A 144,179-nucleotide genomic window follows, 5' to 3' on the forward strand; every position below is an offset into this window, starting at 1 on the left:
TTTGTGAAAATGTTGGGGGCATGTCCCTTTTAGGCTACCACACCCCTTTTCCTGGTGGCTATGCCCCCTTTTTCAGGTTTTCTGAGTAAAATGAAGATTTGGCCGTGTTTTTACATTTATTGGCGCAAATTCTGCCGCAGACATAATTTGTGGCGCAATGAGTCAAATCCCGACAAAACAGGTCGGGTTTGCAATAGTAAATCAGGGCCATTGTGTACTAAAGCTAATTCTCTTTTGGACTTTTAGACAAAACAGATATCCACACATATCAGTTTAGCTGAGTAATGGCAGACCGTCATTTTTGACCTTATTTTGAGCAAAGATCCTTCATCCAATAATAATCTTCCAGGAAGGAATGTTTCAAAAAAAGTTACCCAAAATATTTTTCATTGATCATGTATGGGGGATATGAACAACTGTAAAAACCAGTATGAAAATATAAATGAGTAAATGTGTACAGCTGGTTTCTGCGAAACCTTTGATCATCAAACAATTATTCGGGGTTATCCACCATAAGGTGATTTTAGTATGTACCTGGCAGACCGTAATGGACATGCTTAGGAAGGATCTGCTCTTGTCTTGGGGCTAAACGGCTATGTTGTGAGATTAATATAACACTGTGGCTAGCTTTTTGTGAACTGGTATTTCCTGTTTGACTTTTCTTTTTTTGAATACAAATCCCACAATTCCATTTTCCTCCATCTCACACATCAGCCACCCCACCCATTGAAACATAAATGAGCTGCATCCATCCAAAAGACCTGTGGTTTTCAATCAGGGTGCCTACAGCTGTTGCATTAGTTGCAGATTGATCTCTCTCCCACCAAGTGATCCCTCCACCCATTGAAGCAGACAGGCTGAGACAACAGTCATTTTGTATGCTGTTAAAAATAAATATTGGGGTGAAAATCACATAAGAATTGTGAGAAAACCGTAACACACAGGTACAGACACTATATTATGAACTACACTAACTTTACAGCCCCTGTAGCATAGTGAAATACAAAAAATTCCCAGGATACCCCTTTTACATTTATCAGCCATCTTCTCTGTAATGTTTATTGCACAGAGTGCTGCAGTAAACCATCCCTTTAAGTTTTGTTCTGGTTGGATATCACGCAGTGTGATAATGTGTTTGCTGTATACAGCGGAGCAGAAGTCCTGATTTGCGGCAGCTGGCTGTTGCCTCTTCCCCCCGGGTACCTCACTTCCAGGCGCTGCTGTTGCAGATTTACTGAGAACACTAAAATAGATTTGTTGTGCAAGAATTTTGATCTCTGGCTGCCAAGTATGTGTTACAGTAACAGTGACTCTTGCAGCGCTGTACTCCACAACCACAACCCTCCATGTACATCGAGCTGCATTTAGTAACAGCGGATGCTCAGTCCCACAAGGCAAATTTGGTACAGATAAAATGAGAAGTAAGAAGTAAAGAAGTATTATACCTCCTCTCCCCCAACAGTTTTATCATCTGCTCCAGATTATGTTAGGAAAAAAAGAAATGCAAATGCAGAATTTTGTCCCCTAAAAGAATGCAACTCAAACACGTTCAGATTGTAATAACCTAACTTTATGCTAAGTACCAAGGGGGCAGCTCCAGGAACGCAGGCTTTGTGGACTATAAAAGGTTAATTTGGAAAAGGTTGTCCTGTGATTGGAGGAAGGTAGGGAGGTTCTGATTCCAAGCAGCTGCTAAACATGTGGGGGATCTGTGGGCAAATCAGATTTATTAAAAAGCTTTTTCTTAACAAGTGGCGTTGGCGCTGTTGAGCAGTGAAAACTGTAGCTTGCGCTAAAATGTTTCACTTTTCTATGCCAGAAATCTGGCCTACAAGAATAATAGCGAAGTTGACTTTTAAGCTTTAGAGTAATGTACAGTGCTGTCTTTTACCTGGATATGCCTGTAGTATGACAGTCAGTAGGGGACAGGAGGTGGAGTTACTGGTTTATAGTTTGGGGGCAAATCAGAAATCGATGTGTAATTTCCTCTACTTCTCGGAGAGCTGCAACACTTCTGCTCACATGTCATTGCTTCTATCCTTTGGAGAGCTGCAACATGTCTGCTTACAAAATAGTCAATTATGAATGAAGATACGACTGGTTACTTACAATATAAACTTGTTCTTAATGACAGTGAACTTGTTCCTGCAGTTTCTGTGTTACACGTGTTTGGTCACCATTTTTCCATCCAGGGGTGGCTGCTGTGGGAAGGGGGGGGGGGGGTTTGATATCCATTTACAGAGAATAATAAAGTGAACCTTAAAGGGGCATTCCAGGCCAAAAAATTTTTTTATATATCAACTGGCTCCGGAAAGTTAAACAGATTTGTAAATTACTTCTATTAAAAAATCTTAATCCTTCCAATAGTTATTAGCTTCTGAAGTTGAGTTGTTGTTTTCTGTCTAACTGCTTTCTGATGACTCACGTCCCGGGAGCTGTCCAGCTCCTATGGGGATATTCTCCCATCATGCACAGCTCCCGGGATGTGACATCATCATTGAGCAGTTAGACAGAAAACTTCAGAAGCTAATAACTATTGGAAGGATTAAGATTTTTTTATAGAAGTAATTTACAAATCTGTTTAACTTTCCGGAGCCAGTTGAAATATAAAAAAAAAGTTTTTGCCTGGAATACCCCTTTAATGTTGCCACTTATCAACTGGGCCCCTGATGGTTGGGAAATGCCCAGTATTCTAGCATCTGTATAGATCCTGCTGTAATCCAGGACTGCAGCCAGTTCACGGCCTGGACTATGAATGTATGTGTGATAATAACACCATATCTAAAGTCAAGTTCTGTAAATAGAAATCTTCAAAGGTAAAATAGAAATAAAACTTTCTAATTTTGTAGAATGATGAGTCTGTGTGGATTTTTGTGGACCAACTCATTGATTTAGGAATAAGAGCATAATTCTGACGTTTCACCACTGGTATCAGACCTGGACCATGTCTAATGGTTGGGACACATTGGGGGTTGCGGTGCTGAAATACTGACAGAATTTAAGACCATGACCTAATACAGATATATGTTCTTACAAGCTGCACAGCTGTATTTCAGTGATGCACTTTTATAATTTACAGCTAACAGCACATTTACCATTCTGGATCCCATTATACTTTATATATGGCTTTAACCATCCCTTGTAAGGAAAGACAGAGAGTGGAAATGTGCACATGGATGACATCCAACACTGATTGGGACACACAATGAGTCCTTAAAACCTTCTCCACCATTTGCTTCTTGTAGATGATTCAGAGCCAAGAAGGCCACATATACAGGCTGTATATTTACTGGCGCTGCTGGAGAAGAGTGTTGGCTCTCACTTGCTGCTGATGACGTTGTTTATGATACGGATGTAAAAACAACCTAAAAAAGTCCTATATACTGTGGTCTAAATAAAATTGGGGAAAACCCAAAACAACCACTAAATAACCTATAGATACGCCACTACAGCGTATAGGGTAAACCCACCAAAAATAAAAGATGTATATAATAAAATGAATAAAAAATATATTAATCTGATAAATCAATAACCATAAAATTTAATAAACATAATTTTATTTTACAAAAAATACATATATCATACACAAGCAAGAAAAATTAGTAATAATATATAGCTATATAACATACATAAAAATAGTAATCATTAGCGCAATTTGATAATGTGTATAATTATTTAAAAAAATATATTTGATATATACATATATATGTAAATAAATGAATTTAAAAAATGCAAAGGATAGCAGGGACGGGAAAAGGATATAAAAAAAGTTGTAAAGAAGGAAGACGTAAATGTCGGGGTCAACTGATCACCAATGGATCATAAAAGCACCTTTTACTAAAAGAATACGTGCAATGTGACACTCAATTTAAAGCATAACAAGTGTATTTAACCTTAAAGATAAAAATGTATAAAGTGCAATGTGCAACACAGAGATATACGTGTATACAATAGATATAAACAAGGAAAAAAACAGTGCAAGAAACCAAAAAATAAGGTGCTAAAAGTAAAGGTGTCAGAATGTAAATACTTGACCCCACATGTAAAAAGAGGATGGGTTCCACGTCCCTGCAATCACCTCCAACGCGTTTCACCGTGACCGGCTTTGTCAAGGAGTATGAAACGCGTTGGAGGTGATTGCAGGGACGTGGAACCCATCCTCTTTTTACATGTGCGGTCAAGTATTTACATTCTGACACCTTTACTTTTAGCACCTTATTTTTTGGTTTCTTGCACTGTTTTTTTCCTTGTTTATATCTATTGTATACACGTATATGTCTGTGTTGCACATTGCACTTTATACATTTTTATCTTTAAGGTTAAATACACTTGTTATGCTTTAAATTGAGTGTCACATTGCACGTATTCTTTTAGTAAAAGGTGCTTTTATGATCCATTGGTGATCAGTTGACCCCGACATTTACGTCTTCCTTCTTTACAACTTTTTTTATATCCTTTTCCCGTCCCTGCTATCCTTTGCATTTTTTAAATTCATTTATTTACATATATATGTATATATAAAATATATTTTTTTAAATAATTATACACATTATCAAATTGCGCTAATGATTACTATTTTTATGTATGTTATATAGCTATATATTATTACTAATTTTTCTTGCTTGTGTATGATATATGTATTTTTTGTAAAATAAAATTATGTTTATTAAATTTTATGGTTATTGATTTATCAGATTAACATATTTTTTATTCATTTTATTATATACATCTTTTATTTTTGGTGTTTTTATGATACGGATGTGCGTCAGGGCCCATTATAACAGCTGGTTTAAAAAGAACTTAAATCCCAAAGAGGAACTAAGCAAATTTTTGAAACTCACAAGAGATTTGAGTTTGATCCACAAGTATCATGAACCTAAAGCCATGTAAGAAGCCTGATTGGTAAAAGGGTTCATCTGATTTTTCTTCCAATTGTCAGCGCCCTGTGGAAATCACAGCATGGAGAAAAAAAACATATGCTTTCACATGCAGAGATATGGGGCCCCTGTGTTCCAATAGGGTGAATGCTGTCGAAGTCTAAACAAAGTGTAAGACAACCTCATGAATCTAACTTTGTATGTGTGAGCTCATCATGGTGTGTATGTGAGCATCATTGTATAAGTGTGTATGAATTGTGTATTCAAGTGACCATGCGCTTCTTTTAAAAAAATGGCATTAAAGTTTTCAAGCAATAATACACATTGGACAATAGAAAAACGTAAACAGTGGAATCATAATACAATGTAAACAGAATTTCACAAAAAGGAAATATAAGGTTCAATTCCAAACAAGACAAAATATAAAGCACTATATCAGGAAAACCCCGAAACATATAACGCTCACACCCCACTATCGCAATATGCGCTCCAATCTCTAAACAATATGGGGGAGATTTATCAAAGCCTGTCCAGAGGAAAAGTTGCCCAGTTGCCCATAGCAACCAATCAGCTCGCTTCTTTCATTTTTAACAAGGCCTCTGCAAAATGAAAGTAGTTATCTGATTGGTTGCTATGGGCAACTGGGCTTATTATCATGTCTCACGTTTTTTTTAACTTATTTTAAGTGTAAACATATTATATGTTTGAGCACATTGTGTTGAATTAGTGTGTGACCTCATCGCGTATAAACTTTTCGTATTTTATGAACTCCACTTTGAGTGTTTTGAGCTCATCATTATGTGTGTTTGAACTTATCTTCTTGTTTCTGTGAGCTCATCATTGCGTGTGATTTATAATACATTTCATACACGTGTAAACCCCTAAAAGTGTGAGGTCAACGTGTGGGTGCTTTATCCCCTAACAAAACAGTAAATACAAGTTTAATATAAAAAATATATATATATTATATATATGTACTTATGTTTGTTAGAATACAGGGGAGTTTAAAGGTCAATTAGAAGCAGTCCGATCATCACTCACCTGCATTTTATCAAACTGCATATTGTTGTGAACAGCAGACAGGGAGACTGGAGAAAATTAGAGCTGTGTTTCTCAATCCATCCCTCAAGGAGCGCCTGTGAAAAGGGTTAATGATGGGTCACATATACATATTTGTAAATTTTGAGAAGTAATAGTACTGGGAAGTGTGGATAGACCAGCCTTATATATATATATATATATATATATATATATATATATATATATCTACAGTACTGTAAAAAAGTATTTGCCCCTTTCTGAATTTCTATTTGCACTTTGGTCACACTTAAAGGGGTACTCCGCCCCCTAGACATCTTATCCCCTATCCAAAGGATAGGGGATAAGATGTCAGATCACCGGGGTCCCGCTGCTGCAGCACCCGGCGGGGTCCTGCTGCTGCCGCACCCGGCTATCATTACTGCGCAGAGCGAGATCGCTCTGCACGTAATGACGGGCAATACAGGGGCCAGAGCATCGTTACGTCACGGCTCCGCCCCTTGTGATGTCACGGCCCGTCCCCGTCAATACAAGTCTATGGGAGGGGGCGTGGCGATCGTTACGCCCCCTGCCATAGACTTGCATTAAGGGGACGGGACGTGATGTCTTGAGCGGCGGAGCCATGACGTCACGCTGCTCCGGACCCTGTATCGCCCGTCATTACGCACAGAGCGAACTCGCTCTGCACAGTAATGATAGCGGGGTGCCGCAGCGGCGATCCCCGGGGTCCCCAGCAGCGGGAACGCGGCAATCTAACATCTTATCCCCTATCCTTTGGATAGGGGATTAGATGCCAGGGGCGGAGTACCCCTTTAAATGTTTCAAATCATCAAACAAATAATATAATACAAAGATAACCCAAGTAAACACAAAATGCTGTTTTTAAGTGATCAATTCATTTATTTTGGGGAAAAAAGCTATCCCAACCTTTGCGGCCCTATGTGAAAAGTAATTGCCCTCTAAGGCTAATACCTGGTTGTGCCACCTTCAGTAGTAACAACTGCAATGAAGCATTTGCAATAAGTCTTTTACAACTTTGGGAAGGAATTTAGGTCCACTTGCCTTTTTTAAGATCATGCCACAGCCTCTCAATCACATTCAAGTCCGGACTTTGACCAGCCCACTTCAAAAACCTTTATTTTGTTTTTTGTTTAAACAATTCAGAGGTGGACTGTGTTTTGGATCATTGTCCGACTGCTAAACCTGAAGTGTTCTTCGGCTTGCAGTCACAAACTGATGGCGGGCATTCTCCTTCACTACTTTTTTGTAGAGAGCAAGTTTTCACACTACCGCCACCATATTTTGACTGTTTAGATGTTTTTACTGAAATGTTTTGCTACATTTATACCAGAAACGGTGCACACACCTTTCAAAAAGGTTTAACTTTTGTCTCGTCAGACTACAGAATTATTTACTAAAAGTCTTGGGAATCCATGAAGATGTTTTTAGCAAAAGTGAGACGAGCCTTCATCTTCTTTTTTGTTAGCAATGCTTTTCAACTTCAAACTCTACCATGGATGCCATTTTCGCCCAGTCATAAACATTGACTTTAACTGAGGCAAGTGAGGCCTGGAGTTCTTTAGATGTTGTTGTGGGTTCTTTTGTGACCTTTTAAATAAATATTCGCTGTGCTCTTTTGGTAAATTTTCTCCATTTGTGGATGATGGCTCTCACCATGGTTCACTGGACTGTGGTTTATTTTGTTTCTCATCTGTTACTAAAATTTCTTTGGATAATGGCATGATGTCTTGCTGTCTTGAGATCTTGATATTTTCACTTCACCCAACTTCACTTTTGCAGACAGACTCTACTTAAAGGGGTACTCCGGTGAAAACCTTTTTTCTTTTAAATCAACTGGTGGCAGAAAGTTAAACATATTTGTAAATTACTTCTATTAAAAAATCTTAATCCTTCCAGTACTTATTAGCTGCTGAATGCTACTGAGGAAATTCCTTTCTTTTTGCAACACTGATGACATCACGAGCACAGTGCTCTCTGCTGACATATCTGTCCATTTTAGCAACCATGCATAGCAGATGTATGCTAAGGGCAGCAAGGTGGCTCAGTGGTTAGCACTGCTGCCTTGCAGTGCTGGGGACTTGGGTTCAAATCCCACTAAGGACAACAATAAATAAAGTGTTATTATTATTATAATAACGTCAGCAGAGAGAACTGTGCTCGTGATGTCATCAGAGAGCATTCCAAAAAGAAAAGATATTCCTCTGTAGTATTCAGCAGCTAATAAGCACAGGAAGGATTAAGATTTTTTAATAGAAGTAATTTACAAATATGTTTAACTTTCTGCCACCAGTTGATTTAAAAGAAAAAAGGATTTCACCGGAGTACCCCTTTAACAACGCAGGACGTATATTTACGTCCTGCGCCGGCTCCCGCGATATGAAGCGGGGTCGCGCTGCAACCCCGCATCACATCGCGTCGGTCCCGGCGCTCATCAACGCTGACCGCCGCTTCTAAAGCGAAAGTATCCCGGCTAGTCAGTCGGGCTGTTCGGGACCGCCACGATTTCACCTAACAGCTTGCAGGACACCGGGAGGGCCCTTACCTGCCTCCTCGGTGTCCGATCGACGAATGACTGCTCCGTGCCTGAGATCCAGGCAGGAGCAGTCAAGCGCCGATAACGCTGATCACAGGCGTGTTAATACACGCCAGTGATCAGCATAGGAGATCAGTGTGTGCAGTGTTATAGGTCCCTATGGGACCTATAACACTGCAAAAAAAAAAGTAAAAAAAGGTGTTTATAAAGGTCATTTAAGCCCTTCCCTAATAAAAGTTTGAATCACCCCCCTTTTCCTATAAAAAAAAATAAAACAGTGTAAATAAAAATATGTGGTATCTCCGCGTGCGTAAATGTCCGAACTATAAAAATATATTGTTAATTAAACCGCACGGTCAATGGCGTACGCGCAAAAAAATTCCAAAGTCCCAAAAAGCCTATTTTAGTCACTTTTTATACCATTAAAAAATGAATAAAAAGTGATCAAAAAGTCCGATCAAAACAAAAATTGTACCGATAAAAACTTCAGATAAAAAATTAGCCCTCATACCGCCCTGTACGTGGAAAAATAAAAAAGTTATAGGGGCCAGAAGAGGACATTTTTAAACGTATAAATTTTCCTGCATGTAGTTATGATTTTTTCCAGAAGTGCGACAAAATCAAACCTATATAAGTAGGGTATCATTTTAACCGTATGGACCTACAGAATAATAATAAGGTGTCATTTTTACCGAAATATGCACTGCGTAGAAAAGGAAGCCCCCAAAAGTTACAAAATGGCGTTTTGTCTTTGATTTTGTCGCACAATGATTTTTTTTCTCCGTTTCGTCGTGAATTTTTGGGTAAAATGACGGATGTCACTGCAAATTAGAATTGGTGACGCAAAAAATAAGCCATAATTTGGATTTTTAGGTGGAAAATTGAAAGGGTTATGATTTTTAAAAGGTAAGGAGGAAAAAACGAAAGTGCAAAAACGGAGTCCTTAGGGGGTTAAAGGGGTACTCCGGTGGCAAACAATCAACAGATTTGTAAATAACTGCTATTAAAAAATCTTAACTCTTCCAGTACTTTTCAGCTGCTGTATTCTACAGAGGAAGTTGAGTTGTTCTTTTCATTCTGACCACAGTGCTCCCTGCTGACACCTTTGTCTGTATCAGGAACTGTCTAGAGTAGGAGTAAATCCCTATAGCAAACCTCTTGTACTCTGTGCAGTTCCTGAGACAAGCAGAGATGTCAGCAGAGAGCACTGTTGCCAGACAGAAAAGAATAACTCAGTTTCAGCTGCTGATAATTATAGGAAGGATTAAGATTTTTTAACCCCTTAAGGACCATGGGTTTTTCCGTTTTTGCACTTTTGTTTTTTCCTCCTCACCTCTTAAAAATCATAACCCTTTCAATTTTGCTCCTAAAAATCCATATGATGGCTTATTTTTTGTGCCACCAATTCTACTTTGCAGTGACATTAGTCATTTCACCCAAAAATCTACGGCGAAACGGAAAGAAAATCATTGTGCGACGAAATTGAAGAAAAAACTCCATTTTGTAACTTTTGGGGGCTTCCGTTTCTACGCAGTGCATTTTTCAGTAAAAATGACACCTTATCTTTATTCTGTAGGCCCATACAATTAAAATGATTCCCTACTTATATCGGTTTGATTTTGTCGTACTTCTGTAAAAAATCATAACTACATGCGCGGAAATTTATACGTTTAAAATTGTCATATTCTGACCCCTATAACTTTTTTATTTTTCTGCTTATGGGGTGCTATGAGGGCTCATTTTTTGCGCCATGATCTGACGTTTTTATCAGTACCATTTTTGTATTGATCGGACTTTCTGATCGCTTTTTATTCATTTTTTCATGATATAAAAAGCGACCAAAAGTACGTTATTTTGGACTTTGGAATTTTTTTGCGCATACGCCATTGACCATGCAGTTTAATGATATATTTTTATAGTTCGGACATTACGCACGCGGCGATACCACATATGTTTATATTTATTTTTATGTACATGGTGTTTTTTTTTATGGAAAAAGGGGGGTGATTAGAACTTTTATTAAGGAAAGGGTTAAATCACATTTATTAACCTTTTTTTTACACTTTTTTTTGCAGTGTTATAGCTCCCATAGGGACCTATAACACTGCACACACTGATTGCCAGCACTGTTCACTGCAAAGCCATAGCTTTGCAATGATCAGCGTTATCGGCGGTCGATTGCTCAAGCCTGCATCTCAGGCTTGGAGAAATCAATTGCCGAGGGGACATGCCGGGGGCAGGTAAGAGGACCTCCGCTCGTGTCCCAGCTGATCGGGACACCGCATTTTCACGGCGGTAGTCCCGATCAGCCCCGCTGAGCAGCTGGGAAGGTTTTACTTTAGTTTTAGACGTGGCGTTCAACTTTTTTTTTTTTTTATGGGAAAAGGGGGGTGATTCAAACTTTTATTAGGGAAGGGGTTAAATGACCTCTGTTAACTTTTTTTTTTTTCACTTTTTTTTGCAGTGCTATAGCTCCCATAGGGACCTATAACACTGCACACACTGATCTCCTATGCGGATCCCTGCAAAGCCATAGTTTTGCACGGATCAGTGAGATAGGGGCTTGATTGCTCAAGCCTGTAGCTCAGGCTTGGAGCAATCAATCGACGATCGGACGCCGCGGAGACAGGTAAGGAGACCTCCACCTGCGTCCCAGCTGATCGGAACATCGCGATTTTATCGTGATGTCCCGATTAGCCCGACTGGGCTGCAGGGAAGCGTTTACTTTCGCTTTCAGGCGCGGCAGTCAACTTTGATCGCCGCGTCTGAAGGGTTAACAGCGCGCGGCACAATGATCAATGCAGCCGGGACCGACCCGGTGTGATGCGGGGTCACGGCGTGACCCCGTTTCAAACACCGGGGCCGGGCGTACAGGTACGCCCTACATCCTTAAGGAGTTAAAGGAAGTAATTTACAAATCTGTTTAACTTTCTGGAGCCAGATGATATATAAAAAAAAAGTTTTTTCCTGGATAACTCCTTTTTAACAAGGTGGGCATTACTATTTTCATTTAAAGCCATGGATAGTCGCTTTTTCCCATAATACATGAAAATCTGAAAATCACACTTGTAAACACCATTTTATGTTTACTTGGGTTATCTTTATGTAATATTAAAAGTTTGATGATCTGATTATATACATTTAGGAGATTAGCTCCTTAGAACCCGTTAAATAGCAGCAAAATAGCTGTAAAATTTTCATTTTTCATTTTTTTTTTCTTGTTATATTTTAAAAGCAATTACCCTTTAAAATTTTCATCTACAGACTCATATGAGGGCTTATTTTATGCAAAATCAAGTGTACTTTGTAAAGATATCACTCATTTTACCACAAAGTCTCAAACCAAAACATAATTATTTGTGAGGTGAAATAAAAATAATGATAAAAAAAAAACTATTTTGCAACAATTGGAGGGATTCGGTTCTATGCAGCACCCTTTACCATAAAAATAACATGTTATCTTTATTCCGTAGGTCAATACATTTACAAAAATACCCAGGTTGTTGTTTTTAACTACTATAAAAAAAAAAAAATTTTTAAGAATACAAGTGTGCTTAAAATTGCCATATTCTGACCCCTATAACTTTTTTTATTTTTCTGTATACAGGGCTGTATAAGGGCTTATTTTCAAGCACCCTGAGCTGTAGATTTTATTGGTACCATGTAATTTTAGATAAGATTAGATTTTTGATCACTTTTTATCTTTTTTTCTGACATATAAAGTGACCAAAATTCAGCTATTTTCTTTTTTAGGGTACGTTCCCACACGGCGTATTTTGCTGCGTATTTGCTGCGTATTTGGTGCTGCCTATTTTCCTACCCATTGACTTCAACAGAGAAAATAAAATACGCAGCAGCAAATACGCAGCAAATACGCCGTGTGGGAATGTACCCTTACGCTTACGCTATGCCATTTCATTACCGTCATATTTAAATAGTTTAAACAGTTTTGCATGTTACAATCTAAAATATGTCTATGTTCTCTAGCAAAGTAAACAGAAACAGCACCAGCACTGCCTCAATATCCAGCTTAAGGGTACGTTCACACGAGCGGACCGACAACGTATTTTACGCTGCGGATCCGCCGCTGAAGGACCCCTGCATGGTGGCTTTACATGTGCCGGCTCAGAGCGGCAATACGCCGCTACAAGCAGACACACTACTATGTGAAAGTCGCAGCGCGCATGTGCAGTATACTCGCCCATTGCAGCTGCTCTCACTCATGTAACAGAGGGGCGGCCGCGATGTGTGCAAGTACACCGCGCAATGCACGGCAACTCGCACATCGCTTCAGTGTGTCTGCACGTAGCGGTGTATTGCCACTCCAAGCAGGCACATGTAAAGCCACCATGCAGTGGCCCTTCAGCGGCGGATCTTAAGCGTAAAATACTCTGTGGGTCCGCTCGTGTGAACGTACCCTAAAACAGACTCAAATGTGGTGCTTAGTAGTATATAAACGTACAGGCAAACAGTCCATATAGGTAATCCACGACAGGAAAAAAATGTTGGCATTCACCATGAGGGAACTTTCTTTGCAGCAAGCGTTTAATTGGTCACATTGTCATGAGAGCACAGCTGACAGGGAGACAGACTGTTTTGTGTGGCACAGCACACTTCCTCTAGAGCAGACCTGGGCATTGTACGGCCCAACAGTCAGCGCGGGACGGTCAGAGCCAATCAAAGGGCCATATTTGGCACGCGGGCCGTACAATGCCCAGGTCTGCTCTAGAGGAACTATATACCCCTTTTAACCACTTAAGGACCAAGCCAATTTTGGCCTTAAATGAGTACTCCGGTGGCAAACTATTTTTTTCAAATCAACTGGTGCTAGAAAGTTATACAGATTTGTAAATAACTTAAATTAAAAAATCTTAATCCTATCAGTACTTATCAGCTGCTGTATGTTCTTGAGGAAGTTCTTTTCAGTCTGACCACAGTGCTCTCTGCTGCCACCTCTGTTCATGTCAGGAACTGTCCAGAGCAGGAGAGGTTTGCTATGGGGATTTGCTCCTACTCTGGACAGTTCCTGACATGGACAGAGGTGGCAGCAGAGAGCACTGTGGTCAGACTGAAAAGAACTTCACAACTTCCTGTGGAGCATACAGCAGCTGATAAGTACTGAAAGGATTCCGATTTTTTAATATAAGTAATTTACAAATCTAAATTAAGATTAAAGTTAAATGTTAAACTTTCTAGCACCAGTTGATTTGAAAAAAACATTTTTCCACCACAGTACCCCTTTAAGGACCAGGCCAATTAGTTTTTTCCTCCTCCCCTTCTAAAAATCCTAACACTTTCAATATTGCACCTACAGACCTACATAAGGGACCTAGACCTTGATTTTTTTGCATCACCAATTGTACTTTGTAACTACATAAATCATTTCATAACAAAATCTACAGCGAAATCAAAAAATATTGTTTGTGGGGTGAAACAACTGTAAATTTTGGGGGATTTCGTTTCTATGCAGTGCAGAATTCGGTAAAAATATCAATGCTTAAAATTGTCCTCTTCTGATCCCTATAAGCTTTTATTTTTCTGTATACAGGGCTATATGAGGGCTCATTTTCTTGTGCTGTGATCTGTAGTTTTTATCAGTACCATTTTTTTTTATGTGACTTTTTGATCGTTTTTTTTATTTTTAGTTTTATTTTTTTAATGGTATATGAAGTGACAAAAAATGCACAATTTTGGACTTCGGTATTTTTTATGTGTACGCCATCAACCAGGCGGCTTAACTAACCTTATATTGTAATAGTTCGGACATTTACGCATGTGGCAATACCATATATGTTTATTTTTGATTACATTATTTTATTTAAAAAATGGGAAATGGGGGAGGAGGGGCTCAAACTTTTACAGACAGGTAATGCAGGTGACACTGATGACAAAGATACTTACCTGCTCCCGTTCCGTGCTGTGGTTCTCCGGGTATGCCCTTCAGTTTCATCCGCTCTGGGGTCGACTTGGAGCATGGGGGCAGAGCTTAGTTACATCATTGCTGCTGTTCTCTGCTGGGCCCTGCTGCTAGCAAACAGCAGCAGTGATGTCACAAAGCTCCGCCCATGCTCCAAGTTGGGCCCGGAGTGGAAGATAAGCCAAGCTTCCTCAATGCAAGTCTATGGGAGTCACGCCCATAGACTTGCCTTGAGGTAGCTTGACCGTGACGTCACGAGTGGGGCGTGACGTCATGAGCCTCTGCCCCGCATTGCCATCATTCGGCAGGAAGCGAAGTTCCGTGAGCCGGATGTCTGGGGTGCCGCAGCCGAGATCATGGGGGCCCCCAGCGGTGGGACCCCCGCGATCAGACATCGTATGTCTAGGGGCATCGTACCCCTTTAAAAGGAGCCAGGGTGTGCCAAGTAAACATTCCCTACATCATTATGTCTCCTCCTGCTGCTTGTGCCAAATTCTGCCTCTTCTATCAGCATGGTGCAACAGAGATCTGGATCTATCTGACCAAGCCATGTTTCTCCATAGAGATATCTGGATCCATATGACCAGGCAATTGTTCTCCACAGAGATATCTGGATCCATATGACCAGGCAATTGTTCTCCACAGAGATATCTGGATCCATATGACCAGGCAATTGTTCTCCACAGAGATATCTGGATCCATATGACCAGGCAATTGTTCTCCACAGAGATATCTGGATCCATATGACCAGGCAATTGTTCTCCACAGAGATATCTGGATCCATATGACCAGGCAATTGTTCTCCACAGAGATATCTGGATCCATATGACCAGGCAATTGTTCTCCACAGAGATCTGGATCCATCTGACCAGGCCATGTTTCTTCACAGCTGAAGGAAACAATTTTCGATTTTTTACTCAATGAGGTCTCACCTTTTTGTTTTCCTTAGACACATTGGGGGACATGTATCAAAGATTTTACCCCTTTTTTGTGTTTATATTTTAGCGAAAAATTTTGTATTTTTTTTTTTTGGGTACATTCTGGTGGAGCATTTCCTCCAGATGTGTATGTTTCGGTGTACCTTGGAGTGATGTATTCAGTACGCAAGAATTTATTAACTGCGTACATTTCATTTACCCGCAGAAAACTTCCGCAATGACCATATTTTTTATGCAAATATAAGCCATCTTGGACTGCACGTAGCAAGATTCCCTAAATCATTGATTTGATTTTTCAAAGAATGGAATAATAAGCATCCATAATGTTCAACCTTTCCTCTCTATCTTATGCCCTTCAAATTGATAATTGTAATTATGTTCTTAAGTGTTACTTCAATCAATTTTCTTGACATTCTATATTAGTTCAAATACTTTTATGATTGTCTGTAGTGTTTCCTATATATTGATCTTGATCTTCTCAGTGCAAAGATAACAAAGGCATCATCCCCTGCAGGGCCAGATCCATTAGGCTAAGTTTCTACTTTGTTTTTTAAAAATGCCAAGAAAAATGCCAATTCTGCCGCATGGCGTTTTTTCGGTCAAAAAACGCTGCGGCCAGATGTTAGCTGTAAAACAATGAGAAATAGCAAAATTCTTTTTCCACTTGGCGTTTTTCAGTTTGGCGTTTTTTTAATCCTTTTGGCATTTTTTCACTCTATTTTGGCGTTTTTCAGCTCCTTGGTGGTTTTAGGTTTTACAAAATCGCACCATGTTGAGCCACTGGTGTTTTTTTTCCCTGAAATCGTGGCGTTTTTCTCCCATAGAAGTCTATAGGAGTAAAAAAAACGCCAAGAAAAACGCCATGTGGGTTTTAACATTGGTGTTTTTTCAGGCGGCTTTTATTCTCTTTTGGACTTTAGCGATCCAAAAAAGTGATGGAGATAACTTTTTTAATAAAAGTTCGTAGGGTACCATTAAAAAAAAAATAAAAAATAAAATACAGTTTTTATGGAAAAAAATGTATTTTACGAAATTTTTCTTTTTATAACAAAATTTTTATTAATTTTTAAACAGGGATCAATTTATGTGGGCGGGCAGGGCACTAAAAATGTAGCCGACAATAATAAAAATGTAGTGTGTGTGTTTTTCACTTTTTATTCTTTATTTTTTAGGTGGTACTACTACTCCCAGCATGGAACACACACAGTTCCATGATTGGAGTAGTAGTACCTGTACTAATTGACAGATAGCCCGGGTTCCGTTGTGATCCTCCTGTATAATGTATAGATGCGGTCGGCGCTCTTCTATGGTCCCCTGCACTGACTATATATTAGACATGTGCAATTTGTTTCGTAACGAACACGGAATTAAACGAATTTTCCCATTTTCGGATGTTCGTTACGAAAAGAATGCACGAAAAAAAATAATTACAAAATCCCGAAAAAGCATACGAATATACAGTTAACGAATGCATTCGTTAACTAACGCAAAACGAATATGCATGTTAACGAACAACGAATGCATTCATTATCAGTATACCGAATGTCAGGGCCATGCATCAACTGCTATCCGGCAGCGCATAATGCTTAAGCGGCTGCCGGATAGCAGTTGAAGCAGCCCGGGCAGGTTCACTCACCTTTCCACGCTGCTCCGGGCCTTCCTCCGGTGGGTCCTGGGCTGGTCCGGGGCCTTCATACGGGTCTCCCTCTGACGTCGTCATGACGCCGTCGCGCACGCCGTCCCATCATCCAATAGGAACGGCGTGCGGCAGACAATGGAGGATCGGAGAAGACCAGGAGAGCCCAGCAGAGCACCGAAGAGGACTAGGAGAGCCCAGCGTAGGCCCGGGGACACCATCGGGAGCAGCGGGGACAGGTGAGTAGGACTTTACTTTCTTACATTGCACGAATCCCTCAACATACGAATTACCATCGTAGTATGTTGAGGGATCACTAGACATGTGCAGAGCCAAAAATCTGAATTAACAAATGCATTCGTTGTTTTTAACGAATGCATCCGTTTTTTAAACGAATACATCCGAAAACGAAAAAAAAATTTGCGGATGCATCCGAAAACCGAATATGACGAATGCACAGCATTCCGAATATTCACAGAACCGAAAAATTTTAAAAAACGAAAACGAACAAAACGAAAATAAACAAATTTTTGGTTCTGCACATGTCTACTATATATACACCTATTCATATTTCCCCCAGAGAGTTGTGATTGGCCAGATGGTTCCAGCCAATCACAGCTCTCTGTGGGAAATATGAATATGTGCATATATACGTCGGTGCAGGGGACCATAGAAGAGCGGCCGCCGCATCTATACATTATACAGGAGGATCACAGCGGGTGTCAGGAGTCACATCCACTGTGATCTTTCCTTAACTGCAGGTACTACAACTTCCAACATGTAACAGAGTGTGCTCCATGATGGGAATAGTAGTACCTGCAGTTAAGGAAAGATCACAGCGGGTGTCACTCCTATCTATAGCAGAGATGCAGAACAGCTCTATACAGCGCTCACATCTCTGCTCTGTACTCCGGTCAGTGATGTAAATAGAACATCACTCATTCATATTTCCCTCTGAGAGCTGTGATTGGCTGCAACCATCCGGTCAATCACCACCCTGGGCGGAAAATATGAATGAGTGATGTTCTATTCAGATCCCTGGCTGGAGTACAGAGCAGAGATGGGAGCGCTGTATAGAGCCGCTCCGCATCTCTGCTATATTATGGACGATCGCATCGGACGATATGTCTATTAGTACAGGTACTACTACTCCCATCATGGAACAGTGTGTTCCATGCTGGGATCAGTAGTACTACCTAAAATATGTCAAAAAGAGAGAGAAATAAAAAGTGACACACACACTTTATTAAAAATTAATAAACATTTTGTCATAAAAAATATACATTTTGTTAAATACATTTTTTTCCATCACTACTTGTCACGATGCCGGCTGGCAGGAGGTGGATCCTCTGTGCCAGAGAGGGATAGCGAGGACCGTGCTAGTGGACCGGTTCTAAGACACTACTGGTTTTCACCAGAGCCCGCCGCAAAGCGGGATGGTCTTGCTGCGGCGGTAGTGACCAGGTCGTATCCACTAGCAACGGCTCACCTCTCTGGCTGCTGAAGATAGGCGAGGTACAAGGGAGTAGGCAGAAGCAAAGTCGGACGTAGCAGAAGGTCGGGGGCAGGCGGCAAGGTTCGTAGTCAGGGGAGATAGCAGAAGTTCTGGTACACAGGGTTTTAAACACACAAAACGCTTTCACTAGGCACAAGGGCAACAAGATCCGGCAAGGAAGTGCAAGGGAGGAGGTTAGATATAGTCAGGGACCAGGTGGGAGCCAATTAAACTAATTGGGCCAGGCACCAATCATTGGTGCACTGGCCCTTTAAGTCTCAGGGAGCTGGCGCGCGCGCGCCCTAGAGAGCGGAGCCGCGCGCGCCAGCACATGACAGCAGGGGACGGGAACGGGTAAGTGACCTGGGATGCGATTCGCGAGCGGGCGCGTCCCGCTGTGCGAATCGCATCCCCAACGGCCATGACAGAGCAGCGCTCCCGGTCAGCGGGACTGACCGGGGAGCTGCAGGGAGAAAGACGCCGTGAGCGCTCCGGGGAGGAGCGGGGACCCGGAGCGCTAGGCGTAACAGTACCCCCCCCCTTAGGTCTCCCCTTCTCTTTATCGGGTAACTGCCTCCCCTGGGATGAGGACACCGGGAAAGGATGGAGGGATTCCTCAACGGCAGGCAGAACCGCAGGAGTAGGAATGGGGAGAGAGGGCAGAGGGCGAGACCTGGCACGGGGCAGTGTGACACCAGGACGAGGGCCATGAGGGGACACAGAAGCTTGCCTGATGGAACTGGGAGGGGGGGAGGGGCATTTCCTGTGGCAGGCAGAGTCCTTAATGACCTTAGGGGGACCGGATACAGGAGGAACCACAGGGTCACGGCAGGGAGTACTGGGAACCGGTTGAAGGCAGTCCTTGGAACAAGAGGGACCCCAACTCTTGATCTCCCCAGTGGACCAATCCAGGGTTGGGGAATGGTGTTGAAGCCAGGGTAGTCCAAGGAGAACTTCAGAAGAGCAATTAGGAAGGACAAAAAATACAATCTCCTCGTGATGAGGTCCGATGCACATTAGGAGGGGCTCCGTGCGGTAACGCACGGTGCAATCCAACCTGGCTCCGTTGACCGCGGAAATGTGGAGTGGCTTGACAAGACGGGTCACCGGAATGCGGAATTTATTCACAAAGGACTCCCGAATAAAATTCCCAGAAGCTCCAGAGTCCAGGCAGGCCACGGCTGAGAGGGGAGAGCTGGCTGAAGTGGAAATCCGAACAGGTACCGTGAGACGTGGAGAAGCCGACTTGGCATCAAGAGACGCCACACCCACGAGAGCTGAGTGCGAGCGTGCGTTTCCCAGACGTGGAGGACGGATTGGGCAATCCACCAAAAAATGTTCAGTACTGGCACAGTACAGACAAAGATTCTCTTCCTTACGGCGATTCCTCTCTTCCAGGGTCAGGCGAGACCGATCCACTTGCATGGCCTCCTCGGCGGGAGGCCTAGGCGCAGATTGCAGTGGAGACTGTGGGAGAGGTGTCCAGAGATCTAAGTCTTTTTCCTGGCGGAGCTCTTGATGCCTCTCAGAAAAACGCATGTCAATGCGAGTGGCTAGATGAATGAGTTCATGCAGGTTAGCAGGAGTCTCTCGTGCGGCCAGAACATCTTTAATGTTGCTGGATAGGCCTTTTTTAAAGGTCGCGCAGAGAGCCTCATTATTCCAGGATAGTTCAGAAGCAAGAGTACGGAATTGTATGGCGTACTCGCCAACGGAGGAATTACCCTGGACCAGGTTCAGCAGGGCAGTCTCAGCAGAAGAGGCTCGGGCAGGTTCCTCAAAGACACTTCGAATTTCCGAGAAGAAGGAGTGTACAGAGGCAGTGACGGGGTCATCGCGGTCCCAGAGCGGTGTGGCCCATGACAGGGCTTTTCCAGACAGAAGGCTGACTACGAAAGCCACCTTAGACCTTTCAGTAGGAAACTGATCCGACATCATCTCTAAGTGCAAGGAACATTGCGAAAGAAAGCCACGGCAAAACTTAGAGTCCCCATTAAATTTGTCCGGCAAGGACAGGCGGAGGCTAGGAGCGGCCACTCGCCGCGGAAGGGGTGCTGGAGCTGGCGGAGGAGATGGTTGTTGCTGCTGTAGCTGCGACTGTACTTGCTGTAGTTGTGACTGGAGTTGCTGGGTCATGGTGGTCAAGTACGACAGCTGGTGATCTTGTTGCGCTATCTGTTGCGACTGCTGGGCGATCTGACGAGCTTGCTGGGCGACCAGCGTAGGGAGGTCAGCGACAACTGGCAGAGGAACTTCAGCGGGATCCATGGCCGGATCTACTGTCACGATGCCGGCTGGCAGGAGGTGGATCCTCTGTGCCAGAGAGGGATAGCGAGGACCGTGCTAGTGGACCGGTTCTAAGACACTACTGGTTTTCACCAGAGCCCGCCGCAAAGCGGGATGGTCTTGCTGCGGCGGTAGTGACCAGGTCGTATCCACTAGCAACGGCTCACCTCTCTGGCTGCTGAAGATAGGCGAGGTACAAGGGAGTAGGCAGAAGCAAAGTCGGACGTAGCAGAAGGTCGGGGGCAGGCGGCAAGGTTCGTAGTCAGGGGAGATAGCAGAAGTTCTGGTACACAGGGTTTTAAACACACAAAACGCTTTCACTAGGCACAAGGGCAACAAGATCCGGCAAGGAAGTGCAAGGGAGGAGGTTAGATATAGTCAGGGACCAGGTGGGAGCCAATTAAGCTAATTGGGCCAGGCACCAATCATTGGTGCACTGGCCCTTTAAGTCTCAGGGAGCTGGCGCGCGCACGCCCTAGAGAGCGGAGCCGCGCGCGCCAGCACATGACAGCAGGGGACGGGAACGGGTAAGTGACCTGGGATGCGATTCGCGAGCGGGCGCGTCCCGCTGTGCGAATCGCATCCCCAACGGCCATGACAGAGCAGCGCTCCCGGTCAGCGGGACTGACCGGGGAGCTGCAGGGAGAAAGACGCCGTGAGCGCTCCGGGGAGGAGCGGGGACCCGGAGCGCTAGGCGTAACACTACTGCATCCTTTATTTTTATTTATTTTGGTACCCAACAAATTTTGGGTACTAAAAAAAAAAAAAAAAAACGCCAAAGGGGCCAAAAAATGCTATTTCCACACAAATGAAAAAACGCCAGAAAAAATTGCACTGACGTTTTTCAGGCGTTTTTTCTTCCAACCAAAAAACGCAGGACAAAAAAACAAGTGGAAAATTAGCCTTAAGGTTGTTCTCTATAGGACAACAGGGATGTTGAAAATATTTACAAGGAAACAGTGGACCTTAAAATTTTGAAAATAGGGCCACCGTTACGATTTAAATATGTTCCGATATGCTACAGACAAAGCATGTACAAAATAGAGTGACGGTGTACGGAGGAGGTATGAGGAGATTACTATATTTGCCTGCAATTTATGAAACGCATTGCGTGTGATTGATAGATTTTGCGCATCTGCGCATAATTTAGAAGTCAGCAAAAGGGGTAAACTGCTTTTACCATACACAAATAATGATACATGTCCCCCAGTGATCCTAGTGCTGGTCTTCTCTTGTTTTAGCCTATACATGCTAAGGAAAGGCAAGTTGTCCGTTTGGACATATTTGTTGGACACTTAAGTTATTTTAATCAAAACAATTCTTAACATCCTCTGTTAACCCCTTTCAGGGACAAATTGTTTCCATCCACAGGATCCTCATTTGTTGGCAGCTCTTTCTCAATCTCACCATTCTCCATATTCTCTCCACACAATAACATGAGAAAACCCCACAAGGTTGACAGTAAAATCCTGACGCGGGCTAGTCTAGCCCCAATAACCAGGCCTCGATACAAGTGGAGGCAACTGTAGGACACCAAGAGGGTTCTGTGCACTAGTCATATGAATTAGAAAAGGGCTCACTGGGGGTCGTACAGTTGACTCGGCAACCCAAACGCCTTGCATGAGCGGTGTCTCTCCAGGCGGATTTTTCCAAAACGGGCGAGAGAGCAAGTCTGTAGGTATACTTTAAAATCTTAGCCTATATTGCCCGGTATCACTACTTGTAAACATGCCAGTAAGAGGCAGAGGATGACATAAAAGATCATTATAAATTTATCCCTAGTTCTATTTTAACTTGTCACATGTTGCACTCTAGATCCTGCTTACAGGAAATCTATGCAGAGATCTCAGTACACTACTTTAGTACAACACACCATGTGAAGTGGCTGCTATGGTGCCCAGTGCCAACTCCAGAGTGACATAAAACGAGCGTCTGGCATACCACGTTGCTGGAACGTGTGGACTTTGTGCAGTTTAGAGACTCTGAAGTCATCACATGTATTTTCACCTCTTGGCATAGAGCCCTGTTTAATATTTATACAGTCAGGTATAAGGTACAAGAGACCTACTCTCTGCTCCCCCAAGTAGACACACAATGTGTGCCAGGTTATTAATACACCCCTGCGTGCAGTCAGACTATATGTGGAAATTAAACTCCCTGTTAATTATACACGTAGTTCAGTGTGATAAGCAACTGCGACTGACACGTTGTAACGACACCTCTGTATTAACCACATGATATGCACAAGTGATCAGCCTGTTACTGTCCTTGATGACAAGTGCTGTAAGATTGCCCAGTACCCATCACAGGCACAGCATACTGGTACCATATCAATTACCCCATGGACCGTACACAGCATTTCCTGTAAAACCAGAAAACCTCAGTGAAGTCTAGTGCTCTTTTATAAGGATATCATCACAGATATTTCCGGATTTATAGATGCCTCCGAGATTACAAAGGTAATAATAGGAATTGTTTAATTTATTTGTTTAAAGTTAGTTTCTGATGCCCGTCTGATAATAGCAAAGGGTTGAAACTCAAGCAAAAGCACTCAAAATTATAGAAGGAAGAAATTGGAAAGTGCTTGTAAAAAAAAGTGCTATAAAAATGGCCGGAAATGAACATGTATGCATTTATTAATTTAGTAAATTGTATATTTTTTTTCTTTCATCAGCTACAGAAAGAGAAAAAAAAGAAAAAAAGCTTTTTTTTTGACAAATGTAGGGTAAAGGGAGAAGGATCACTGCATTCCTAGGGAGATTTCACATCTAGCAGTCCAGAAAAGCAGACCAACAACCTATGTCAGACCTGTACAGACGGTCATTATAGTTGACACCTACTGTAGCTTTCTTAGAAACACAACTGCTATAGCTACTAGCCCTTAGGGTGCGTTGGCACGTCCATATTTTTGATTCAGATCTGCTGCAGATTTACTGCCCCTTGACTTCAAAGGGTAGCAAAATCTGCTACAGCAAATCTGCAGCAGAAAATATGCACATGTGAACATACCCTAAGGGTACGTTCACACGAGCGGATTTTCGAAGCGGATCTGCCGCTGAAGGACCCTCTGTATTCTGCCTTCACATGTGCCTGCTCGTAGCGGCGTATTGCTTTGAAGCAAACAGTGTGATGTGCGAGTCGCCACGCGCATGTGCAGTATACTCGCACATCACGGCAGCTCTCGGCTTCGCTCGCTGAGCAGGGGGAGCGGCCGCGATGTGTGCGAAGTCAAAGGGCAGAAAAATCTGCAGCAAATATAAGCGAAAATATGTAAAAATACCCTTAGGGCACGTCCTCACGCATTTCTTTTAAAATCGCAGCGGATCTACCCACAGCAGATTTTCGGCAGCGGAATCTCCACTATTAAAAATCCACCACAGACCCTATTGACTTCAATGGGGTCTGCGGCCGATTTTCAACAGCAAAGATTCCACTGGCGAAAATCTGCTACGGGTAGCATGCGGAGACCCCACCCTTTTTCAAACTCATTATTAACTGCAACTCCCAGCATGCCCTGATAGAGCCTATGGTTTTGGAGCTGACCAAACCAAAACTACAAATCCCAGCATGTTGCACTATAACTTATACTACCATATAACACAACATGCTGGGAGTTGTAGTTTTGGGTTAGGTCTGCTGCAAACCCATAGGCTTTGTCAGGATATGCTGGGAATTGCAGTTAGTTACAAACTACAAATCCCAGCATGCTCTGATATTGCTTATGGCCCTGTATTTTCAGGTCTCTCTAGAGATTTTTTAAAGGGGTTATCCACCATAAGGTGATTTTAGTACTTACCTGCCAGAACTGGGTGTTTTCTGTTTGATTTTGTTCTCTAAACTACACATCCCACAGTTCCATGCTTGAAAGTTTGAGATCACTTTCATTCCTCCCACACATCATCCACCAGACCCATTGAAACAGTTCTTTCTAACCAAGGGGCCTACAGCTGTTGCAAAATTGAGACAGGACAGGCTCCCTCTGATCATCTGACTAGTGATGTCAGGTCTCGACGCACTGCAACCTGGGAAATCCCGAGACATGAGTGATTTTGTATGCTTACTTATGATATGGACGCTGTACTAAAACATGTTATGCTTAATGTGTCCTGTCACCTTCCGACAATACAGACACAAAATGCTGGGTTTACTAAACAGATGGCGCTATAGCAGTGGTTTCCAACCTGCGGACCTCCAGATGTTGCAAAACTACAACTCACAACATGCCCGTTGGCATGCTGGGAGTTGTAGTTTTGCATCATCTGGAGGTCCGCAGGTTGGAGACCACTGCTCTATAGCATCATCTAAGAACTCTTACAAAAACATTTCTTAAAGGGGTACTGCAGTGGAAAACTTAATTTTTTTTATCAACTATTGCCAGAAAGTTAAACAGATTTGTAAATAACTTCTATTAAAAAATCTTAATCCTTCCAGTACCTATTAGCTTCTGAATACTACAGAGGAAATTCTTTTCTTTTTGGAAAACAGAGCTCTCTGCTGACATCATGACCAAAGAGCTCTCTGCTGACATCATGACCACAGTGCTCTCTGCTGACATCTCTGTCCAGAGCAGCATATGTTTGCTATGGGGATTTTCTTCTACACTGGACAGTTCTTAAAATGGACAGAGATGTCAGCAGAGAGCACTGTGGTCATGATGTCAGCAGAGAGCACTGTGTTCCAAAAAGAAAATAATTTCCTCTGTAGTATTCAGCAGCTAATAAGTACTGGAAGGATTTAGATTTTTAAATAGAAGTAATTTACAAATCTGTTTAACTTTCTGGCACCAGTTGATTTAAAAAAAAATAAATAAAATAACGTTTCCACCGGAGTACCCCTTTAACAACATCATATTAAAGAAGAGTACAAGGCAGGGCATGTGAACATTGTCTTCTTTATGGACGAGATAGACCACAATTCTTCTGACAAAATTTACTGTTTCCCACAAAAAAAAATAGAAGACTGTCTGGAGTAGTAAGCTCCAGGAAACATCACACTAATTTAAAAGAAGTTTAGAAGCTTTTCATCATGTGGATCTTTTCAGCCTCCTGGTCCACACCTTTTGCTCACACTCCAACAGCTTCTTCTCCCAGTTTATTTTCCCTTCAACTAGAGCTCCACACAGAATTCCACTCATCTGAAGGGCACTAAGAAGACATCACTGTAACTTTCCACAGCTATCTCACCTGACCCCCTTCATACACATTAAAGTTTTGCTTGGCCAAATATTCATATTCATGTTCTAAATGGGCAGAAGGAAGGTAAGCTGCGGCCTACGGTGTCAATTTAACGGCATCGTCAGTCATCAGACGTACCTCCGTCCTCCGTCAGGCAAAACAGCGTCCCGCCTCCTCCCTCGGACCAATCACCGTCAATTGTCAGCCGCAACTCTGTCCTACGTCAGGCAAAACAGCGTCCCGCCTCTTCCCTTGGACCAATCACCATCAGTCGTCAGCCGCAACTCCGTCCTCCGTAAGGCAAAACAGCGTCCTGCCTCCTACCTCGGACCAATCGCCATCACTTGTCAGCCGCAACTCCGTCCTCCGTCAGGCAAAACAGCATCCCGCTTCGTCCCTCGGACCAATTGCCGTCATTCGTCAGCCGCAACTCCATCCTCCATCAGGCGAAACGGCGTCCCGCCTCCTCCCTCTCATCAATCGCTGTCATCCTTCAGCCACAACTCCCTCATCTGAAAGTCCCTCATCCAAAACCCCGTCATGCCTCAGAAGATTCTCCCTCAGACACAACTTCCTGCCGCATAGCAGAGCTGACACTGCACAGCACTGTATAGCAGAGCCGACATTCAATAGCATATACAGCAGAACCCGTATAGCAGAGAGCCAAGGGATGACAGAGTTTTGGATAAGATACTTTAGGATGACAGAGTTTTGGATAAGAGACTTTAGGATGACAGAGTTTTGGATGAGAGACTTTAGGATGACGGAGTTTTGGATGAGAGACTTTAGGATGACAAAGGAGGGATGAGGGAGTTGCGGCTGACGCCTGACGGAGATTGGTCCAAGGGAGGAGGCGGGACGCTGTTTTCCTGACGGAGGATGGAGGTACGGCTGATGATGTCCTAAAATGGACACCGTTGTGGCCAGACTGCTCTCAGAAAACAAAAGCACCTTATCCCCTTTCCAAAGGAATCAGGTATCTTATCCCTTATCCTTTGGATAGGGGATAAGATGTCTAAGGCCGGAATACCCCTTTAAACTTTTTCTTCTCCTGTAACTTCATTAATCGTGGATCCATACTGAAGGCATATAAAAGGGGATTGAGAGGGCAGGCTTTGATCAAGGGTTTATTTACTGCCTCCTTATACAATACCTGCAGTCACTGTACATGACATGCTACCTGTCTGCACTGGAATTAATTTTGGCAGTCACACTCTTCAGATACTGATCTTCTCATCCCTAATCTAATTCTTAATCCCTTTAGATAAGATTTCTTCAAAAATCTTTTGCAATTTATTTTTCTCTGAGGGATGAGGGATATAAAGCCCCAAATCCCACCACCACAAATTATCTAACTGTTCGCTCTGCCTTTAAACACTTTATTAAATTGTAAGATTGTATGCAGTTCTCTCTTCTGCTTTATCTTACTGACCCTCTTGCTGTCTACATTCTCTCCATTATTAAAGGGGTACTCCGGTGCTTAGACATCTTATCCCCTATCCACGCGGCACCCCGTTTGTAACACGCTCCGGGACTGATTACCGGCGACTACAGGGCGGGCAGCGTGTGACGTCACGCCCCCGCCCCCGTGTGATGTCACGCTCCGCCCCTCAATTCAAGCCTACGGGAGGGGGCGTGATAGCTGTCACGCCCCCTCCCATAGGCTTGCATTGAGGGGTGGAGCGTGATATCACACGGGGACGTGACGTCACACGCCGCCCGCCCTGTAGTCGCCGGTAATCAGTCCCGAAGCGAACACGCTCCGGGGACTGATTACAAACGGGGTGCCGCGTGCAAGATCAAAGGGGTCCCCAGCGGTGGGACTCCCTCGATCAGGCATCTTATCCCCTATCCTTTGGATAGGGGATAAGATGTCTAAGCACCGGAGTACCCCTTTAATCCTGATGTAGATCCAGTTTAGTAGCAGAGAAGAATACCTCATATAGTCCTTACTACTGTGGCTTCTCATAGTACCCATAATAAACAGCTTGATGTCCTTTTTCATGTACTCTCTTATTCTCAAACATACAATAGGTAGTTCTCTGGATCTAATCTGGGTCCTGGAGCAAAGAGGTTAGAGAGCTGTATCTACACCTGTGGTGACAGCGTCCTCCTTAGGTTTTTAGCCTAAGGTGTTCACATTGAGGGGGAGATTAAAACCTGTACAGAGGGAAAAAAAAAATTAATTTTAGCACTTTAGTTTTTTACTCCTCACCTTCTTATAGCCATAACGCTTTCAATTTTCGACCTACAAACCAATAAGAGGGCAGAGCTTCTCATAGAGTAGTATTGTTTTCATAAAGAGGAGTAAGATACATATAAAATTATCTGCTCACCTTGCACAGTTTTGTCAAAGTCCCAGCAACTGTAAGTAGAATTAGGATAATTCCTGTAAGTGCTGGTGCTGCCTCCGGGTTGTCAGTGTCTCAGGAACGTCCTGGCTGATAAATAGGATACTTGTTGTCAGCAGTGGAGAAGGAAAAAAACGGGTTGAAACGGGAGCTACCAGCCTAATGTATTATAAATAAGATGCCAGTGTGATCAAAGCTAACAAACAGCCTTTATTTGCAACCATAAATGCATTTCGAGACTCTAGGTCTCTTTGTCAATGTGAATATGGCTTATGGGCCATGTTCCTATTGACAAAACACGTTTTGGCTGGTAGCCCCCGTTCCAACCTGGATTTTTCCTTCTCCACTGGGTACTACAAGTATCCTTGTCCTTGTTTTTTGTAATGACATAATATATATATATATATAAATATATATATATATATATATATATTTGTGGGGCAAACTGAAAAAAATAAAAACGTCATTTTTTTTACTTATGCGGGCTTCCGTTTCTATGCAATGCACTTTTTTGTAAAAATTATGTTATTTTTATTCGGCAGATCCTTATGATTACAATACTCAATTGATATAGGTTTTGGTGGTTTTTTTTTAACTCTTTTAAAAATGTGTAACTTTTTGTCCAAAAATTTATATTGCTTAAAATTGTCCTCTTCTGACCCCTATAACTTTTATTTTTTCCTTTGATTGGGCTGTATGATGGCTAATTTTTTGGGCCATGATCTGTAGTTTTTATCAGTATTATTTAGTTTTGATGGGACCTTTTGATCACTTTTTTTTTATTTTTTTCGCATATGATGTATTTTTATCACTGAGTTATGTATCTTTGAACCACTCTGATGTTGCAGCTTTTCAAGCTTTTCTGTCTATTCCCGGTTGGGGTAATGAAAAGACTGTCATCCTTCCTGTATCCTTTGGTCCATTTAATAAAAAAATATGGAGTCACCTTGAAAGGTCTACTGTGTGCCGTTGTTTCTCCTCCTGAGAGGAGGGATTTGGGAAGAAAGAATTTTTTTTTTTACAAAGACTACTCTGAGAAGAAAAACTTACAGGTCTTTGACAGACAATGCTTTAGATTCTCCACCTTTTTTGGCAAATCTCATTCTCATAAGAAAACACACTGTAAAGAGGTATTCTCATCATAAAAGGTTCATGCAGGTCCCAATCAGTTCCCATTCACTGCTATGAGTAGCAAAAATAGCAGAATATAGCAAACTCACACTTTGTTCACATCAGCATTGGAGCTCCATTCAGGGATCTCCACCAGCATCATCTGCCTGTGGAGTGTTGGAAGGTTGCTATACACCTTTGACAGTTGGCCAAAGTGTGGGTTAGTCTAAGGTAGGGATCGACCGATTATCGGATTGGCCGATATTATCGGCCGATATTCACGATTTTGTAAGTTATCGGTATCGGCATCTAACCTTGCCAATAATGCGGATGCTTTAAATCAATGAACTGAAGCGGCTTTTGCGGGGCCAGAGACCGTCGCTGCCACCCGCTTCTCTACCCCTGCCTGTCCTGGGGTCCTGAGTCCAACCACCGCCGCTGCCCGATTGCCTCCCCCTGCCTAGCCTCTGGCCAGAGACTGCTGCTGCCGCTGCCCCGTTACCTCCCCCATCCCCGATTTTATAATTTTCTGTTCCCGGGGTCCGTGCTACTTCTGGCTCCTGCGGCGTCCTGCACTGTTGCTGTGCGCTGCGCAATGACGAGTGACATCCTCAACGCGACGTCACCGTCAGTGGCCCGGCGCACAGTGACAGCTCAGGACGCCGCGGCCAATTTCATAGCCCAAGATTGACTAGATCAGAAGTCAGAATTATGAAAGTCCCATAGACTTCCGTGAGGCTTCCAGCATTCTGATTCCTGATCACATCAGTTTTAGAGTAAGTCTGGGGTTAGGAGATTGTCCATGATATTTAAACATATCCTACCACAATTTCTCACAACAGCTACTCTTTATGCCATATGGCTTAGTTGCTTCTCATTGCCAAACTGGTCCCTTGGCATCACAAATACGGAAAGAAAATTATTATAATGCAGTTAATACAAAAAAAAAAAAAAAATTATAAAAAGTTGTTAAAATCAAATGAAGTGATTACAATATGTGATTACAATATTAGAGCGTAAGGATATTTTTATTGGGAAAAACTGTACAACTTAAAGGAGGCTCCATTAACCCTATTAGCCTGCCTCTTTTCTGGATACAAGATAAAATACAGCTGGGCATGGATGCATACAGGTTCTGTATGACATAGTAAAGCACATTTGCCCACAGATTTTGTAGCTAGACCTGTAGATTGTGCCCACTTGCAGAATGCCCAAGCTGGCATCTCAGCCGGTCCCATACATGCTCAATTGGCCTTGATACATGGAGACTAGGCATGCCAAGAAAGTATTGCCATCTGGCATAGACATTTCTGGGAATCCCTTGTTGCACGTGGGTAAGCATTATCCTGCTGAAAAATGTCCGTTTGAAGTCCTGCTATGAGAGGCAACACGTGTGGCCGCATGATGTCCAGCATATATTGCTGATAGTTAGTTCCCTTATATCACTACTAGGTGTGACCAACTGTTGTATGCAATGGTTCCTCAGACCATTACACCAGCGGTTACAACAATGTGTTGCTCCACAGCAAAGTCAGGATTGAAGTACTCACCACAGAGCGTCTATACACCGACCCAACCAGCATGTGACTCAAACAGAACCTGGATAAATTGCTAAAAATCATACAGTTCCAGTCCATAGCAGTCCTCGTTCACAACACCACTACAAACAAGGTGACAATGGTTGGCTGTCAGTGGAGGGACACATAATGAATGACATGACATAATCAAATGATTATCTTTACTGCTGGTCTGTCTGGAGCCTGTTTACCCTGTGTGCATGCATATTTACAGCTCCCCACATGAATGTCTAGTAGCCAATGATTTCTTACCAAAAAGTACACTACCCATATGTAGCCCCTGAGAGCATTTTTAAAGGGAAAGCACGTGTGTGCCCTCTTGTGGCAAGACACAGTGTTTTCCTTTCCCCACAATTACTGAATTTTCTGCCTAAACCATTTTGGGTGCTTTTTTTATTTTATTTTTTTTATTTTTTTATCAGACTCTAGTAAAATTTTTGGTTCATATATTCACATCCATGAGTTGTAGATCTCATCTAAATCCATATATTCATGCAGGTTTCTTAACCTGATTATCCTGGTATCTTTTCCTGGGGCCTTCCAAATTCCTGTAGGCAACCTTTGCTTTCCTTTATTGAGGACTGGAGAAGATCTTTTATTTAGGACATTATCTGTGAAGACACTGGATATTTTGTTCTATGCATTTCTCCACAATCCATACATGTTCCCTGCTCTGCATCATCTGGAAAAGAGTTCTGCATTGGGTACAGACCAGATGCTTTCTTTTAGATGTACCCTGTTAGTTCTCATAGTGAGATCAGATGAACCCAGGCTAGACACCTAAGAACATAAATCAATACCTCAATTTTAGGTACTCACAGCTTAGCTGAAGTGTAAGAAGCGTGGTTAACTAGCAGCATTGCATTTTTAAATGCAATTTGGTCCCAAAATGAGGGAAGATAAAATGCCACTTGATCAAATCGCACTCTGTGTAATAGCACCCTTAGATGCAGAGGAATGCACAAGTGCCTACACTGCTTAGAACCTTAAAGCGTCTTGAACTGATTACAAGACTGAGTGGACTAGCAGCATTAAAGGAAAACTGTCACCTGTTTTATGCTGCTCAAACTGTGGGCATCATGAAACAGGGACAGGGACACACTACGATTTATTCCGTAATGCTCTAGTGTTTTAGAGAAATCATAGTTTAAAAATGCTGCCGAGACCTAAGTAACTAGTCATTGAGGCGGGTCTTAGCGGCTGCTCTCTGCCGCATCAGCACTGAGTGATGCATCTCTCCCTACACACAGATAGGCTGTGTCACTGAGGGCCAGCGGGGTGAGAAGCAGTTGCAGGGACCTTCTCGCATGACTACTTACCTGGGCCCCAGTGGGTTTTTAAAACTATGATATTCATACTGTTCACCCCACTCTCTACACCTGTTTCATGCTGCCCGCAGTTTGGGCAACGTAAAACAGGTGACAGGTTCCCTCTTACATCTTAATGCTACAAAAAGTATTAAACAGTAACTCATGTTAGTCATTTCCATTACACAATACAAAAAGAACAGATGTAACCTACCAAACATCAAGAAAGTGTCACCTACAAAACATCAAGTCACAATAGCAATATTCCAGGAGCACAGGAAAATGTATGTCGACTGTGTAATGTAAGCCTCACCAAACTAGATCAATGTCTGTGTCAAATTTGGCTATGTTCACACTGTCATTGTGCTCCAACCTGTTCAGGGTCTGTTTGGCTCTTTTGTTTAGCCAAATGGACCCTGAACGGGTCGAAGTACAAATGACCCCGCCAGATCCCACTGACTTTAATGAGGTGCGTTGGGTGTCCGATATTTTACAGGAGTTGAGTGTAGAAAAAAATAGGACAATTTTCTTCTCTGCTCAACTCCGTGGGGAGGGCTGCACTTACAAAATAACTGTGGTTTCTTCTCAGTGGGCAACGTTTTGGCTGTACATTTAGCCTTTAGGCCACTGCTTGACAAAGGCTAAAATATTGTACACTGGTGTGAATAAACCACAGCTTCTTTTTGAAGTGCTGCTTTCTCTTCTTTTTTATATCCAGACCTACTAACACAAGTAACAGGACAAAGCTAAGTTCTATTGTATTATTGCAGAATGTAATGAAAGTTCAACTACTATTATACTGCAACCTATGAACAAGAATAAACCAATTTTAATACTGCCCCTATGTGGAGTAAAAATATTTAACTACTATTACACTGCCTCGTCAGTACACGAATACAAACACTGTAATACTGCTTCCTACGTACAAGAGTACAACTACTATAACGCTGCCCCCATGTTTAACCATATTACTACTATAATTCTCCTACCTATAAATAAAAGTATATCTACTACAATACTACCCCTTTTATGGTCAAGAAGATGGAACCCTCTGTATTTTTATAATACTAGGAATCCACTGTCTCAGACATTAACTTTAGATCTCTTTACTCTGTAGATGTCAAAGATAATCCACAGACACAGAAAGATGTTCAGAACTTTCCATGATTTTGCGATAAGCAAGTAGTCGTTCACTCTCTGCTGACATCCCCACTGCTGTGGCCTCCTGAACATGTAAATGATTACATGGAGAGGAGCCGAGAACAAGCGATGAGATCATAGGGGGGGGGGGGGGTGAAGTCCAGAATAGAAGAAAAATCTCCCTACTACGCCAACTCTGATCACCGAAAATGGTGCAAGACAAAGTGGGTGCTATTTGGACACAAATTGACTGTGAGGGAGGCAGCACTGGAATGACACTTGGCTAAAACTGTCCGGATTATAACTTTGTCCTGGGGTGACTGTCTGCTAAATACCATCGGCTTGCTTCTCGCAAACCGACCCTGCGCAACTTGCATTCTAGCAAATGTTAAGGCAATGACTTCATTCCACTATTGCGTTATTTGCCAGAAATTGTTAACCCTTTGTGAGATGTTGCGCCAGTGTAAGAAGGAGAAAAGAATTTAAGGCAGGTTGAAAAAAAAGATTACGTTATCACTCTAAAATAAAAATGTTTGAAATTTCTTAAAGTTTACAGCATCTTGTAATACAACGTCAGTCACTTGCTTACTGTTAAAAAGGTGAACAATATCACTGGTCTGACAGACTGTATGTCACTAGAAATATATCACATTTTACTAATCTGTAGTATACCTCAAAGCTGCTTTTCCAATTCTGATGCTTATTGGAAACAGTCATAAAATATATGTAAATTTCTCTACATCATATGACTGCACAGATCATCATGTAAAGATGACACAAAAGAAAGCTTTGTACAGACAAGCAGAGAATTCAGATTTCAGAACAGGATGAGCAATCTAAATTTACAGTGACAGCAGAATAGTGAGTGCTGCTCTGGAGTATAATACTGTATGTAACTCAGACAGTACTATAAAGTCCTTTTCTCAAATTCGGTAGTGTGAAAGGAAAGTAAAAAAGGAGGGGCGCTCTCTCGTGTGGAATAGGAAAGCAGTTGGACAATAAAGCACCCACTGCACCCAAAGTGGTGTGATGTCCCCCTGGGGTTATCAGCAGCGACAGCACCTCACGGATAGGGTGCGGGGTGGATAGCAGTAAGGACAGTTGTGCAGCTCGAATCTTCTATCCGTGGCATGCCACCCTAGCACTACACAGGCTACAGGACGCTATGATTTAATAGTTTTGTGGACCTGAGGAAGGCACCTGCTAGTGCCGAAACGCGTTGTCCTTTTACTTGAACTTCAATAAACTGTCCTGTGCTACAGTGGTATCCTGATTTCTTTTCTCAACAGCAGTAGCGCTTGTTCCAAACCCCATTTTTTTTATTTTCCTCCTGCCTCAAATTCGTTAGGGGACACAGGCACCTTGGCTATAAGATGCTGCCACAAGGAGTCAACACTATGCACAAAAGTGTGCTAGTTCCAGAGATTAACCAATGGCTAATGAGAACTAGGCCACCAGAAAAAGACTTTATGATGACTACTTCCAAAATCTCTTTTTGTTTCTTATGACACTGGAGGACACCTTCCCCTTGGAACATTCCACAGCAATGCCCAGGGGTGAGAACAAGGAGAGAGACAAAAAAAATTAACCCCTTACACGTCCATGTGCCGTTAAGTAGGTATGGCTCGGCCGGCCGGCCCCCAGCTGATTCCTGTAGCTGAGGGCCGGCATTAATAGCCGTCATGGGGCGATCAACTGTGGAGGTGGCCGGAGGGCTTACCTCAGGTTTTGTGTTGGCTGCGGCTCTGACAATGATAAAGCCTGGCAAGAGCAGGCACAGAGCACACAGATCAATGTGGTTCCTTGGAACCACATTGATCTGTATGAGGAATCTAATGATTCCTCCTAAAAGTCCCCTAAGGGGACTAAAAGTGTAAAAAATAATAATAATAATAATAAAAAGTTTAATAACACACACATTAACCCCTTCCTTATTAAAAGTTCAAATCACCCCCCCCCCTTCCCAAATTCCATAAAAAAAATATATAAACATAATAAAAATAAACATATGTGGTATTGTGTAAATGTCTGAACTATAAAAATATTAGGTTAATTAAACCGCACGGTCAATGGCGTACACGTAAAAAAAATCCAAAGTCCAAAACTGCATATTTTTGGTCACTTTGTATACCATAAAAAAAATGTATAAAAAGTGATCAAAAAGTCCGATCAAAACAATCATGGTACCAATAAAAACTTCAGATTGCAGCACAAAAAATGAGCCCTCATACTACCCCATAAACCGAAAAATAAAAAAGTTATAGGGGTCAGAAGAGGACAATTTTAAACTTACTAATTTTGGTGCATGAAGTTATCATTTATTTTAAGAAGTAAAATAAAGAAAACCTATATAAATATGGTATCATTGTAACCAAATGGACCTATATAATAAATATATGGTGTCATCTTTACTGAAAAGTGCACTGCGTAGTATCGGAAGCCCCACAAATATTTTTTTTCTGAGTTTGCCGTAAATTTTGTGGGACATGATTGATGTCATTACAAAGTACAATTGGTGGTGCAAAAAATTACCCCTCATATGAGTCTTTAAGTGCAAAATTTAAAGCGTTATGATTTTTAGAATGTGATGAGGAAAAAATGAAAGTGCAAAAATGGAAAAACCCGTGGTCCTTAAAGGGGTAGTCCAGTGGTGAAAAACTTATCCCCTATCGTAAGGATAGGGGATAAGTTTGAGATTGCGGGGGGTCCGACCGCTGGGGCCCCCTGCGATCTCTCTGTACGGGGCCCCGGCTCTCCGCCGAGATAGCGGGTGTCGACCCCCGCACGAAGCGGCGGCCGACACGCCCCCTCAATACATCTCTATGGCAGAGCCGGAGATTGCCGAAGGCAGCGCTTCGGCTCTGCCATAGAGTTGTATTGAGGGGGCGTGTCGGCTGCCGCCTCGTGCGGAGGTCGACACGCCCCCTTCCCGCCGGCTGTCGGGGCTCCATACAGGAGATCTCGGGGGGCCCCAACGGTCGGACCCCCCGCGATCTGCAACTTATCCCCTATCCTTAGGATAGGGGATAAGTTGCTCACCACTGAATCACCACTGGACTACTCCTTTAAGGGATTAAAATACATCTAGACCACTGTGACCTGCAAGACCCTACCACCCAGGAAACATATGCAGATAGGAATGTGTACTTGCTATAAAAAATAATGAAAGTGTGAAGGAAGGACCAGCTGGTGTGCTTGCAAACTAGTTGAGCAGAAGCTTGATGCCACACAGCTCAGGAAGCTTAAACTGCTTTGGCGGAATGAGCAGTAGCACGTAAGGGGGAGGGTTCCCTGCCCTTGACATGATGTGCCTCGCCAATAGCCAACCAAAACCACCAGGCAATTAAGATCAGTAAGTCTCTAGATGGAAAGACCACTCTCCTTGACTGAGAAAGTCAACAACTTAATTGTCAACCCTGGGAATTTACACAGCAGAGAGGCAACTATCCTGTCTGCATCCTTCATAACTGTCCAACAAACACTTGTTACTGCACACAAATTGTCAGCTTTAGTTTCAAATGCAAAAAGGCCCCACTATCTTGAGCTAAGTAACAGATATATAACAATCCACAAAATAAGGCATAGACATAGACTAAGCTTAGGCACTAAAATGCATATACACATCTCCAAGGTATAACAGACCGGAATCACAGGCACTTTATTGATTTCTATAATTTGTTTCTTTCCATAAAGTTTCACAAGAAAATTTCTCAAGATGTGAGAATTACAATGCAATAATCACAGGTAAGATCAAACTAGACCCCTACATTCGCTTGACGCAACATTTCGGGGTAAACCCTCTTAATCATGAGCATATGCATTTTAAAGGCCATCTGTTCACCCACACTAAAACCAATACACGCATCTTAAATTGCGCGCTGGAGGCCAGTCGGCTCAATATGAATATTCATTATCACGGGTTATGTGAGCGCTGTGCCAACTGAGCGCTCAGGTGACCGGTGACAATGAATATTCAAATTGATCCAGCTGGCCCGCCTCCAGCGTGCAATTCACTGAAGATGGATGCCGATCTTCGGAGGGACAGATCTCCGGAGCGCAGGTATGTATTTAACCACTTAACCATTAATCATCGATCTCCTGTTTACCCACACTATAACTCAAATGTATTGGGTTTAGTGTGGGTGAACAGATGACCATTTTCCTTTAATGTCTAAGCTGTCTAAGCTAAATCTGTTTCTACAACCTATTTTGTGGATTATTATGCATCCTTCATGTGTGCCAGACTGCATGTCCAAACCAAATGACTGAAGTAAGCCCCATGGAATTGTCTGACTGGACACAAATGGGATGACTAGCTAGGAGAGTCATCCAATATTTTCGGCATAGTGCCCTCACTTCCAAGATGTTGAGGAGACTTAAAAATGGAATGAAGCCTGAAGAGACTACCTCCAAGGCCCATTCAACAGAAAATAACATAAGCCAAACATCCTTGACAAAAAAAGAGCCACTTTAGGGAAGTCAAATAAAGGCTGCCCTTATGACAGAGGAAGTAGTCCTATTGATGCCTTGTTTAGAAAGATGAGGGCAAGAGCGCTTAAAGCTACAGGACTCATAGGAGGACTTCCTATTTGGATATGGTCAAGAGGAACAAGGGGTGGTGAAGTAGCAAGGAGAGAAAACAAGAAATGCTTTTCCTGGAGGTAGTGCTGTATTATGGCATTACTCTGATGATTAGTCTTTTTGCACCTGTAGCCCCTGAGATGATCTCGTCTATGCAGGACCCAAAAAGAGCCAACAAAGGAAAGCTTGGATGATGAATCTACCAACCAGAACATGATTCAAACTGATCTGAAGATGGCTATGATGGAGCCCGAACCACAAGAGAGAGGACAGGCAGTATCTATGTTGGCCTCACAGAGATACTTTTCAGCACAGTAAATTGGTAGGAAAAATCTACTATTTTCTGCCGGGGTGTTCGTGAAACAAAGCCATGTTGAAGTTGTTGCACCCATTCCATGGCAGCCATGTTGAATGAAGTAGAAGGGAGACCTGAGCCTGCTGTTAAAAAAGGTAGACTTGGCAAAATGTTCGATCTGGCAACCTAGAAGGAAGCTGTATCCGAGGGTTTAGTTTCCATTTTGTACATGAGGGAAATGGATACATGAGGTCCAAGCACTATGTATAGGAGAATCTTTTGTCTGGGTGTTTCCACTACTTTGAGATATCTTTGAATTCTGATTGAGACTGAAAGGCCTTGGGAGAATGCAGAGGGCTGCAAAAAGAGATCTCCTGATTGGAGGAGGGTTGTTTATCCTTTATCTGGAAGAAATTCTGGATTGGTCCAATTTGGTTGACCATAGTAGCCAATTTAGATACAATGGTACATCACAATATTTGTCGTTTTTCCACTTCATTCCATTTCTCAATAAGTTTGTAATGATCCGGAATAATAAGACTGTATGTATTCTCATTGTACATACCTCTGTCAAGTGGTAATGCAGAATGTCCATCATACAATGTACTGTCTGTACAGTGTTCTAGCACATAGTGATCTGACATTGGGGTAGAGAGGGGAAGATGCACTATACTAGTACAAGGTACAGTAAAAATAATTGAAATGCTACAAAGAAATGTGAGATCTATAGCAGGGCTCTGACACTGTCCTCCTACCTCTCCATGCATGTGACAACAGCCTGGGTTTTTTTTATCTGTCATTCCTTGTGTCTAAGCATCAAAATAAGCACAAATCGTCTGTGGCACAGTGAACAGTAACTAGTTTTTCTCTGGATTAAGCAACTTCATATACTGTTACTATCATATTCAATCTCTATAGAGTATAGTGCAGTGACTGGGTTTCCGATTTCCAACCATTTCCTGCAGCTTTCAAGTGCAGTTTATAGCAGCCTGTATTCTGCAAATAAGGTAAAAAGAGACAAAAAAAGAGAGAGAGGACATTCCCCTAGCGCATTATTGTACAAACAATATACTCCTGCTGCCCATAGTAATGATATGTACTCACATAGGGAAATTGTGAAAAGCTGAGGCAAAATTCTTAGGAAAGCTTGATGAATAGCCAGTAATGGACTGCTTGCTCTTTCAGTCTTTTCTGATGAATCTTCAGACAATCATCATTAAAACTGGCTACTAGACAGCAGGATGGACTTTCCCTAAAAACAAGATGGATCAGATCAATCACTGTCCCATGGTAACTATCGCAGTTTATTAGTTATTCCAGGATAAAGAAAATATAGTTTGAAAGTATTTAAAACTACATATATCACAGATATGTTTCACTCCCGTACCCAAGCTCAAAATTACGAGCATGAAACTGGTTTGTGACACATGTAGTTTTAATTGTTTCTAAAATGCACTTGTATACAGTAGTAAAGAAGTCTTTGTCACACATCTTGGGTTTTATATGGAGATTACTGTGGGACTGAGCTTGATCTGCTCAACCATAAGGCTGTGGGGCATTCTGCATGTAGACTACTTACAGCAGCATGTATTCTGTATATGAAGTATTGACAGCAGTCTGTATTCAGTATGAGTACGCAGTCTGGATGTTGTCCACACATTGTGGTTTTGTGCAGTGTCTCCCCTACTGTCTGGATTGTGTTGCAGCTTCATTGTGATAAAGCTTCAACCATGACCTGTGCTCTACTGAATCAGATTCAATTGAGAGGTTAAAGCGCAACTGTCATGGAAATTATACCCCCCAGACTAATAACATGATAGTCTAGATGATGATACGTGTAATGCAGCTGTACTTTTGGCTGCTGTTTATCACTCTTTATCAGCCAGAAAATAGTTTTATCGTGCGGTCAGCAACAGTCGGGTAGGCGTGGCTGGGGATCGTAATGCCCCGCCTCCACCACGCCTACCCCCTGTAAGTGAGCGCTGGACCACTGTGTGATTGACACACAGGTCCCCACCCCCCGATGTCCATGATGTGCGGTCCAGCATGACTCCACTGAGCCTATACATATAATGTGCACCTTTATATATACAGTGCCCGTACTCCTCTTCTTTCTTCTCATGGTGCCGGGGACGCGCTGCTTCTGCTTTCACTATAGGCAGAGAGCTCGCTCCCGTTGTCTGCCGCCAGCTCAGTGCGCCTGCGCAGTGCTAGAGGCAGGGAGCGAGCTCTCTGCCTATAGTGAAAGCAGAAGCAGCGCGTCCCCGGCACCATGAGAAGAAAGAAGAGGAGTACGGGCACTGTATTTCATATAACATAAAGGTGCACATTATATGTATAGGCTCAGTGGAGTCACGCCGGACCGCACATCATGGACATCGGGGGGTGGGGACCTGTGTGTCAATCACACCGTGGTCTAGTGCTCACTTACAGGGGATAGGCGTGGCGGAGGCGGGGCATTACAATCCCCAGCCACGCCTATCCGACTGTTGCTGACCGCACGATAAAACTATTTTCCTGCTGATAAAGAGTGATAAACAGCAGCCAAAAGTACAGCTGTATTACACGTATCATCATCTATACTATCATGTTATTAGTCTGGGGGGTATAATTTCCATGACAGTTGCGCTTTAACTGGCTGTAAATGTAAACAGGTATAAACTCCACAAGTTGCAATCTAATTTGGAGTTTTAGCTGTGCCGAAACGCATCGCCATCCGTATTAAAAATATTTTTTTTGCAAATCAGAATCAAAACTGTTTGCAGGATTTCCATGTGAACATTACCACCATTGTTCAGACGTAAGAATGTGGCTGCAGGACATGCTTAGATAAACAAGTGTTTGAGTGATGTGAAAGAAATGCGGGATTCTGACCCGTTAGTCATCATGACATAAATCAGACTTTTACCAAATTGTTCCATAACAGGTCGACACACACTTGCCCCAAAACCATGACTCAGTCAGTAAACATCGGCGGACAGCAGAACATATTTTCCACCCTAAGACTTGAACAGCAGATGTTGTGCACAAAGAGGTGAGACATAAACTGGGATCACAAGAACATGTTTGTTTCAGTGTTCAGTCATTGGGCATGAACAGACGATGTCAGTGCAGTCCTGTGAGGGGTACTGACCCCTGTGTAAATAAATGATGCCTAGTGTCCTTGGGAGGTTTTCATTAAGAGACCAGTAATCGCTCCAGTGTACTGATTTCTTCATGGCTACTCCAGTGTATGTTGTCCTCTTTGGTCAGACAGTCATGTCTTGTATCCCCTGTAATACAATAATTTACATGAAGTTGTTGTACATCTGCGGTTGAGGCCAGTGGTTGGCAATAATAAGGGCTTAAAGCTTTCCATTACTGCCATTAAAGGGTTTGTCCTCTGACAGAAGAATGTTCCTGCTCTTCTGTTTTCTCTAGTTCCTTAGGGTACATTCACACTACAGAATTTCTGAGCGGACTTAGGGTAGAGTCACACATAACGAATCACGGCCGCAATGTCTGAGCCTCGATTGCTGCTGTGAGCAGGGCAGAGGGGATAGGGGAACAGATGTAGGCACACTATTGGGCTGGGTCACCGGCGGATCCGCAGTGTAAAAATTACTATGTATATATGAAAGTGCGGTCCACAGCAGCCTGTTCAGCGAAGAAGGGGCAAAGCACACACATCCTTCTGCTTCCTGCAACTCCTCTATCAGGCACAGTGTTACAGGCCAGATTCGCAATAGTTGTAGAAAGGAGATGCAGGAAGTGGAAGATTAAAGGGGTTATCCACCAAAAGGTGATTTTAGTAGGATGTACCTGCCAGAACTGAGTATTTAATGTTGAATTTCGTTCTCTAAACTACACATCCCATAGTTCCATGCTTGTAGTATGAGGTCACTTTCCTCCCTCCCACACATCAGCCATCCGACCCATTGAAACACACCTGTGATCCCTTCAATGCAATACTTCAGTGTTTTCTAATCAGGGTGCCTACAGCTGTTGCAAAATGAACTCTCTCCCACCCAGCGGTTGCTCCACCCATTGAAGCAGGACGGACTCCCTCTGATCATCTGACTAGTGATTTCAGGTCTTGGCACACTGCAACCTGGGAAATCCCGAGACCTGAGTAATTTTGTACGCTGTTAAGACTGCTGAGACCCATAAATTGTTGCTACTGTACCAATAATCCCTCCCCCCTCCCCTTATTTACTAAAATAACAGACGAACAACAATTTAACTTTTTATGTGGGTAGAAGTCGGCCACAGCTTTTATTTATAAATAACAATAAATAACTATAAAACATATCAACAAAAAAGGCATCGAAGGCTTCTTGGCACTCTGGGAGGTACTGTCACACCCGCCGCTGCACAGGTCAACCCAGGATGACCCAGATCCTCTTCATTTCTCCATCGCAGAGAAGACCAGTTAACCCTACACTGGGCTCTCACCCGCACCCAAGAGATAAAGTCTATGTTCGATCCCATGCTGCAATACCGAAAGAAAGATATTGAGCCCGATATCTGACAAGAGCACTCCATCAGACCGAAGCAAAGCACGGTTGTCCCCTTCCAGCTGCACGTGTCTGACCACCCCCCCCCCCCCGAACGGAGCCGCACGAATCTAGACATCCGTGCGTTAACCATCATCCGGCACACCCACTCCACTGCATCCACATCACGGGCCCCATGCCACACAGCCCGGGGAACAATCTCTGATCACAGAAGAAGGAGCTCCAAAAAGAATGCAGGGAATAACACCAGATCCGCCTGCATCATAGTCAGAAGCTCCGCCAACGGTGTGGAACACAGATCATTCCCCCCGACATGCCGAGCAAGTAGCACAGGACACCGGGACATCCGACTGATGCCAACCACCTCCGCCAGCACCTGGGGCCACCGCAGCCCCCGAGAGTTGGAAGAAAGGCCATTAATGGCCTGAACAACCCCCATGTTGTCAGACCAAAAACACACCCGCTGGTCACGCAAATCATTATACCAGATTTGAACTGCAACCACAATCGGGAACAATTCCAATAAAACAAGATTGGGGGTATAAAAAAAAGGAGGAAAACGCAGAGATAGTGCCATAACCTTTGGTGGGGTAAAGAAAAAAAAATTGGAATGCTGCTCACCTTGTAGAGTTGTGCTAGGTTACAGGCACAACTCTGGGATGCGCTTTGATTGATGTGCGGCAAGGTTCCAGGGGCCGTTGTCCATTGGCACCGCTGGCAGCCCTGGAATCTCGCCGCACATCACCTGCCCAGCATCAGGCCCGATGCTGGGCAGGTGATGTGTAGTGAGATTCCGGGGCCGCCAGCTGTCGGCACCGCTGGTGGGCGATCCTGATGCTGGCAGATGGACGGGAGCCGCTTACTTGAGCGCCGCTGGTAGGCGGTTAGGATGCGGGTTCAGCGGGGTTCCGGGAGCTGCTGTTTGTCGGCACCGACAAGAGAAGAATCCCCTGACGAAGAGAGGAATCCCCTTTAGAATCCCCTCTAGAAACGCGTAGTCCAGCATATCCCGAATCTATGTAACTTTCGTTGCCCATGTTACTATTGTAATTTGAAAAAAAAAAAAGTTTACACAGCATCCTTGCCATCTGTTTTATCCCGGAGAAGCGCCAGAAGGATTTTGGGTCTGTCCATCTCCACGGACACCCGCAAACTACTCTCAGCCAATAAAACAAGATTGCAACACAAAAATGAGGTTTGCCAAGACTCCGGCCACTCAGCCACATTCAAACGCAAACCAAAAACTGCACCGAAACCGACTACACTGGCCGCATCCGTGAAAAGGGCCATCTTGCCATTCGTAACCACGGAGGACTGAAAGCAGTTCCGACCGTTGTACGAGTCAAGGAAACTCAGCCAAACCGAGACGTCTGCCTTCAAGGTCCTAGTAATACAGACGGGGTGGTCCGGGTGCTTAGCACCCTTGGTGGCCAAGGAAAGCCTGCGGGGAAAAACCCTGCCCATTGGCATAATATGACACGCAAAATTCAACAAACCCAACAAGGACACCAAAGTCACCTTTCTCGCCCCGTGAAAACCAAGCAACAGCGATCTCAAATGCTCCTTTTCCCGAGGGAGGCGAAAGACCATTTCCAGCGTGTCAATTTCAATACCCAGAAAAGACAACACCATACAGGGGCCCACAGTCTTGTCCTCGGACAAAGGGACACCAAAACGCCCCATGAAAAACCTGAAAGTATCAAGCAAAAAATGGCAGTCTGGAATCGCCCCGACTCACAAACAAAAAATCATCCAAAGTAATGCGTCACAGCCGAGGAACCAGTCTCATATCTCACCACCCATTCAAGAAAGGAGCCAAAAATCTCAAAATAGTGACTCTATATGAGCAGCCCCATCCAAAAAAACAACACAACAAATGGTAACAATCAGGGTGTACAGGGAGAAGGCGAAAAACATCCTCAACATCAGACTTGGCCAACAAAGTCCCCCGTCCCACTTTTCTGACCAAATCCACCACCCTGTCAAACGACACATATTGCACGGAAGAATCCTCTTCCAGAATACCGTCGTTAACTGAAGAACCAACTGGATGGGAAAGATGATGAATCAGGCGGAACTTCCCTGTCTCCTTCTTAGGCACCAAACCCAAGGGAGAAACCCTTAAAATAGCTTGCACCGCCGAACCGGATGAGGACAACCGGTCAGCCAGGGCCCTAAGGGCAGTCACCAAATTAGAACCCACACCACCCCCCCAAGCCCCAGAATAGGAACACTCACAAGGTCCAAAAGAGGTAGAAGGAACAGGAACCACAGTAAGAACTTCACCACCGCTGGGAGTGGGGGGCAGAGGCGCGCTGGCAACCACCAGACCACGGGAACTCAGCCGCCGCTCGGAACAGCGCTAGCAGCCATCATCAGAGGACACCGAGGAGCTGGAGGGTCCAGATGAAGTAGAAAAAGACCTCCAGTGGGATGAGCGGGAGCGCCTGCTCTGGACTAAAGAATGGGAAACTCTGGAGGACCTGCGGTGACACCTCCTAGATCCAGAGCAAGAGCGGTGGCAACCATGCCTGCTCCCCACCCTGGACCTAGAGGGGGACGAACAGCAGGAGCGGGCATGACTACACTCCCTGCTCCCACTGCTAGCCAGAGGAGCAGGAGGAAGAGGTGCCGCAGCAGCCGCTGACACATCTGCAGCAGGGAGAGGGGGGGCAGAAGCTGCAAAAATAATGCTGGGGCACACTGCTGTGCTGCTGGAACCTCCGGAGATGGAGAAAACAGCAGAGAGCAGGAAGCAGAGGAGGGAGGTTAGGAATCCGTCTGTGGGGGAAGGAGGGAGGCATCAGCGGCCGGCTCCTGAGTTGGGGGGACCGCCAACTCTCCTGAGGATCCAGAGCTGGCCTGTGCGCCCATGCTGCCGCCGTGAGGTAAGATGGCAGACTGGGGGAGGGAGCCGGACGCAAAGGGGAACTGACTGGAGTGCGGCTGCGCAGAAGACGCAGCCTCACGTGACCTACCACTGGGAGTCGAAGTGGCCGCATCACCGGGACTGAGCCTTGCAGGAGGGCGGGACTGCCAAGAAGACCGCCTGCCTCCCGGGTAAGACGACGTCGCCTCAGATGGAACCGGAGGGGAAGAAAGCTCCGCCAGCAAGCGGGCAAACCTCCCGTTCCACATGGGCTTGGATTTGCTCTGCTATATCCATCCTGCCGGCAGACAAATCTACAAATCTCTGGGTCAAAGAGATAATTGGCAAACAAGGGGGAGAAGGACTTCAATATCAATGAGGGGAGGGAACATCAGAAGCCCGGAAAAACACAAAGCCCCCTGCTGGGCAGAATACACAGGCGGGGAGGGGGCCAGCCTAACTCAGAGGGGTATTTTTAACCCTTAACTGCTCAGCAGTCAGGGGATAAGCCAGTTACGCATGGCTTATCCCTAAAAAATAAATATTGTGGCAAAAATCACAGAATTGTGAGACCACCATAACACACAGGTACAGACACTATATAATGAACTGCACTAACTTTACAGCCCCTGTAGCATAGTCAAATAAAAAAAAGATCCTGGAATACCCCTTCAAGTGTTTTGGGTGCCCATCTTCTCTCTCCAAATATATATATATATATATATATATATATATATACACGGAATACAATATATATATATATATATACTCCTCTGGGCCTCTGCAAAACTCTAGCCTTCCCCACAAACTCTCTCTCTCTCTCTCTCTCAAAAAACAACTCATCCCTTACACACAAACACACAGAAGACCTCCAGTCTGGTCCGATCTCTGTCCCTCATTAACTCCCTCCCACCCTTCGGTACAGATCACTCATTAACCTCTCCCCTTATGTAACTTACAAATGATCTTCTCCTCCACTACAGAATATTATTACCCTTATCAAATATACCAGCTTATGCAAGTAACTGAAGATGGTGCCTGCGGTCAGAACTGTGCCTGACGCAATACGAAAGCTGAAGTAAAAGAAGAAGTTAATATAAACAGAGTTGAAGAAAAAGAAGTCAATATCGATGACAAGGAAAATATTAGGAATGAATGCGCATGATCATGATTAACAGATGCTTATGCCTTATATGAACATATATACTTAAAGGAGTAGTCCAGTGGTGACTCAGTGGTTTACAACTTATCCCCTATCTTAAGGATAGGGGATAAGTTGCAGATCGCGGGGGGTCCGACCCCTGGGGCCCCCCGCGATCTCCTGTACGGAGCCCCGACAGCCTGCGGGAAGGGGGCGTGTCGACCTCCGCACGAAGCGGCGGCCGACACGCCCCCTCAATACAACTCTATGGCAGAGCCGAAGCGCTGCCTTCGGCAATCTCCGGCTCTGCCATTGAGATGTATTGAGGGGGCGTGTCGGCCGCCGCCTCGTGCGGAGGTCGACACCCGCTATCTCGGCGAAGAGCCGGGGCCCCGTACAGAGAGATCGCGGGGGGCCCCAGCGGTCGGACCCCCCGCGATCTCAAACTTATCCCCAATCCTTAGGATAGGGGATAAGTTTTTCACCACTGGACTACCCCTTTAATTAACCAATCAAAATTTAACACAATGATTTTTATGTGATAAACAATCTTACTCTATATGAATCCATATAAGCATGTAACCACTTAATAAAGCAAGCCAGTGTGTACCAAACTTTTTTCTGGTGTTTATTCCTAGTGCCGGCACTCAGCATATAGTAATTTGAACAGCGGCAGCCACTCACATTCAAGGCCTAACCAGAGGTAACCTATGAGGAGCAACTCCTTAAATGGGCACTCTCATTAACTCCTTAACGATGCAGGAGGTCACGCGGTGGCCCCGCGTCATATCGGGTAGGTCCCGGCGGCTATCAACGGCCAGGACCCGCGGGTAATACAGGACATCACCGATCACGGTGATGCCCTGTATTAACCCTTCAGACGCGGAGATCAAAGCTGACCGCCGCGTCTGAAGTGAAAGTATCCCGGCTGCTCAGACGGGCTGTTGGGGACCACCGCGGTGAAATCGTGGCGTCCCGAACAGCTTACAGGACACCGGGAGGGCCCTTACCTGCCTCCTCGGTGTCCAATCGACGAATGACTGCTCCATGCCTGAGATCCAGGCAGGAGCAGTCAAGCGCCGATAACACTGATCACAGGAGTGTTAATACACGCCAGTGATCAGCATGAGAGATCAGTGTGTGCAGTGTTATAGGTCCCTATGGGATCTATAACACTGCAAAAAAAAGTTTAAAAAAAAGTGTTAATAAAAGTCATTTAACCTCTTCCCTAATAAAAGTTTGAATCACCCCCCTTTTCCCATAAAAAAATAAGTGTAAATAAAAAAACATATGTGGTATCGCCACGTGCGTAAATGTCCGAACTATAAAAATATATCATTAATTAAACCGCACGGTCAATGGCGTACGCGCAAGTCCAAAAAAGCGTATTTTTGGTCACTTTTTATACCATTAAAAAATGTATAAAAAGTGATCAAACAGTCCAATCAAAACAAAAATCGTACCGATAAAAACTTCAGATCACAGCGCAAAAAATGAGTCCTCATACCGCCCTGTAAGTGGAAAAATAAAAAAGTTATAGGGGTCAGAAGATTACATTTTTAAACATATAAATTTTCCTGCATGTAGTTATGATTTTTTCCAGAAGTACGACAAAATCAAACCTATATAAGTAGGGTATCATTTTAACCGTATGGACCTACAGAATAATGATAAGGTGTCATTTTTACCGAAATATGCACTGCGCAGAAACGGAAGCCCCCAAAATTACAAAATGGCGTTTTTTCTTCAATTTCGTCGCACAATGATTTTTTTTTCCGTTTCGCCGTAAATTTTTGGGTAAAATGACTAATGTCACTGCAAAGTAGAATTGGTGACGCAAAAAATAAGCCATAATATGGATTTTTAGGGGGAAAATTGAAAGGGTTATGATTTTTAAAAGGTAAGGAGGAAAAAACGAAAGTGCAAAAACTGAAAAACCCTTAAGGGGTTAAAACTAATTTTTGCTATTGCACGCCTTATGGTAAATAAAAAAGATTTCTAATATACTTTGGTTAAAAAAAATGAAGTTTTCTATGTTTTATTTGTGCTTAAAAAAAGCACATTTCCCCCCATCTTATACACAGACTTAGTGCACACAGGAAGTGCAGCCTGGAGTGCTGAGGGGGGTTCAACCAACAACATATGGCAGTTAAGTGTGAGAAGAGCTATGATTGGATGAGGCTGGACACACACCCTCAGCACTCCAGGCTGCACTTTCTGTGTTTGGACCTCGGTCCCAAGTCTGTGTATAAGATGGGGAAAATGTGCTCTTGAGCTTTTTTTTTTTTTTTTAACTGTCATTTTTATTAAGGTTTTTCAACATAAGGTCAGAACATCACAAGATATATGGTAGAGTAAAGTGCAAATCAATACCAAAAAAAAAAAAAAAACAGGAGAAAGACAAGGTAGAGCACGTCATAAAAATCTCAACTGGCAGGCAATGCGTAAACTAGGAAGTCAACTAGAGAATCCCAAGAGGCCCAATACCGGGCCAGAGAAGACAGACAAAAACAAACAAAAACAAGGACAGGACAACACAAAAAGGACAAGAGAGGAGGAATAGAGGGGGGGGGGCAGTGGGAGTAAAAAGGGGAAGACCAGAAGGAAAGGGAAGAGAAAGATAGCGTCAGGGGGAACTAAGGAGGTTGCCTATCTAGAAACCTGTACTCTTGAGCTTTTTTAAGCAAAAATAAAACATAGAAAACTTCATTTTTTTTAAACAAAGTATATTAGAAATATTTTTTATTTACCATAAGGAGTGCAATAGCAAAAATTACTTTTAATGAGAGTGACCATTTAACACAACTAATTGCTTATGAAAATAATCTTTAATTGCAGGCTTATTGTACACAGAATGTCCACCAGAAATTCCATAGTATGAACACAGCCTTAGGGGAGGATCACATAGGGTGCATTCACAGCATATTTTACACTGCGGATGCGCCGATGGTGTGTTGGCTCATAGTGACGTGAGAAGCAAGAAACCGCAGCCTGCGGTATTGAAAAAAGGTGTACTCAGCGCTCTTCCTTGGTCAGTCCAAGACTCCTCTCAGTCATAAAGGGGATGGAGTCGGTAGTATAGTACAAAAAAGAACTACTTTATTCCATAGAACATTAAAACAATAAAACAACAGGTACCAATGGATGACGCGTTTCGAGGGGCGGGACCCCCTCTTCGTCAGATCAGATAATTGGTTGACAGGTAAGTGACGGTATTTATAAATGAAAAAAGACAGCTAACAACAGACACCTTGAATTTCAATTAAATGTCTACATTGTTATATTGCACATATATTCATAGTGACGGAATTCCCACTGTAAAAATCCGCCGCTATGAGAGGACACTCAGACGGGAGCTCGCTCTGCAGTCCCTCTGTGTATGCCACCGGTGCATATGCTGCTTCAAACACACTGCGGATGTGCTCCTTGTGACCCTGCCCTTAGTCTGTTTGGGGCAGGTTCTATGCAATTGTCTTAGAGCTCTGGATCAGCTGATCTTAACTGCTAGCCCTGGATTGTTTTAAGTATATTTGACTGATAAACCTCTTTTTAAAACTCCCTGGTTTGTACCATTCTATGGGGATTATAGCATATGCTCTGATTCTGATCTTTAGATTTTGCAGTTGCTGTGGTTTTTAATGCATTTATCTTATTGCACTGCCTTACTGTTTCTGCTAGGGAGATTCAGAGTGTTTCCATAGGGAAATTGCAGGGAAAGTGAGGTTAGTGTTCAGTGGAAGTTCAAGGAAAATATTAGGGATAGCTACAGAGGGTCAGTATTTGCTCTTTTTTGTCATCTTCTGCTTCATTCCTGATTGCAATCATCATAATTTGTTCCATCAATTCATTCTGGATCTTTTTTAGATTTGTGCTTTGTATGTTTTTCTTGCGACTGCATGCTTTTATGCTATTTGGCTCTACTATAAGTATTGTGGGAATCTGATTACTAAGGGCCAAAGTTAGAGACCAGGAAGGCAAATTGTCATAGATTAAGTTTTGCTGCTTAGTGATCAGTCACCATTATTATATCACCAAATTAATAGGCAGTTCCTATAGGAAAGCATCATACCTCTTCTTTTACTGTCATCTCTTCTTTTAAGGGTTCATGTGAGTCTACAGGCTAAACACAGGTCCCTTGTAAAATACACAGCAGGAGATCAATGACATGTATTTTACTAGTACCACTGATTTTATAGCATTCTGTGATTATCACAGCATTTGGACCTTCACTAATATGTGCTTTAAGATATTTAGCACATACCAATATGTGCCTGATTGCGGCGGGACCCCGCGCGTGCTGACAACTTATCCCCTATCCTTTAGATAGGGGATAAGTTGTCAGCACAGTAGTACCCCTTTAAAGATATTAAGGGGATATCATTGTGTTAAGAGCTTTTGTTTGCTTATATTCGGAACATAAAATGTCGCATGTGACTTTACAAAGTAAGCAAAGAGCTATAAACGATTTTTACAAAAGTCAATTACAATTTTTTACTTGTAGTTGTAATGGATTCATCAAGTGTGAATGTCGCACAAAGAATTGCAAACCTCTCCAAAACACAAATCTATTCCAGCTCAGACTTGGCTTACCAAACTGCCTTTGGAGAGCTCTTCTAAAAAGTCACAAAATGGTGTTCTGAAGTGATTTATTGTTTTTTGCTTACGTGTGCCAAATCTATCAACCCCCCTGCCATAGTATGATAAATATGTTGCACATAAGCAAAATAAAAGGAAAAATAAACAATGATATATCTCCTCTTAGGTCCCTTTCACACTATAAAAATACTTCCGTTATGAACGCCCGTTATAAAAAAGCCTGGAAATCGGCAGTTATACGTCTAGGAACAAAATCACTAACGGCCGTTAGAAAATCCCATTATAGTCTATGGGATTTTTCTAATAGCCATTTTAACCGGTTATCGTCCATTATTAATAACGGACATTATTTTGTGACGGGCGAATGAACGGAAGAAATAGTGCATGGACTAATTCTCCTGTTACTATCGGCCGTTATAAATAACGGGCTATAACGGGTTAAAACGGCTATTAGAAAAATCCCATAGACTATAATGGGATTTTCTAACGGCCGTTAGTGATTTTGTACCGGCCGTATAACTGCCGATTTCCAGGCTTTTTATAACGGGCGTTCATAACGGAAGTATTTTTATAGTGTGAAAGGGGCCTTAGAGTTTGTTCAGGATGTCTCAGGGGGAATAAGAAGACCTTCCCTTATATACAGTAATATCTCAGGCTCTAGAGACACTGATACCTAATAAAACTCAAGTAGGTGGTTCTATTCCAGTAACATTGGTGATGAACTACCAGATCCCCCTTGATTCCCATGTTTGGAGACAGATTATAAAACAATGTTTTGCTCATGTTGATCTGTAATTTACCACAACATAGTTTTAGTCTGATGTTTATCATTATTTTATGCAAGACTTTTCTTACTTTATTCTGTGAAATTTTATTTCATAGCTAAGCAGCAAAAAAACTTGGCTTATGAAAAAAAAAAAAAACACTCTGGACACTAATTACGATTAGTAAATTACATAAAAATAAACCAGACAAATGAAGACTAGACATGGTCAGCATGACACAGACAGAGCATCCAGACAGTGACCAGATGGGAATAGCTCATACTCCATCGGCAAGATCCAAAGTTCTGTGTTCATCTGCAGGAACATTTTTATTAAGTGCTGACCCCTGACTTGAGAAAAGGCATCTCTGGCTTCTTTTACTCCCCTATAAATATTTACATGCAGCTAGTGTAAGACAAATGAGTGGTGTAAGAATACAGCCGCAAGAAAAGTGCCCTCCGCTGTTCATTCCTTGTCTATATAAACTCTCTCACTGCTAATCACTAGGCCAAGCAAACCTCAACTGTATGGACATTGGGGGAGATTCTCAAAGAATTTTGCGGCCAAAAAAATCTATTTTGCGGCAAATTTTTTTGCGCGAAAAGTATCGACCACATTTTCAAAGAGCTTTGTGCCGCAGTTTACACTGTTCACATCAGTTTTGTAAAAGTGGGCGTGGCCAAGTATATTGTCTGCTTTACATGATATTTTCAAAGAGGTGAGAGTCCAGTTTACACAAAAATTTCACACCAGCTTTTTGTAGAAATCACAGAAATGGTTGTAGTTTTATTGTTTGTGGGGTTTTTCCGTTTTTTTTTTTTTTTTTTTTTGAAAAGATGAAATTTAAGTAATTATTTAAAAAAGAAATAATTATTATTGAAAAAGGTTATTAAATAAAAAACATTTTTTTTCTCGTGGTCACTGCACCTGCACTCACACTTAAGCTCAGAAATGTTTTATTTATACAGTTATCGCTTGTCTGGGCACTAGTAACCATGGAATATTTCGTGAGATGTTTCTGCCAGAGTTTTCTGGGATATAAAATTTGGAGCAAAAAACTGCAATTTTGGCACCAAACTGTAATTTTGGCACAAAGAAATTCAATATGGCTGCAACAAAATGAAAAAAAAAAATAGCTGTGAAAAAAGAAAAAAAAAGTGTCGCGAAAATGAATTTTCACATATTTTCAAAGCAGCAAAAAAAAACCTTTGAAAATGTGAGGAAAAAAAAAAGGTGTGAATAATATCCCTGGAACAGAAATTACAGTAGTTTTTGAGAATCTCCCCCATTGTGGTTATTAATGGTACATACTCTGAGTTGGGTGACTGTTACTAGTGGGGACTAGAGACGAGCGAATCGAATCTGACGAAGTCGAATTCGTTCCGAATTTCATGAAAAATGTGATTTGGACCGAATCCAAACTTCGACTCGATTCGAAATAACGAATTTCTTCATTAGCCACACCCCTGCGATCATCCTGTATAATGTATAGATGCGAGCGGCTTTCTCCAGTCAGGAGTGACACTTGCTGTGATCTGTTCCTCAACTGCAGGTACTATTGCTCCCAACATGGTGTACACTCAGCTCCATGCTGGGAGCTTTAGTACCTGCATTAATAGACAGATCACAGCGGGTCTTACTTCTGAAACAATGCGATCGTCCTGTATAATGTATAGATGCGGGCAGCTGGACGCTCTTCTCTGGTCCCACTGTAGTTTGAGTATATGCTGTGTATATATACCTATTATTCATATTTCCCACAGAGAGCTGTGATTGGCTGGAACCATCTGGCGAATGACAGCTCTCTGTGGGAAAGATGAATAAGTGATGTGAATTCTATTCACATGAATGGCCGGCCGGAGTATAGTGCAGAGATGCGAGCGCTGGAAAAAGCCGCTCCATGTCTACGATAGAAAGGACGATTGCATCGGGTATCACCCAGGGCAATCTATTAGTACAGGTACTACAGCTCCCATCATGGAATAGTCTATTCCATGCTGGGAGTAGTAGTAATACCTTAAAAAAAAAAAAATGAAAAAAAAAAAAGTGAAACACACATACACACACACTTTATTAAACACAATATTAAAATACATTACTAAAAAAAAATATTAAAAAAATTAATTGATATTATTTAATATATTATTTTTACATTTAAATGTCCCCTTTCTACATTTTTATTATTGTCGGCTACAACATCCGTCATGTACCGTAATTTTATGGCCGTTTTAAAACCTCTGCCTACATACTCCCGCAGCTGGGACTACTACTACTCCCATCATGGAACAGACTTGTTTCCATGATGGGAGTAGTAGTTCCCAGCTGCGGGAGTCTGCCGGTGGCTGGGGAGGCTACAATAGTGTTTGTACTACTACCCCCAGCATGGAACATATTGTGTTCCATGATGGGGGTTGTAGTACATGGGGCGAGGAATTGATCGCACCGAGTCTCACTTCTGAGACTCGATGCGATCAGAAGTTATTAAACAGGGGAAGGGGCGGCATGCTCTACTCCCCTGCAATGTGCAGTGTATTTTTACTGTCACTTTTAAATTCCCCGCCGGGAGCCCCAAATGTATGCCCCCCATGCATATTTATAATAATTCATTAGCCCCAGTGTGTTTATAATAATTCATTGGTCCCAGTGTGCTTATCTTTATTCCCCCCGACCCCCACCCCAGTGTCCTTATTTCCCCTCCCGCTGCCTGCTCCTCATCTTCTTGGAACAGGCAGCGGTGAGTGAATGAATGAAGCCGACATGTCCCGTATGTAGGCTTCATTCATTTACCGCTGCTGCCCTGCTCCTAGCACAATCAGCGCACCACCGGGAGATGTCTATTCTCTGCTGCTCATCTCCATATGGTGCACCGCCGGGACATGTCTATTCTCTGCTGCTCATCTCCATACGGAGCAGGGCAGTAGCATGGACACGTCGGGCGGTGGATAAATGAAGTCTACATGCGGGACATGTCGGCTTCATTCATTCACCGCCGCCGCCGGTTCCCGACATGTCCACGCTGCTGCTGGGTGGGGGGGGGGTTTGGGGGAATATGGATAAGCACACTGGGGCCAATGAATTATTATAAACACACTGGGGCCAATGAATTGTTATAAATATGCATGGGGGGCATACATTTGGGGCTCCTTGGTGGCGGCCATTCAGGGCTCCCGGCAGGGAATTTAAAAGTGAAAGTAAAAATACACCACACATCGCAGGGGAGTAGAGCATGCCGCCCGCTCCCCTGTTTAATAACTTCTGATCACATCAGACGCATGTCGAACAGAAATTATTCAGCCGTTACCACCCGTTATTTAATCTGTTATTATACATCCGTTGTTTAATTATACAATACAGAAAACGGATGTTTAATAACGGATGAATACTCATAGTGTGAAAGCAGCCTAAAATGTAGATTCCATTCTTGGGTGTATAAAAAATTATAAAGCCACCAAAAAAGAAAAAGAAAAATGTAATTTTTAAACAGAGATCAATTTATGTGGGCGGGCAGGGACCTAAAAATGTAGCTGACAATAATAAACATATAGAAAGGGGCCATTTAAATGTAAAAATAATATATTTTTGATAATTAATTTTTATCATTTTTTTTATTAGTAATTTATTTTAATATTGTGTTTAAAAGGGTATTCCAGGAAAAAACTTTTTTTTATATATCAACTGGCTCCAGAAAGTTAAATATATTTATAAATTACTTCTATTAAAAAATCTTAATCCTTCCAATAATTATCAGCTGCTGAAGTTGAGTTGTTCTTTTCTGCCTGGCAACAGTGCTCTCTGCTGACATCTATGCTTGTCTCGGGAACTGCACAGAGTGGAATAGGTTTGCTATGGGGATTGTCTTCTACCCTGGACAGTTCCCGAGACAGGTGTCATCAGAGAGCACTTAGACAAAAAAGAACAACTCAACTTCAGTAGCTCTGAAAGGATTAAGATTTTTTTTAATAGAAGTAAGTTACAAATCTGTTTAACTTTCTGGAGCCAGTTGATATATATATAAGTTTTTTTCCTTGATAACCCCTTTGTGTGTGTATGTGTTTCACTTTTTTTTCTCTATTTTTTTAAATTTTTAGGTAGTACTACTACTCCCAGCATTAAACAGACTGTTCCACGATGGGAGCTGTAGTACCTGTACTAATAAACATATCGCCCCGGGTGTCACTCCTGATACCCGATGCTATCGTCCTTTCTATTGCAGAGATGAAGCAGCTTTCTCCTGCACTCGCATCTCTGCACTATACTCCGGCTGGCCAGTGATATGAATAGAAATTCACATAACTTATTCATATTTCCCCCAGAGAGCTGTGATTGGCCAGATGGTTCCAGCCAATCACAGCTCTCTGCAAGAAATATGAATAATAGGTATATATATACACGGCATCTATACAAGACGATTGCATCGGGTGTCAGAAGTAACACCTGCTGCGATCTCTCTATTAATGCAGGTACTACAGCTCCCAGTATGGAGCTGAGTGTGCTCCATGTTAGGAGCAGTAGTACCTGCAGTTAAGGACAGATCACAGCACTCCTGACACCCAATGTGATTGTCCTATCTAGATGCGAGACAGCCGCCCGCATCTATACATTGTACAGGACGATCGCAGCAGGTGGCAGGAGTGACACCCAGGGCGATCTGTCTATTAGCACAGGTACTACTACTCCCATCATGGAACAGTCTGTTCCATGCTGAGAGTAGTAGTACTACCTAAAAAAATAGAGATAAAAAAGTGAATCACACATATTGAACATATCATTAAAATACATTACTAATAAAAGTTCGCCAAGAATTTATTCAGATGGAAACAATTTTTTATTTAAAAAAATTGGCAAATCGGCCGAATAGAAATTTTCACAAATTCGCTCATCTCTGGTGGAGACCACAAGGGTCAGTTATGGGCACTATTCTTTTTAACATATTTATTTTTGAACTTGTAGAGGGACTGTGTACTAAAGTGTCAATAATGTGACAAAGCTATGCAAAGTGGTTAACCTACTAGAGGAAAGTGCACTGTTACAAATGAATATGAATAGGTTAGAGGTTGGATTCAACACAGATAAATGTAAGGTTATGCACATGAGGAGGGAAAATTAAAGGGGTACTCCAGTGGAAAAAAAATGTTTTCAAGTCATCTGGTGCCAGAAAGTTATACTTATCTGTAAATTACTTATATTTATATATCTTTATCCTTCCAGTACTTATCAGCTGCTGTATACTACATAAAAAGTTGTATTGTTCTTTCCAGTCTGACCACAGTGTTCTCTGCTGTCACCACTGTCTATGTCAGGAACTGTCCAGAGCTGGAGAGGTTTGCTATAGGGATTTGCTTCTACTATGTACAGTACCTGACACAGACAGAGGTTTGTTTTTCCACCGGAATACCCTTTTAAGGCTGGGAATATACATTAAATGAAAAAGCACTGGGGACAACTGATATGAATTTTTAGGAGTTTTAGTTAACAGTAAATTTAGCTGTAGTGACCAGTGTCAGGCAGCTACTGCCAAAGCAAATAAAATTATGGGGTGCATTAAAAGATGCCCAGACAAGGAAATAATTCTACGGCTGTACAAATCACTAGTCAGACCACACATAGAATACTGTGTACAGGACTGGGCACCAGTGTACAAGAAAGATATAGTGGAGCGGATCAGGATTCAAAGACGGGCGACCAGAGAAATAAGGGGAATGGGCGAGTACAGTACCCAAAAAGATTATTAGAATTGGCGTTATTTAGTTTAGAAAAAAAGACTGCTTAGGGGCGACCGAATAACTATTTATAAATATATCAGGGAGCAGTACAGAGATCTCTCCCATTATATATTTACACCCAGGACTGTATATATAACAAGGGGGCATCCTCTACGTCTAGAGGAAAGAAGGTTTCTCCACCAGCACAGACGGGGGTTCTTTACTGTAAGACTAAGGAACTTTCTGCCAGAGAAAGTTGTCATAGTGAACTCAATAAAAATGTTGTAAAGGGGCCTTGATACATTTCTGGAGAATAATAACATTAAAGTTTATGGATACTAGATTTATAGGGACAGAACGGCATCAGCCTCATAAGGATTTTTTGCCTTACTCTGGATCAACACAGTAGGGATGTAGGTTGAACTTCATGGACATTTGCCTTTTTTTGACCTTATGAACCATGTTACTATGTTACTCGTACTTTGCCTTACAAAAATGGTTTTGGGACATCCCTACTTGGATTTGTAGTTTCACCCTAGCTGGGTGTCTGAATCCAATAATGAAGAGGCTTCCACAAAGAAAACTATGTGTGACCATCCCACAACTGTATTTGTCAATTGAGACTGGAGAATGGCACTCACTGGAAGCAGCCATGTAGAAGCCTCCTGTTTCTATCATCTTTCCTTGGAGAACACAACTTATCCCCTGTACACAGAATAGGAAAAAAAGGTCCGACAGCTGGGACCCCTCTGCAATCTCCTGTACGGGACCCGGCCTACCATGCTCCTAAGTGCTATGACCCCCACCCTTGGAGATGAGCAGATTGACAGCCCGCTCAGCCAATCACTAGGTGAGTGCTGCAGCTCTTTGCCGCCAATTAATTTTTTTGCGCAAAGACTGGGGTTGTGCACAAAATAGTGAAAATGATTTCTTAAGCTTAATTTGTTTATTACAAGCCCTCCCCCCCCCCCCCATGGTGGCACCATGATTGCAGGATGCTCCAGTTTCCACTGTGAGAACAGTAAAAAAGAAGATAAAAGCAGTCCCTTCCCAGCCACACTTTAGCCCAACAACATTTATCAGGGGAGGGATATAAGTCAGTGGTGTCATGAGTGACCCGATTTCCACAGCGTGCACCATGATAACGAAGTAGGTAGGTAGATAGTGCAAGTAGGAAGGTAGATATTGCCGGTAGATAGTGCAGGCAGATAGTGCTGGTAGATAGTTCCTGGAGCAGCACTGAACTTCTCCACGGCACTCTGCTTATCCTGCATGTGCGTGTAATTACATTGTAGGGTAAGCAGAGCGCTGCCCAGGTAAAGTACTGAAGCAGGGATTCATGTTCCCTGCTCCTCTACAGTACTGAGGGGTGATGTATACCATGTATTATTCATTTTACCTCATTTGAAGGGGGGGGGGGGGAATGCCTTGGCTTCCTTATGGTAGCACCAGCCTTGCCCACTCATGAGACCATGGCCACCAAGGGACTCTTCCATGGAGTATTGGCAGAACCCGACCCCTGCAGGAACAGCAAAACAATGAGGTGTGGCTGGAGAGGGGCTGCTTTTAATCTTTTAATTCCTGTTCCTGCAGTGGAAAGGGGAGCATCTTTTAATCAAGGTGTCATCATGAGGTAGGATGCTGCTGAAATTGTGCAATTTTGCCACTATGCGCTGCAGAAGCAAATAAGAAAATCCCACCAAAGTCTTCCTCCAAAGAGAGAGATCTATCAATCTAATATCTCTCTCTCTCTCTGTGGTGGTGACCTTTCTATATAGCCATTATACTTTGGGGTGCCACACATATATGTATATGTGTATGTATATGTATGTATATATATATATATATATATATATATATATATATATTATTTTTTTTTTTTATTTGGTTATTTATTTGATTATCTAGCTTGGATCTCTGACCCAGACCGACAACAGGGGGCACCTGTGCACCATTTCTAGTGGAGTACTGCTTTCTTCCTTGAAGTATATTTATTTATTTATTTTCACCCACAAAGTATAATGTCCATATATATATATATATATATATATATATATATATTATATATACACATACAGGTCACCTCATATAGACATGACATTATAACTTTGGGGTGTCTCTCATATATATGGCATTATACTGTGAGGCGATCTGCACTGTATATATAGACATTGTACATTCCTCACATTTTTGTAAATATTTTCTTATGTCTTTTCTCATCTCTAGGTGTAAAAGTCCAAATTGGGCACAATTAGCCATTTTTCCTCCCCGGTGTCATGTGACTCGTTAGTGTTACAAGGTCTCAGGTGTGAAATGGGAAGCAGGAATTTTTAAAACCTGGTGTTATCGCTCTCACACCATTGGTCACTGGAAGTTCAATATGACACCTCATGGCAAAGAACTTTCTTAAGGATCTGAAAAAAAGAATTGTTGCTCTACACAAAGATGGCCTAGGCTATGAGATTTCCAGGATCCTGAAACTAAGCTCTAGCACGGTGGACCGTGGTTTCACAGGACAGATTCCATTCAAAACAGGCCTTGCTATGGTCGACCAAAAATTTGAGTGCACATGCTCAGCGTCATTTCTAGATGTTGTGTTTGAAAAATAGAGGTATGAGTGCTGCCAGCATTGCTGCAGAGGTTGAAGGGTCAGCCTGTTAGTGCTCAGACCATACACCGCACACTGCATGAAATTGGTCTGGATGTCTGTCGTCCCCGATGGGAGCCTCTTCTATAGAAGATGCACAAGAAAGCCAGCAAACAGTTTGCTGAAGACAACAAAGAGATATAGCGCTCAGCACAGCGGGTACCCATTCACACTGATTACCACCCACTAGAAGGGTCCCACTTCATGCACAGCATAAACTGGTTCCTATTAATCCTGTGGTGCTCAATCCACAGAACAGTCCAACTCCAAAATAGTATAAAGAATGTGTGAAGCTAAACAAGCTAAACAAGTCCGAGGATATACTAGCTGAGTTATTAAAATAATTTCTTTCAAAGAATATTCATAAAATCCTATCCTAAGGGTACGTTCACACGAGCGGACCCACAGCGTATTTTAAGCTGCAATACACCGCTACGAACAGACCCGCCACTGTGATATGTGTACTCGCAGACATCGCGGCCGCTCCCCCTGCTCCATGCACATGTGCGCTGTGATTCACACATCACAGTGTGTCTACTCGTAGCGGTGTATTGCTGCTACGAGCAGGCACATGTAAAGCCACCATGCAGGGACCCCTGCGGTGCATCTGCAGCGTAAAATATGCTGTGGGTCCGCTCGTGTGAACGTACCCTAACACAGGGCCCTTGTGAGAGGCATGTAATACTCTTAAACAGTGGTCTGAAACTGTGGCCCTCCAGATGTTCTAAAACTTCAACCCCCAGCATGCCTGGACAGCCGTTGGATGTCCAGGCATGCTGGGAGTTGAAGTTTTAAAACATCTGGAGGGCCACAGTTTGAGACCACTGCTCTAAAATGTTAAATGGTACATAGGCACTACTACTGCTTGCGATATACAATATGAAGTATAAAATAGTTATGCACTACTGCTGAGGAAGGGGTCATTTATCAGCCTATTAGTCCCTGAAAAATGTCTAGTCTGAACTGGTGTAATCTGACGCACTACTATTGCCATATGGAGATCTTTTATCGCTAAGGATTTGTTCCTAAACCGGCTATTACAGCGGAACTACACCTTACTAACATCCACCTGTTGCAACTCAATCTTTGACGTCAGACGTCTGCTCCGGACTTTCCAGGTCGGAGCTACGGTCTCTATCCCCTGCCATCGGGTTAATTGCAGACATCATGAGCGGCAGCTCCGAACGAGCAAGGCCGGTGACATGGCCGTTCACCTTTTGCTATCAAGTTTGCTGTGTGTGAGACCAATTAACATCTAGAGCTTGCTAGGTGAGAGGTACGCATACCAACTATTGCTGTATATGCCGTATATACTGTTTCCGGACCATTGGCCTCGGATGAGAGGCATAATCAGTGCCAAGTCTTTTACGGTTATTTGCATACACTAAGAGGGAGATTTATCAAAACCTGTGAAGAGGAAAAGTTGTCCAGTTGCCCATAGCAACCAATCAGATCGCTTCTTTTATTTTTAACAAGGCCTCTGCAAAATGAAAGAAGCGCTCTGATTGGTTGCTGTGGGCAGCTGGACAACTTTTCCACTGCACAGGTTTTGATAAATCTCCCCCTTTGTATCTATTGCACTGATAGTGTCCTGCGGAATATGAAAAAACAAAAAGGACAATGCGCCCGTATCTGTGCCGTTAATCCCAACCAACAGGGGGGTAAGGTACCGTATTTTTCATCCTATAGGATGCACCGGCTTACAAGACGCACCCAATTTATAGGTGCAAAATCTAAAAAAATAAAGAATTTGAACCCAATAGTGGTCTTCAACCTGCGGACCTCCAGATGTTGCAAAACTACAACTCCCAGCATGCCCGGACAGCCGTTGGCTGTCCGGGCATGCTGGGAGTTGTAGTTTTGCAACATCTGGAGGTCCGCAGATTGAAGACCACTGCATAGGAGGTAACACTCACGTGTCCCCTCCGCTCCGGACCAGACACCGCTGCCCTGGATGTCGCTCCATGGCTGTCGCCGTGTCCCCGTCGCTCCAGAACGTCTCTGCTGCCGGCCGGGTATCCTCGCTCTCCGTCGCCGCCATCAAGTCGTTACGCACGCCGACACACGTATGCGACGACGAGGAAGGAGAGCGCCGGCAATACAGGGGATCCCTGAATGAAGAAGACACCGAGGAGGCAGGTAAGATCCCTCCCGGTGTCCTGTAAGCACTAACCCGGCTATTCAGTCGGGCTGTTCGGGACACCGCAGTGAAATTGTAGCGGTCCCGAACAGCCTGACTGAACAGCCGGGTTAGTGTCACTTTCGCTTCAGACGTGGCGGTCAGCTTTGATCGCCGCATCTGAAGGGTTAATACAGGGCATCACCGCGATCAGTGATGTCCTGTATTAGCCGCGGGTCCCGGCCGTTGATGGCCGCAGGGACCGCCGCAACGGGATCGCTTCTTTATCACCGTTGAAAATTCCACGTAGACCGTCCTGCGAGACGGGAGGATCCAGGCAGCACACCGTGACCACTGACCCACACCAGTTGGGCTCCTGAAGCAGCTGTAGATGTTATGCTCAAAGTATAACACCATCAGGTGAGCACACTACGTTGTGATTACCGCATTTTTCGCCGTGTAAGACGCACTTTTTCTTTCCCAAAAAGTCGGGGGGAAAAAGTCGGTGCGTCTTATACGGCGAAAAATACGGTAATCACAACGTAGTGTGCTCACCTGATGGTGTTATGCTTTGAGCATAACATCTACAGCTGCTTCAGGAGCCCAACTGGTGTGGGTCAGTGGTCACGGTGTGCTGCCTGGATCCTCCCGTCTCGCAGGACGGTCTACGTGGAATTTTCAACGGTGATAAAGAAGCGATCCCGTTGCGGCGCTCGCCCGTGCGGCAGAAAGGATGTCAAAAGCCGATGGTCACTGATCGTGTCCTGACACAGGCAACAGGAACAGAATGGTAACTGTGTGCTTATTTGATTCTTTAATCATTTTGCTAACAGATGCCGGATTGTGCAATATATTGATACTTGAATTAATTATATATGTTATTCTTTATACTCCATTGTGTGATATAACAGAAAAAAAAGTTCATATTTTATACTTCATATTGTATATCACAAGCAGTAGTAGTGCCTATGTACCATTTATCATTTTAGAGTATTACATTATCTATATTATATCCTCTCACAAGGGCCCTGTGTATAGGATTTCATAAATATTATTTGCAAGAAATAATTGTAATAAATCATCCTATGTATTTAAAGCACGGTTCCCTAAATTATTTATTTTTATAATTTAGTCATATCTATAAATGCCCATCATGCACCAGCTCTATTAGTGATCCGGGTGGCGTCCTTGAGGTCTGGATTTGTGTGTGATTTCAAAGTCCAATTCGAGCAATAGCAAAGAAAAGAGCTGAATGGCACTCACCAGTCTTCAAACAGGTATTTCCAGACTTTATAAAAAGTGCAGGTGTACATAGATAGCAGCAGGAGAGTACTGGACGCCCCAGCAGTAGCGGTGATAGTTACGTCACTTACGTCAGGACTGGTATAAATACTTGCTTTCTGATGCAAGTGGGCATATGCTTTAACAACAGTGCAAAATAGTGCATTAAAAACAGTTAAAAACATACCAATATGCAAATAAGTGGGACACAGCAATGGATAGATTTTATTTAGATCCATCACTGTGTGCCATTCATTTGCATTTTGGGATTTTTTACTGTTTCTAATCATCTATTTTGCAATAGCATATGTCCACTTACATCATGAAGTAGGTATTTAAACCAGTCCTGACGTGTAAGCAGGGGAGTGGTCAGGGGAAGTGCTCCCCGCGCACAAAATAGCTGTCACCGCTACTGCTGGCCCCATCCAGTACTCTCCTGCTGCTATGTATGTACATAGAAAGTCCAGCTCACCCACTTGCTCCTGTGCTCGGATCTGCACCCAGGCTCCGTGTGTCCAATGGCAAAAGAAAAACGAAGTGATCCAGCACTTGGAAAATAGCAGACTTTATTTTTCAAATTCTCTTAAAATAGTACACGACTGTGGCACTTTACATGTTCTGAGGTTTCTTGACGCGTTTCGAGCGCTTCTGTTTCTACGCAGTACATTTGTCGGTACAAATGACACATTCTCTTTATTCTGTAGGTCCATACGGTTAAAATGATATCCTACGATTAAAATTGTCATCTTCTGACCCCTATTACTTTTTTATTGTTCCATGTACGGGCGGTATGAGGGCTCATTTTTTGCACCGTGATCTGAAGTTTTTATCGGTACCAGTTTTGTATTGATCGGCCTTTTTGATCGCTTTTTATAAATTTTTTCATGATATAAATAGTGACCAAAAATATGCTATTTTGCATGTAAGCCATTGACCGTGCTGTTTAATTAACTATATATTTTTATATTTTGGACAATTACGCATGCCGCGATACCACATGTTTATTTTTATTATGGTTACATATTTTTTATATTTGGATTAGGGAAAAGGGGGGTGATTTAAACCTTTAATTACATTTTTCATTTTCACGGACCACTGTTCAAAAAATCTGTCAGACACCTGTGGGGTGTAAATGCTCACTGTACCCCTTGTTACATTATGTGAGCGGTGTAGTTTCCAAAATGGGGTCACATGTGGGGGGTCCACTGTTGTGGTAGCATGGGGGCTTTGTAAACACACATGGCCTTCAATTCCAGACACATTCTCTTAGGGCTGGGCGGTATACCGGTTCATACCGAATTTTTTGGGTTGCACAATATGAATTTCCCCCCATACCGCAATACCGGTTGGGCCCCTCCCCCTAGGGAATGTCTTATCAGCCCAGTGCAGCGCTGTTCCCACATCGGGGAACTAATCCTATGTTAGGGTGGGTTCACACTACGTTTTCTCCCATACGAGAGCGCATACGGCAGGGGGAGCTAAAACCTCGCGCTCCCTTATGCCTTTGTATGCGCTCCCGTGTGTCATTCATTTCAATGAGCCGGCCGGAGTGAAACGTTCGGTCGGCTCATTTTTGCACCGTATGCGCTTTTACGACCGGACCTCAAACCGTGGTTGACCACAGTTTTAGGTCCGGGGGAAAAGCGCATACGGCGCAAAAATGAGCCGACCAAATGTTTCACTCCGGCCGGCTCATTGAAATGAATTACATACGGGAGCGCATACGGTGACATACGGGAGCGCAAGGTTTTAGCTCCCCCCTGCCGTATGCGCTCTCGTATGGGAGAAAACGTAGTGTGAACCCAGCCTTACCCGCCAGCACTGTTCTGCTCCCCCCAATTAATGATCAGCCCAGTGGGGTACTACTCACATATGTCAAGCACTGCCCTCCTCCTCTTTGTTGGGGGCCGCCGGAACTCTATACTGTACGCCAGTGGTCTCCCTGCAGACCTTCAGATGCAACAGCTGAAGGTCCGCAGGTTGGAGACCACTGCTGTACGCTGTATCCCTATGCCTGGGCTGCAAAAGATAAAGAAAATAAACTGTAACTCACCTATGTCGGCCTTACGCTGGGGACAGGGAACGTCGGACAGCCGTCAGCCTATCACCGGCCGGAGCGATGTCCCACCCTGGCCAGTGATAGGCTGAGCCCACTGTGATGTAAGAAGCTCTGACCGGCTTCTTACATGACAGTGGGCTCAGCCTATCACTGGCCGGGGCGGGACATCGCTCCGGCCGGTGATAGGCTGACGGCTGTCCGACGTTCCCGTCCCCAGTGTGTCATATGTCTGGGAATTGTAGTTTTGCAACAACTGGAGGTCCGCAGGGTGGAGACCACTGGCGTACAGTATAGAGTTCCATCGCCGGCAGCCCTCAACAAAAAGGAGGATGGCAGTGCTTGAAGGTGACATCTGTGAGTAGTACCCCCCTGGGCTGATCATTAATTGGGGGGAGCAGAACAGTGCTGGTGGGTCACATGATTTTGGGGGGGGGGGGGGGGGGGGGGGGTCGCCGAACACCACGAGCAGTCACATGATTGGGGCAAGGGGTTGAAAATACTGTTATATACCGTAGAACCGCCGTAAGTTAAAAAAATACAGTGATACACATATTTGGTCATACCGCCCAGCCCTACATTCTCTCTCCAAAAGCCCAATGGCGCTCCTTCTCTTCTGAGCATTGTAGTTCGCCCGCAGAGCACTTTACATCCACATATGAGATATTTCAATAAATTGTGTTACAAGTTTTGGGTGGCTTTTTCCCTATTACCTCTTGTGAAAATAAAAAAATTGGGATAAAACCAGCATTTTAGTGAAAAAATTTTCACGTACAATTTTAATGAAAATTCTTCAAACACATGTGGGGTGTTAAGGCTCACTATAACCCTTGTTACATTCCGTGAGGGGTGTAGTTTCCATTGGGTCACATGTGGGTGTTTTTTTTTTTTTTTTTTTTTTTGTGTCTATGTCAGAACTGCTGTAAAGTTGTTGTTTTGCAACAACTGGTGGCTCCATTTTGGAAACTGTGCCATACCAGACATTTGATTTTTTTAGTTTTTTTTTGGGGGGGGGGGGGGGGTGTAGGTGTGGTGTTGTGTTTTTAAAATTTGCTGCATCTCAAACTTGCAGCGAGAAACTCGCCATAAACCCCCACCCGTGGGAATGTACCCTGTACATTCATATGGGGGGGGGGGGGCAAACCTTTAGCTGTTGCAAAACTACAACTTCCAGCATGCCCTTCGGCTGTCCGTGCATCCTGGGGGTTGTAGTTATGCAACAGCTAGAGGCACACTGGTTGCAAAACACAGAGTTTGTTACTTACCTCAGTGTTTCGCAACCAGTGTGCCTCCAGCTGTTGCAAAACTACAACTTCCAGCATGTACAGTCTTTCAGTGCATGCTGGAAGTTGTAGTTTGCAACAGCTGGAGGCACACTGGTTGCGAAACAGAGTTAGGTAACAAACTGTGTTTAGCAACCAGTGTGCCTACAGCTGTTGCAAAACTACAACTCTCAGCATGCAGTGACAGTCAAATGGCATGCTGTGACTTGTAGTTATGCAACAGCTGGATTGACACTGCTAGCTACAACCCCCAGCATGCCCTTTGGATATCTGCGCATGCTGGGGGTTGTAGTTATGCAACTGCTTTAGGAACACTTTCATAGAAAAAAATGTGCCTCCAGCTGTTGCATAACTACAACCCCCAGCATGCACAAACTACCAAAAGGCATGCTGGGAGTTGTAATTGTGCCTTCTGCTGTAGCACAACAACAACTCCCAGCATGCCCTTTTGTGCATGCTTGGAGTTGTTGCTAAGCAACAGGAGGAGGTCAGCCTTATATCCTGCTGCAGCGCTCTGTCCCTCTTGCCTGCTGCCGCCGTTCAGGTGACCCTGATCCCGCCGCCGTGAGGACTCCCGACACCCGCTCTCCAGAATAGGGACGGAGCGGGTGCCGTTAGGGACACCCCCACAGCAGAAGTCCTGATTCGTCGGCCAATACCTTTCACCCTTTTCATCCAGGTCACCGGGGACCTGATTGACCCGGAAACGCCAATCTGGATGGGGTCTCAGGAGCCCCCCCCAGGGGTTTGCACAGGGTGCCTGCTGAATGATTTCAGCAGGCATCCCAGTCTGGTCCCCGTATGGCGAGCACCGGAATTCCCATGGGAGTACAGGTACTCCCTGGGTCCTTAAGGGGTTAATAGCTGTGTGGAGTTATTTTGAGGAGACAACATTATACACTGTTATACAGGCTGTGCACTCACTACTTAACATTGTAGCAGATACTGTATATAATGTGAGGGGTGGACTCACTTATGGTAGATACTGTATATATAATGTGAGGGGTGGACTCACTTATGGGAGATACTGTATATAATGTGAGGGGTGGAGTCACTTATGGGATATACTGTATATAATGTGAGGGGTGGACTCACTTATGGGAGATACTGTATATAATGTGAGGGGTGGACTCACTTATGGGAGATACTGTATATATAATGTGAGGGGTGGACTCACTTATGGGAGACACTGTATATATAATGTGAGGGGTGGAATCACTTATGGGAGACACTGTAGATAGATTGATACACATACGAATGAGGTGATCTGTATACTAGGACATTCTACTGTGAGGTGACATATATAGACATTGTACTGTGGGGGTGACCTATAAATTATATACGGTATATAGATATTTTACTGTGAGGAGCCCTGTATATATAGATAGTGCACTGTGGGGTGACCTCTATACAGTCATGGCCGTAAATGTTGGCACTCCTAAAAATGTTAAAGAAAATTAAGTATTTCTCACAGAAAAGGATTGCAGTAACACATGTTTTGCTATACACATGTTTATTCCCTTTGTGTGTATTGGAAATAAAACCAAAAAAGGGAGGAAAAAAAGCTAATTGGACATAATGTCACCAAACTCCAAAAATGGGCTGGACAAAATGATTGGCAGCCTTTCAAAATTGTGGAAAAATAAGATTTCAAGCATGTGATGCTCCTTTAAACTCACTTGAGGCAAGTAAAACATATGGACAATATAGAAAAAAAATATCACACCTGAAAGCAGGTAAAAAAGGAGAGAAGTTCACATAGTATTTGCATTGTGTGCGCCACACTAAGCATGGACAACAGAAAGGAGAAGAGAACTGTGAGGACTTGAGAACCAAAATTATCGAAAAATAAAAAAATTCAAGGTTACAAGTCAATATTCGGAAATCTAGATTTGCCTTTGTCCACAGTGCGCAACATTATCAAGACATTTACAACCCATGGCACTGTAGCTAATCTCCCTGGGTGTGGACGGAAGAGAAAAATTTAGGAAAGGTGTCAATGCAGGATAGTCCGGATGGTGTATAAGCAGCCCCAAACAAGTTCCAAAGATAATCAAGCTGTCCCGCAGGCTCAGGGAGCATCAGTGTCAGCACGAACTATCCGTCGCCATTTAAACGAAACGCTATGGCAGGAGACCCAGTAGGACACCACTATGGAGGAGACCCAGGAGGACCCCACTGCTCACACAGAGAAAAAAAAAACAAGACTACATTTTGTCAAAATGAACTTGAGTAACCAAAATCCTTCTGGGAAAACGTCTTGTGGACAGATGAGACCAAGATGGAGCTTTTTGGTAAAGCACATCATTCTACTGTTTATTAAAAACAGAATGGGGCCTACAAAGAAAAGAACACAGTACCTACAGTGAAATATGGTGGAGGTCAATGATGTTTTGGGGTTGATTTGCTGCCTCTGGCACTGGGTGCCCTGAATGTGTACAAGGCATCATGAAATCTGAGGATTACCAATGGATTTTGGGTCACACTGTACAGCCCAGTGTCAGAAAGCTGGGTTTGCATCTGAGATCTTGGGTCTTCCAGCAGAACAATGACCCCAAACATACGTCAAAAAGCCCCCAGAAATGGATGGCAACAAAGTGCTGGAGAGTTCTGAAGTGGCAGCAATGAGTCCAGATCTAAATCCCATTGATCAACTGTGGAGAGATCTTATGATTGCTGTTGGGAAAAGACGCCTTCCAATAAGAGAGACCTGGAGCAGTTTGTAAAGGAAGAGTGGTCCAACATTCCGGCTGAGAGGTGTAAGAAGCTTATTGATGGTTATAGGAAGTGACTGATTTCAGTTATTTTTTCCAAAGGGTGTGCAACCAAATATTAAGTTAAGGGTGCCAATAATTTTGTCCAGACCATTTTTGGAGTTTGGTGACATTATGTCGAATTTGCTTTGTTTTCCTCCCTTTTTTGGTTTAGTCCCAATACACACAAAGTGAATAAACATGTGTATAGCAAAACATGTGTTACTGCAATCCTTTACTGTGAGAAATACTTCCTTTTCTAGAAAAATTTCAGGGGTGGCAACATTTACGCCATGGCTGTATATAGACATAGTACTATGGGGGTGACCTGTATATGTAGACATTGTACGGTGTGTGTGTGACCTGTATATATAGACATTGTACTTTGGGGGGGGGGGGGGGAGGGGGATGACCTGTATATATACAAATTTTACTGTGTGTGTGTGTGTTGGGGGGGGGGGGGGGGGGTCGGTTGACCTGTATATATAGACATTGTACTGTGGGGGGTGACCTGTATATATAGACAATGTACTGTGTGTGTGTGTGTGTGGGGGGGGGGGGGTTGACCTGTATATATAGACATTGTACTGTGGGGGGGGGGGGGTGACCTGTATATATTAGGGATGTAAGAAAAAAATCGATTCTCGCGATAATCGCGATTTTTCATTTGCCGATACAGAATCGATTCAAAATATTTTTGAATCGATTCTTTTAGGGATGTGAAATTTTTATCTGCGGACGCCCGTATCTTACCTGCCAACGAGCCCCCGGAGCTCCGGTACAGTCCGGTACAGGTGTTCGGTCCCCGGGCTGTATTCTTCTTACTTCCTGTTAGTCCGGCACGTCACATGGAGCTTCAGCCTATCACTGGCCGCAGCGATGTCCCGCCTCCGCTGGTGATAGGCTGAAGCTCCATGTGACGTGCCGGACTAACAGGAAGTAAGAAGAATACAGCCCGGGGGACCGAACACCTGTACCGGACTGTACCGGAGCTCCGGGGGCTCGTTGGCAGGTAAGATAAAGTGCGTTTTATTTTATTTTGCAGCCCGGACGGGATAACATGAGAAAAGTGAGCACCGGAGTACTAGATCGCCGCTGTCAAAGCTGACAGCGGCGTCTATTGGGATCTATGAATGCTCCCAGGTGGGCGATATATCGGGATATATCGCGATGTATCGTCACCTAGACGGTATCGCGATATATCGGGATATATCGAATCGCCACACTGGTATCGCGATTCGAATCGAATCGCCAAATTCTTGGCGATTCACACCCCTAGTATATATAGACATTGTACTGTGGGGGGGGGGGGGGGGGTGACCTGTATATATTGACATTGTACTGTGGCGGTGACCTGTATATATAGACATTGTACTGTGTGTGGGGGGGAGGGGGGGAGGGGAGGGGTGACCTGTATATATAGACATTGTACTGTGGGGGGGGAGGGGTGACCTGTATATATAGACATTGTACTGTAGGGGGGGGTGACCTGTATATATTGACATTGTACTGTGGCGGTGACCTGTATATATAGACATTGTACTGTGTGGGGGGTGACCTGTATATATTGACATTGTACTGTGACGGTGACCTGTATATATAGACATTGTACTGTGTGGGGGGTGACCTGTATATATAGACATTGTACTGTGTGGGGGAGGGGAGGGGTGACCTGTATATATAGACATTGTACTGTGGGGGGGGAGAGGTGACCTGTATATATAGATATTGTACTGTGGGGGGGTGACCTGTATATATTGACATTGTACTGTGGCGGTGACCTGTATATATAGACATTGTACTGTGTGGGGGGTGACCTGTATATATTGACATTGTACTGTGGGGGGGTGACCTGTATATATAGACATTGTACTGTGTGGGGGGGGGAGGGGTGACCTGTATATATAGACATTGTACTGTGGGGGGGGGGGGGAGGGGTGACCTGTATATATAGACATTGTACTGTGGGGGGGGGGGGGGTGACCTATATATAGACATTGTACTGTGTGGGGGGGTGACCTGTATATATAGACATTGTACTTTGTGGGGGGGGGGGAGGGGTGACCTGTATATATAGACATTGTACTGTGGGGGGGGGGGGGAGGGGTGACCTGTATATATAGACATTGTACTGTGGGGGGGTGACCTGTATATATAGACATTGTACTGTGTGGGGGGGTGACCTGTATATATAGACATTGTACTGTGGGGGGGGGGGGTGACCTGTATATATAGACATTGTACTGTGGGGGGGGGGGGGGTGACCTGTATATATAGACATTGTACTGTGGGGGGGGGGGGGAGGGGTGACCTGTATATATAGACATTGTACTGTGGGGGGGGGGGGGTGACCTGTATATATAGACATTGTACTGTGGCGGTGACCTGTGTATATAGACATTGTACTGTGTGGGGGAGGGGAGGGGTGACCTGTATATATAGACATTGTACTGTGGGGGGGGGAGGGGTGACCTGTATATATAGACATTGTACTGTGGGGGGGGAGGGGTGACCTGTATATATAGACATTGTACTGTGGGGGGGTGACCTGTATATATTGACATTGTACTGTGGCGGTGACCTGTATATATAGACATTGTACTGTGTGGGGGGTGACCTGTATATATTGACATTGTACTGTGGCGGTGACCTGTATATATAGACATTGTACTGTGTGGGGGGTGACCTGTATATATAGACATTGTACTGTGTGGGGGAGGGGAGGGGTGACCTGTATATATAGACATTGTACTGTGGGGGGGGAGAGGTGACCTGTATATATAGATATTGTACTGTGGGGGGGTGACCTGTATATATTGACATTGTACTGTGGCGGTGACCTGTATATATAGACATTGTACTGTGTGGGGGGTGACCTGTATATATTGACATTGTACTGTGGGGGGGTGACCTGTATATATAGACATTGTACTGTGTGGAGGGGGGGGAGGGGTGACCTGTATATATAGACATTGTACTGTGGGGGGGGGGGGGAGGGGTGACCTGTATATATAGACATTGTACTGTGGGGGGGGGGTGACCTATATATAGACATTGTACTGTGTGGGGGGGTGACCTGTATATATAGACATTGTACTTTGTGGGGGGGGGGGGGGGGGAGGGGTGACCTGTATATATAGACATTGTACTGTGGGGGGGGGGGGGGGAGGGGTGACCTGTATATATAGACATTGTACTGTGGGGGGGTGACCTGTATATATAGACATTGTACTGTGTGGGGGGGTGACCTGTATATATAGACATTGTACTGTGGGGGGGGGGGTGACCTGTATATATAGACATTGTACTGTGGGGGGGGGGGGTGACCTGTATATATAGACATTGTACTGTGGGGGGGGGGGTGACCTGTATATATAGACATTGTACTGTGGGGGGGGGGGGGGAGGGGTGACCTGTATATATAGACATTGTACTGTGGGGGGGGGGTGACCTGTATATATAGACATTGTACTGTGGCGGTGACCTGTATATATAGACATTGTACTGTGTGGGGGGGTGACCTGTATATATAGACATTGTACTGTGGGGGGGGTGACCTGTATATATAGACATTGTACTGTGGGGGGGGGGGTGACCTGTATATATAGACATTGTACTGTGGGGGGGGGAGGGGTGACCTGTATATATAGACATTGTACTGTGGGGGGGGGGGTGACCTGTATATATTGACATTGTACTGTGGGGGGGGGGTGACCTGTATATATAGACATTGTACTGTGGGGGGGGGGGGAGGGGTGACCTGTATATATAGACATTGTACTGTGGGGGGGGGGTGACCTGTATATATAGACATTGTACTGTGGCGGTGACCTGTATATATAGACATTGTACTGTGTGGGGGAGGGGAGGGGTGACCTGTATATATAGACATTGTACTGTGGGGGGGGGAGGGGTGACCTGTATATATAGACATTGTACTGTGGGGGGGGGAGGGGTGACCTGTATATATAGACATTGTACTGTGGGGGGGTGACCTGTATATATTGACATTGTACTGTGGCGGTGACCTGTATATATAGACATTGTACTGTGTGGGGGGTGACCTGTATATATTGACATTGTACTGTGGCGGTGACCTGTATATATAGACATTGTACTGTGTGGGGGGTGACCTGTATATATAGACATTGTACTGTGGGGGGGGAGAGGTGACCTGTATATATAGATATTGTACTGTGGGGGGGGAGAGGTGACCTGTATATATAGATATTGTACTGTGGGGGGGGAGAGGTGACCTGTATATATAGATATTGTACTGTGGGGGGGTGACCTGTATATATTGACATTGTACTGTGGCGGTGACCTGTATATATAGACATTGTACTGTGTGGGGGGTGACCTGTATATATTGACATTGTACTGTGGGGGGGTGACCTGTATATATAGACATTGTACTGTGTGGAGGGGGGGGAGGGGTGACCTGTATATATAGACATTGTACTGTGGGGGGGGGGGGGGAGGGGTGACCTGTATATATAGACATTGTACTGTGGGGGGGGGGGTGACCTATATATAGACATTGTACTGTGTGGGGGGGTGACCTGTATATATAGACATTGTACTTTGTGGGGGGGGGGGGGGGAGGGGTGACCTGTATATATAGACATTGTACTGTGGGGGGGGGGGGGAGGGGTGACCTGTATATATAGACATTGTACTGTGGGGGGGTGACCTGTATATATAGACATTGTACTGTGTGGGGGGGTGACCTGTATATATAGACATTGTACTGTGGGGGGGGGGGGGGTGACCTGTATATATAGACATTGTACTGTGGGGGGGGGGGGTGACCTGTATATATAGACATTGTACTGTGGGGGGGGGGGGGGGGGAGGGGTGACCTGTATATATAGACATTGTACTGTGGGGGGGGTGACCTGTATATATAGACATTGTACTGTGGCGGTGACCTGTATATATAGACATTGTACTGTGTGGGGGGGTGACCTGTATATATAGACATTGTACTGTGGGGGGGGGGTGACCTGTATATATAGACATTGTACTGTGGGGGGGGGGGGTGACCTGTATATATAGACATTGTACTGTGGGGGGGGGGGAGGGGTGACCTGTATATATAGACATTGTACTGTGGGGGGGGGGGGGTGACCTGTATATATTGACATTGTACTGTGGCGGTGACCTGTATATATAGACATTGTACTGTGAGGTGACCTATATAATATATAATATAGACATTGTACTGTGGGGGGCGGGAGTGACCTGTATATATAGACATTGTACTGTGGGGGGGGGGGGTGACCTGTATATATAGACATTGTACTGTGGGGGGGGGCGGGGGGTGACCTGTATATATTGACATTGTACTGTGGCGGTGACCTGTATATATAGACATTGTACTGTGGCGGTGACCTGTATATAAAGACATTGTACTGTGGCGGTGACCTGTATATATTGACATTGTACTGTGAGGGTCACCTGTATATATAGACATTGTACTGTGGGGGGGGTGACCTGTATATATTGACATTGTACTGTGGCGGTGACCTGTATAATATAGACATTGTACTGTGGCGGTGACCTGTATATAAAGACATTGTACTGTGGCGGTGACCTGTATATATTGACATTGTACTGTGAGGGTCACCTGTATATACAGACTCTGGTAACGTCTGTCCCGGTTTTGGGGCTCCCCCCCGCACGCGGCTCCATACTGTATCCAAGCAACCGTGTGAGCCAGACAGTCTCCGCCCTCCCTGCCGCGTCACACTGCTCCCCCTTCGGCCGCGCTGCATTGTGGGACACAAACAAACTGATGCGCTGTCCTCCCCTTCGCCCCCCGCCACTGAGAAGTGGAAGATTCCGAGCGCCTGGGCCTGGGAGCGCAGACACGCAGGCAGAGTCTGCCGGTACCGGCGCGCACCATTTGCCGGGCGCCAGAGGGGGAAAACTAGGCGAGAAGTGAAGGCGGCGGCGGAGAGAGGGGAGTGTGTGTGCGGGCACAGGCCGCTGCCTGCCTAGGCCCGAGCCGCTGCCCTACGAAGTGCCGAGGCCTGTGAGACGGAGAGTACGCTGGACGCCTAATAGGCCGCACCGAGCTTAAGCTGGCAGGTAAGCGGGGAACCGGCCGATACACCGGGCTGTGTTTTCCCGCCTGGTCAGGGCCTGGGGGGAGGGATTACGTGTCTGCCCCCTCCCCCTTATATCTCCTGCCGCCCAGGTGTAGATCCTCAGCCTGAGGGGGAGGGGGCGATCCCTCTATTACCGAGCACCGTGTGTACCGGGAGGGGCGGCTATAGATGTGTATAGTGTCCTATACCTGTGTATTACAGAATGTATAGGACCCGTATGTAACTCCTATATCTATGTATAACACCCATTATATGCCTCCTATCATATATACCTCTTACAAGTGTGTGTGTGTGTATATATATATATTTTTTTTTTAATTATATTTCACGGTATATAACACATTGTATACCTGGTTATAAAAACCCTTCATATCTGTGTATAACAGCCTTTATATACACCTCATCATCATATATATCTTTATATTACCCCATCCTATACTCATATATAACCCCTGTTCTATATACCTGTACATAACCCCCATTTTGATATAAATATATACTCCTACCATATGTAACAACTATTGTATATCTGTGTATGACACCCATCCTATACTGGTTTAAATAGTGGCTATATACAGAATACCTGTATATAGCCCCTATCGTATACCTGTATATGACACCCCATATACTGGTATATACCCCAATCTTGTTCCTGGATTTCAAGGGGTACTCCGGTGAAAACCTTTTTTCTTTTAAATCAACTGGTGGCAGAAAGTTAAACATATTTGTAAATTACTTCTATTAAAAAATCTTAATCCTTCCAGTACTTATTAGCTGCTGAATGCTACAGAGGAAATTCCTTTCTTTTTGGAACGCTGATGACATCACGAGCACAGTGCTCTCTGCTGACATCTCTGTCCATTTTAGCAACCGTGCATAGCAGATGTATGCTAAGGGCAGCATGGTGGCTCAGTGGTTAGCACTGCTGCCTTGCAGGGCTGGGGACTTGGGTTCAAATCCCACTAAGGACAACAATAAATAAAGCATTATTATTATTATAATAATGTCAACAGAGAGAACTGTGGTCGTGATGCCATCAGAGAGCATTCCAAAAAGAAAATAATTTCCTCTGTAGTATTCAGCAGCTAATAAGTACAGGAAGGATTAAGATTTTTTAATAGAAGTAATTTACAAATATGTTTAACTTTCTGCCACCAGTTGATTTAAAAGAAAAAAGGTTTTCACCGGAGTACCCCTTTAAGATCCATTGAATATCCAATCCATCTGCAAACCAAATGGAGGCAGTGTATTGAGTGTGTGCGCTCTCCGTATTACTATCATTCCCCCTATATAACTGCAGGGCAATAATCACTTGTAATATGGCGCCTGGCGGAGGCGATGAGGTGCTACATACAGTAGAGAAGTGTTTCCCAACCAGGGGGCCTCCAGCTGTTGCAAAACTACAACTCCCAGCATGCCCAGACAGCCAACGGCTGTCTGGGCGTTCCAGGAGTTGTAGTTTTGCAACAGCAGGAGGCACCCTGGTTGGGAAACACTACAGTAGAGGTCACTCAGAATTTTTTGTTTGCCCTGTCTGGGAGCAGAGACATCAGCTGCACTTCACAAACCTCTGGCCACATGGATTGTACACATGCACTTGGGGCCCTTTGAAGACCTGGTCAGGGGCCCGCGATCAGGGCATCCGTCCGTCTTCTGCTGACACATGACTTTTTGGGTTGTTTTCTGTTACCAACTATTGAAGTTTTTCTCGGGGCCCTTGTGATGTATCACTATCTCCTGGAGGAGTCTACATTAAGGCATGGGTGAGAAATCCTCAGTGTTTTGGGCCTGAGCACCTCACATTGGCATCATTCGGGGGTGATGCAGACAAGCGGTATCCAGGGGGAGTCCTGTAGATGCCCCCCCCAAAGCAATCAGAATTAGAGTCTTGGGGGGGGGGGGATTTATGGTTTTACCCTGTTCTTGTGATGTTGATTTATCCCAGTTGCTGTTTTCATTTATATATATATATATATATATATATATATATATATATATATATATATATCAACTGGCTGCAGAAAGTTGAACAGATTTGTAAATTACTTATATGTAAAAATCTTAATCCTACCAGTAGCTATCAGCTGCTGAAGTTGAGGTGTCCTTTTCTGTCTGACAACAGCGCACTCTGCTGACACCTCTTCTTGTCTCAGGAACTGTCCAGATCAGGAGCAAATCCCCATAGCAAACCTCTAACGCTTCGGACAGTTCCTGAGACGAGCAGAGGTGTCAGCAGAGAGTGCTGTTGTCAGACAGAAAAGAACAACTTAACTTCAGCAGCTAATAACTACTGGAAGGATTAAGATTTTTTAATAGAAGAAATGGAGCCAGTTGAGATATATATATATATATATATATATATATATATATAACCAAATAATAAGTTGGCCAGTACAACTTACCGTGGTGGGACGGTCCACGCTATTTGACCGCCAAATTCGCAAGCTAAGTACCTCATAATTTCATAGTTTCATATTTTCATTTATTGCACTACAGCTGTATAGCTTTTCATGTTCTATCTATATACTCATGTTTTATGTATATCTTTGTGCTAGCAGTGTGCTGCTGTAATCTCCTGTTGCTATATTTATATATATATATATATATATATATATATATATATATATAAAGTTTTTACTGGAATACCCCTTTAAATTGTGTCACTATGCCATAGTCTGGTCACGTTTTTGCAGTGGTGATGGGTTTATGATGTGTGATTTTTCACAAAGCCTTTATTTTGGACAGCATTTTGGTAAAAGTCTCACATTTTGTCATGTCCCCACACCCGTGTTTCCCAACCAGGGTGCCTTCAGCTGTTGCAAAACTACAACTCCCAGCATGCCCGGGAGCATGCTGGGAGTTGTAGTTTTGCAACAGCTGGAGGCACCCTGGTTGGGAAACGCTGCCCCACACGCATGTGACCCTTCTATGATTCCTCATGGACACAATGTTCATTTAATATTAGCTTTGTATGCTATATTTATTATCTATTGACAGTACAAAAATGAACAATGCCATGCGCAGTAAATGAGGTGTTCTGATTGGTTGGATCCCTTAGTGCGTCACCTGGTCCGGGAACCCAAGACATTTCTCTCTGCAGGATCATAGGTGATGCTGTTGGATGCTGAAGCCTTGTGTGTTTAGTTCACAGGACTATACTGTGATAGTCATAGGGGGAGATTTAGCAAAACCTGTGCAAACGAAAAGTTGCCCATAGCAACCAATAGCGATCTGATTGGTTGCTATGGGCAACTTTTCCTCTGCATAGGTTTTGATAAATCTCCCCCATAGGACTTAATGTGGCCACTGTTACGGATTTGCTCCTGTTTTACACCTGATGCTCTCCAGACACATTTTGAGCTTGTTCATCTGCATTGAGAGGCAGGAATGAGGATCGCACAGCGGCTGAAGCTGTGGTTGGCAGTCAGTGCTCAGTCCCAGTATTGAATTGTCACAAGCCTGACTGGCCAAGGTCAGGTCAGTGTTATGGCCCACATTTATCATTGTAGGTGTAAGATCAACCATGGTTTTAGGTCCGGTTGTAAAAGCGCATACGGCGCAAAAACGAGCCGACCGGACCAAATGTTTCACTCCGGCCGGCTCATTGAAATTAATTACATACGGGAGCGCATAGAAAGGCATACGGGAGCGCGAGGTTTCAGCTCCCCCCTGCCATATGCGCTCCCGTATGGGAGAAAACGTGATGAGAACCCAGCCTAAGTGAAGCATTTTTTACACCTTTTTTTGTGAGCTGGTGATGTGTAGGAGAACCAAATTTATTAAATGTTAACAGAGCATTTGATAAATTTTGTGCAGGTTACATTTTCTGACATTTCTCTCTTAACATACACCAAAAAACTACACCAGGTCTGGGATGGTGTAGTTTTAGACACTTTTCAGTGGCTTTGCGCCTTTTTTGCGCCTTTTTACAAAAAGGTGCAGTTCATAAATCCCTTCTATATCATGTGTATTGCCAAAATCATTGGATTACAACTCAAAATCAGCAGAAATGTGCAAACAAAAAGGCACAAAAAAGGCGCAAATAAACCCTGCTTGCGCCTTTTTGTGCCTTTTGTAGACACAAAAAACAGTCTAAAGACCATGATAAATGTCGGCCTATGTCTTTATATGACAGTATCATCTCGAGTATTCATGACTGTAGAGGCCACTCCTGACAGATTCCCTCAGGTGCTGAGGAAAGTGTGGCCCACACCTAGTGTATCCTCTCAGATCCTTGAGAAAGTGGTGCCCACACCAGATAGATTCCCCCTCCACAAGTCCTGAGGACAGTGGTGCTCACTCCTGCCAAATCCTTCTTAGTCCTGAGGACAATAGTGCCCACACCTGATAGATCTCCTTTAGTTGTGAGGGCACTGTTGCCGACTCCTGATGGATCCTTCTCAGTCCTGAGAAAAGTGGTGCCCACTCCTGACAGATCCTTCTTAGTCATGAGGACAGTGGTGCCCACTCCTGATGGATCCTCTGCAGTCATGAGGACAGTGGTGCCCACTCCTGATGGATCCTCTGCAGTCATGAGGACAGTGGTGCCCACTCCTGATGGATCCTCTACAGTCATGAGGACATTGGTGCCCACTCCTGATGGATCCTCTGCAGTCATGAGGACAGTGGTGCCCACTCCTGATGGATCCCCTGCAGTCATGAGGACAGTGGTGCCCACTCCTGATGGATCCTCTGCAGTCATGAGGACAGTGGTGCCCACTCCTGATGGATCCTCTGCAGTCATGAGGACAGTGGTGCCCACTCCTAATGGATCCTCTGCAGCAATGAGGACAGTGGTGCCCACTCCTGATGGATCCTCTGCAGTCATGAGGACAGTGATGCCCACTCCTGATGGATCCTCTGCAGTCATGAGGACAGGGGTGCCCACACCTGATGGATCCTCTGCAGTCGTGAGGACAGTGGTGCCCACTCCTGATGGATCCTCTGCAGTCGTGAGGACAGGAGTTCCCACTCCTGATGGATCCTCTGCAGTCATGAGGACAGTGGTGCCCACTCCTGATGGATCCTCAGCAGCCATGAGGACAGTGGTGCCCACTCCTGAGACATCCTTCTTAGTCATGAGGACAGTGGTGCCCACTCCTGATGGATCCTCTGCAGTCACGAGGACCGTGGTGCCCACTCCTGATGGATCCTCTGCAGTCATGAGGACAGTGGTGCCCACTCCTGATGGATCCTCTGCAGTCATGAGGACATTGGTGCCCACACCTGATGGATCCTCTGCAGTCATGAGGACAGTGGTGCCCACTCCTGATGGATCCCCTGCAGTCATGAGGACAGTGGTGCCCACTCCTGATGGATCCTCAGCAGCCATGAGGACAGTGGTGCCCACTCCTGATGGATCCTCAGCAGCCATGAGGACAGTGGTGCCCACTCCTGATGGATCCTCTGCAGCCATGAGGACAGTGGTGCCCACTCCTGAGAGATCCTTCTTAGTCATGAGGACAGTGGTGCCCACTCCTGATGGATCCTCAGCAGCCATGAGGACAGTGGTGCCCACTCCTGAGAGATCCTTCTTAGTCATGAGGACAGTGGTGCCCACTCCTGATGGATCCTCTGCAGCCATGAGGACAGTGGTGCCCACTCCTGATGGATCCTCTGCAGTCACGAGGACAGTGGTGCCCACTCCTAATGGATCCTCCCCAGTACTGGGGACAGCAATTTCCATACCTCAGTCAGTTTTGGTGATATGCAAACAACAGGCTAATCCACTTCCATAGACTTTAGTAGGAAAATTTGCAGGAACCATCTGACCACCATCTTACTGACTCTCCCAAAAGTCGGAAAGAAAAGTGGCTAACGACTTCTCTGACGCTTATCGCAGGGTGACAAATGCTAGGTTGAGTGGTGTCCACTGCCCTTGCAGTGCATTCAATTAGGCCTCTGTATGAGCTCGGTCTCTGCGGAGCCCACCCACACGTTTATATGTGCAGGGGCATCTGTGGCATGCATCAATGGTGGCTCCGATATCTCCCTATAGGGTAGTGTTTCCCAACTAGGTTGCCTCCAGTTGTTGCAAAACTACAACTCCCAGCATGCCCGGACAGCCGAAGGCTGTCCGGGCATGCTGGGAGTTGTAGTTTTGCAAAAGCTGGAGGCACCCTGGTTGGGAAATACTGCTATAGGGTGCGTATTGTCACCTGGTGAGGACCCAGCAGTGGGTCTGATGGCCTATACCTTACATTAGATTCATGTGGTGCCCAGTAGACGGGCACACATATGCCCTCCTTACAGCCTATCACTGCTAGCAGCTGGGTCTACTCTTTACCTGCTGATTATTATAGAGCGGATGGCACCAGCCCTCTGTAGAATTTAGTCACCATAGAAACCAAACTAGGACAGACAAGGTGGGCTCCAGAGCAGCGCCCGTGCATCCTCACACCCATCCTCTGTCTGCTTGCTCCTGATTTACATGTATAGAAGGTGTCGTTGTCGTCGTCGAGGCGGGCGTGCTACAGCCTGTGTGCCCAGGAGGGGGCCGGGGTGTAAGAAGTATCAAAGCTAGGAGCCCCATCTGAGCCTGCCATCCTGTGAATCTCCATGTAAAGGGGAAGAATAAGCCTCCAGCGTGTGAGGAGCATGCAGAATATAGAAGAGCCCTTACTTTAACTAGGTCTATATAGTACACTCCACCCAGCCACAAATGGCTGCTAAAAAGGAGCAATAGACAGTATCTACCTGCACAGCACACGCAGTTGAAGGATACTTTTAGGGTGCGTTCACACGGAGTAAATGAAGAGTAATTCATGCCGATAAATTTACGGGTGGAAAAAAGAATTTATTTTTTGTGCGAAATTCGCAGGAAATTTGCACGCAATTTGCGCGGAATTGCGCGCGGACATGGGGGAGAAAGAAGTGAAGGGGTTTTCAGCCATTTCCGCGCAAATTGCGTGCGAATTCCGCGCGAAAACGATGTCGGGCGGAATTTTTTTTTTTTTACCACTGACTTCAATTGATTTCTGCTAGCGGATTCCGCTTGAAGAATGAACATGTTCTTTCTTCAAGCGGAATGGAATTCAGCGTCGGAATTCCGCTAGCAGAATTTCCGCAGTGTGAACAGGACAGCAGAAATAACATTAAAGTCAATGGGCAGAGGAGATGTGCATTCACTTGGAGAGGAGAATTCAAGAGGAATTGCTCGAGTAAATTCCTCCTGAATTACTCCGTGTGAACGCATAATTTTTAGAAATTGTAAGGTTTTTTTCACTTTACATTTGCATGGTGAAATCTGGAGTATATGCAGTTACTGGGGGACATTTATCAAAGGATTTAGACTGTTTTTTCCTGTCTAAATTTGTCGCACAGAAAGTCGCAGTCTAAATCTGTGCAACTTTTTAGCGACTTTTGCTCTAGAGGATTTTTAGAACATGATGCGTTCTAGTTTATTGTAGACTGAAAAATGCATCGCTGCTGAATTTATCAAAAGCGACTGAAAGTACGCTGAAATGTCAGACAATGTTGGAGCAGGTTAAAATACAGTCTAAAGCATAGACCCTGAAGTCCGTGCACAGAATTTATCAAGAGCCTTGCGCCTTTTGATAAATTAGGCGCACAATAGACCAGCCTAACCCTCTGTAGTTTGGTCTATATTGATACGGGACATAGACAACTTTGATAAATCTCCCCCATTGTGTCCATAGACCTTGACCCCAGTACCTGAGAAAAGCAAAATAATGTCATCTTGGTTACCGTAGGCAGTGTTTCCCAACCAGGGTGCCACCAGCTATTTCAGCCTTTGGCTGTCCAGACATGCTGGGATTTGTAGTTTTGCAACAGCTGGAGGCACACTGGTTGGGAAACACTTCCACTTGTTTTTTTTTTCCGGCAGTTTTTGGAATACAGCTGCTGCAGTTTTTTGAGCAAAAGCCAGAAATGTATTCAAAAGGAATAGGACATATAAAGGACTTATACTTCTCCTCCCTTATAGAGCCACTTCTGACTTTGGCTCAAAAACTGCAGTGGCTGTATTCCAAAAACTGCCAGAAAAAAACCAAGTGGAAACTTAGCCTGATGGTAAGGGTGGTGCAAAAGTAAAGGTCTGCAGTTAGAGTGAATAAAAGCCATGCTGACTATTATTGGACTACATGTGCCACAAGCCACACAGTATGGCGTATCTTATGAAAACAAGCTGTGCATTGTGGGCCGTACACATCACATTTCCTGAGCTGAAACCAGACGACATTCCCTTGCCGGGCAGCTTGGATGAGGACGAATTCGCTGACAGGCTGGTGTTCAGTGATGAGGTGACCTTTAACCTCAGGTCAGTTGCTACATAAAAATTTGGGGCTCTGAAAAACCATGTGAATTTATCGAGCACATAAGGGTATGAAATCAATGGGACCTCACTGCAGCGGAATGTCCATGCAAAATATTCTGGCAGAATTCCGCCCGGACTTGCCACCATGGGGTATTCCGGTGGAAAGCTTTTATTTATTTATTTATTTTAAATCAACTGGTGCCAGAAAGTTACCGATTTGTAAATGACTTCTATCAAAAAAATCTTAATCCTTCCAGTACTTATTAGCGGCTGTATACTACAGAGCAAAATTCTTTTCTTTTGGGATTTCTTTTCTGTCACGACCACAGTGCTCTCCACTGACACTTCTGCCCATTTTAGGAACTGTCCAGAGCAGCACATGTTTGCTATGGGGATTTTCTCCTGCACTGGACATTTCCTGACATGGACAGAGGTGTCAGCCGAGAGCACTGTGGTCAGACAGACAAGAAATCCCAAAAGAAAAGAATTTCCTCTGTAGTATACAGCCGCTAATGAGTACTGGAAGGATTAAGATTTTTTAAATAGATTTCTAATTTACAAATCAGTTGATTAAAAAAAAAAAAAAGTTTTCCACCGGAGTACCCCTTTAAGTTCATTGTAGGATTTTAGCGGTAAGGATAATGCCATAAGGGACAAAAATGCTGAGGTTTTTCTGCAGTGGAGATTTTATATTTCCACTGGTAAATTTACAGCAGCAAGTCCACGCTGAATCTTACAGATTTTCTGTGGACATGTCCTAGTGATAGATGCTGGTGATTAGCCATATTCTTCCTTCAAGAGGCAGGAGCACAAACCCATAGAACCCCTACAATCTAGAGGAGTATTCAGTGGACATTCCCTGCATGTCTCCTCGGAGTCTTCCGTCACAACAAACAGCAAGTTATTTCTAATGTCAGACACGATGAGCTCTTCATCCATGATCTCCATTGGTTAAAGCCAGACTCCTGTATATAGCTCTGCAGCCTATATATAGTTCAATGGCTGATAGATAGCTTCCTCAAAAGGGGTATTCCAGGAAAAAACTTATATATATCAACTGGCTCCAGAAAGTTAAACAGATTTGTAAATTACTTCTATTAAAAAAACTTAATCCTTCCAATAATTATCAGCTGCTGAAGTTGAGTTGTCCTTTTCTGTCTGGCAACAGTGCTCTCTGCTGATATCTCTGCTTATCTCGGGTACTGCACAGAGTAGAAGAGGTTTGCTATGGGGATTTGCTTCTACTCTGGACAGTTCCCGAGACACGTGTAATCAGAGAGCACCTAGACAGAAAAGAACAACTCAACTTCAGCGGCTCATAAGTACTGAAAGGATTAAGATTTTTTAATAGAAGTAATTTGCAAATCTGTTTAACTTTCTGGAGCCAGATGATATATATATATAAAAAAAACCTGTATAACCCCTTTAAGACCCCCTGGCTGGTTTTAGGGTAGAACAGTGTTTCCCAACCAGGGTGCCACCAGCTGTTGCAAAACTACAACCCCCAGCATGTCCAGACAGCCAAAGGCTGTTTGCGCATGCTGGGGGTTGTAGTTTTGCAACAGCTGGAGGCACCCTGGTTGGAAAACACCAGGGTAGAAGCTCCTTGTTGTCAGGGACCATTGTAGTCACTGCTGAACCATATGATGGGAGTAGCAGATTACAGGGGGAATGAACCATGGGTATAATCAGCAGTAACCCCCATGTGGTAGTAACAGCCGGGGAAGGGGAACACTCATTGCCAAAATTGGTACCATTAAATGGGTCCATGAATATCACAGATTCTGCCTCCCTGCACTAAATGCGGAGCTTGTTGTCTCTGCTTGCTGCCTGTGAATGGTAATCACAGAGACAGAGATTCTACTATAAAGCATACCGTATATACTCGAGTATAAGCCGACCCGAGTATAAGCCGAGACCCCTAATTTCACCCCAAAATCCCAGGAAAAGTTATTGACTCGAGTATAAGCCTAGGGTGGGAAATACATCATCCCCCCCATGTCATCATCCAAACCGCCGTCATCATCCAGATCCGTCATTAACATCCTCATCATCATCACCGCCTGTCATCATCCAGACCCTCATCATCATCACCTGTCATCATCCCCTTGTCATCATCCCACACATCCCCCCGTCATCATCCCCTTGTCATCATCCCACACATCCCCCCTTTATCATCCCCTTGTCATCATCCCACACATCCCCCCTTCATCATCCCCTTGTCATCATCCCACACATCCCCCCTTCATCATCCCCTTGTCATCATCCCCACCCCCCTTCATCATCCCCTTGTCATCATCCCACACACACCCCTTCATCATCCGCCCTCAGTGGTCTTCAACCTGCGGACCTCCAGAGGTTTCAAAACTACAACTCCCAGCAACTCCCCTGTAGTTTTGAAACCTCCGGAGGTCCGCAGGTTGAAGACCACTGCGGCCTTCGACATCATCCAGCCCCCTCTCACCCCACTTTAGTTCTGTACAGTACTCACCTCCGCTCGGCGCTGGTCCGGTCCTGCAGGGCTGTCCGGAGAGGAGGTGGTCCGGTGGGATAGTGGTTCCGGGCTGCTATCTTCACCGGGGGCGCCTCTTCTCCGCGCTTCCGGCCCGGAATAGAGGCGTTGCCTTGACAATGACGCAGAAGTACGTTGGTAATGAACGTACCTCTGCGTCGTTGTCAAGGCAACGTGACTATTCTGGGGCCGGGCCCGAAGCGCTTAGAAGAGGCCTCCCCGGTGAAGATAGCAGCCCGGAACCACTATCCCACCGGACCACCTCCTCTCCGGACAGCCCTGCAGGACCGGACCAGCGCCGAGCGGAGGTGAGTACTGTACAGAACTAAAGGGGGGTGAGAGGGGGCTGGATGATGTTGAAGGCCGCAGTGGTCTTCAACCTGCGGACCTCCGGAGGTTTCAAAACTACAACTCCCAGCAAGCCCGGACAGCCGATGGCTGCCCGGGCTTGCTGGGAGTTGTAGTTTTGAAACCTCTGGAGGTCCGCAGGTTGAAGACCACTGCGGGTGGAGAGTTCACTCGAGTATAAGCCGAGGGGGGTGTTTTCAGCACGAAAAATCGTGCTGAAAAACTCGGCTTATACTCGAGTATATATGGTAACTTGTAATTTAGTCATAATAGTTAAAATCAATTTTAAAAAAAATCAGCACCAAAGACGGGGCATGCCCACTCAATTTTAGTCTGTTTGTATTGTAGCGTACTGTAGTTTATATCCAGACCCAATAGTTCTCTCAGGTAAACTTTGCATGAATAAACATATAGGCAACAGCAAGCAGAGACCTTGAAACTTGCAGTACTTTTCACTAAACAACAATGAAGCTTTATTTACACAAGACGGACATCACATCCCTCCTTCCCCCGCAGTGTTGTGGCCCTAGGAGTTGTTCCATTCCGTCTGCATTGTATAAGTTTAGGTATCTCCTGAGTTGTACTTTGTCTTCTGATGGGCAGTTGCATATAGCAGACGCCATCTTGCTTCAGGGCAGAATGCGGTGGAATGTGAGCCCCTGGTTTGGGGCCCGTTCTCCTGGCTTCCTGCTGTTGCCTGTGATGATGAAAGCTGCAGGAATGTCACTGTGCTCTCCGCACCTGTCTTACATATGGATGACTTGTTTTTGTAGGGTGGGCAGCTCCTTTCTGTGGGTTCTCAACCCCTTTACACTAGTTTTAGAAGTTTTTTTTTATCATGCAATTAAAGCAAAAAAAAAAGTATTAATTCAGCAGGAAAAACAACATTGCTGGCTATGGGGCTACAACTATTGGGTAAGCGGGGAGAGTGTTTGATGGGGTGTTACTTTGGGGCTGTCAGGACTTTTTGTCATCCTTTGTTGTTCTTAATAATTTTTTGATGATACTGGTATATACTGAATGTCCCCTTTATTAGATCCCACTGCCCACTCACAATTGGATCTTTCCTGTATGATAGTCAGACCTGTGACCATGGAGTGCAGCATGAAATCCAGTTATCAGTTTTCTGTGAATCAGGGAAACATGGCCCGGTCAGATGGATCCAGATCTCTGTGGAGAAACATGGCCTGGTCAGATGGATCCAGATCTCTATGGAGAAACATGGTCTGGTCTGATGGATCCAGATCTCTGGAGAAACATGGCCTGATCAGATGGATCCAGATCTCTGTGGAGAAACATGGCCTGGTCAGATGGATCCAGATCTCTGGAGAAACATGGCTTGGTCTGATGGATCCAGATCTCTGGAGAAACATGGCCTGATCAGATGGATCCAGATATCTGTGGAGAAACATGTCATGATCAGATGGATCAAGATCTCTGTGGAGAAACATGTCCTGATCAGATGGATCCAGATCTCTGGAGAAACATGGCCTGATCAGATGGATCCAGATCTCTGTGGAGAAACATGGCCTGGTCAGATGGATCCAGATCTCTGGAGAAACATGGCTTGGTCTGATGGATCCAGATCTCTGGAGAAACATGGCCTGATCAGATGGATCCAGATATCTGTGGAGAAACATGTCATGATCAGATGGATCAAGATCTCTGTGGAGAAACATGTCCTGATCAGATGGATCCAGATCTCTATGGAGAAACATGGCCTGGTCAGATGGATCCAGATCTCTATGGAGAAACATGGTCTGGTCAGATGGATCCAGATCTCTATGGAGAAACATGGCCTGGTCAGATGGATCCAGATCTCTATGGAGAAACATGGCCTGGTCAGATGGATCCAGATCTCTATGGAGAAACATGGTCTGGTCAGATGGATCCAGATCTCTGTGGAGAAACATGGCCTGGTACGATGGAACCAGATCTCCGGAGAAACATGGCCTGGTCAGATGGATTCAGATCTCTGTAGAGAAACATGGTCTGGTCAGATGGATCCAGATCTCTGTGGAGAAACATGTCCTGATCAGATGGATCCAGATCTCTATGGAGAAACATGGCCTGGTCAGATGGATCCAGATCTCTATGGAGAAACATGGTCTGGTCAGATGGATCCAGATCTCTATGGAGAAACATGGCCTGGTCAGATGGATCCAGATCTCTATGGAGAAACATGGTCTGGTCAGATGGATCCAGATCTCTGTGGAGAAACATGGCCTGATCAGATGGATCCAGATCTCTATGGAGAAACATGGTCTGGTCAGATGGATCCAGATCTCTATGGAGAAACATGGTCTGGTCAGATGGATCCAGATCTCTATGGAGAAACATGGTCTGGTCAGATGGATCCAGATCTCTATGGAGAAACATGGCCTGGTCAGATGGATCCAGATCTCTATGGAGAAACATGGTCTGCTCAGATGGATCCAGATCTCTGTGGAGAAACATGGCCTGATCAGATGGATCCAGATCTCTGTGGAGAAACATGGTCTGGTCAGATGGATCCAGATCTCTGTGGAGAAACATGGCCTGGCCAGATGGAACCAGATCTCTGTAGAGAAACATGGCCTGGTCAGATGGAACCAGATCTCTGTAGAGAAACATGGCCTGGTCAGATGGATTCAGATCTCTGTAGAGAAACATGGCCTGGTTAGATGGATCCAGATCTCTATGGAGAAACATGGTCTGGTCAGATGGATCCATATCTCTATGGAGAAGCATGGCCTGGTCAGATGTATCCAGATCTCTGTAGAGAAACATGGCCTGGTCTGATGGAACCAGGTCTTGGTGGCTCCATGCTGATAGAAGGGGCAACATTTGTCACAGACAGCATAAGTCAATGACCCCTTTTTGTCAGGTGTGAACAGTTCAGGCTGGTACATGAGTTAATGGTTTCAGGTTTTTTTTTATGTTTGTTTTTTCTGATAGCTGTGGATGGACGTTTGGACAGTATGGCTTATGTAAGCATTGTGGTGATCAAGTTCGTTCCTCCATGGCAGCTGTTTCTTCTATGGCAGGAGGAGACTGTCAGCAAGTTTTTCTTCCTGTTCTGGCCTTCACAGTCCCCAGATCTTAATCTTATAGCCATCTCTGTGATCAGGTAGAATGGGGGCTGTCTGATGTGCAGCAAGACCTGCACTGTCCACATGGGCTGATGTCCCTGCAGAATGATTTGACCACCTAGCGGGATCTGTGTCACAATGAACTGCTGTACTGCTGAAGGCAAAGGTAACCTGTTACTAGAAGGGGGAGGGGGAAGCCTAACAAAGTAGGTATTCATTGTATATGACCTGCAAATGTCTGGCTACAGTAAGAGCGTATCCACAGCCTTATAGTGACATATCTAGTGGAAGTATCCAGTCTTGGATCCATAAAGCTCCATCACTGCATCAAACCTGCGGCAAAGGACAAGTAAAGGAGTGACCAAGGCCAGTACTGAGCACAGCTCCTCCACTTCTCCTCTGCACACATTTTGATATATCTCCTTCTTTGTATTTTAATTGTTATCATTATCAAGATCTCTGTGCCATGTCAATGAATGGGAACTTGTTTTGTCCAGGTATTCTCACAGCTGACAGCTTTACCATTATATCCAATCTAGACAATTCTCTGCGAAAGTAGTAGTCTGGATTCTGAATACATTGTAGCAAACCATCAACTGACAGCAAGTAGAAATCTCCTAAATGGTATATGGAGGAGCCCTCTAAGGCTGGGTTCACACCATGTTTTTGGGTTACGGGCACCGTATCCGGCTGGGGGGAGCGAAAACCGGGGGCTCCCGTATCCCGCTGGGATACGGGAGCGCCCGGTTTTCGCTCCCCCCAGCCAGATACGGTGATCGTAGTGTGAACCGGCCCTAATGTAGCTGCTTAGCCAACAGTGCATACAGTTTTGGGCCCTTGTGTCTCCCTGAGATTTTCCTACCTGCTGTGATAGCTCGCACGTTGTGACTACTGTAAAAGGCTGTGTTACTGGGCCGGCATTCCAGGAGCATGACATTCACTGCAAGCGCAAGGTGGATGGTGTGGAAAATAGCTGCAAAGACCCTTGAGATCTCCCAGAAGCTAGGAGCTGACTTTGTCAGCTTTGGCGTTGGACACATTTCTTGGCTCTCAGGTCAAGGACTTAATTTTCTCTTTTGCCAATTGAGCTCCTTTCATGGTTTTCATTTAAACATAACATAATATGCCCAGCAAGGAGGCACTAACCCCGCGCCCAGCCGCCTGGAGCAGAATCGCCGTGCTGTTCTATTTTAATCTGATCAGCTCATACAGGCACGCATACAAATCCGGGCACTCCTGTTACCCAGGACTTAGTGTATTAAAGAGGCAGGAACCAACCGAGCCCCCATCACATGCTCATAGTATTTACCAGCAGGGGCCCAACAGAGGAAAACTGGCAATATAATCATTTCGTGAATGAAGCATAGACACCCAGTGGACATTTGTCATCCACATATCATATCACCAAATGAGTGATAGCAAAGTTATTCTGTATTTTAATGTTATTCTGTACATAAATATGTGGCATTACTCACCCTGTATTAGGCTCCGGAGCTGCATTCACTCTTCTATTGGTGGAGTCACTGTAAACATTACTTATGTGCTATTCTTTATGTAAATATGTGCCATTACTGATCCTGTATTATAAGGCAGAGCTCAATCATTATTGTAATGTAGTGTACATAGTTCCCTAAAAAGAATTCCGGATCCAGAATATTAGAAGTGAGGCTGAGAGCTAAAAATAACAACCCATACTCACCTGCCCTGATCCCCTCACTGCTGCTGTTCTTACTGCTCCAATTGTCCGCTGCTGCTTCCTGTGATGTGTTGTTACTACAGCTAATGAGAGGGCAGTTCATTAGGAAATGAAACATCTCAGGAAGTGGCAGTGGGGACCGGAAGCCATCAGAACAGCAGAAGCAAGGGATCAGGGCAGATAAATATGCTTGCTTTGATATTTTTATAGGACCCTGTCTCTCTTCTAAAAAAAATCCCAGGACTGGAATACCCCTTTTACTCATCATATACACTACTATAGGTCACTGTGTATACTATATTGCAATAGTTATTAAAATGTAACGCGTGATCAGTAGTGTTATATGTGTACAAAGCTACTTCTATATATACTATAACATTGGAGGTGACTGTTATTGTGATGTGATATCTGAAGAGCCGTTTCATCCCAGGTCTTTTTTCTTTCTTTCAGATTCCGAGTTATTGCACTTGTTTCTAAAGCGGAGAAAGCAACATCTCTCCAGAAACCTCAGGATGGGGGTGAAGACGTTTACTCACAGCTCACCGGCGCACAGCCAGGAGATGTTGGGGAAACTCAACATGTTGCGCAATGATGGACACTTCTGTGACATCACCATCCGGGTTCAGGATAAGATTTTCCGCGCACACAAGGTGGTCCTGGCGGCGTGCAGTGAGTTCTTTCGTACCAAGCTGGTGGGCCAAGCAGATGAGAGCGCACAGTGCGTCCTGGATTTACATCACGTAACGGTGACAGGATTCATCCCTCTCCTGGAATATGCCTACACTGCCACCTTATCTATCAACACTGAAAACATTATAGACGTGCTGGCCGCCGCCAGCTACATGCAGATGTTTAGCGTGGCCAGCACCTGCTCAGAGTTTATGAAATCCAGTATTTTATGGAACACACAACAGGAGAAGGTGCTGGACACAGGACAAGAGAACGCAGGCAGCAATTTCCGAGACGGCAGCCTCTCGCCGGTGTCTTCTGAGTGTAGCGTAGTGGAGAGGACCATTCCCATCTGTCGCGAGTCCAGACGCAAACGTAAAAGCTACATTGTCATGTCCCCCGAGAGCCCGCTGAAATGCAGCACACAGACCAGCTCCCCACAAGTGCTGAACCCCACCCCTTCTTACACTGAGGCCAGAGGTCAGCCCGTGGACTCGTCTCATGCCTTTCCATGGACTTTCCCCTTCGGTATTGACCGGAGGATGCAGCCAGACAAGGTGAAGCAGATAGAGTCCAGAACATTAGAACTGCCCGGACCTTCAGAAGTTTCCAGGAGGGTAACGGATTACGTGCCCTGTGAAAGCACTAAGGTCAGCTCACCTCTGGTAATGGAAGACGATGTCCGAGTCAAGGTGGAAAGGCTCAGTGACGAGGAGGTGCACGAGGAGGTGTCACAGCCAGTCAGCGCATCCCAGAGCTCAATGAGTGACCAGCAGACGGTACCTGGGAGCGAGCAGGTGCAAGAGGATCTGCTGATCAGCCCGCAGTCGTCTTCCATAGGTGAGCGCAAGCCTGTGCCCCATCCCTGCTGCCTGCTGTAAGTTGTACTCTCTGACCCCAGGAGTTCACAACCTAATCTGCCGTTGTATCATCTCCTATCTCACACAATGTATCATTCTGAAAATAGAAAGGGGAGAAGTCGCTCTCATGTACAGGACTCCAGGTGATCCCACAGGGAGGAGGGGGAGAAGGAAAATGGCCTCTTACCAAAGTTGGTTGTGTAACATACACAACAATCGGAAGCGCATGTGTAATAGGTTCCGACTGCCGCCGTCCTGTCGAAAGTTAGCATCAAGTAAGCAAGGACTTCAGGAGGAGACAGGATTACCCAGCACTGACCAGAACAAAGCAAATGGATCCACGGATACTTCAAGTAAGGAGCTTTATTGTAACAAACATGCAAGGCATTTTGCTGCGCAAGCGCAGTGAAACGCTTTGTATGTTTGCTACAATAAAACTCCTTACTTGTGGATACATTTGCTTTGTTCCGGTCAGTGCCGGGTAATCGTGTCTCCTTCTCAAGACCGGAACAAAGCAAATGCATCCACGGATACTTCAAGTAAGGAGCTTTATTGTAAGAAACATGCAACGCGTTTCGCTGCGCATGCGCAGCGAAACGCGTTGCATGTTTCTTACAATAAAGCTCCTTACTTGAAGTATCCGTGGATCCATTTGCTTTGTTCCGGTTAGTGCCGGGTAATCCTGTCTCCCCCTGAAGTCCTTGCCTACTTGACACAATGTATCATGACCAACATCACTGTCCTGAGGAGCTCCCAATCTAATCTCTATTTCACACACAGTATATCACTCCAGTCATCCCTGATTCCAAGCTCTTAATCTGTTTTCCATATCAGTTTATTACTACCACCATGTCTGAACCCAGGAACTCACAATCTTATCCCCCTATCTCACACAAAACATATTACTTCCGTCATCCCGGACCCCAAGAACTCATAATCAACTGGCTCCAGAAAGTTAAACAGATTTGTAAATTACTTCTATTAAAAAATCTTAATCCTTTCAGTCGTTTTGAGCTGCTGAAGTTGAGTTGTTCTTTTCTGTCTAAGTGCTCTCTGATGACACCTGTCTCGGGAACCGCCCAGTTTAGAAACAAATCCCCATAGCAAATCCTCTTCTACTCTGTGCAGTTCCCGAGACAAGCAGAGATGTCAGCAGAGAGCACTGTTGCCAGACAGAAAACAACAACTCAACTTCAGCAGCTGATAATTATTGAAAGGATTAAGATTTTTTAATAGAAGTAATTTACAAATCTATTTAACTTTCTGGAGCCAGTTGATAAAATTTTTTTTTTTTTCCCCTGGAATACCCAATTAAATCTTTTTGCAAGCTTCTCTGTCTCCCATTGAGTTCAATAGGTGATGTTTCCAAGTGAAACTGCATGGTTATTGATGCAAAAATCGCCAATGTTTCCACATTAAAAGCCAGATGGTTAATGCCCATGTGAAAATACCCTTAGGGGGAGAGTTACCTAAACCTGTCCAGAGGAAAAGTTGCCCATAGCAACCAATCAGATCGCTTCTTTCGTTTTTCAGAGGCCTTTTCAGAAATGAAAGCAGCAATCTGATTGGTTACTATGGGCAATTGGGCAACTTTTCCTCTGGACAGGTTTTGATAAATCTCCCCCTTAGTGTCAAATGTCAGGTTGCACGAAGACCCTTACTGAATTTAGAAAGCTTGAGCCTCTAAGGAGGACGTAAAGCTAAGCATAATCTGTTGTGTTACATCCAGCGCTCCCCAAAGTATTATGTGCTGCCTCTCATATGACTTCACTGCACAGGATTACAGGAGTCTGTACATAGACCTGTATACATATAAAAGAGCATCTTCCTGCTGCCAGGGCTGATTTTCCATCTATCATTACTGGTCTGAGATGAGTGAATTTTGTAAACACAACCTTTTATGCAAAACAAATGCAAACACCCTGCATACCCCGTGTCCTCTCCTTATCCTTGTCTGAACAATCCTTAGTCTGTCTCGTTGTCGGGGAGGTTTCTGCAGAGCAGAGTGTTTCAGGTTGTTTGAATGATGGGCTCAGAAATTCTCATAATCAGCTTGATCCTGATTCTGATAATGTGGATGGCTGGATCCATCTAACGTCAGTGTCTTGTGTTCAGGCCTCTACATTTTCCGCAATAATTCAGAAGATAATTTAGTCTCCATAATGTCAGATTGAAGGAGTGAACCATTGTATGCCTTCACAGATGGGCTTGGGGTGCTCCTCCGCTAGCAGAGTGGGGCTCAGAATGCTCCTTGTCTTCCTGTAGACCAGTGTTTCCCAACCAGGGTGCCTCCAGCTGTAGCAAAACTACAACTCCCAGCATGCCCAGACAGCCTTCGGCTGTCTGGGCATGCTGGGAGTTGTAGTTTTGCAACAGCTGGAGGTACCCTGGTTGGGAAACACTGCTGTAGACTGAAGCTTGGGATACACCTCGTCCTCCACCTGTAGAACAAAGCTTGTGGTACACCTCGTCCTAGTCCTTTAGAGCGGGTCTTGGGGTGCACCTCTTCTCCTTTTGCGGGGTTCAGGGTGCTCCTTGTCCTCCTTCTGCAGAGCAGGGTTTGGGGGGCTCCACATCTTCCATTTTCAGTACAGGGTTTGATGTGTTTCTCATCTTCCACCTGTAGATCTGGCCATGCAGGGTTTGGGGTGCTTTTTTGGGGGTGCTTTTCCTCTGCCTTCAGTGTGGACTTCATGTTGCTTCTTGTCCTTTGCCCTTAGTGCTGGGTAGGCATGTTTCGGGGTGCTCCTAATTAGGGATCGACCGATTATCACGATTTTGGGCATTATCGGTATCGGCAATTACCTTTGCCGATAATGCCCCGCATCGCGTGCGTCCCCCCCCCCCCCCCCCCACCACCGCGATCGACCCGTCGCGTTGCACCCCCCACCGCACCGCCCCCATTACCTCCCCCATCCCCGGTTTTATAATTACCTGTTCCCGGAGCCCACGCTACTTCTTGTTCCTGCTGCGTCCTGCGTTACGCCAGTGAAAGTTCAGGAGGACGCCACCGGAGCCAGATGTGGAATGGACCCCGGGAACAGGTAATTATAAAACCGGGGATGGGGGAGGCAATGGGGCCGGTGCGGGGGGTCGGTTGCGGTGCGGGGGTGCGGTGCGGCGGCGGTCGCGGTTAAGTGCGGTGGTGGGGGGAGCGGTGGCGGTGATAGGTCTCAGGACCCCCGGACAGGCAGGGGGAGAGAAGCGGGTGGCGGCGGCGGCCTATGGCACCGCAAAAGCCACTGCAGTCCATTGATTTAAAGCGCTTTAAATCAATGATCTGCAGCGGTGTCGCAGGGGGATAAATAGCCGATAACTTATACCGGAATATCGGTATAAGTTATTGGCTATCGGCCCTAACCTCCACCGATTATCGGTATCAGTCCTAAAAAAAAACGATATCGGTCGATCCCTACTCCTAATCCTTTGCCTGCAAAGAGGGGTGCACAAGGTTTCAGGTGTTACTCCAGACAGAAGCATGTTCTAGAGCAGTGGCCTGCAACCTGCAGACCTCCAGATGTTGCAAAACTACAACTCCCAGCATGCCCGGACAGCCGGGAGTTGTAGTTTTGCAACATCTGGAGGTCAACCTAGCTGTCCGGGCATGCTGGGAGTTGTAGTTTTGCAACATCTGGAGGTCCGCAAGTTGGAGACCACTGTTCTAGAGCCTCAGTGTACACTGTCCTGCTTTTTCTTAGTGCACAGAGCCCTGCTTGTCCACCCTCACTTCCTGTATTTGGACTCCTCATAGAGACACACAGGCAATAGCTGCAGGGACAAAAATATACATATTTTTTAAACAATGTATATTACGAATATACATATAATGGTATTATCTACATTATATTAAAAAAGGTACACTTTAAGGAAATAAATAAAAAGCAGTTTTGCCAAGCGAGGTACTTATTTTATTTATTTCCTGTCGACCTTTGTACATTTCAGTGAAGTAACTAAATACTTTCCACTTTCCTCATTGCCCTAACGTGGGCTCCAGGTCACTGAGGATGCTAATTAATAGCGCACACTGTGAGGTTTCCAGTCTTAAATCACTGTCAGTCTCTGGCCTAATGGGTATTGTGTTCAGCAATGTGAAAGAAAGCGTAGCCTCAGTCCATTATCACGTATAGAAGAAAAAACATGTCAGACCTGCAAAGATCTTCAGCTGCTTCCCATTGAGGTTTTCTAGATTGTGTTGTAACCCCACAGTATAGGGCAGTGTTTCCCAACCCGGCTGCCTCCAGCTGTTGCAAAACTACAACTCCCAGCATGCCCGGACAGCCAAAGGCTGTCCGAGCATGCTGGGAGTTGTAGTTTTGCAATAACTGGAGGCACCCTGGTTGGGAAACACTGGTATAGAGCCACACACACACAGAAGTCCGTCATATGCCGCCATCCATAGGAATAACACCCCGTGTGTTCAAGCATCGTGCCCACCTTCCCCATTGCAGTCTTATTGCAGTTATTATTGTGTGGGGGTCACATGAGAATCTCATGATTGGTGCACAGTAAGGGGCATTCTCATACTGCACAGTGTTATTCCTATGGCCTGCGACTTGTCACATGACAAGTGTGAGGCAACTTTAGCCTTGCATCTCATTCACACATACTGCAGGGTTCTGCTGCAGCTAGCTCAGGATTATGGGGGGTATTTATCAATTTTGCCTGTTGAGTTTCTTTTTACCCTTTTTTTTTTTTTTCACTTTGGTTTTTGCGGACATGCACCAAATTTATCATTTGGCGCACGTTGTTAGTAATTCTGGGGCAAATGCAGAAATCAGCTGTTCACAGACCCTTTTACATACAACTTACCGCCACAGAGGACGCGTATTTTACCCTGTAGAGCAGCCATTCCGGAGTCCCTCCTGCCGTATATCAGCAAGCGACATGAGTTATTTTTTTTTGTGGGGTTTATAACCACCGTGTTTTTATTTTTTATTTTTTTTAGCTTTAGTGCTTACCTTTCCTGAACCTGTGCGGCCATATCCGATGGTGGCTCAACGGAGGGTGAAGGTCCCTCAGAGACAACCATGTCGCAGGATAGTAGTGTGCAGCCCTGCAGGCGTCGCTGCTTGTCCAAAAAAAAAATCTTATGTATTTTGACGCCTTTACATTTTCTGACATTATAATGTGTGTTTCCCGTGGACAAAATTTCTTGGTGGTGAATTGTGCCAGAAAAAAACCCTAAGGACGCAAAATTGCACCAAAGATCGATTGGCGCAAATGATGAATTACTGACCAAAGCAAAAATCACACATAGGACCGTGTGATTTTGAGCAAGTTTAAAAACGACAGTGGAGAGAATGCGCCAAATTTTGGCACATAAAGACAGTGCGCCAAAGTTATCCATGAAGAAACACATAAATTCGTTGATAAATACCCCCCTATGTCCGGATTCTGGTTTGGTAGTGAACTTGAAATGGCAATACTCCCTTAACATTGGAGTCCTGACAGCTAATCCACAGAAAAAGTGTTGATCCAGCAATGAGTCAAACAAATCCAGCTTTATTGAAGGTTCACATAAAAACAGGTTGGGGCTGTTACAAAAATATCGTGATACACTTATTTGGTCATACCGACCAAATAAGTGTATCACGATATTTTTGTAACTTATGGCGGTTCCACGGTATATAACGGTATTCCCTCCCCCCCCCCCCCCCCTAAATACTCACATATCACCCGGAAGCGCTGCCCTCCTAGTCCTCCTGTTTGTTGCGCGCCGCTGGAAATCTATACTGTACGCTGTATTCCTATGCCCGGGCTGCAAAAGGTAAACAAAATAAACTTTAACGCACGTTCCTATGTTTACCTTACACTCTTCCTGGGGACGGGAACGTCTGAGAGCCTTCAACCTATCACCGGCCGCATCGATGTTCCGCCTCGGCCGGTGAAAGGCTGAGCCCACTGTCATGTAAGAAGCCGGCTTCTTACATGACAGTGGGCTCAACTATCACCGGCCGAGGCAGAACATCGCTGCGGCCGGTGATAGGCTGACGGCTGTCCGAAGTTCCTGTCCCCAGGAAGCAGGTCCGGACCGACGGGGAAGGTGAGTTAAAGTTTATTTTGTTTATCTTTTGCAGCCCGGGTATAGGGATACAGCGTACAGTATAGATTTCCAGCGGCGCGCAACAAACAGGAGGACGAGGAGGGCAGCGCTTGCGGGTGATATGTGCGTATTCGCCCCGATGGGGACAGCGCAGCACTGGGCTGATAATTGGGGGGGGGGCAGAACAGCGGTCGCGGGTCACATATGATTAGTTCCCGATGTGGGGACAGCGCAGCGCTGGGCTGATAATTCATTCCCGAGGGAGAGAGGCCAAACTGGTATTGCGGTATGGGGAAAAATTAATATCATGCAGGACAAATATTTCGGTATTTGGTATGAACCGGTATACCGCCCAGCCCTAAAACAGGTACAGCAACCATAGCTAACATCAGACGCGTTTCAGGTGCATGCGCACCCTATGTCTGTGGTCAGCTATGGTTGCTGTACCTGTTTTTACGTGAACGTTCAATAAAGCTGGATCACTTTTTCTGTGGATTACGTTTGCACCCGGCTGTATACAGGTTCAGTGCAAGTCTATTTGGTAGAGGTGAGCTGGATTCCAGGGCTATTGTATACTTCATAGCTAAGACGCATGCATGGTCCTCAAAGTACAGGGCTCACAGCTCTAGCTATACACTACAGCTGACACTTGGTTTTATGCATATCCCAGTCGTAAGATGTGAGCTCTTCTTTATTACTTGGTTGTTTAATGGATGATTTGATGTATTTGCTTCCTCTCCTGTGATGCTGACACTCGCCTAGATGCGTGTAAATTTTTGACGCTTCCTTGTTTTGTTATGTTCCCTGATCGGACTGATGGTAACGCATTGTCTGTGTCCCTCCTCCAGGCTCTATCGATGAAGGTGTTGGAGAGGGTCTACCCACACTTCAGGGTACAGCCAGCAGCAATGTCCATGCAGATGATGATGACAGGTAAGGGGCTCCTAGATATCATGTCGATGACATGATACTATTTATTGTGCAAACGAAGCGCAAAATTGGAAAACCTGACCACCTGTGATGGAAGACACAACCTCCTGCGATAGAATTCCCAAACACCTGCAATAGAACACCTGACCACTTGAGATCGAAAACCTGACTTACTGCGATAGAAGACCTGCTCTTCTGACATAGACATGTCTTTGTACTGTATTCCGGTTAGAGCTCATGTACTACACCAGTGTTTTCCAACCAGGGTGCCTCCAGCTGTTGCAAAACTACAACTCCCAGCATGCCCAGACAGCCTTCGGCTGTCTGGGCATGCTGGGTGTTGTAGTTTTGCAACAGCTGGAGGCACCCTGGTTGGAAAACGCCGGACTACACTAATCTGACCTTTATGCAGATTGAATAGGGAGAGGTATAAGCAGTAGAGAGGGAAGTGCTCATGCTGCTGTACAGAACACTGGTGAGACCTCACTTGGAATATTGTGCACAGTGCTGGAGGCCATATCTCCAAAAGGATATAGATACTCTAGAGAGAGTTCAGAGAATATTCTAAACTAATACATGGATTGCAGGATAAAACTTATCAGGAAAGGTTAAAGGACCTTAACATGTATAGAAGAAAGAAGAGACAGAGGGGATATGATAGAGACTTTTATATACATAAAGGGAATCAATACGGTAAAGGAGGAGAAGATATTTAAAAGAAGAAAAACTACCACAAGAGGACATAGTTTTATATTAGAGGTGAAAGGTTTCTGCAGTAATATCAGGAAGTATTACTTTACTGAGAGAGTAGTGGAGGCATGGAATAGCCTTCCTGCAGAAGGGGTCACTAAAAATACAGTGAAGGAGTTTAAACATGCATGGGATAAACATAAGGCTATCCTTCATATAAGATAGGGCCAGGGACTATTCATAGTATTCAGATTATTGGGCAGACTAGATGGGCCAAATGGTTATTTTCTGCCGACACCATTCTATGTTTCTATTGCTAAAAAAGACTTTATTACCCCAAGTGGAATAGGTATAAGGCTATCCTTCATATAAGATAAAGATAGGTATAAGGCTATCCTTCATATAAGATAGGGCCAGGGACTATTGATAGGATTCAGATTATTGGGCAGACTAGATGGGCCAAATGGTTCTTATCTGCTGACACATTCTATGTTTCTATTGCTAAAATAGACTTTAATAACCCAAGTAAGGCCTTATGTCATTGTATAGTATCCCCCTGCCCTACATATATCCTCTGTGACAACAAGGGGACAGCACTGTATGATTCCCAGTACTCTCCTTGTATAGCAGGTAGCTGACATTCCTTATATCCCAGTTTTTGCAGAAGAATCATCTCTTCGGCTGGCCCTTTTTTTCTATGGAGTCTTTACGCAGACCCTTTTGAGAGATAAACCAAATTGAATGGTTCCAAGAGGGAAATGTAATACATAGCTTAAATATCATATAGAATGAACAAGGAATAAAAAGTTCACTCAGATGGCTACTGTAACCCACAGAGTCCATCACAGAGCAGTAAGGTTCTGACAGCTCTTCTCCGTCAGTTGTATCAGTGTCACAGATACAGGCGTCCTGTCACTGGTTCCTTGTATGCGAGTCTGATGCATTTGGTGTCTTTCTTAGATTGGAGAATGTCCAGTATCCCTACCAGCTGTACCTGACTCCTTCCACGAGCAGCACAGAGCGGCCTAGCCCCAATGGCCCCGACAGACCTTTCCAGTGCCCAACCTGCGGAGTGCGTTTCACCCGGATCCAGAACCTGAAGCAGCACATGCTCATACATTCTGGTTAGTCTGCAGATGCCAGAGGTAGCGCTGTGTCTGTCATCGTCTTCATTGTGTCAGTGCATCCTCTGTGTAACTCATTTCTGCCTCACATGTTCATTGATATGAGATGGGTTTGGATTTGCTGATGTCTTAGCTGCTGTGCTCATATATCCTTGTATTACTGCTGCTCTCTGTCACTTTACTGTGACTTTATCTTATCACAGCTATGCAGTCTGACCACAAGTAGGGGCCAACTCTGATAAACAGCTGTTTGACTCCAAAGTAGCTCAGACCTGGCCTGTATTTTAGCTTATCATTTTTTTTCTTCCTGTGCCCCAGCTGCATCCACATGGACATATAACACCAACAATTGCCCAGATTTCTCAATCGGCCTGAAACCATTGGTTTTGCCCATAGCAACAAATCATAGGTCTGCTTTCATATCTTAAAGAGTACCTGTCATCAAACCATATTTTTTAAAGTGTACCTCTCATCAAAAAAACTTTTGATAGATTATAGATTAATGTATGCAGAATAACTTTACAATTGCATGTTATTAAAAAATATGCTTCTTTCTATTTAATTTTCCACTTTGAAGAAATGACCACTAGGGGTCTCCCTACCAGTCCTGGCAGCAAGCATTTCAGACTCATGCTGGAGTCCTAAACACTACGAGCTGCCAGTCTGCTTTGTTCACAAAGGAGAACACTCAGAGCTGCCAGCCTGCTTTGTTCACAGCCTGTTTGGCTGTGAACAAAGCAGGCTGGCAGCTCTGAGTGTTTAGGACTCCAGCATGAGTCAGAAATGCTTGCTGACAGGACTGATCGGGAAAAATACAATAGAAAGAAGCATATTTTTCATTAACATGCTATTGGAAAGTTGTTCAACATTCATTAATCTAAAATATATCAAAAGTTTATTTGATGAGAGGTACCCTTTAAACTAACTCAGATTATATTTCCTAACTACTCCTAACACCCCTCCTCCCCTTAAAAAATAAAATTCAGAGCTTTAAAAAGCTGTGTATAATACCTTTCCCCTTGCTCACATTGTATGAGCTCCCAGCAGGAGAAAGTGGGCGTTCCCCAGCAGGCACGTTGTCACTGAAGCCTGCGAGAGCTGTGCCTCGCCATTTCCTGCACGCACTTCCTGAGTTTGGACTTCTGCCAGTCCAAGTGGAAACCAAACTAACTGTTTGACTTGCATCAGGGAACAGAACAGAGCCACCTAGTGGCCGTTTTTTCGATCACATTAAAAACATATAAAGATTGAGAATTTTAACAGCAAGGAAATAGCAAAGTGTCTTTTTAATAACATAAGGAACAAAATATTAAAAGTTGAGTTTGATGACAGGTACCCTTTAAGAAGCTCTGGTGAAAGATGAGCTGTGATTGGTGCTAAGGGCAAAAAAAAAAAAGAAAGACAGTTTTTTAAGGCTGATTGATAAATTTGGGCGAATGTGTTAAACTCATTTCACAGGTGGTATAATATGTGGTCAATTGTATAAGATACATAGGATTAGAAGTCATTTTACTGGAAGGACATTGCAGGAATCCTTTGTGATAGGTTAATAGCAGCTAACAGAGAGCAGTAGATGTATCAGACGTAGGCTTTCCATTTCTTAGAGAGTCGTGTTGATAGCATCCTTCTCTCTCTCCTAGGAATTAAACCATTTCAGTGTGATCGCTGTGGGAAAAAATTCACTCGGGCTTACTCCTTAAAGATGCATCGGCTGAAACACGAAGGTAAACGCTGTTTCCGGTGCCAGATATGTAGTGCCACATTCACTTCCTTCGGGGAATACAAACACCACATGCGGGTTTCCCGGCACATTATCCGCAAGCCTCGGATATACGAGTGCAAAACATGCGGCGCCATGTTTACCAACTCTGGAAATTTAATCGTGCACCTGAGGAGCCTGAACCATGAAGCGTCAGAGCTAGCAAACTACTTCCAGAGCAGGTGAGGTGCACAGCAAGAAGCCAGCAGACACCAGCATAAATAACTGAATATTCCTCCACACAGCAGCTTCTCCACAGCCACCGGTCTACAAACCACACACGCCTGCTAGCAGTGCGCCAATACCTTGCATTGATGAAGAGTAGACCCCTGTCCATGGGCACTGATAGATCCTCCTGAAGGGTTGGTCACATACAAAATGATCCCTTAGGATCCCCTATAATAGAAATAGCTTGCTGATACAGAAAATTTGTGTATTTGATTCCTTCCCAGGATGAGCCCCTCTATACAGATGAGTTATAGTTATATATTGGGGGTTACAGTCTTGCAGCATTATTCAGATCATGGCATGACATGAGCCCTAATACACCTTTATGAATGCTAGACTGTTTACTATAAGCTGAAGACCCCAATGCCAAGAACACACTAGTTCAGAAAAGCCCTGTCTCTTAGAAGTGTTACTATTATTTGAATAAACTTTCGACATGTCTTTCTGACACACCAAATGTTTAGATCACACCAGATCTCACTCCTGAGATACGCGGTGATTGTGAGTTATTACAATGGGAATTGTGTGGCAATGCTCTCCACTCCCCAGCTGGCCGGCAGATCCAAGCTTTTAACTTCATAAACTTTGGATATGTTCACACAGTGGAAAATTTGTGGAATGTCCGCCTGGAAAACACAAGCAGACATTCCGCAAATTTGAATGTTCCGCCGATGCTAGGACCACTCCAAAATGCTTCATCTCCATAGACTGCAATGCATTTCCGAGAAGATTCCCTTGAAATAATTGACATTTCAATTCTTTCGTTGGGGTCGGTATAAGGATTTCTGCATGTTTCTGCTGCAGAAATTCTGCCATGTGCAGAGTACAGTAAATCCCGCTCGGAAATTCCATTGTGTGAACATGCCCTTATGCAGTGAAAGGTTTGGATCTACTTGACAGCTAGGGAGGTAGGTACATGACTATAACTTGTGATCGCAGCGGGACTCAGGAATGAGACCTGGTGCTATCTAAACATTTGACAAGTGTGGACGACATGTCAGAGATTTATTCAAATGATAACAATGCTTTAAAAAGTTTATCTGTCTTATTCCTTCTGAATGGCTGTACAGGTTGGAGGGTGGAGTGCTACATGTCTATCTATGTATATAAAACTCAACATGTGTGTGTGTGTGTGTGTGTGTATGTTCCAGCATCACGTCCAAACCACTAAAGATATTAACATGAAACTTGGCCACATATGTTACTAATATGTCAACAACAAACATAGGATAGGCATTTTAACCCTTACTCACCCCCATTTGCCAGGGGCGGGGTTTTTGTTTAAAGTCCTATACAAGTCTGTGGGAAATATATGTTACTGCATAACTTCCAAACGGTTGGAGATATTTCGATAATACTTGGTCACATGTTACTTATATGTCCACTAAAAATATTGGATAGTTAATTTAACTCTTAGCTACCCCCATTTGTGAGGGTCAGGGTTTTTGTTTAAAGTCCCATGCAAATCTACGGGAAATGTATGGTCCCACATAACTTCCGTACGTCTGGAGATATTTCAATAATACCTGGTACACATATTACTTATATGTCAAATAAAAATATATGATATTAAATGAACCCTTACCTACACCCTTATATAAAAGATGTGTTTTTGTACTTACATACTTTATGCAAGTATATGGGACTTCCAGTACCTTACTCCACAAGCTCCGCTCTGCATCTCCTGGTGAATGTGTCAGTCCGGCTTGCAAGCCACACCCCATCTCACAAAGACACTCCCACTGTTTAAGCCACACACCTTTTATTATCTACCCTTTGGTGCATCGGTCTGACTTGCAAATCACGCCCAGTCCCTCAAAGCCACGTCCCCTTCTATTTTCAGCTTACAATATCTTCATCAAAAATCAGTCCCACCTGAGGACAGGATATGAGGAAGGGGTATGAGGAGGGGATATGAGGTCGGGGTATGAGGAGAGGATATGAGGAGGGGATATGAAGTCAAAAGCTTCCTCCCCAACAATGATTAGGAAGGAAAAAATGAATATATGTGTGTGTATATGTATGTGTGTGTGTATATATATATAGTAAGCCCCCAGTCACGCTATAGTGGGTGTAGTAGTAACTGATAGGTCAGCTTTGTAATATGTTACTCAGTCCAGCTCATTCCAGTTTCGGAATTATTACTCTGCCGAGATGACAAACAAGAACAAATTTTCCCAGTATATAACAAATTTGGAGTAAATCAATAAGATGTGTTAACCCTATTGCATACACACTGACCCAGATAGATAAGGGTCCACATAGACATCTTCATGTGGTATGATTGTAGGATCCTGACCCTATAATTAGGGAGACATCTTATCCTTAACAATTGTTTTACTACCAGAAACCTTGTTTTCTTCTGCTGTGTGTCACACATCCAAGTTCTCTGAAGCTCCCAAGGCCAAGTTATTTGCTGGCAAAGTCAGTGGGATTTGGGGCTTTGTTTTTCCCCTCTTTCAATTGTGTAAATAAGGTTGTTAAAATTGGCTTTGTTTATGGAGAGACAGAACTAGCAGACTGCTCCGACATCACCATGCGGGATGGTGAGGAGAAGAGGGCCATGCTTATCCTGGTCATTGACTAGACTCTGGGGCATTTGCACCATCTGTTTTCATCGGATCTGTTTTTATTCATCAGCTTGTAAATTCTGAAATTAGCCCGTTTTTACAGGGTGCTGCAGCTTTTTACATTGGTGGATCTAAGCTCATGGACTCCATCATGCTCTTTTAGGAACCACCATTTTACTGTTTTGTCCATTTCCCTATTAATATTAAACAGGTTCCTGAGCTCTTAGAGAGGCCCTGGCACTCCATTTGCCTGCACAGACACAGCATAACCCACTACCTGGTCTAGTATAATTTTGCCTCTTCTTCCTTCGTGAGAGCATCTGTGCAGGTTATATCCCGACCAGGGTAATTGTGGCCAAATTGAACTACCCCTTTAACCCCTTAAGGACTCAGGGTTTTTCCGTTTTTGCACTTTCGTTTTTTCCTCCTTACCTTTTAAAAATCATAACCCTTTCAATTTTCCACCTAAAAATCCATATTATGGCTTATTTTTTGCGTCGCCAATTCTACTTTGCAGTGACATTAGTCATTTTACCCAAAAATGCACGGCGAAACGGAAAAAAAAATCATTGTGCGACAAAATCGAAAAAAAAACGCCATTTTGTAACTTTTGGGGGCTTCCGTTTCTACGCAGTGCATATTTCGGTAAAAATTACACCTTATCATTATTCTGTAGGTCCATACGGTTAAAATGATACCCTACTTATATAGGTTTGATTTTGTTGCACTTCTGGAAAAAATCATAACTACATGCAGGAAAATTTTTACGTTTAAAAATGTCATCTTCTGACCCCTATAACTTTTTTATTTTTCCATGTACGGGGCGGTATGAGGACTCATTTTTTGCGCCGTGATCTGAAGTTTTTAACGGTATGATTTTTGTTTTGATATGACTTTTTGATCACTTTTTATTCATTTTTTAATGTTATAAAAAGTTACCAAAATACGCTTTTTTGGACTTTGGAATTTTTTTGCGCGTACGCCATTAACCGTACGGCTTAATTAATGATATATTTTTATAGTTCGGACATTTACGCACGCGGCGATACCACATATGTTTATTTTTATTTTTTTTTACACTGTTTTATTTTATTTATGGGAAAAGGGGGGTGATTCAAACTTTTATTAGGGAAGGGGTTAAATGACCTTTATTAACACTTTTTTTTTACTTTTTTTTTGCAGTGTTATAGGTCCCATAGGGACCTATAACACTGCACACACTGATCTCCTATGCTGATCACTGGCGTGCATTAACACGCCTGTGATCAGTGTTATCGGCGCTTGACTGCTCCTGCCTGGATCTCAGGCACGGAGCAGTCATTCGTCGATCGGACACCGAGGAGGCAGGTAAGAGCCCTCCCGGTGTCCGATCAGCTGTTCGGGACGCCGCGATTTCACCGCGGCGGTCCCGAACAGCCCGACTGAGCAGCCGGGATACTTTCAGTTTCACTTTAGAAGCGGCGGTCAGCTTTGACCGCCGCTTCTAAAGGGTTAATACCGCACATCGCCGCGATCGGCGATGTGTGGTATTAGCCGCGGGTCCCGGCCGTTGATTAGCGCCGGGACCCATGCGATATGATGCGGGATCGCGGCGCGATCCCGCTTCATATCGCGGGAGCCGGCGCAGGACGTAAATATACGTCCTGCGTCGTTAAGGGGTTAAAGGCCTCCTTCTCGGAGATACTAGAACAACCATGTCAGTAGCAGTGCCGCTGATGTCACATATATCACCATTCACTAATATTGATTACTTGATCAGGGTGATCGTCTAGTTCCTCCTTTGCACGACCCAAATGTTTTTTTATATAAGCCCCATTACTGAACGGTGTGAACTTGTTGTGTACCAGTCATAACACTGAGATGTGTTAAAAGTTTTGATTGTTCAGGATTGTGCGTCCTGCTGAGACCTTCCCAGTTCTGATAGGTGAGGAGATGCCCAGTAGTTTGCACAGACAGTTTCCACAGACAGTCCGCAATAGTGTTAGATTAGCGGACTGTCTGCGGACCCATTCAAATGAATGGTAGCGTAACTCGCAGCGAGAAACCCGTTGCTAGTTACTAGCGTGTGAACGCACCCTTAGATTGGATTATTTCAAGTTTTAGGCTCAAAGGCTGAGGCTGCATTACTGATCCTTATAACGTGTGTGGCAACTCAATATCTGCACCCAGCCTGACCTGCTTGATCAAAGTAGTATCGCACCAGCTTCAAAGTGTAACAGGATATGACCGGCGCTGACAGGACCTGGACAACAGTGGGATCAGGTAGATTCAAGTTTATTATCCATTATAAACTTGAATATACCTGATCCCGCTGTTGTCCTGGTCCTGTCAGCGCCGGCCAAATCCCGTTACACTTTGAAGCTGGTACGATACTACTTTGATCCATCTCGAGGGAGGGCTGCAGATGGACTTTACATACCACGCGATTACCATTGTTGTGTATGTTGCTACACAACCACCCAGGGTGAGCGGCTTTTATCTTTCCCAGATTCCCACCCTGTCTCCGGTGTTATTTACCCTATGGAGTGCTTCTATCTCCTTTATAGATTTGACCTGCATGATGTCATTTGTGTGGTTATGGGATACAAATTGTGTCCTCAACCTCTTAGTAGTGAAGCCTCAGTCTTCAAGCCTGTAACTTCAGACAACTACATCTCAACCCAGAAATGTTTTACGCCGTGCAAGTTTTCTTTATCATTCTTCTCCAGTATTATTGAGCCATTTGTGTTGTTCTGTGACTTTGTGAGTTTCTCTTCCTCTATCTGTGTGATTATGAGCTTCCCTTCCCATCCTCTCTGTCTCATCCCATTGTCTTGCTCTACATTCTTCTTGTGATGTTTGCTTCTTAGAGTTGGGGGTGACATGAGGAGAGCGTGGGGATAGGGATGCAATGTGTTACTAAATACAGTCATGGCCGTAAATGTTGGCTCCCCTGAAATTTTTCAAGAAAATTAAGTATTTCTCACAGAAAAGGGTTTTGCTATACATGTATGTATGTAGTGTGTATTGGAACTGAACCAAAAAGGAAGGAAAAAAAGCAAATTGGACATAATGTCACACCAAGCTCCAAAATGGATTGGACAAAATTATTGCCACCCTTTCAAAATTGTGGAAAAATAAGATTGTTTCAAGCATGTGATGTTCCTTTAAACTCTCCTGGGGCAAGTAACAGGTGTGAGCAATATAAAAATCACACCTGAAAGCAGATAAAAAGGAGAGAAGTTCACTTAGTCTTTGCATTGTGTGTCTGTGTGTGCCACACCAAGCACGGACAACAGAAAGAGGAGAAGAGAACTGTCTGAGGACTTGAGAATGAAAATTGTGGAAAAATATCAACAATCTCAAGGTTACAAGTCCATCTCCAGAGATCTAGATTTGCCTTTGTCCAAAGTGCGCAACATTATCAAGAAGTTTGCAACCCATGGCAGTGTAGCTAATCTCCTTGGGCGTGGATGGATGAGATAAACTTGAAAGGTGTCAACGCAGGATAGTCCGGATGGTGGATAAGCAGCCACAAACAAGTTCCAAAGATAGTCAAGCTGTCCTGCAGGCTCAGGGAGCATCAGTGTCAGCGCAAACTATCCATTGACATTTAAATGAAATGAAACGCTATGGCAGGAGACCCAGGAGGACCCCACTGCTGACACAGAAACATAAAAAAGCAATACTATATTTTACCAAAATGAACTTGAGTAACCAAAATCCTTCTGGGAAAACGTCTTGTGGACAGATGAGACCAAGATAGAGCTTTTTGGTAAAGCACATCATTCTATTCTTTACCAAAAAAGGAATGAGGCCTACAAACAAAAGAACACAGTACCTACAGTGAAATATGGTGGAGGTTCAATGATGTTTTGGGGTTGTTCTGCTGCCTCTGGCACTCGGTGCCTTGAATGTGTACAAGGCATCATGAAATCTGAGGATCACCAACGGATTTTTGGTCGCACTGTACAGCCCAGTGTCAGAAAGCTGGGTTTGCGTCCGAGATCTTGGTTCCTCCAGCAGGACAATGACCCCAAACATACGTCAAAAAGCACCCAGAGAGTTCTGAAGTGGCCGGCAATGAGTCCAGATCTAAATCCCATTGAACACCTGTGGAGAGATCTTAAAATTGCTGTTGTGAAAAGGCGTCTTCCAATAAGAGAGACCTGGAGCAGTTTGCTAAGGAAGAGTGGTCCAACATTCCGGCTGAGAGGTGTAAGAAGCTTATTGATGGTTATAGGAAGGGACTGGTTTCAGTTATTTTTTCCAAAGGGTGTGCAACCAAATATTAAGTTAAGGGTGCCAATAATTTTGTCCAGACCATTTTTGGAGTTTGGTGACATTATGTCCAATTTGCTTTTTTCCCTCCCTTTTTGGGTTTAGTTCCAATACACACAAAGGGAATAAACAAGTGTATAGCAAAACATGTATTACTGCAATCCTTTTCTGTGAGAAATACTTCATTTTCTTGAACAATTTCAGGGGTGCCAACATTTATGGCCATGACTGTATAATAAAGATGCCATATGTTTGCTCTTTGACTCATATTGCAATCCCAATATTTATATGAAAGAATCTGTAGCATTCAGAATTCCAAAATACACTTTTGGCGTTAATTCACATCGTATAGCAGAATACGTAATATGTAGAAAATAGCATGAATAGCTAAGGCTACAGCCCTCACCTCATGCCCAATTCACACCACTGTTCTCTGCGATATTGGAAAACAAGGTCTGGAACTGTCTGAACTGTCCAGTGTCAACTGAGTGTCTCTGAGTGTATTCTATATATTGCAGTATGGTGTGAATTAACATCTACAGTGCTCCCCCCATGTCACTGCATAGCCTATGAGAATATGTTGTGTTTAAGTAGCTTTCCTTCCCCTGCTTTCCACTAAACCACCATGTTTGACTGTAATGTTGGGTGGGGGACAGGGGACCATGCCCCCAGTTTGGAGTGTTATCATGGTAAGATTGTCTGTCTTTTTCTCCCCAGCGATTTCCTAGTCCCGGATTACCTGAGTCAGGAGCAGGAAGAGGCTCTTGGACAGTATGAGCTGGCAGAACACGGCTTTGAAAGCAACTCCTCTGTCCAAATGCCTGTCATCTCCCAGGTCTCCTCCACTCAGAACTGTGAGAGCACATTCCCACTGGGCTCCCTGAGCGGCCTGGCAGAGAAAGAGGGAGATGATGAGGAAGTAACCGAGCCTGCAAAGGCCATGCCCCTGGAAGAAACCAGCCGAGATGACACCCCCAAAACAGAGGTGGCTTCCATAGCTGTGGAGTAGCTGATCCCTGCGCCCGGACTTCAGCCAACGCATATTTGTTCATTTTTAATCTTTTTTTTTCCTTCTTCTTCTTCTTTGGGAAATTCCTTTGTTTGGTCAGTTCTAGTTTTCTTTACATCTGTTTTTCTGATAAAAAAAAATTATTAAATCCCCCCTGAGGACAATGCAGAGAGAGCACCTGCATACACCACAGGCACAAACCTGGACTCCGCTGCTTGTACTTCAATGGGAGGAGCCTCTGCTTTTGTTTATATCCATGCGCTCTTTACCTGGATTGACTTCCTGCACATTGCTGGTTGATGTCTACGACACTATCACACAAGTCGCCATTGAGCCGGTGGTGCAAGAAGAAGCAACCACCAGTAGCTCCTCCACATCACCCCTGGCGTCACACCATTCCCTGATCGCTAGAGGCGCAGACGCTCGCTGGACATCCTTTGCAGCAGGAGTTCTCTTCCCGGACACTACAGAACTTTCTCTTCATCATAGGAAGCTTGAAATTTTTAATGTAATTGTGTTCTACGATTGGAGTGTTTCATTCTCTTATTTTGATGTGAGGAGTGACCTGTATTGTCTTGGTGGGACTGTCGCTGCACTGGTACAGACATTTTATCTCCATTGTCCATTCTTAACCTGTGTGTTCATTTTAGCAATTCTTTGACCAAATGTGTTCACCAGCAACGTGAATTGTACAGATCATCTCCCGACGAACATTAATTCAATTCAGTCACCTCCGTGAGAGCTGTAAAGATGTTTAGCCTGACCAGCCTAGTCCTATGGTCTGGCCGATATCGGCAAGCACAAGGTATTGACGACCTGCACTAAGCTAAGTTCTGATTGGTTAATATATGTTTTGATAGTTCAGCTGCTGTTGCTATAGGTAACGATAGGACCCGGTTTCCTCTTTATTTACTAACCTTTTTATTATACCTGGAACTTGTAACTTTACTACTTTATAGGAGTTTATTCTACTATTATATTATTATTTGATTTATTTTATTTTAAGCCTTACCAGAGCGGAAATCCCGGCTTTTAGGGCTTCTCTGCTCCAGATGGAAAACATAAGACCTGCAGTGTTGGCTGGCACAGCCTTTGTTGTCATTGGCTGGTGGCTGCTGTTGGCACATTGCATACGAAGGCAGTGAGTGAAGAAAGAATGAGGAATTTCTGCTCAGGGAAAGCCACCAGCAGATAAAGCGACTGTCTAATAGTGGATGATCACGACCTGTCATATTGAACATAACATCTTGGCAAAACGCAGACACCATGATGTCAGTTTAGGATCGGCTTATATCACTGATCAGGGGAAGGGGTAGTAAGCTTGAGACAGGGTGCCTGCCTTGTTGAGCCCATCAGTCCGAGTATCTTGTGAGTAAAGCACCGATCTATAAGAAGACACTATATGTTACTCATTTGTAGTGTAAGAGACCAGAACCCCACCCCCCATCATAGCTATACTCGTAGACACCAAGGATTCATTCTGCTCTGCGTCAGGACTGTATTCATACATAGCTTATAGAGCTGGGCTTGAGTTATTGCTAGAGTAGTGAGGACATTGTTTCCTGCAGAGTCAATGGAGGTGGCTTCTTCACCCCCTTTTGTTTTTCTCCTTTTCTGGCAGGAGCTGTGGTGTTTGTGAACTGGATTATGTTTTTATAAGTAACATGTCTGTGGGTGGGTAGTTTTGGCAGAAAGGTGCACCCTTGGGTTCCTGCAGCACCTGGTTTAAATGCTAATAAACAACGTGTGGGGTTTGTAAAATTTGGCCACGTTCATGTGGTTGGGTGCGGTCCTTTATAGCTGGCACTGTGGGTTTTGCTTTTTTTGCCAGTTTAAACTTCTGTAGAAAAGATGTGGATACTAGGTGATATTTACACTACAAGGACCATGGTCGCCAGTCTCCTGGATACATTAGATTTGGTTTCCCACTGTTTTACAGCTGCATTTCCCATTATTGCTATAGTTTATTTTCATTGACTTCAATGGGCAAAACTGCAACACAATCAGAAAGTGTTTTTTTAGGTATCTTTTAACAGTAATGTACTGTATGTTAGGCTGCTTTCACACTATAAAATTCATCCGATAAAAGATCTGTTATAAAAGTCTGCTATAAAAACCCTTAAAATCGGCCATTATAGTCGATGAGATTTTTTAATTATGTGTTTTAACCCGTTATAGCCCATTCTTAATAACGGACGTTATTTTGTGACAGGAGAGTGAACGGAAGAAATAGTGCATGCACTATTTCTTCTGTTATTATTATCTTCCGTCACAAAATAAAGTCCGCTATTAATAACGGGTTAAAACGGATAATGTAAAAATCCCATAGACTACAATGGGATTTTCTAACAGCCGTATGGGATTTTGTAATGGCCGATTTTCAGGGTTTTTATAACGGATCTTTTAACAGATGAATTTTATAGTGTGAAAGAAGCCTAAGTCTATGGAAAGTGGTTGTCTGTGCCCATAGTATGCAAAAATATAGACACATTTTTTACAGCCATGTAAATAAGTAATGTCGCTTATTTACACGGCTGGAAAAAAGAAAAAAAAACACAGGAAATATTCGGTAGTTCTGACTATGGTGAAAAATAGTGCTCTGCTTCAGACTGAGGCATAATCGGGCCCCATAGAAGTCAGATATGTTCCTTTTAAAGAGAGTTCACTATAGAGTTATTTCAGTATAGTCTTACATGTAGATAAATAGGGGGAGATTTATAAAAGGATTTAGACTGTTTTTCCCCGTCTAAAATTGTCGCACTTTTTCGCGACTTTTTCTATAGAGGATTTTTAGTATATGATGCATTCTGGGCTATTTTAGACGGGAAAAATGCATTGGTGCTGAACTTATCAATAGAGCCGTGCGACTTTTGATAAATTAGGCACACAATAGATATTGATGCGGGAAATAGACATCTTTGATAAATCCCCCCTGTAGAGTCTGTGAGCGCGAGCATCTTGCTTTCTGATCTGCTGCACATCCAGCTTTAGTATTTTGTCATTATAACAGGTCACTTGCAGGCAGTTGAAACTGGGAATGGTGTGTGCATCGGGAATTGCTCTGCTCAATCACAGGTACTGTAAGTGTGTATATAAATGCACATATTTATAAAAGCACTTTTACATGGTAGGTACTATGATCTAGAGCTCCTGTGACTGCTGGCACCTTTCACTCCCTACAAGCAATCGATGCCTGTCACGTATAGCAGGAAATCACAAGTCAGTGGCAGCAATCGCTCATCCACCACTAATCTGCACATCAGCAACAAAGACGTTACTGCAGCTATGGGGAACTACAACTCCTAGCATACTCTAATTATTAGTAAGAAAGAAAAAAAAAAGAGCATCTAGATTTTTCTCAGCCTTAGATGAATCCATAGACCACAGCAAACTATGCACTTAAAAAAATTATTTTATATTGGGGGAGGGGTTTATGTCAGGATCCATCTTGATGCGATAGTCAGGAGACAGAGCGGTTTCTCATGAGACGGGGACTACGTTCATTCTTTCTCTTCCCATGGAAAAAAAAATGCCAAATGAAACAGCACAATGTGAACGATTGCACACTCCCTGTCCATGTGAGCATAGCTCCCAACAAATATTGGTCAACTGTGTATAGCAACCTCTCCTCCACCTTCGTGGATAAAATGTCTTAGACCCATAAGTAGAGTGACCTGGTTCCAAAGGCAAGAAATTAAGAGCAAGTTCTTCTACTGCACTAGTTATAACGGTTCCCACCATGTATTACATATATCCTGTGTATTGGAACTGGTATTTTATTGGGCGTCTGTCACCTCCAAACATTATCCAGCTTCATATAACCAGCATCACATGGGCCCTGAACATAAAGTGGGTCTAATGGCCCTCTCCTCAGCGATAGTGACAGAATACCGCAGGGGAGATTTCAGGTATTACACCATCTGGTTTATATGTCCAAACCATAACGCCAGTGTTACATGCAGGAACTAGGTGTCAATGTCCCTGATAGTCGGGGATCATCTGCTCATTTGGATGTGATATATTTTGTCTCTTTTTGACTTTGCACTCTTGTCCTGCCAACCACTGCTCTGCTCTACCAAGAGCTGTATAATATATACCGTATATATAGAGATATATATGACTGTAGAGGTGTCTGTGAGTCCTGGCACCTTCATCCACCCAGCACAATCCTCTGCCTTGTCCGTCTGCAGGTCTGCTCCCTTCTGACCCAAATAAGAAGTCGCGTTCTGCCTTGAAGCTCTTTGCACACAACACCCTTGGGCCAGGAGGTCAGGTGCCGAAACGTAGCACTTGGGTGCGCTCTGAACCAACCCCCCCCCCTGATTTATAATCATTAGAAGTTCCCTTCTACTTGGTGATCTGTCCGAATATGATGTAGACAATTCAGTTGTAGGGTCCTCTTCCCTCTCCCCCGAACGTATCTTACACCTAGCATGTATATTAACCTGTTGGCGAAGATCGCTTTCTTTTTGTTTTAAATATATACAATGTTTAAAGAGAATTGACACATTTTATATACTTGTATCTGGCTTTTAACATTTTTATAGTACCCCATTGTTCTTGGTGGCGACAATATCTATTTTTGTGCCCATTTTTGGAAAACAAGTGCCGTTTTGGAAATGTTACAATTATTTCTACAGTTCAATGTATTCAATGTGAAGGTCACGGTTTTTTAATTTTGTTGTCCTTTTTTCTTTTCTGATCTGTTTTTTGAGCCCGTAGCTGTACGCTTTTGATGTTTCCCAATGTCTGAGAAGGGGCGGAGCCAAAACAAGAAAACCCCACCCACTTTCATACTGGGAGGAGCAATTGTGGCCTCTGAAAAGAACCATTTAATTAGTTTTGTCTCGTAATGAAAGGCCACCCCTCACTAGGAAAGACTCTTTTTAGTTAAATGAGTGCATCTACAAGATAATAAAGGGAAGGCAATCCAATCATTTGCACCCACAAAATTGTCTTGTAGCTGCCATAACTTTGAGGGTCTATCCTAGTGAGATATGCTCTATAACTGGTAACTGACAAGAGGAAGATCCATACTCTCATCATCCACAGGCCCTCTATCACGCATGAAATTGCAGGGAATGTTGATGGTTTACAATAGGATTGAAGCGCTTCCCACTGAGGGTTGAAAAACACTCAGTCTTATACAAAATGCATGGCCTGTAAATAATGGGACTCGTATTTTAAGATGCACTCATCACCTTCCTTTATTTTAATTTTTTTTTATACAAACACTGAATTTGCTGTTTAGTTTGATTTCCTTGTCTGCATTGACTGGGAGGACAAGTACTGCTTCTACACTGCCTATCCCATCGGAATAGATTCATTAAGCCTTTGTATCTGGGTTTCAGACTTCTCACTAATTCTTGGAAAATATTCAGTAATTGAGATAAAGCAATGAAGGTGACATGGTCTTTATTAAAACATGTGTCACTTTCTTTCTGTAATTTCTTTTTTTATGTCACCAGATCATAGGACGCACAGACATTCAGCACAAATCTTTTAAGTCATAAAAATGCTTCCTCTTGTCAGTTATTTTGTAAAAAGTCGGATGGGGGTGGTGGGGATTGTGCATTTGGCTCTGTCCCTCTTGTGTAATGTATATACTCTGTATAGCTACATGGAATCCAAGCTTGTGGGATATATGAGGAGTATGTTTCGGCTACATTTTGCCTGGTTGTTTAATCATAAAAATAAAAGGAGAGAAAAAAAAGCAAAAAAAAAATACAAAAAAACCTTGTATGAAAATGCAGAACCGGATTTCAGTTCTTGCCCGGCGCCATCATAGGTCAACTTAAGGACAAAAAAAAGTTAGTTTTGAGTGTCTTTGGATAGAAAACTTATGATGATGAAAGATTTTTCATTAAAGTATATTATTATTAATGTTTTCTGCTTGTGATTGCTTCTTCTTTGTGGACGGTTCATCATATTCTGTTTCAGAAGAGGATTCAGGGGGCCTAATGCTGATCCAACCGTGACACCACAAGGACCCCTGATAAATATTGCACAAGTGACACAGAGATTATGGAGTTGTCATTTTTTTTTTTTTTATAAAAAAAAAAAGCTAAGTGGCTATCCAACAATACGATCAGGACTGTAGGAAATCTGGGTAGGGGCCACTACAAATGGCCTCACACCCCAAACAAGGTGTATTGCCCAGACACCTGAAAACTCTGCCTCTGCTATGGGGATGGGGGTACATAGTCTTGCCATCTTGTGGTGTTGTCAGCTGTTGCTTTAGGCTAGGATTCCTCTTGGTTTTTTTCCCAGTGTTTTTTTCACAGAAAAAACGCCAGTGCAATTTCCTGCGTCTGACGTTTTTGAATTTGAGTGGAAATTGCATTTTTGGACCCTTTGGCGTGTTTTCAAAATTTGTTGGGTACCAAAAAAAGGGAAAAAAAGATGCAGAATACATTTTTTATAAAGTCGCTGTTTGTTTCACTTTTTTTTTTTCTTTTTTAAACATTGTCTTCTATGGTCCCCTGCACTGACGTATATATACACCTATTCATATATCCCAGAGAGAGCTGTGATTGGCTGGATCCATCTTGCCAATCACAACTCTCTGTGGGAAATATGAATTGGTGTATATATACGGCAGTGCAGGGGACCATAGAAGAGTGGCCGGCCATCTATAAATTATACAGAAGGATCACAACGGACCCGGGGTGATCTATCAATTAGCACAGGTACTCCTCCTCCCATCATGGAACAGTGTGTTCCATGCTGGGAGTAGTAGTACTACTTAAAAAATGTTAAACAAAATAAAGAATAAAAAGTGAAAAACACACACACACACTACATTTTTTATATTGTCGGCTACATTTTTAGTGCCCTGCCTGCCCACATAAATTGATCCCTGTTTAAAAATTATTAAAAATGTAGTTATGGAAAAGATACATTTCGTTAAATACAATTTTTCCATCACTACTGTATCTTTTTTATTATTATTTTTTAATGGTACCCTACGAAATGTTATTAAAAAGGTATCTCCATCACTTTTTTTGGATCGCTAAAGTCCAAAAAAGAATAAAGAACGCCTGCAAAAACGCCAAAGTTAAAACCCACATGGCGTTTTTCTTGGAGTTTCTTTTTTACTCCCATAGACTTCTATGGGAGAGAAACTCCATGATTTCAGGGGGGAAAATGCCATAGGTTCAACATGCTTCGATTTTGCATAACCACCAAGGAGCTGTAAAAGAGAACGCCAAGAGGATTAAAAAAAAAAAAGCCAAACTAAAAAACGCAAAGTGGAAAGAATTTAGCGTTTTTTCATTGATTTACAGCTAACATCTGTACGCAGCGTTTTTTGGCCGAAAAAACAAGTGGAATTCCAGCCTTAGGACTGGTTCTTGGTTAGTACATCTTCAGTCTTCCCAAAATCTTGTAACCCCTGTAGCAGTGAGTTTAAGCCATGCTCATTACCACTAATGGTATTAGTGGAGGACCCCGGGGATCGGTACTTGGACAAATGTAGTTTAACCTGTTAATAAGTGATGCAGACATTGGACTTCTTAGTACTTTCTCTATATTGGCAGATGACACAAAGCTTTATAATGCTGTAGAGCCAGTAAAGAATGTCTTAAATGGGCACGGTCAGATTCAAGAACTTTTTACATCTTGGAAAAACATTTATCTTTCTAATATACTTCATAAGAAAATTTTATTTCCTTTTTATAGAAATCATGGCTTATAAAATAATGGCTTTGTCCAAGCTGAAGCACAAGCATTAAAAAAGTCTGATAAGCGAGGGTGGGCTAGTACTCCTCTGTGCTCTCTCCTCCTGTCTGATAACACTCCTCTGTGCTCTCTCCTCCTCCTGTCTGATAGGACTCCCTTGGGCTCTCTTCTGTCTGATAGCACTCTTCTGTGTCTCTCCTGTCTGATAGGGCTCCTCTGTGCTCTCTCCTGTCTGATAATAATCCTCTGTTCTCTCTCCTGTCTGATAGGACTCCTCTGTGCTCTCTTCTGTCTGATAGGACTCTGTGCTCTCTCCTGTCTGATAGGACTCCTCTGTGCTCTCTCCTATCTGATAGGACTCCTCTGTGCTCTCTCCTGTCTGATAGGAGTCCTCTGTGCTCTCTCCTGTCTGATAGGACTCCTCTGTGCTCTCTCCTGTCTGATAGGACTCCTCTGTGCTCTCTCTGGTCTTATAGTACTCCTCTGCGTTCTCCTGTCCTATCAGACAGAGGAGTGCTAGCCCATCCTCACTTACTAGACTTTTTCCATGCCTGTGCTTCATCTTGAACAAAGCCATGATTTCTATAAAAAGGAAATAAAAATTATTAAGCATATTAGAAAGATTAATGTTTGGCCAAGATGTACAACATGTAAAAAGTTTTTGTATCTGACAGTGACCATTTAACTATTCAGGGGGACCTGGGAAAACTAACTAATTGTGCAACAAAATGGCAGAAGAGGATCAATGTTGGTAAGTGTAAGGTCATATATTAGGGCTATTCATACTCGGAACAAGAGTATTGGGCAGTTAAAACCCAACATACTAATCCCGTTCTTTCCTTACATCATTTATCAGAGTAAGGAGGCCCCCATAAAAATTAAACAGTCCTGATAAGGTTGTATTTGAGTTCGGCCATCTTTTATTTCATCAGTGTCTTAAGTGTTGATAATAAACTGATTTATATTACTTAATGTCAGTTGGCTGCATAAAAATCCAAGAATGTATTGACTTAGAACATGTGCAGAGACAAAAGTATTATTTTTGCCCATTATAAAACAGGGTGCAATGGCATCTTGCTTAACCTCTTCAGGACGCCGGGCGTATGCATACGCCCTGCATCCTGAGTCCTTAAGGACGTAGGGCGTATGTGTACGCCCGTGAGAAATTCAGTCCCCGCCGCTAACCGGTTGGGGACCGGACCGAGATGCCTGCTGAAATCATTCAGCAGGCATCCCGGCACATCGCCGAGGGGGGTCAATTCAGACCGGCGATTTTCGGCGATTCCGGTTCTGGCCGCTCTCCGGGCGGGGACCAGACCGGGATGCCTGCTGAAATCATTCAGCAGGCATCCCGACTCATCACCGGAGGTCTGCGGCAGTCTGCAGCACTCCCGGGTCATGTGGGTCACATGTGACCCCATAATCACTGATAGATTGCCAAAGGCAATCCAATAAAGGCCCTGAGGGTCCCAACCAAAAATTTACTAAATACAGGACTTTAATTTGCGGGTCCAAAAATATAATAATGAAAAAATCACACATTTAAAAACACTATGTGCTCCTAACTAATAGCTGAATTAAGGCTTATTGGGCTCGACTAGCTCCACCATTTTCTTTAATTCGTAGGAGATACATTGTGTGTTTTGTATCCCAGAACTACTGATTGTTAGGGTACATAGCAGTTAAAACCATAACACTGCCCCGGTCTCGCTCTTTTGTATTACATGTGACCCCATGACCCGGATAAAAATGATGATCGGTGGTGTAACACCTCTTCTCCTGACCCTGTGCCCCATGCTAGTATGAGTCTCCCTTGCGCTCATACTAGTCAAGCCCCCCAGACAAGTTCACTGGTGCCCAGTACTGGCGAACTTGCCTAGACTCAGCCAGCGGACCACGAGCCTGTGATTCCTGATTTTGTTGACGACTCAGGAATCAAGATTGACATTGTCGGGTTCACTGAAATGGACTATTTCAGTTTTTTTTCTAAGTGATGACTTTTTCAATGTGATGGTTGACAAGACGAACCTGTACGCCCAACAGTTTGTCGCTGCAAATCTGGGCTCACTTTTGGCTAGGCCCAATGGCTGGTTCCCAGTCAATGCAGCCGAAATGAGGAAATATGGGCCTGGTCAAAAAACCCAGTGTCAGGCAATATTGGAGTGGGGATGTCCTTTACCAGACCCCGCTCTACAATGGCATGTCCCGGGTTCGAGGCCATTTGGAAATGTTTGCATTATGCTGATAATGCGGCATGTCCCCCCCAAACTGATCCCGCGTATGACCGCCTTTATAAAATCAGGCCGGTCATCAATCACTTCGGGGCTAAATTTTGGGAGGCCTATGTTCCTGGAAGGGAGGTCGTTATTGATGAGTCTCTCATCAGCTTTAAGGGGAGACGCAGCTTCCGGCAATACATCCCTACCAAGTGAGCGCGTTTATGGTGTATGAGGGACTAGATTCCTGTATTGAACCCCCAGAATGTCTCCCCACTCTGGGTGTTAGCATAGTAACATAGTTCATACTTTAGTCCATCAAGTTCAACCTATATCCCTAATGAGTCCCTACTGAGTTAATCCAGAGGAAGGCAAAAAACCCTCATACTATAGGTAAAAATTCCTTCTCAACTCCAAATATGGCAGTCAGAATAAATCCCTGGATCAACGTTCTGTCCCTATAAATCTAATATACATAACCAGCGATGTTCTTACTCTCCAAAAATGCATCCAGACCCCTTTTAAATTCTTTTACAGAGTTCACCATGACCACCTCCTCCGGGAGAGAAGTCCACAGTCTCACTGCTCTTACAGTAAAGAACCCCCATCTGTGCTGGTGTAGAAACCTTCTTTCTTCTAAACGTAGAGGATGCCCCCATTTTTATAGATACAGTCATGGGTATAAATAGATCATGGGAAAGATCTCTGTACTGTCCCCTGATATATTTATACATAGTTATTAGGTCTTCCCTAAGCCTTCTTTTTCTAAACTAAATAACCCTAATTCTGATAATCTTTCTGGGTACTGTAGTCCTCCCATTCCCCGTATTACCCTGGTTGCCCTTCTTTGAACCCTCTCCAGCTCCACTGTATCTTTCTTGTACACTGGTGCCCAGTACTGTACACAGTATTCTATGTGTGGTCTGACTAGTGATTTGTACAGCGGTAGAATTATTTCCTTGTCGTGGGCATCTATGCCCCTATTGATGCACCCCATGATTTTATTTGCCTTGGCAGCAGCTGCCCGACACTGGTCACTACAGCTAAATTTACTGTTAACTAAAACTCCCAAGTCCTTTTCCACGTCAGTCGTCCCTGCCACTTCCAAGCCCAAGCCTCCAACCTATCCAGATCCATTTGTAACAGTGCCCTGTCCTCTATTGTGTTTGCTGCTTTACAGACTTTAGTATCATCTGCAAAGATTGCTACTTTACTATTCAACCCCTCTACAAGGTAATTAATGAATATATTAAATAGAACAGGACCCAAGGCGAGCTCAGGAAGGACAGAAACCTCCCGTGGAGCAAAAGTGAAAATCGTTTGGGGCCTTTTGCACACATTGCTAGATAAAGGTTACCACCTTTACGTGGATAACTTTTATACTAGTATCCCTCTCTTCACATCCCTCGCCGCCAGATCCACGCTCGCTTGTGGGACAGTCCGGAAGAATCAAGAGGCCTTCCTTCCTATCCCCCGGGGTGAGTCCCGTGCCCTTAAAAGAGGGATGTCCTTATGCTCACCATAATTCATGGGAACGGCAGCACCCTTTTCCCTGTGCGAGGCACCGTAGGACCGGTCCTCAAGCCTGATTGTATTCTGGACTACAATCGGTATATGGGGGGAGTTGATCTTTCTGATCAAGTCCTCAAGCCACATAATGCCATGTGGAAAACACAGGTATGGTACAAAAAAGTTGCGGTCTACATGGTACAGGTTGCCATGTATAACTCTTTTGTACTGTCCCAGTCCGCTGGCTACACAGGGACATACCTGCAGTTTCAAGAGGAAGTTCTAAAGGCCCTCGTCTTTGGTGAGGGGGATTCACAAGAGGGGGATTCGTAAGGACACGACCACCCAGTGCGACATTTGCCTCGATCATCCGGGCCTCTGCATTAAAAACTGCTTCAGGGAGTATCACACTTCCATGGAGTTCTAAATTTTTAATCCTTTCACCTGATTTTCATTCCCCAGAATTCGACTCCAATGTACCAGTCCAGAGTACATTGTCTTGCTAATTTAAAACCAAAACACCCCCCCCCCCCCCCCCCCATAAAAACTAAAACCACAAAAAAAAACTCTTTGCCAATACCCCTGATATTTTTATTTTTTCCCCAAAAAATGGGACACAGAGTCAACAGCATTGGGGGTTTGCAGTTGCCTCAAATGCGCAGCGCTCTCTCCCCACCTGAGCGGGGCGTGCATTTGAGTTAACAGAATATGGACGGCCCCACACATCCCCTTCCCAGAATGATGATTCAGAGTATAGGGTTTGGGGCGGGCATCATTTTTACTTTCGGCTATACTCTGGGTCATCATTCTGGGAAAATAATTTGCATATCAGTACACTTCATCCATTCCTGGAAAATAAATTTAGGGAACACCCGTCTGTTCCAAATCTCCACTTCACCCTATACACCTTCCCTAGGGGATGTACTGTTTGTAGTATTCTCACATGTGGGTGTTCCTTTCTTGTATTTTCCTCTGAATGTATGTAACTGTTAGGTCCATAAGAAACATCGGCCTCAAATGCGAAGAGTTCTCCTTGATGAGCTCTGTCGTATTTCCAGGCGACAATTCGGAGTCACATGTTAGTTGTTCCCAGAAAGATGAATCAGAGCATAGGTTGAAAATTGCAATTTTCAAAAGCTACTCTTCATCCATTCCTGGAAAATAAATTTAGGAAACACCCGTACTTTCAAAATGTCCTCTTTACCCCTATATCCATTCCTCAGGGTGGGTACTTTCTGTAATGGTGTCACATGTGGGTGTTTCATTTTTGTATTTTCCTCTGAATGTATGTAACCGTCAGCTACTCACATGCCATAGGCCTCATATGGAAACAGACCTCTATGACTTCTGAGCCTTGTTGTGTGCCCGCCCAGCATGTTACCCAATATGTGGATGTATTTCCATGGTCAGGAGAAAAAACCTTCCAAAATATGTAACCCAATTTCTCCCATTACCCCTTGTGAAAATGTAAAAAATTGGGTAACCCCAGCATTTTAGTGTAAAAAAATTAAATTTTTCAATTTATGGCCCACTTTTCAAAACCGGTGAGGTGTAAGTACTCACTGTAGCCCTTGTTACCTTCCTTAAGGGGTGTAGTTTAAAAATTGTGGTCACTTGCCGTTTTTTGTTTTGTTTAGATTTTATGTCACTTTAGGCCTCAAATCTCATTGGTGCTGTCTCACTGCTAAGCCCGGTTTTGCACCCGCATAGTGCTTTACTGCCTTATATGGGGTATTTCCTTATTCTGGAGAAATTGGGCTACAAATTTTGTGGAGCTTTTTTTCTCTTAATACTTGTGAAACGAAAAAATTTTTGGTTAATGCCAGCATTTCAGTGTTAAAAATCTATTGTTTCATTTTTACGGCCTACTGTTCAAAAAACATGTGAGGTGTAAGTACTCACTATAACTCTTGTTACGTTCCTTGAGGGGTGTGGTTTCTTATATGGTGTCACAGGCTTTGTAAACGCACATGGCCCTTGACTTCAATTCCAACAAACTTTTCAGTCCAAAAGCCCAATGGCACCCCTTCTATTCTGAGCATTGCAGTGCGCCCGCAGAGCACTTTACATCCACATATGGGGTATTTTCTTTCTCAGGCAAAATTGCACTGCAAATTTGGGGGAGCTTTTGCCCTATTACCCCATGTGGAACATTTTCATAACATTATCAATATAGTCAGAAAAATAACATTTTTCACTTTTACGGCCCACTGTTAAAAAAACCTGTGAGGTGTAAGTACTCACTGTAACCCTTGTTACATACCTGGAGGGGTCTATTTTCCAAAATGGTGTCACATGTGGGGTGTTTCTGCTGTTCTGGCATCATGGAAGGTTTGAAAATGCACATGGCCCCCAACTTCAATTCCAGCAAAATTCTCTTTCCAAAAGACCAATGGCGCTCCTTCTGTTCTGAGACCTGTAGTGTGCCAGCAGAGCACTTAACGTCCACATTTGGGGCGTTTTTTTAATCAGGAGATATTGGGCTTCAAATTTTGGGGTCCATTTTCTCCTATTACACATGTAAAAATGAAAAATTTGGATTAACACCATCATTTTAGTGTTAAAAATCAAATTTTTCACTTTTACGGCCCACTGTTCAAAAAACTTGTGAGGTGTAAGTACTCACTGTAACCCTTGTTACTATAAACAGTAGTCCCACTAGACCTATGGTGAAATCAATACCATTTAAACGCCTCATAGCAGGTCTGGACATGACACTATCCTCCTTTCACGGAGGGCTCTATAAATAGAATTATATACCAACAAGGAAAAATAGAGCTACAACAATCTCCAAAAAGTTGACAAATTTTATTGCACATCATAGACAACATAAAAATATGAGGTATAACTTACAAGGACTCACCAATAAAAACCTTATGGTGAGATACAAGGCATAAGTAAATCTAAACTGTTATTATCATAGTATTGCACATGAAAAATGTGTTATTAAATTCCACTGGTTAATGGCTTATATTTTATATTGTAAAGGAAAGGTGTCCGTTTACCAAAACACTGCCCATAAGCCGAATTGCAGTGTGTGTGTATATAGTACCCACACTGCACTAAACATGATAAGGTTGCATTGGATCATGTGCACTCACCCATGGTGGTGAAACGCCTGTATGTCGCTGGACCCCTACAGTCACTGTTTCGCTCCTTCCTCAGGGGTCTAGTTTCCAAAATGGTGTCATAATTGGGGGGTTTCTGCTCTTCTGGCACCATGGGAGGTTTGAAAATGCACAGGGCCCCCAACTTCAATTTCAGCAAAATTCTCTTTCCAAAAGTCCAATGGTGCTCCTTCTGTTCTGAGACCTGTAGTGCGCCAGCAGAGTACTTAACATGCACATATGAGGCATTTTTTTAATCAGGAGAAATTGGGCTTGTGAAAAAAAAAAATTGGGGTAACACCAACATTTTAGTGTTAAATATCAAATGTTTCCATTTTCATGTCCAACTTCAATGCAAAGTTGTCAAACAACTGTGACGTGTTCAGGCTCAATATACCCCTTGTTACATTCCTTGAGGGGTGTAGTTTCCAAAATAGTATGCCATGTGTTTTTTTTTATTTTTATTTTTTTTTTGCTGTTCTGGCACCATGAGGGCTTCCTAAATGCAACATGGCCCCCAAAAACCATGACAGCAAAATTATTTTTCAGAAATTCCACAGTTGCTCTTTCCCTCTTTAGCCATGTTGTGAGTCCGCAGAGCACTTTATTTCATCATATGAGGTATTTCCATACTCGAGAGAAATTGGGCTACAAATTTTGGGGGGCTTTTTCCCCTTATACCACTTTTTAAAAATGAAAAAAATGGGGCTACAAGAACATGTTAGGGTTGTGAAACACCTAAAGGGTTAACAAACTTTCTGAATGTCATTTTGAATACTTTGAGGGGTGTATTTTCTATAATGGGGTCATTTATGGGGTATTTCTCACAGAAAGGCCCTTCAAATCCAATTCAAACTTAACTGGTCCCTGAAAAATTCTGATTTTGACATTTTCGTGAAAATTTAGAAAATAGTTTCTATACTTTGAAGCCCTCTTATGTCTTCAAAAAGTAAAAAGATGTCAACTTTCTGATGCCAACCTAAAGTAGACATATTGTATTTGTGAATCTATATATATTTTATTTGGAATGTCCATTTTCCTTACAAGCATAGAGTTTCAAAGCTCTAAAAATGCTAAATTTTCATGAAATTGCAAGGATGCAAGTAACAAAAATTTACCACTATGTTAAAGTAGAATATGTCACAAATAAACAATCTCAGAATCAGAGTGAAAGGTAAAAGCATCCCAGAGTTATGAATGCATAAAGTGACAGTGGTCAGAATTGCAAAAAAGGGCTGAGTCCTTAAGGGGTTAAAAATATATATATATTTTTGTTGTTGTTGGAACTGATGGGTATGCTTTAAGCAGTCTAGATTTAGGCACTAGTCCTTAAAAAGATATCAGAGAATAAAGAAGAGTTACCACATTCACATAAAGTTTGGTAGGTCTTCGCTTATAATAGGTTGCCAAACGAAATTCATTTACCTTACAGAAGAGAAGGCTGAGGGGCGTATGATGTTCTTTTTTGAAAATGCAACAAAGAACCAGGTCACTGCTTATGGTTAAATGAAGTGCAATTTCATCAGAAAGTTTGATAGCATCACTGCCCAAACCATAAAGTTATGGAACCTGCTCCCTCAGGATTAAGGTCCTTCTTGTAAAACACAAATTACAGGGCTACCGGTATTAGTTTAGAAAATGGATCCAGGGATCTGTTTAACTGCTACTAGAAGTCAGGAAGGAATTTATGTTATGGTGGATTAATTGTTTGTTGCCTTCTGTTGGATCATCTGAGGTTAAGTGTAGAGAGATAGAATTTAAAGGACTTTGTGGGTTAGACTTGTATAACTATATTCTATAATTGGCTGCATCTTACAGAATGAAAAAAGGTCGTACTGGATGCGCGGATGCTGTATCTGCTTATTCATGGGTTACAAAGGTGTGCGCACACCACAGGAATCTTGCCTGTAGCAACCTGCAGCTCATCATTAGGTGACCCTGCTGATTCTTGTGCCATGTACCCGATGCCAGCTTGTTTCCTGCTTCCTTACACCTCCCTCTGGACATGGATTTCTCTGGCAGTACACCTGTAACTTTACTTCCGAGAACAAACCACACATAAAACTTGGCTGCACTCTTTAAACATGTCTACTTCCCTGGGGCTCTGCATGAAGACACTTGCTGCGGATTGGAACCTGAGAGGGTAGAAATCGTTAACCCTCCTTGTCAGTGTCATGAGGTTTAAATACAAGAAAAAGAACAATCACCTCCAAGGAAGGATGGAGCTCAGGCGCTGAAGGACCAGGCACGTTTTAGGACACAGGACAACAATACGTTTATTCCCAGTATGCAACGAGTTTTGCGCATCTGCGCTTCATCAGGCACGATGAAGCGCAGATGCGCAAAACGCGTTGCATACTGGGAATAAACGTATTGTTGTCCTGTGTCCTGAGACTTGCCTGGTCCTTCAGCGCCTGAACTCCATCCTTCCTTGGAGGTGATTGTTCTTTTTCTTGTGCCTAATTGTGGAGTGGCAGCAGTGGATCACCTTATATACCCTTCTCCACGTTGTGCTGGCTTATGCACAACTTGTTTTGGTAATCGCTACTTTACATTGAGCGTTTTGCATGATCTGGAGTTATTACACTATGGAGCGCTCCTTGTTTGTCTTTTTCTAGTCCATGAGGTTTAAATACACTGCACAGATGATTGATGCAAGCTGCCATAAGACATTGTACATATGGGTTGGCATTCAGTTTTCCTTAGTCCTGAAAGGGCAGTCTGGCTACTATTGAAGGAGTTGGGGTGGGCTTGTCTATAAAAAGGTTGATTATTGGGGTTGCTTGAGACGTATCACTGTTGGAGTTGTCTAAGGACACCTTGCTTCTGTTGGAGCAGTTGTTCAGGATGCCTCTTTGTTGAAGTATTTATCCTGAGATGCTTTACTAATGTTGAAGGAGTTGTCCCAGAACACCTTGCTGGTGTCGGAGGAGTTGCCTTGGGATGTATTGCTGCTGTTGGAGGAGTTGTCCTCGGCAGCCTTGATGCTGTTAAAGAATTTATCCCTGGATGGTTTGCTGGTTTTGGAGGAGTTGTCTTGGGCAGTCTTGCAGTTGTTCGAATGTTTGTTCAAAGATGTCTTCCTGTTTGTTGGAGGAATTGTCTAGGGATATCTTGCTGTTGGTTGTAAATCCTGGACGTTGCCTGTGTGTTCATGTCAGAGTCTCCATAAAGATCCCTGTAGCTGCTTGATATTCACTGAAAATAAGAAGGGAGGTGTCTGCACAAAGAAGACTCACAATGGCTTCCACAGGGCATCTCCATGGAGAACTGTCCTTCTGTCCAAGCATCCAGACTCCATACACAATAGTACGTGCAGAGTGGAGCATGCCAGCCCTGCCGCTGCTGCATCAGGGTCATGTCAGGAACTCAGCAGCTAAAACCATGGGCTGTCTGTATGGACACTCTCCCTGGATATAGGCCTGAAATCTATTAAAAGTCATTGTCTGCAAAACTAAGAAATGTTTTATATGTTGTACATCTTGGCAAAACATTAACCTTTCTAATATACTTGAGGGAAAAAAATTATCATTTTTTTTATAGAAATCATGGCTTATTTAAAAAAATGACCACTAGGGGTCCCCATACCATTCAAGACATAATCCTGTCTGGCTGCAACATCATCTTTGTCCCAGCTGAAGCATAGGCTGGGACAACGTCCAGGAAGTGAGGGCATGACTAGCACTTCTCTGTGCTCACTCCTGTCGTATCAGACTGCAGTATTAAAACAGAAAGGAGGGGGTCACAGAGCAGCCTGTAGTGATTGGATGAAAAGACCCAGCACAGCAGACTCAGGAAGGCAGTGAATGCATAGATAGTGAGGGTGGGCTCAGTGCTGCCTCTGACATGCCCCTTCCTAAGCAGTAGATGTCAGAATGGTGGGATTTGTGAGCCAAATGCACAAGCCAGACACATAAATAAGACATGTAAAGCATCTGCATGAACTAGTAAGTAACACATACATTCATTCTTGTTCTGTGATATGACAGGTTCACTTTAATCTTGGAGTTGTCAGAGCACAGGGTATGACAACTTCTGGTGTGGAGAGCTGCCTGACTGCAGAGTGCCATGCTGACCACATCAGAAAGTGTCTACAGTGGGCACGTGAGCATTAGAACTGGACCATGACGCAATAGAAGCATATACAGTGGTCCCTCAAGATACGATGGTAATCCGTTCCAAATGGACCATCGTTTGTTGAAACCATCGTATGTTGAGGGATCCGTGCAATGTAAAGTATAGGACAGTGGTCTACAACCTGCGGACCTCCAGATGTTGCAAAACTACAATACCCAGCTTGCCCGGACAGCCAACGGCTGTCCGGGCATGCTGGGAGTTGTAGTTTTGCAACATCTGGAGGTCCGCAGGTTGAAGACCACTGGTATTGGAGGTTATACTCACATGTCCCCGCCGCTCCGGACCGTCACCGCTGCCCTGGATGTCACCTTCCATCGTTGTGACCGCGTCCCCGGGGTGTCCCCGACGCTCCGGCAAGGCCTCTGCTTCTCCGGCATCCTCGCTCTCCGTCGCCGCCATCACGTCACTACGAACGCCGCTCCTATTGGATGACGGGACGGCGTGCGCAGCGACGTGATGATGACGATGGAGAGCGCCGACGATGCAGCGGATCCCGAAGAGGACGCGCCGGAGCCCCGAGGACAGGTAAGTGATCATCAGCGGACCACACGGGGCACCGTAAACGGCTATCCGGTGGCAGCTGAAGCAGTCTGTGCTGCAGGATAGCCGTTTATGCGATGGCCCCGACATACAAAAGCATCGTATGTTGATGCTGCCTCTGAGAGTCCATCGCATGTTGAAATGATCTTATGTCGGGGCGATCGTAGGTCGGGGGGTCACTGTATTCTGTATACCACAGCACTTAATAGTAAAGAAGAGAAGTCTTTTTAGTGCATTTAATAATTGTATTGCATCCTCTTTCGTCAAACCATCAGCAGGTGTTTTTTGTTTTTTTTTCAAACAAGCAATTTGAAGCAAAGATATACTATAATGCACAATTCTAATCCAAACTAGAATCCGACATTTCGACCGCCTCGGGCCTTGCTCAAAGTGGACTCCAGTGTCTGTGTGGAGAGAAGAGTAAGCTGTCCTGTTGGACTGGATCAAATGGAAGAAAGCTGCCTCTGAGAGGCCATCGTATGTTGAAATGATGTCGGGGCCATCGTAGGTCGGGGGGGGGGGGGGTCACTGTATAGCATTGTGGCTGATCTACATAATTGTAGTCATAACCAGTAAGTATGGCTTCTTTGATTTTTTTTTTCTTCTGATAAGTATTCTGGCGGATTTAGACCAGGTCTATGCCCATGTGATGGCTCTGAAGATGATAGGGGAGATATGTTAAAATCTGTCCAGAGGAAAAGTTGCTGAGTTGCCCATAGCAACCAATCAGATCACTTCTTTCATTTGTGAAAAGGCCTCTGAAAAATGAAAGAAGCGATCTGATTGGTTGCCATGGGCCACTCAATAACTTTTCCTATGGACAGGTATTGATAAATCTCCCCCCGATATGCCTATTTAGAGATGGGTGGGTATATGATAGCAGAGGAGACTGAGGAAGGGAAGCTCAGATTCACCCACACTATAACCCTGTGTTTTGGGTTTAGTGTGGGTAAAGCCGCTGTCCGTTTCCTTTTTAAATATGAAACATGGTGTTTTTAACATATTTCATCTGTGAAAACCACATAGCCAATAACTGCATTGCAAAACTGTGGCAGTTCATGGTAGATAGTGTGAGATTTGTTGTACAGCACACTGCATGTCAACCCAGTCTTATTATTGTGTTGTGAATGCAACATTAGGCTACTACTCTACTGTAAACCTGACATCTCCCACAATCTTTAGAAGAACATTCTTTGTACAGATACTGAACTAACAAGGGCAGAAGTAACATTTCAGGGTACAATCACACTGTGCTCCTGCCTACTGTTAACAGGAGCAGCGGCCCCCGTTTACTCATATGGCCGATCCTAGTGACTCTTTTCAGGATGTATGCACTATATCATAAGAGGAGACACTAGAGGTGATTCCGTTTGGCCATTGAAGTGAATGGTGTAAATGATGGATACAATTAACGGGGGGCAGGAATGCAGTGCGATTGTACCCTCAGTACAGTGCTCTCCAAACTGTTGCAACACATTGTAGAATTTGCAGTAGACTCTGACCTGAAGGGGGGTGGGGGGATGGGGGATGGTTTACTATCAGACATAAAACTAATGAGGAACCTTTTTCTAAATATTTTATTCTATCTTTTGGTAAATATTTTATTCTATCTTTTTTATGTGACATCACTGAAGAAATTATGCTCTGGTACAATGTAAAGTAGTGAGTGCACAGCCTGTATAACAGTGTTTAATGTTGTGTCCCCTCAAAATAACTCAACACACAGACATTAATCTCTAAACCTTGGCAAAAAAAAAAAAGTGAGTGCACCCCTAAGTGTAAATGTCCAAATTGGGCCCAAAGTGTTAATATTTTGTGTGGTCACCATTATTTTCCAGCACTGCCTTAAGCCTTTTGTGCATGGAGATCACTAGAGCTTCACAGAGTGTCACTGTTGTCCTCTTCCCTCCTCCATGAGGACATTAGAGCTGGTGGATGTAAGAGACCTTGCACTCACCCCACCTTTGTTTGAGGATGCCCCACAGATACTCAATAGGGTTTAGATCTGAAGACATGCTTGACCAGACCAGTGGTGGTCTTGGAGGTGTTTGGGGTTCCAGTAATCCATGTCCTTACTTGTCTTCAGCAAACTGCAAGCTTTCTTGTGCTTCATCCTTAGAATAGGTTTCCTTATGGGACAGCCATGTAGACCAATTTTATGCAGTGTGCCGCGCATTGTCTAAGCACTGACAGTCTGACTGGCCCACCCCTTTAACCTCTACAGCGATGCTGGCAGCACTCATACCTCTATTTCCCAAGGACAACCTCTGGATATGACGCTGAGCTTATACACTCAACTTTTTTGTTCAACAATGGCGAGGCCTGTTTTTAGTGGAACCTGCCCTGTGAAACCTTTGTATGGTCTTGCCCACCATGCTGAAGCTCAGTCTCAGGGTCTTGGCAATCTTCTTATAGCCTAAGCCATCTTTATGTAGAGCAGCAATAATTTTTTTAGATCTCCAAAGAGTTCTATGCCATTAGGTGTCATGTGGAATTTCCAGTTATCAGTATAAGAGAGTGTGAGAGCGATAACACCACATTTATGACACCTGCTCTCCCATTCACACCTGAGCCCTTGTAACGCTAACAAGTTACATGACACCAGGGAGGGAAAATAACTAATATAGCCCAATTTGGACTTTTTCCCTCAGGGGTGTACTCACCTAAGGTTTAGACATTAATGTCTGTGTGTTGAGTTATTCTGAGAGGACACATTAAACACTGTTATACAGGCTGTGCACTCACTACTTTATATTGTAGCAGAGGGGCATTTCTTCCTTGCTGTCAATTGGAAAGATAGAATAAAATATTTACAAAAATGTGAGGGGTGGACTCACTTATGTCAGATTCTGTATATTATATATTGAGGTTTGTATATATATATCACAGATTCTCGTCTTTTTCTTGTAGAGTCTTGTTTAATAAAATTTTCTATATAAATGTGATTGGCGCCTGCACCTGATATTGGTAATGTGGACGCTCTGTATATAGTTGGCGTCTGCTGTACTATTTTGGGGACTGTATACACTGAGCACAGATTATGGTTCGCTCTGTATAACACACAGAGATAAGAGCGGCAGGGTCTGCTTAGTGTTGGTTTATACTGGGCTTGTTCTGTTTATAATATTACGGGCCAAAGGATTTGCAGAGATGGGGCAATAGTAGAAATGAACAATGAGATCCTTGAAGCCATTCACCATCAGAAACATTGAGAGTTGTCAGCAGAAAAAGACCAACTTCAGTCCATCTAGTCCTCCCTTATATTGCTTCTTTTTATTTTTTTTAGAATAGATATATGTTTATCCCAGGCAGGTTTACAATCACTTACTCTACTACTCTTCCAGTAAGATAATATTTTCTGACATTACTTCTTATCTACCTTCCAATAACCTCACATTGTGCCCCGCGTTTTTGTGTTTAGTTTCTTCCATCTTAAAGGGGTACTCTGGTGAATTAACCCTTTGTAAAAAAAATAAAAAATAACACAACCAGGGAGGGTGACAGTAGAAAAAACAACCGTCTCTTACCTTCGCCATTTACCTTCTGCCACTAGGAATTATTTCCAAGTGTCTGGCACGTCTGGGTTTGGTGACTTGACGTCACACGACGGCATCCAATCAAAGTCTGGACATTGCTGTGGCCGCCAATCAAATGAGTGGCTATGAGACATCATGTCACCCAAACTTGGAAGTGGCGACACAGGGAACTGAGTTATGTGATTCTGGTGGGAGCGAGGGAGGTAAGAAAGGTTTGTTTATTTTTGCTCCCTCCCTGAGTGGATTTTACAAGGGGTTATTTTGGCAGAGTACACCATTAAACCCTTTAAAACACTGTCATTTAAATGAACTTTTAAGATGTCATCCAGGCATGTCAATAGTTTAAATCACATCAGGGCTCCCGAGACCAGCTTCAATCGTTTATTTAAACCCTGTCCACACCAGCGCTCTTCACTCCCCAGTTGGCCACTCCACCCAACCTTTTCACTCCATAGACTTATGCAGCAAAATGGTTGGGTTTTAGTGACAACAATACAAGTGAGGTGTGTGCATCAACCAGCTGTAACTCTCAATCGCAGAGGATCTCAGTTTTGAGACCTGGTGTGATCTGAACTTTTTAAATGTCTGGATAACATCTGAAAAGTTTATTCAAATGATGCTTTAAAGATGAGATTTCAATAATGTCCTCCCCCTTTCTTCATCTTTCCTCCAGGGTAAACAGATTTAGTTATCTAGACATCTTATCTCCTATCCAAAGGATAGGGGATGAGATGTTTGATCACGGGGGTCCTGCCGCGATCTCCCTGCTGCACCCGACGTTCATGTAGAGCATCGGGTGCAGCGCCGGAGGCTCGTGACGTCACAGCCTCGCCCCACTGAAGATACTGTGCCTGAATGCACCCAGCTTTCCTAAACACCTGGACAATGATCCTAAATTATATAGAGATCCTGAAACAAACGATGTATCCAAATCTGGTATGTGTTATAACTGTACATAAGCTGTAAGGATGGACACATTGGAGATCACAGAGCTTTCTTAGAAACTGATATAACTAAGAATAGAATATTTAAAGTGTTACTGTCATTTAAGACCTGGTGTGACCAAACCTTTGATATATCTGGGCAATATAGTATTAATTACAGCAAAACTTACATAATGAAGTACTACGGATTATCTGCTGACAATGGCGCCTGTCAAGGGGATATATTAGGCAACAAGTGACCAGTCAGATCTTGAATTTGATGTTGGAAGCTGGAAGAAATGGGCCAGTGTAAACATCTGATGTCTAGATTATCACAGAATATGATGGGTCATAAAATATCCAGAATGTCTGGTATTGTGGGAGTGTTCCTGGTATATAGGGGTAAGTACACCAAGAAGGGTACTCAAAGGAAGGACAACTCATGTCCGAGGACAGAGTCAATGATGTCTGTGGAGAGTGAAGGTTAACCCTCCTGTTCAAGACACACAAAAAGAGCTACTCTAGGAAAAAATTGTTTAAAAAAAAGTTGCTGCTGGTTATGATATAAAGTTGTCACAAAACACAGAGCATTGCAGTTTAAGGTGTATTCTTACCCCTGTCTATCACCAAAATGAGTTACAATGGGCATGTGAACAGAACTGGAGCATGGAGCATTGAAAGAAGGCGTCCTGATGTGATGAATCACATTTTCCATTAGGTGGATGGCTGCGTGTATGTTCGTCACTCACTTGTGGAAGAGATAGCATCAGCATTCACTATGGATACAAAAGCCGGCAAAGGCAGCGTAATGGGCAGTGTTCTGCTGGGAAACCTGGGGTCCTAGCACTCGTATGATGTGTGACACATACCACCTGCTTAAACATACACATCAAGTCCATACCCTTTATGGCGCGGGATCCCCAAATGGAAGCAACCTTTTGCCACGTCGCAAAAATTGTTCAGAAATGGTTTGAGGCATATGATGGAAACATTTACATGTGTTTCAGAAAAGAAGGTAAAAGAGGCACAACTAGATTAGCTGTGGAAGATCAGAAAATATTATTTTACTGAAAGGGACTGGAGACGTGCCTGATATAAACAAATATGTACCCAAAGACAGAAAAAAGGGAAACTATAGGGAAGACTAGACAGATCATGTGCTCTTTTTCTGCTATTAATCTTCTGCGTCTGTGTTAGAACACAAAGCCCCATAAGGAAAGAACAGAAGATAACAATTAGGGTAAGAGTCCATGATGCTGATTGAGGGTGAGGGTCCAGTGTGCGCCATTTGTACAGTGGAGGGAAAAAGTATTTAGTCAGCCACCAATTGTGCAAGTTCTCCCACTTAAAAAGATGAGAGGCCTGTAATTTTCATCATAGGTATACCTCAACTATGAGAGACATAATGGGGGGAAAATACAGGAAATCACATTGTAGGATTTTTAATGAATAAATTGGTAAATTCCTCGGTAACATAAGTATTTGGTCACCTACAAACAAGCAAGATTTCTGGCTCTCACAGACCTGTAACTTCTTCTTTAAGAGTCTCCTCTATTCTCCACTCATTACCTGTATTAATGGCTCCTGTGAGAACTTGTTATCAGTATAAAAGACACCTGTCCACAACCTCAAACAGTCACACTCCAAACTCCACTATGGCCAAGACTAAAGAGCTGTTGAAGGACTGAAGACTGAATCTGCAATAGGCAAGCAGTTTGGTGTGAGGAAATCAACTGTGGGAGCAAATATTATAAAATGGAAGACATGAAAGACCACTGATAATCTCCCTCGATCTGGTGCTCCCCACAAGATCTCACCGTTGATGTCAAAATGATCACAAGAACGGTGAGCAAAAATCCCAGAACCACACGGGGGGGGGGCCCTAGTGAATGACCTGCAGAGAGCTTGTAACAAAGGCTACCATCAGTAACACACTACGCCGCCAGGGACTCAAATCATGCATTGCCAGACGTGTCCCCCTGCTTAAGCCAGTACATGTCCGGGCCCATCTGAAGTTTGCTAGAGAGCATTCGGATGATCCAGAAATGGATTGGGAGAATGTCATATGGTCAGATGAAACCAAAGTTGAACTTTTTGGTAAAAACTCAACTCGTCATGTTTGGAGGAGAAAGAATGCTGAGTTGCATCCAAAGACCACATACCTACTGTGAAGCATGGGGGTGGAAACATCATGTTTTGGGGCAGCAAAGGGACCAGTACAACTGATCTGTGTAAAGGAAAGAATTAATGGGGCCATGTATCATGAGATTTTGAGTTAAAACCTCCTTCCATCAGCAAGGACATTGAAGATGAAACGTGGCTGGGTCTTTCACATGACAGGGATCCCAAACACACCGCTTGGGCAATGAAGGAGTGGCTTTGTAAGAAGCATTTCAATGTCCTGGAGTGGCCTAGCCAGTCTCCAGATCTCAACCCCTTTAGAGGGAGTTGAAAGTCTGTGTTGCCCAACGACAGCCCCAAAACATCACTGCTCTAGAGGAGATCTGCATGGAGGAATGGGCCAAAATACCAGCAACAGTGCATGAAAACCTTGTGAAGACTTACAGAAAACATCTGACCTCTGTCATTGCCAACAAAGGGTATATAACAAAGTATTGAGATGAACTTTTGTTATTGACCAAATACTTATTTTCCACCATAATTTGCTAATAAATTCTTAAAATATCAGACAATGTGATTTTATAGATTTTTTTTCTCATTATGTCTCTCATAGTTGAGGTATACCTATGATAAAAATTACAGGCCTCTCATCTTTATAAGAGGAAGAACTTGCACAATTGGTGGCTGACTAAATACTTTTTTTCACCACTGTATGTCAGGAGTCCTGTGCCAGTTACATTGGGGGGATTTATGTTAGTTTCAACCATTTTATTAATAAATCTGCTACTGAAGCAGCTGGTCACTTGCTGCACAGTAAGTTATGCCAGCTCGGAGATAGTGTAGCTTTTAGCTATGATTTACACCAATGTACTGGCATAAATTATTGTAAATTTGATGAGCATCCCTTGTATGATGCGCTTTGCCTACTTTTTCTGAAGTGGGCAGTTGTGTGTAAATCTGCACACATTATTTTTTACGCCAGAAACTTTGTGTTTGGCACTAGAGATAAGTGAACCACCCAAAATAAATTTTGGAAGTTTTTACTAGAATCAACCATCAAATTTGTTGAAAGTGGTTTCCATGGTTCTCTAAGGCTACTTTCACACTGCCATTGCGCCCCTTCAAGAACAGCCTTCAAACTCCCTTTTTTTTTTTGGGAGTTTGATGGCCGTCATTTTGACGGGGTGCAACAGGCAACAGCAGATTCCGATGGACCCTATTATAGTCAATGGGACCCATCGGGCGCTGCTGTTTTTCAGCAGGAGTAGCAGGAGAAAAAGACGGCGCAAGCCTTATTTTTTCTCCTGCTATTTTCCCTGATGGCCGTCACACTACCCTGTGACAAATTACCTACTGAGCAGTATAAAATACACTGTATACCTTACTGCATACTAAACACTCACAGAGCACCAGGCCCAGCAAATGCAAGTAAGCAATGCCTAAATAATTGAAGCTTAAAGGGGTACTCCGCCCCTGGCATCTTATCCCCTATCCAAAGGATAGGGGATAAGATGTTAGATCGCCACGGTCCCGCTGCTGGGGACCCCAGGGATCGCCGCTGCGGCACCCCGCCATCATTACTGCGAAGAGCGAGTTCGCTCTGTGCGTAATGACGGGCGATACAGGGGCCGGAGCAGCGTGACGTCATGGCTCCGCCCCTCATGACATCACGGCCCGTCCCCTTAATGCAAGTCTATGGCAGGGGGCGTGACGACCGCCACGCCCCCTCCCATAGACTTGTATTGACGGGGGCGGGCTACGACATCACGAAGGGCGGAGCCGTGACGTAACGATGCTCCGGCCCCTGTATTGCCCGTCATTACGTGCAGAGCGATCTCGCTCTGCGCAGTAATGATAGCGGGGTGCTGCAGCGGCGATCCCCGGGGTCCCCAGCAGCGGGACCCCAGCGATCTGACATCTTATCCCCTATCCTTTGGATAGGGGATAAGATGTCTAGGGGTGGAGTACCCCTTTAACTATGGACAGCGCATATTCACTGAGCTGGGGGCAATGGGCTCTGCCAGTAAATGTGAATGCAGCAGGAAATATGCAATGTGTGCCGCACTGCTCAGTAAGTACAGAAGCAGAGACTCTTGCCATTGACAGGAGTCACTGCTTCTGTACCAATTTGCCCACAGTAAATGACAAAAAAATCTAATTCTGATTAATCTGATTTAAAAAAAAAGAAAATCTTAAATCTGATTTATTCTGAATTTGTGGCTTATCTTTATGATGGGGTCCCCCTTATACCCTTAAATCAGTGCTATTTCCTTATTATTCCATTTTACCATGATGGGATGCAAACTATGGTGTTTACATGTGAATGACTGAGGACACAAGCCCTACAATCCATGTTCCCCAACATCCAGGATCAAGAGCCAAATTCCATTATAAAAAAATATTTCAAACTAACATAAAATATATAAACATCTGCAGACAAGAATGTCCTGAAGACGTCACAATGGATACAGGAAGAAGAGTCTCCGACCCCAGAGCTGAGAAACCCCAGATTCACTGTCCATCGCCAAGAAAATGGAGACATTGGATGAGAAAGAGATTTCTTGACGTCAATATCATCGTAATGGAAGGTTTCTGAAAGAATCTGAAAAAAAAAAATGTTCATTAAAAAAAGCAACATGTCAGCTCTTAACGTGTATCACACAAGTATTACACCTTATGATTCCATAAAACTTCCCTACAACTTTATAGCCTTAGACTTAACCAGGACTCAAGCAGTCAGGCTTCAGATTGCCAGAAGTCCCATTCAAATCTATGGGACTTCCCAAAAATCCATCTTCTAATAGCTATAGTCTCTGACTTAACAAGTTGCTGGAAGATTTAAACAGAGTATGTTCACTCTGCGAGTCCCATTGATTTTAATGGGATGCACTGTTTACACGGTGGAATTTCTGCAGCAGATGTTTCCATTATCCAAATACAGAATAGACATGTCTATTCTATTAACGAATTTCGTTTGGAAATGCATTGCTGTCTATAAGACGGCGCACTTCCAAACAGTCCTCCCGCCGGATTATTCAAATGTGCGTGATGTCGGGACATGTCTTCTGTGTGGACACTGCACATTTTATGCCGTGTGAACATGGCCTTATCCTGCCACCGGAGCATCATTGGAGTTAGCCTTTAAAGGACAACTGTAGTGGTACACATTTATATATGCCCGGGCCTCGTAGGGTGGGGGAGGGCGGACCCTTTGTTTGGCCCCCCCTCCCCCCACCTTAATTACACCCCCTCCCAGGAGCGGATTGACAACACTCGGGGCCCACGGACCAAAAAAAAGCAAGGGCCCCTACTAGGCTCTGCAGCTCGTCAATCTTCTGCCACACCCCTATTCCACCTAAATCCCACACACAATAAAATATAATTTATATATGTGAGAAACACTTTAACGTAGATAAATTTCCATGACCAATAATACTGGTATACAAGGAGTAAATATATACCACCACACAATAAACTAAAATTTATATATATAAGAAACACTTTAACATAGGTAAATGTCCATGACCAATAATACTGGTATACAAGGAGTAAATATATATCACCACACAATAAACTAAAATTTATATATATAATAAACACTTTAACATAGGTAAATGTCCATGACCAATAATACTGGTATACAAGGAGTAAATATATACCACCACACAATAACTGGATAATACCACCATACTGTACTATACACAGACCAGTATACTATAAAGGATCTGTATAAGTGATTATATACAGGACCATGTGGCGGTAGATATCAGCTGTACACAGGATCTGTATACAATATAAGTGATTATATACAGGACCATATGGTGGTAGATATCAGCTGTACACAGGATGTGTATACCATATAAGTGATTGCAGTTACATTTTGGGACTCACAATTACGTCTTTTCTGATCAGCGGCGTCCTCTTTCCTTTTCTTCTCCGTCTGGATAAGACCGCCATGTGGATCTCTTAACATCTGCAGGAAAAACATGTCAGACTCTGCATTTTTACAGTGCCCTCCCCTCCTCTACACAATCTTTCCATCTATAGGCCCACAAACTGTAATAATGCCCTCCTTGGTGTCCTGCACAGTAAACGGGCAGGAAGGGAGGTAGCCAGGTAAATAGGTAACTAGGTAGGTAGATCAGGAAGCCAGATATGTAGGTAGGTGACAAGTTAGGTAGGTAGGGGGCTAGCTAGGTAGTTAGGCAGCCATGTATGAAGGCCAGCTATGTACATAGTTAGGTAGCTGGGTATGTAGGTAAGTAGTTAGGCATCCAGGTATAAAGTTAGGTAGCCCCCCTTCCCTGTAGGTATAGGCAGCAGAGTCCCCCCACCCCCTTTCCCCGTAGGTATAGGCAGAGTTAAAACCCCCCTCCCCCCGTTTCCCATAGGTATAGGCAGAGTTAAACCCCTTTTTTCCCATAGGTATAGGCAGATTCCCTCCCCCCTCTTCCCCATTGGTATAGGCAGAGTTACCTTCCCCTCCCCTCTTTCCCATAGGTATAAGCAGAGCTACACCCCCCTTCTTTCCCATAGGTATATGCAGTTACACCCACCCCCCTCATTCCCATAGGTATATGCAGTTACACCCCCCCTCTCTTTCCCATAGGTATATGCAGTTACACCCCCCCCTCTTTCCCATAGGTATATGCAGTTACACCCCCCTCTTTCCCATAGGTATATGCAGTTACACCCCCTCTTTCTCATAGGTATATGCAGTTACATCCCCCTTTCCCATAGGTATATGCAGTTACACCCCCCCCCCTTTCCCATAGGTATATGCAGTTACACCCCCCCTTTCCCATAGGTATATGCAGTTACACCCCCCCCCAAAGGTATATGCAGTTACACCCCCCCCCCTTTCCCATAGGTATATGCAGTTAACCCCCCCCTTTCCCATAGGTATATGCAGTTACACCCCCCCTTTCCCATAGGTGTATATGCAGTTACACCCCCCTCTTTCCCACATGTATATGCAGCTACACCCCCCTCTTCCCCATAGGTATATGTAAAGTAACCCCTCCCCTTCCCCATAGGTATATGTAGAGTAACCCCCCCCCTCCCCTTCCCCATAGGTATATATAGAGTACCCCCCCTCCCCTTCCCCATAGGTATATGTAGAGTAACCCCCCCCTTTCCCATAGGTATATGTAGAGTAACCCCCCCTCCCCTTCCCGCTAGATATATGTAGAGTAACCCCTCCCCTTCCCCATAGGTATATGTAGAGTAACCCCCCCCCTTCCCCATAGGTATATGTAGAGTAACCCCCCCCCTTCCCCATAGGTATATGTAGAGTAACCCCCCCCTCCCCTTCCCCATAGATATATGTAGAGTAACCCCTCCCCTTCCCCATAGGTATATGTAGAGTAACCCCCCCCCTCCCCTTCCCCATAGGTATATGTAGAGTAACCCCCCCCCCCCCACCTCCCCTTCCCCATAGGTGTATGCAGAGTGGAAAAAAAAAATGATGCTCACCTGATATCCCACGCAGCGATCTCCTCAGCTGCAGGGCCCGCGTCTTCTCCCCTCCACAGTACAGGCGCTGATGAGTGACGTCATCAGCGCCTGTGCTGCGTGGGGGCGGAGGTCACGTCTCCTCTGTGTAGCTGCAGATGCGGCTCACACAGAGAGGATGCCTTCTCCTGTATGTGCGTGTATCGCGCATACAGGAGAATGTAGCGCTGTCTGCTGGGGATCTGGGATGAGTGTCCCGGATCCTCAGTAGTGGTGGCGGCGGCGGCGGCGGCGGCGGGTGAGTCCGTCCCTGGCACCCCCTTTGTGAGCGGCACCCGGGCGGGCCGCCCCCCCCCCCCCCCCCTTAGTACGCCACTGCAACGGGGGCTCATAGGAAGGTATTTATGAGTTTATTTTTGAGGCACGGGCATGTATAAATGTGTGCCACTGCAGTTGTCCTTTAAAATGAAAGCAAAGAGTGCTCATAATATAACTCAAATATGCTACAAATACATGCAAAATTATGTTTCAAAAAGCTTGGAATTCAGCCTACTGGTCACCAGTTATGTCTTATGCTCCACTTACATCCTGAGCTGACATCGCAGTGACATAACTTCATGTGTTGTGCTCCAGCTACATCCAGATCTGCAGTTACAAATGTGCATACTGACCTGGCAAAGTAGTTCTTAAAAAAGGAAAAGTGCCTGTTCTCTAGTTCCACCTATTGGAGGCAGCTCTTTTCCTTCTGGCGGAGCACTATTTTGCATGTATTTTTGTCCCAGAATGCATTATGGGGCCCACAGCACATACAGCAGT

General features: G+C 44.0%; 1 protein-coding gene and 1 long non-coding RNA gene across 3 annotated transcripts; one reads left to right on the plus strand and one right to left on the minus strand.

The window, feature by feature from the left end:
- Positions 1–1,934: 1,934 nt before the first annotated feature.
- On the minus strand, positions 1,935–75,715 carry LOC130294548 (uncharacterized). The gene is made up of 5 exons (XR_008848532.1): positions 75,613–75,715; positions 39,381–39,528; positions 39,032–39,272; positions 5,919–6,013; positions 1,935–2,060 (listed from the first exon to the last, which is right to left on the minus strand). It is a non-coding gene; the product is annotated as an uncharacterized LOC130294548 (long non-coding RNA).
- A 65-nt stretch (positions 75,716–75,780) lies between these two features.
- On the plus strand, positions 75,781–118,028 carry ZBTB44 (zinc finger and BTB domain containing 44). Of its 2 annotated transcripts, none has more exons than XM_056544516.1 (6): positions 75,781–76,076; positions 92,449–93,507; positions 100,419–100,503; positions 102,151–102,314; positions 103,955–104,255; positions 111,849–118,028. In XM_056544516.1, exons 2-6 carry the CDS (start codon positions 92,511–92,513, stop codon positions 112,138–112,140), a joined length of 1,839 nt encoding a protein of 612 aa, XP_056400491.1. In that variant the 5' UTR covers positions 75,781–76,076; positions 92,449–92,510; the 3' UTR covers positions 112,141–118,028. The 2 variants fall into 2 exon arrangements, with proteins under 2 accessions (XP_056400491.1, XP_056400492.1); XM_056544517.1 differs by having other exon boundaries at positions 75,782–76,076; positions 103,955–104,038; positions 111,849–111,991.
- Positions 118,029–144,179: the final 26,151 nt, after the last annotated feature.

Source organism: Hyla sarda, chromosome 10, assembly GCF_029499605.1.
Source record: "Hyla sarda isolate aHylSar1 chromosome 10, aHylSar1.hap1, whole genome shotgun sequence".
Classification (NCBI taxonomy): domain Eukaryota; kingdom Metazoa; phylum Chordata; class Amphibia; order Anura; family Hylidae; genus Hyla; species Hyla sarda.

Excerpts from the sequence above, each read along its gene's own strand:
- ZBTB44 (XM_056544516.1), top strand. The coding sequence starts at position 92,511 with ATGGGGGTGAAGACGTTTACTCACAGCTCACCGGCGCACAGCCAGGAG. Across the intron at positions 100,504-102,150 it reads CATGCAGATGATGATGACAG|ATTGGAGAATGTCCAGTATC; the intron begins GTAAGGGGCTCC and ends TGTCTTTCTTAG. Across the intron at positions 104,256-111,848 it reads GCAAACTACTTCCAGAGCAG|CGATTTCCTAGTCCCGGATT; the intron begins GTGAGGTGCACA and ends TTTTCTCCCCAG.